The sequence below is a fragment of the Caretta caretta genome, chromosome 13, assembly GCF_965140235.1.
Source record: "Caretta caretta isolate rCarCar2 chromosome 13, rCarCar1.hap1, whole genome shotgun sequence".
NCBI lineage: Eukaryota > Metazoa > Chordata > Testudines > Cheloniidae > Caretta > Caretta caretta.
In genome coordinates this window covers 5,758,938-5,888,821 of record NC_134218.1, presented here as the reverse complement: position 1 = coordinate 5,888,821, position 129,884 = coordinate 5,758,938, and the positions used below count along the sequence as shown (strand labels likewise).

At 44.4% G+C, this 129,884-nt stretch overlaps 1 protein-coding gene across 9 annotated transcripts; it reads right to left on the bottom strand.

The window, feature by feature from the left end:
- Positions 1-15,198: 15,198 nt before the first annotated feature.
- Positions 15,199-128,901, bottom strand: MYT1 (myelin transcription factor 1). 9 transcript variants are annotated; one of them, XM_048820198.2, is made up of 24 exons: positions 128,770-128,901; positions 84,193-84,293; positions 69,878-69,932; positions 68,134-68,164; positions 64,176-64,238; positions 62,644-62,891; positions 60,621-61,493; positions 58,839-58,973; positions 56,997-57,087; positions 53,650-53,763; positions 51,837-52,051; positions 49,020-49,225; positions 47,355-47,624; positions 45,851-46,005; positions 43,979-44,077; positions 41,774-41,836; positions 41,545-41,613; positions 34,653-34,715; positions 34,005-34,088; positions 24,390-24,611; positions 23,682-23,773; positions 20,623-20,726; positions 19,822-19,965; positions 15,199-18,045 (listed from the first exon to the last, which is right to left on the bottom strand). In XM_048820198.2, exons 1-24 carry the CDS (start codon positions 128,792-128,794, stop codon positions 17,905-17,907), a joined length of 3,663 nt encoding a protein of 1,220 aa, XP_048676155.1. In that variant the 5' UTR covers positions 128,795-128,901; the 3' UTR covers positions 15,199-17,904. The 9 variants fall into 9 exon arrangements, with proteins under 9 accessions (XP_048676155.1, XP_048676159.1, XP_048676160.1 ...); XM_048820202.2 differs by lacking the exon at positions 128,770-128,901 and adding an exon at positions 123,693-124,003; XM_048820203.2 differs by lacking the exon at positions 128,770-128,901 and adding an exon at positions 123,181-123,627.
- Positions 128,902-129,884: the final 983 nt, after the last annotated feature.

Below are 129,884 nucleotides of genomic sequence, written 5' to 3'. Positions count from 1 at the left end.
TACAAATAACAGCAAGACCTGGTAGCAATGGGCGACTAACTACCCAGACATCTGTTGGAAAAGTAATATGGCAAAATACAAATTTTCCAGTAAGTTCTTGGAATGTATTGGGGACAACTTTTTGTGCCTGAAATTGGAGTAAGTAACCAGGGTGACAGCCATTTTTGACTTGATTCTGACCAACAGGGAGGAATTGGTAGTAAATCTGAAGGTGGAAGGCAATTTAGGTGAAAGTGATCGTGAATGATAGATTTTATAATTCTAAGAAAAGGAAGGAGTGAGAGCAGCAGACTTAAACAAACCCAGACCTTGACAAACTCAGAGAACTGGTAGGTAAGGTCCCATGGGACAACAATTGAAGGGAAAAAGGAGTCTAGGAGAGCTAGCAGTTTCTCAAGGAGATAATATTAAAGCCACAACTGCAAACTATCCTAACGCGCAGGAAAGATAGGAAGAATAGCAAGAGGCCAATATGGCTCCATCAGGAGCACTCTGATGGCCTGAAGATCAAAAAGGAATCCATTAAGTAGAAACATAGACAAATTGCTAAGGAGGAGTATAAAAGAATAGAACAAGCATGTGGGAACAAAATCAGAAAGACTAAGGCAGGAAAATGAGTTCCACCTGGCAAGGCTATAAGAAGAGTTTCTTTAAATACAATAGAAGCAAGCAAAAGATGAAGGCAAGTATAGGCCCTCTACTTAGATGGGAAGGAGAGCTAATAACTGATGACATCAAGAAAGCTGAGGTGTAATGACTGTTTGCTTCAGTCTTCACTAAAAAGGTTAATGATGACCAGATACACAACATAATTAATATTAACAACAAGGGGGAAGGGATGCAAGCCAAAACAGGGAACGAACAGTTTAAAGAACATTTAGATAAATTAGATGTGTTCAAGTTGTCAGGGTCTGATGAAATTCATCCTATGATACTTAAGAAACTAGCTGAAGCAATCTCAGAACTATTAGCAATTACCTCTGAGAACTCCTGGAGGATGGGTGAGGGCCCAAAAGACTGGAGAAAGGTGAACAGTGTGTCCATCTTTAAAAAGGGAACTAAAGAGGACCTAGGGAATTATATACCAGTCCACCTAATTTCAATACCTGAAAAGATACTGAAACAAATTATTAAGCAATCAGTTTGTAAGCACCTGGAGGATAATTGGGTTATATGGAATAGCCAGCATGGATTTGTCAAGAATAAATTATGCCAAACCAACCTAATTGACAGAGTTACTGGCCTAGTGGATGAGGAAAAGCAGCAGACGTGACCGAGCTTGATTTTAGTAAAGCTTTTGGCACGGTCCAATGTGACATTCTCATAAGCAAACTAGGGAAATGTGGTCCAGATGAAATTCGTTTAAGGTGGGTGTACAAGTGGTTGAAAGACCACATGCGAAGAGAAGTTATCAGTGGTTTGTGGTCAAACTGGGAGGCCATATCTATGGGGTCCTGCAAGGGTCAGTTCTGGTCCCATACTAGTCAATATTTTCATTAATAACTTGGATAATGGAGTGAAGAATATGCTTATAAAATTTGCCAATGACACCAAGATGGAAAGGGTTGCAAGAACTTTATAGGATAAAATTAGAATTCAAAATGATCTAGACTTGAATTGACAAGATAAAAGTCAATAAAGACAAATGCAAAGTACTTCACTTAGGAAAGAAAAATCAAACGTGTAACTACAAAATGGTGGTAGAACTGCTGAAAAGGATCTGGGGGTTTTCGTGGATCACAAATTGAATAAGTCAACAATATGATGCAGTTGGAAAAAGGCTAATATAATTCTGGGGTATATTAAAAGGAGTATCATATGTAAGACACAATTGTCCTGCTCTGCTTGGCACTGGTGAGGCCTCAGCTGGAGTACTGTGTCCAATTCTGGACACCACACTTTAGGAATGAAGTGGACAAATTGGAGAGAATCCAGAGGAGAGCAACTAAAAAGAATAAACGTTTTAGGAAAACCTGACCTGTGAGGAAAGGTTTAAAAACCTGGGCATGTTTAGCCTTGAGAAAAGAAGACTGAGAAGAGACCTGATCACAGTCTTCAGATATATTAAGGGCTGTTATAAAGAGGATGGTGATCAGTTGTTCTCCATGTCCATTGAAGGTAGGACAAGAAGTAATGGTTTAAATTGCAGCAAAGGCGTTATTAGGAAACACTCTCTAACTATAATGGCAAGTAAGTTCTGGAATAGGCTTCTAAGGGAGGTTTTGGAATCCCCGTCATTGGAGGTTTTCCAAAGCAGGTTGGACAAACATCTGTCAGGGAAGGTCTAGGCTTACTTGGTTCTGCCAGCGCAGGGGGTGGACTTGATGACTTCTTGAGGTCCTTCCAGGCCTACATTTCTATGATTCTATAATTCTAGTGCACTGTACTCTCATGATCCTGGGTCAGCATATCAGCCACGAAGGGCTTTTCCCACCGGTGTAACATAAAACAGCCCCAGAGTAAAAGTGGCATTAAGACATCTATTCTTCCAGGTCCAGTGCCAAGCACAGCTTGGCTGGATCCAAGGCTCTCTCCCATAGTAGTTCATTTGCTTGCATCCGTCTCTCACAGTTGTGCAGGAGCACTGTAACCTTGCACCATCCGTTGTGCTATGCCGAAGGACTTGCAGGATGGAGGCTCCACAGAAAAACAGAGCTCTGCTCTGCAGTCTGGGATTTCTTATCATTCCAAATGCCCTTGCTCCTTTCTTTGTGATATGATACTTGCAAATGCTCACTGTGTACAAGCCATAGTGTCATGTTCAGAGGCAGATTTTCAGAGCCATCAGCAGGAAGTGGGTTATTATAAAACATAGGAACAGCCATTAGAGCTTCCTTCTGTTTATGTAATGGTGATATCTCATGCTTAATTTGTAATGAAAGAGGTGCCAGGGCTCAAGTAATTAGGTGCCAGGGCTCCCACAAGTTTTTTACTTTCATAACTGATGCAGCAAGTCTACAAGTGCCGGGCCTATCAACTGCCAAGCTTAGAGGTGCCAGGGCTCACCCCTGGCACAAATTAAGCTCTCATGATTTCATTTTGTTGAACTGTCAGAGATATCTTGGCCTCATTCTCCACTCATTCATACTGGTTTTATACCAGCGTAATTCCACAGGTCTCAGTGGAGTCATTCCTGATGTGCCTGATCCAAAACCCATTAAAGTTCCTGGGAGTGGGGAATCAACCCCCTCCTCCCCCCCTTGTCATTTGCTAGTGGAATCCTCACAGCTAGACATTTAATAAGATGGACAGTCCACAGTGATCACATTTAGCAATTAAATAGCATAAAATCAGTAGCTGGATTAACAAACAGAGTCTAGTTAGCCTGGAAAAGTCTATGGGGTAAAGAGATAAAACTGTTTGTAAAATGTTTATTATTGGCTGGGAATGAAGTCATTCATTTAATAACTACCACTACATGGGGTCTTACAGTTGTTAGCAGTCAGAAGGTTGCAGAAGATTGGGTGGGAAACTTACCGCTTTCCTGCTGGGAAGAGTCTTTCCCAGGAAAGCTGGAGTCCAGCTCCCATCTGTCACCCCATTATCCTCTTCTTTGATACTGAATATATTAACATGTTGTGTATCAAAACAAAACAAAATTTCTGCTGTCCAAACGGTGACATTCTGAGAAATTTAATGAGGGCGCAGTCCTTTGTGTGTAATACCATTTCAAACAGCTGTAGAGATGAATGCAAAACTCTTTGTTACTGCTATCTGAATTCTCTGAACATCCATTCCACAATAAACACAGAACCAGGAGATCAATAGAAGTTCAAGCATCTTTCTCTTTGGGTGGCTGCAGTTCTGCAAAGTTTTGAGATTTGTCAGAATCTCCTTTTCAGTGATTTCTCAGTGGGGTGTAACATTTGCAGAATAGGAGCATGGATATTATTTCAATCCCTGCTGCGATTGGTCATTGGGAAGCTTCCAAGGCCCCAGTCACGACTTAAAACCATGCATCTTCTGGAGGCTGATTATGGAGGGAGTCCTCTGATTAGCATTCCTCCCTGCTGACCACTGCAACTTGCTGCTATGCTACTATGTATGAGACTGTGCACATTTCACATCATGGGGCAACACAAAGGTTTCATCTGATAAAGGTGCAAGCACATGTATGTAATTTAAGCAAAACTCTAGCCTGTCCTGTTAAAAACATGTATATATATATATATATATTGCACACTACCAGCACAAGAATCAAACCTCTGAGGAGGTCCAAAAAAGCATGCGGAATGTTTCCCACATCCAGGAGGCTGTTCCACTGTATCTTCTGCTTCCTCTGGTCATTTGGGAGTTGTTGAGTTATTTGGAACCTTCTGCTATTGATTCTGCTTTGCAGCCTGGACAAACTTCAGGGGCACTTACATGTTTCTCTGTGTCTGAGTGAATGTAGGAGAAACAGCACGAGGAGAGCAGAAAATGGAAAGAGGTTCTCTCTCCTACTTAAAGGCATTGTGCTAAAGGAGACACAGTGAGGGTGGAGGGAAGCAGATAATTTGGCAGCTTGTCTGCAGGGACAGGTTTCAGGGGACTAGCAAGCTTCTTTCTTTAATCCTTCCTCAGAGCGTACCTTGTAGCTCAGAACCTTCAGAGAGCGTGAAATCAGAATGAATCCGGGGACCCTAGTCACACAGCACATGCTGAAGCAAAACAAAAAAGGGAACCCCAAGTGGCTTGTAGTTTTCCAGGAAGCAACAGCGCAGTCAAGATGAGAATGAACACTGGGCCATGCGACCACATCAGCTGGTAGAGTGGCACCACCTGTCTTCTTCCCTAGCTAAGGAGCTGTTGGTTGGAGTCAACCCTAAGGGTTTGCAGATGTGGCTGCAGAAAATGCTGTAATATCCAGCTGTCACTCTCTGTACCTCAAAGTAGCACCCTGGAACCCCAGATTCGCCACTGTCATATGATTATGATCTGTTCTGCACAATGCAGCTCTTGTGAGGTATCATTTTAAAAGTCTCCGTCTTCTGAACGTTGACATCCAGTTGAATTGTGTGTACTCTCACTGTATGGGAAGTTATGAAGTATTGTTAGATGTGTTGCTGAAAGATGCTGTGAGGTTGGGAAACGCCCACAGCTGGCCTTTCAGTAGGGACAGAAGAGCAGCTATCACTGGCCAGACAGGTGTTAACAGCCCAGTGTATTTTTGGTTGAAGTGCTCAGAGAATCTCAGCTCGGATTACGAAGGATGGTGCATGTCCACTTTCCTTTGAAGAAGTAGTGAACTTGCACTGTCAAAGTGAGTCTTGAGCAGTGTAAGATGGTATCTTTCTAGGGGTGCAAGGCTGGGGTGCCTGGCTGATGCCTCTCCCTGATTCGATAGGTGTGGGGCTCCAGATGCGAATGGTTGAGTGATCACAGTGCCTGGAGGGATTTGCTGTTTTTCACTGGCATAGCCTTGTGAGAAACATCAGAGGCTGGAGAGTTAAGGGGGCACAGCAGTCCCACAGTTCCAGACCTCAGTGATCCCATCACACCAACCCCATAGCAGAAGGAAAATTTAAGGTGGGTTTAGTTTTACTGACAATCTGGAGAGCACAATCCCTGTTTCAGTGTTCTCAGGGGGCTTCATATGACTTGCCCCATAGATGGGCCATTCAGGCTCCCCTAAAGAGGAGATGCTGACCAGAATGGGGAGAAGGCATGCTGCTGCTGGACCAAATCTAGGACAAACTGATCTCCCTTCCCTGAGACCTCTGTGAGACTGGGCTCGGCTAGCCCTTTCTTCATCCACGCCCCCCCCCCCCCCCCCACACACACACTTCCTTCACGTGCCTCTTTCTCCGTCTTGAACTGATGGGCTAATTGGCTTGGCAGCTCACCCAGCCTCCTGACCTAAGTAGCTAACTACCTTAATTACCCCATTCAGTTTTCTCTGGAGGTACTAATGGGTGTCAGAGTGATCAGAGTGCAGGTTCTGTTAACTCCCTACTCTCTGTCACAATAAGACACAGGAGAGAAGTGTCCCACTCTACTCAGCACTGGTGAGGCCTCACCAGGAGCAGTGTCCAGTTCTGAGTGCCGCACTTTAGGAAAGATATGGACAAATTGGAAAGAGTCCAGAGGAGAGCAACAAAAATGATAAAAGTTTTGGAAAACCTGATCTATGAGGGAAGGTTAAAAAACCTGGGCATGTTTAGTCTTGAGAAAACAAGACTGGGGGAGAGGGAGCTGATAACAATCTTCTAATAAGTTAAGGGCTATTATAAAGAGGGTGCGGATCTATTGTTCTCTGTGTCCACTGAAAGTAGGACAAGAAGCAATGGGCTTAATCTGCACCAAGGGAGATTTAGGTTAGATGTTAGGAAAATCTTTCTAACTATAAGGGTAGCTAAGCTCTAGAATGGACATCCAAGGGAAGTTGTGGGAGCCCCATTACTGGAGGTTTTTAAAAACAGGTTAGACAAACACCTGTCAGGGAAGGTCTAGGTTTACTTGGTCCTGCCTCAGCACAGGGGCTGGACTATGATGACTTCTCAAAGTCCCTTCTAGCCCTACATTTCTATGAATGTATACATTCTTTTAATTTTTGTGTGTGAGTTTAATGCGGAGGGGCCTAGCCTAGAGAATGAAGTTCTCTTCTTTCACCACAGAACATGGGCAGCGGACGCAAAAACCCCAACACATGCTAGTTAAGTTCCAGGCAGACTGTGGAGAGCTACAAAAGGATCTCACAAAACTAGGTGACTGGGCAACAAAATGGCAGATGAAATTTAATGTTGATAAATGCAAAGTAATGCACATTGGAAAACATAATCCTAACTATGCATATAAAATGATGGGGTCTAAATTAGCTGTTACCCCTCAAGAAAGAGAACTTGGAGTCATTGTGGATAGTTCTCTGAAATCATCCACTCAGTGTGCAGCGGCCCTTAAAAAAGTGTACAGAATGTTGGGAATCTTCAAGAAAGGGATAGATAATAAGACAGAAAATATCATATTGCCTCTCTATAAATGCATGGTATGCCCACATCTTGAATACTGCATGCAGATGTGGTCGCCCCATCTCAAAAAAGATATATTGGGATTGGAAAAGGTTCATAAAAGGGCAACAAAAATGATTAGGGGTATAGAACAGTTTCTGTATGGGGAGAGACTAATAAGACTGGGACTTTTCAGCTTGGAAAAGAGATTACTAAGGGGGGATATGATAGAGGTCTATAAAATCATGAGTGGTATAGAGAAAGTAAATAAGGAAGTGTTATTTACTCCTTCTCAGAATACAAGAACAAGGGGCCACCAAATGAAATTAATAGGTAGCAAGTTTAAAACAAACACAAGAAAGTATTTTTTCACGCAAGGCACTGTCAACCTGTGGAACTCCTTGCCAGAGGGTGTTATGAAGGCCAATACTATAATGGGGTTAAAAAGGGAGCTAGATAGAGTCATGGAAGATAGGTCCATCAATGGCTGTTAGGCAGGATGGGTGTCCCTAGCCTCTGTTTGCCAGAAGCTGGGATTGGGTAGCAGGGCATGGATCACTTGATGATAACCTTCATTCCCTTTGGGACACCTGCCATTCACCACTGTCAGAGGACAGTATACTGGTCTAGATGGACCTTTGGTCTGACCCAGTGTGGTAGTTCTTATGTTCTGATGTTCTAACACATTGCTCCACGGGTTTCTCTTGACCCTGACCTGAGGGGAACCACCTCTAGGAGCTAAAGGGGAGTCCAGTCTCTATGGCTCCTAAGGCTTCCCTATTAAGACTGATGACAAAAGGGCAAAATTGGTGTCAGCTGGGGTGGTGAACTCAGTGAGGAGGAAGCGAGTCTAATGGGAACTGGGCAGAGCACACCTGGGAATGTTATTTAAAGTCTGCAGCATTTGCTGCTGGCAGCTTCCTCCTGGATGTTCTGATACCCTCAGCCAAGAAACCGAAAATCTGAGGCTAAAGAAAACCTTGTTTGATAGTACATGAAAGGCACCATGTAAACCTGTGAAAAATGCTCCTGCTGGGGAGGCTGAGTAAATGTTGACAAGTGGAGCATACCATTTTGGCAGAAGGGTGGAGGGAGTATTTAGCGATCAGCTTTGAACAATTAACTGTCTCCATTTGCCATGCCAACTAATGATGTAGTAGGTTAATGGTTTATTGATGTGTTTAGGAGCACACGTACACTGATAAGCCTCTTTTCCCTCACATCCTTGAAGCAAGAGAGCCACTCATCACTGCCTTTCAGCTTTCAGACCCTGAGCATCTCCTAAGCACACCTATAACCGTACAGTGTGCCATCGCAAACCCATTCAATTCCCTTCCCTGCGATAAAGGAAGCCAGTTCAGAGAAGATAACATCTCACAATGATGGCTCCCAAAGCTGCAATTTAACACAAATCTACCCGTTCTATTATGCAGCACAAGCCAATTTGTTAAGAAAGGACAAGTTAGCATGTCTATCACCATAATCAAATATTGGCACAATAAACTGCTTGGCAATGCAACGTCTGTGTAAAACAAGCCTAAAACAATTATACGCCCTTCAAAAAAAAAAAAAAAAGAGTCAGTTTAGCTGCACCATTACACACCCTTCTTTACAAATGTGCTGCCCCTTTAGTGAAGTGCGTAAGACCCTCTAAGCCCAGTCCTTATATCATCCAAACGTCCCACTGCAGTGCTCCAGAGAGGTCTTCCCTCAGGAGCCACCATCATTCAAGAAGGTGCTTCATAGACACGGGTGGGTTCATCACAGGGATAAGGCCATTTTAAAATCCAAACCACGGAATGGGGCAGTGTTTGTGGAATAGTGATGCATTTGTTTTATGTTGACAGAGAGGTTTCCACACAAAGGATCCCCGACTTTATGGCCTCAGTTTTCAGACGTGCGTGCCTCCCCCCCACCCCACACACAATATGACTGCAGTTGCATTGCAAGGCACAATAACTCTGGGCACAAAGCAGGTGAACAATGGTGCTGGTACAACCCCCGGTCAGCGTAGATACACTTCCCCCTCTGTGCCTGGTCCACAGAAGGGGTGAACATTACAGCATGGGAGCCTGGCTTTTTAGTTGCTGTTATGAGCTCTGGAGGGTCCCAATTCAGTCTCCAGCGTCAGCTAAGGTGGCCAGCATCACACTAGCCCCTGCCCTGAGGAACTTAAATCCTGGGCTCTTAATCCTGCATCCCTCACTCCTGTGCGTAGTTCTGCTGATGTCTAAGGGGCCATGTAACTAAGGGATGCAGGATAGGGCCCTAAATTTGAAAGATCACATAGAGTAATGACGAAGACCCTGGTGGGATGGGCTAAGAAGGGGAGAGTAGCTACAGTGACAACGGGATGAGACTTTACTCTTGGGAGCGTGGCCAGGAGCAGATGGCTCTGGAGCAGCGATCTAGTCAGGGACTGGGCTCTGGAGAAAACCAGATATTAAAACTCAAAACCAAATAGGAATGTTGTTTATTACTTCAAATTTGAAAAAAACCAAACCCCATAATCCTTTGTTGCATGAGTTTTTCACTACAGGAGACATTACCTTGAGAACAGTTTATTTCTCCACTGGGAGGGGTATTGGAGCCCCTAGTCCCCGTCCCGTCCCCATTAAGCAAGGCTGAGTTCAGGATCTTCGGGGGACAGGGAGGCCCTTTCCCCCCTTCTTGCCCCTTCCCACTGAGATCACTATGGTCAGCCAGCAACAGACATTCAGTTTAGGATTGTGGTGCAAACTGGAGGCCCCTCCTAAATCATGGATTTTAGGGATTCCGAAAGCAGGCTCCCAGGTCCCTTTCTGCAGCAAGCTTTCCTGCAGTCTGCTTGCTTTGCATCCTGTCAGCGCACTTCCTGTACAGCATATATGAGGCCTGACAGGGGCTGTGCATCTTGGCTTTGCAGCATACCTATTTCCTGCTGGAACTAGGAACTTGGGATGCAAACTCACATCCCTACTGCACATCCATTAGAGCTTCTAACAAATACCTGAAGAACTGTTTTGCTTCCTGACTGATTGTAAATGATGGGCAAACACTGTGCGGCTGACAAGCAAAGCACAAGACATAACACTGTGCATCCCAGGATGTCTAGCGTGTTAAGGCCTAAATGCTGGTTGAAGCTGAAGGGAAGATTTGTTACCCCGGCACACAAGCATGGGCTCAGCGGGAAGGCTCTGAATCAAACTGTCTCTAGTATCTCTGACAGTTGCTGCTGTATTGTTTAATGGCTCCTAGTAACTCTCCCGATTTCGCTGTCATTCACTGATTGTAGGAGACTGCAGGCCCTGAGTTCAATTGTCCTTATCAGCCCATGCCTTTCACTTTCGAATGCTGCTGACATCTCTGTAACATGTCCACTGAGGGGCAGGGGAGTAGAGAGGAAAGCGAGTCAGTTACACAGCAGACACCTCAGCCTGACAACATACAAATCAGGGACACAAGCCTTTGGGAAGATTATAGTAGCAAAGCAGCCATGCCTGAAAACAAACAAGGGAGGTAACAAGAGCTAAAGGAATAGTTTGATGTGCCTGTGACAGGCCAGCTGACCCTCCCAGGAAGGATCTTCCTGTTCTCAGGTAGGTTCTAAGCCTTTGCCAGATGCAGTTAATCCTGCACCATGAAGATAGTTTAATGTAGCATGCAGCTGATTGAGATATGAGCATCTGATACGGATGCGGCTTTCTTTAATGCCAGCGGGGCCTGGAGAAAAATCCTTGTTGCTGACCTTTTTGCAGAAGTCAGTGATGTTGATTTGGTTATTTTTGCTTCTCTCATCCACACTCATGACTCTCAGATAAAGCTGCACGATCTCTCACACTGGAATGACATGCTTTAGACAATGCAGTAGAAAACCCTGCCTGTGGAACTCATCAAAGTTTCACTATATCTTTTCCCCTCCCTGCTTTGAAAGTTCCCATCATTTTGACCCGCATACGTCCACCTGCGACACTTAATTCTCTATGTCTCAGCCACCATCTAGTCAAGGATGACTGATGTGCTCTTTTAGGGAGCCCAACCACGTCAATTCTTTGTTAGCCACTTCTGGGTGGATGGCTGAGCCAAACTGCCAAGACTTTAAGCTTACTCCCAACGACAGTAAAGTGCAATATGGATCTGCCTTATGGTTCACGACTGCTGTGTTGCATGGAAAATGAAAAATTAGCAACACAACTGGTTCTTTTTTGTCCATCGAATTCAAAGTGCCCTGGAGAAGTGTGAAGTAGGCAGTATTATTTTAGCCATGTCAGCCCCAGAGTATTAGACAGACAGGGTGGTGGAGATAATATATTTTATTAGAACAACTTCTGTTGGTGAGAGAAACAAGCTTTTGAGCGACACAGTAACCTGAAGAAGAGCGCAATGTAGCTCGAAAGCTGGTCTCTCTCACCAACAGAAGTTGGTCCAATGAAAGATATTCCTTCATCCACCTGATCTCTCAGAAGATTGAAGAGACAGATATGTCTAGTGTCATTAGGGTCTATGTGCCTCAGCCAAAGCAACAAAAAAAGCATGCTCTCAGCATACAGTGTTCACTGAACCACCATGGGATGTGTCCGTTGACTTCCTCTTTTAGGGACATGTTTTTAGTAGCAGCCTGTAAAATGGCACCAGCAAGTTTTCTTGCAAAATTTGCAAGCACAAAAGAATGGAGTCCAAGAGTGGGATTTTAAAAAGACTCAGCCCCGGTCTAACTCTCCTCCCTTTGAAGTTAGTGAGAGTGTTTACCGTTGATTTCAATGGATGCAGAGCTAGACCAATGCTGAGCATCTAATTACTTTTCACAGAGAAATACTTTTTTGGGAATCCTGTCCTACTGAAGTCAACGGGAGCTTTTCTATTGATCCTACTGCCATTGAAGTCAAACCTTTTATGTTAATTTTTCTTTGTCTAAAAATATGGGCAGAACAACAGCACCCCCCCCCCCCAAATGTAGAGGCTGATTTGAGGCTCTTTGAAAGTGGTTTTTTTTAAAGTATATGATTTTTTCCTTTCCTTTTTGAAGTGTGACCTGCAGACAGAAAAGAGTGTGTTTGTCCCCGTTTATATTTCATCATGTATAAAGCGGGCCTGAATTTTTTCCTGCTTGTTTCTGCATTAGAAATATTAGGTGTTGTCTATCCTGTTTTGGCTAAAGCACTCTGGTCATCTAGGGATTATGGTAAAAGGCAGAACACTGAGCAGCTGACAGGAAAATACATTATTATTCAAACTGATATCATTTTGGTTTTTGTTTTAGTTAACACCGATTTCATTCAAACTTCTAGCAGACACTCGTGGGAATAATCTTTCTGTTAAAGGTTCGGATAGCCCCATCTCTTCAAATGGGGGATGAGAAGGCTCCCACTCCAGTTCTCTAGTCCTTTTAGGAGTCCTTCAGTAACAGGAGAAGAAAACAATATTCCAAAGGTAAAACCCATATTTTTTTAAAAAAATATAAAAGCATTTTCAATCTTCTTTATAGATTATAAGGATCTAAACCCTCCCAAATGTGCACAAATATATTTTTCCAGTTACTTTTAAAAGAGATATATGTGTAAAATTCTTCTGTGGAAGTCTCTGATACCAAGACTTACAATAGCTTCTCTTTCATTATGGCAATAACCATGTTAAAGTGTTAGATACGTTTTACCAGGGCAAAACTCTGTTATTCCATGAATTTTGTCTAGGACTATGACCGCCAACTAGCTGCAAATAAGGAAGCTTTTAAAAACAAAAATAAACATCTTCCAATGTTTCAAAATGAACCTCAGAAAAGAAACTGCAGACTTCTTGCAAGATTTGTTGAGAAATCCAATGAGACATTTATCTTTGTTCACAGGGACTGTTTTGTTTTATAGATAGTAGCCTTTGGGGCTCATTCTGGATATCCACACAAAAGAAACAGCTTTTGAACTTTGTAGGAACAATTTACCTCTGCCCAGTGTGAGGACACGTCACCTCCCTTAACAATGATCTTCCCAGGCCAGCAGAGTGATTTGGGGTTTAGTCTTCCAGCCAAACCTAACGAAAGTCTTCTCGGAGTCCAAACAAAACTGTCAGCCCTTCTCCAGGCTCAAGCATTGCTGAAGGCTTTCCAGTTCTCCCCAGATGTAGTAGCCTCTTCCTGAGCCCTCCCTCAGTTCAAGCAATAGTAACTTCAAACAAAAGTGATAGTAATAACTGTAGTTTTCCCACCAAAGGTCCATTGCGATCAAGCCCCTGTTGGCACAGGAGTTAAAAGTGGCTTCCTCCCACTCTTTCCAGAACAGCTGTCTTGGCTTGCCTAAGCACGGACCAGTGGTAATTGGGCCTCTACCCCACACAGTTCAGTACTGTACAGTATCCTAGAGTTTCCTTCTCTTCCTTCAACCCTCCTCCAGGGTCCTGGTGTGACCTACCTCTTCGGAGGCCCTTTCGGTGGAGCACCCCACACAAGATCCAGTCTCTCCCGACAGGTTTCCCTAATAAGGAAACACTCTTCCCCCAGATCGCCCTCCATTCAGAAAAGGCTGCCTTTTGTATCTCCCAGCAGGCTTGGCTCTCAGTCGTGTCCTCTTAGGGTAGGTCGACACTTGTGTCAACATACAGAATTCACAGCTAGCACCAGGTATAGACAGTGAGGCACTGCTTAAGCGACTACCGTAGAGCCATGTCAGAGCCCTATATACCCTGCATGGCTCTCTATATGCTCCAGCAATGCCTTCCAGGCATGCACAGCTATGTTTAGCAGTGTAGGGTCCCTGCTGCTGCCCCTCCCGCCAGAGCCTTTCACTGCCATGCGGAGCTGCACGTCACAGCGTAGATGCCACGTGTCTCTCACCACAGTGTGTAGCTACACGCAGCCTACATGGTGCCGCAAGCGTAGACAAGGCCTTATTTTTGTTGCACCATCAGGGGAGATAACAGGTCAGAGTTGGAACCTGTTGGAACAGCTCCCCCTGTGACACACAGGAACATTTATGCAACATTCTGGGATGACTTTTGCCTTAGTAAAACAAGGGTCTGCAGAGTAATTTGTGCATTTTCCTTCTACCTATAAAATTAAAATACAAGTATAGGCTAGGGACAATCGTGCAAACTCCCATGCATATAAGTAACATTACTCATGCGAGTAGCTCATTGACTTCAAAGTTACTCACATGTGTAAACTGACAAAATTTGGCCGAGTGTCAGTTGTTTGCATCCTGCTGAGCTGGACACCTGGAATGCGTTCTCTTGGTGTGAACGTTCTTGAGGACATTATCCAGTGCCCACTGATTCCACTGAGAGGCCATTGACTTTAGTGAACACTGGATCATGCCCTTGTGGGAATGATGATGGCTAGAAACAAGTTGTGATCAAACACTGGAGAATATTTGAGGAAAACGAATTTCAAATGTGCAGCTCCGAATATTCCCGCCAATAGCCTGGATCTAAAGTTACACTCATCCTGGGGAACAGAAACATACCTTATGACCTTCTTGTCCAATCAAAAAACAGCTCAAGTTTGAATGCCAAAGGGTATGTACTCATAATGAACTTCTGGGAAACCAAAAAAAATATGACAAATCTAAAGTCAAAATTGCAGTGCCCTTTCTGTTGTAAAAGGCCTCTGGAACAATGGGAAAAAGAATGCATCTTTGCTTGGGTTGCGCACTTCTGTACTTGAGACTCCTTGAGTGCCCCTCTCTTATGCACACCTGCCTCCTAGTTAACACTGTGCTGAGGCACACAGCTGTGAGGGCTTTATTTCAGCCCACTGCACTGCAGCCATTAACCCTAAACCACAGAGCGGAAGTGTCTCCTTTGCAATGCGCAGAACCTTTAATAACCATTGCACAAAGCAACGATTGATTTCAGTCTGGGCTAGGAGCCTAGGCCCAGATTTTTGAAGGCATTTAGGTGTTGCTGCACACAGCATTGCAATGCCTAACTGATTTAGGAGCCTATGTCTCATTTTCAAAAGGAATGTAGGTAATTAGGAACTTAAAATGAAAACAGGCTCCTAAATAAGTTAGGCATTGCAACATTGAGCCCAACAACGCCTAAATACCTTCAAAAATCGGGCCCTGACCTACTTTGAAAATCCCATAAGGCACCTATCTGCATCTTCAGTTGCCTAACCATCTTTGAAAAACTGGGTCTAATTCCTCTAGCTGGGATCATAACAGACTCCCATCTTTTGCAGATTGTGCTCAAAAAGAAATTCGTAATACCGCTGAACAGTGGGTTACCCATGCATTGGAACAAAGCTCTTAGAAAATACTGGGGACTTTAACAATATCTTCAAGAAAGACCATGGGAACTAAAGTCACAAACAGAACTGGGTTTTTATTATGAAAGAACCCTGAAAATACATAATGAAATGCTGTCTGCAGCATACATTTCCTGAGGAAAGTGGATCACAGTATTCAATTTTCACAGAATAACATGTAGCCTGCTATAACTTTCAATGTGACTCTTTATTATTTAAATATGAACAGTATTCCTTCACATAAACAATTACTCAGTCATCACAGAACCAACACACAAACGTGACAAAATAAATATACAGCAAGAGCACAGTTCATTTTGACTTAAATATTAAATAAATAATAAATACAGAATTTTCATTTACCGTTAATCAGTGCCTGAAACAATATGAATGAAAACAAAATCCCTAAAGGTCTCTCTTCCCCTCCCATTGTCCCCCGCCCCTTCAGAAAAACAAACCAAAAAATTATCAAAATGCCTCAGTTATAAAATATCTTTAAAAAATTCCCATTGTTAAAAGAATAAATAACAAAATATATAAAAAATAACTCGGTTGCATCAAAATTACAAGTAGGAGTTGTAGATACATGGGTTTTTTCCCTTTTCTTTTTCTTCCTTCCTTTCTTTCTTTCTTTCTTTCTTTTTTGGAATTTTTTTTTTTATGGTCAAAAAAAAGTTTTACTTTTTTATTTTTTGCTTTTATTTTCTTTTCCATGGTGTGGTGTCCAGTTTAAAATAAGTATAAAATTAATAAATAAGAAAGGTTAAATAAATAGGAAAAAGTTAACATAAGGTGTTGTGAATATAAATTACATACATCTTGCCAAAATTAAATAATTTACAGGATAATTAAACTAGCTACTTTCCCCCCCTCTCTCTCTCTTCCAGGAAGTGCAATTTCTCTACTTTTAAATACTAACTGAATTGTAGTCACAAGCAAGTTGGACTCTATTTACATGTTAAGAATTGTGTTTTTAACACATCAAATTACATTTTTTTCCGTTTTATTTTTGCACTTGGAATGGGTTCTAAAATAAGTGAATTCATGGGATCCAATCCTGCAAACTCTTAAGTATGTGATTAAATTTATTCACATGAGCTGCCCAATTGACTTCAGTAGGGCTACCTACCTACTCATGTGCTAAGAATCTGATCCAATGTCCACCGGAATCAATGGGAGTCTTTCCATTATCTCCCTTGAGCTTTGCATTATCCCCTAAATATCTGCAGGATTGGGCTCATAATGACACAATATTCTTCATTTTATTATTGGTGAGCAAAATCCTCTCCACCCCTCACCTCACTGGAAATGATATTGAAAGTGGGGGGCTTATGTGATAAGTACTGGGGTGCTAGAGGCTTCTACCTCCTTCTTCTCCAAAGTGTTATCACCAGGCTGATAAAGAATTCTGAATGATAGTTAATGCTTGTGTGAGATTTGTTTATTAAACAAGCTTTCAGGATTTGCAATTTGCTGGGACAGACCGATACTTCTCTCCCTCTCTGCTGACTCCTTTCTTACAGATTGAAAAATACCTTAATCACTGTGCTCTGCAATGCTGGATGGTTAGATGAATGAGGTGCTAGAGATTGGTTTTGAAAAGACATTCACATAGTTGTACTTCTTTTAAGTGCATGGTGGGCTGCATGTACCAAACGGCTTACAAAGATCAATACCCAAATGCTCTTTTTGCGGAATGACGCTTGCTCTGTAACCTTGCACAAAATACAGAAATCAAAACCAGCCAACCAAAGCAAAACAAAAGAAAAACCCATTGCCATAAGTACATCTGTAAGGAATCAGCCACAGTCCATGGTAGATAAGCACTTTGCTGGCCATCAATTAGCATCTTTCATTTTTGTTGATAATCTCTTTAAACATTTCTCTGGCATTGATGTATGATCTCTGCACTGGCCGTACTGCACTGCTGTAATGATGACCATAATATTGAAAAGAACCAGAACAGTCCACCAATAGACTTCCAAAAAATCATATACACTGGACCATGACACATCTGGTATTGGTCTATTCATAATAGCTATTCTCATATTTAAGACAGACAAAGGAATACTGTAGTTGCAAACTCCAAAAGCTTCCCTGAGAACCTTTTTTCCATTGCGCTTTCCACTGGAGATCCAGAACTGCTCTTCAGAAAATAAAAATAAGCTACTTTATAATACTTAAGAGTTCCCACACCCAGTGGATATCTGAATACCTTGGGGGTGGGAGGCCCAGCAGAGGTTCAGATTTACAGGTAGCCTGCAGCTCCAGCTTCTCATTTACAGTAACTTATAACATAATTCATGTGTGAGTAGGTGATCTGGACATATGACCATAGACAACATGAGGGTTTAAGCCAGTCATACTCTGTTCTTAAATCAGACAAAACCCTGTTCTTCTAATGTACTAACCCTTGGATTAATTCTGCTACAATGCCTTCTTTTCTCATCAGTAAAATGTGGCAACTCATGAAGATGCCTTTTCTCTACCAGCAACCAAGCCCTGCAACCTATTGTAGTGTCTCATTGTCCATTCTCTTCTACCACTTGGTATGGGTAGAAAATCCCACTCTTTGCAAGAAGGTCCAAGTTAAGTAAACGACAACATGGAGTTCAGTTCAGTTCTGCTTCTTGTAAATGGCCTCTTGGTTAAATTTTGGTCCTTTTTTCATTCATTAGACAAGTTTTATAACTTGTAAACCTGAATACTCGGAGTGAAGGTTCCATCTTCTTACAGTTTGTTTATTTGTGTTATCCCACAGCACTAGACTTGAATTCCCTTGACAGCCTGTTTAATGCTTTCTAGCAGGTCCCTGTTCTCAGGGTTCTGATAACACTCCTGATTGGTGTACATGTCGGTAAGGGTATTAACATAAGCATCAAAGTTCTGTTCACTGATTGGCTCCTGAATCCAATAAAACAAAACATAAATATAAATGGTTAAAAAGAAGAGGAAGAGGGGGAGGAAGAAAACAGAGCCTAATCATTGTGTTTAATTCTGCTGGGGTGGTGCTGGGATTATCAATATTTGGTATTAATAATTATTTGTATTACAGCAGCAGCTACAGGGTCCCAGACAAGATCAGGGCCCCATTGTGCCAGGCACTGCATATATTGAGAGACACTCCATGCAGAGAAGAGTTTAGAATCTAGGCGTGATCCTGAAAAGACTTAAGCACATGGTTAACTTTATGCACTGCCCGCAATGGGACTAGTAAAAGCATGTACATTTAGGAACATGCATAAATATTTACAGGATTGAGGTCTAAATAGAGAAGGCAGACTAAAAGTGGAGATGTGCCTAAGGGCACACAGCAGAGTCAGGATTAGAACCCAAGTCTCCTGAGTCCTTGTATCATGCTTTATCAACTCGAGCATGTTGCCAGTGCTTAATTTGCACCAGGGCTGAGTCTTGGCACCTCTAGGCTTGGCAGTTCATAGCCCTGGAACCTCTGGGCTTGCCACGTCACTTATTAAAGTAAAAAAAATTGCTTCAGCCCTGGCACCTGATTGCTTGAGCCCCAGCACCTCTTTCATTGCAAATTAAGCACTGCATGTTGCCACACCAGTCCAGATACCACACTGATTGGCTACCACATGAACACCCCAGCTAGACACATCAGATTAATCAACAGAGGGAGAGAGAAAGGGGAGGAGGAGAGAGAGGGAGGAGGAAGAGCAGAAAGATGAAGAAATATTAGTAATATGAGTGTGTACATTTTGTGGACACTATTTGATTTGGAGATGGTTGAACACATTAAAAACATATTTGCTGGCTGGTTTATTTGACCTTCACCTATCAAATAGCCAATTCAATTAATAGTTTTTCGTCAGGTGGAGAGCTGTGTGAATACTGCCCAAAAGTATTTGTAAAGGAAATTCTCTGCTGAAGAAGAGATAGTATCCAACCAGCCCAAAATTAAATCCACACCTTCGTGAAAGGAATACTGAAAAAGGTGATGGGAAAGCTCATTCCATAAATCAAAAGCTCATTTCTATGATCATCTCGCAAGACTCTAGTATCTGCAATCAGATGCCTTCCACCAATCTGCCCCCCAGCTCACATACATACTGCACACGTATTTTAGACAATAATAATTAAATTTCTGAGACTAGAGAGAAGGTAATTAATAGCTCTTTTTGATTTTTCTATTTTAATGTAGTCTTTTCATTTTGCAGTAACATTATGGCAACATGCTGTGTCCTGTTAGACCTTGTTAAATTAAACAAAACACACGCTCTTTAAGGATGCTATTCTTTGGCTGCTAGCTATTCAAAACTGAATTGAAACTACCTGCATTATAATAGGAGCCGTAAGATCTTTCTGACGTTGAAATCAAATCCCTCCTGATCTCTGCTTGTGCTGTCTTAGTCTGAAAGGCGCTATGCACCCTTGATAAAGTTCCTATTTTCTGATTTAGCTACTAGATGGAATGAGACAGAACAATAGATACAAAGGGAGATCAGCAGAAAGTGACAACAAAAGGAAGATAACAATATGTGCTTCAGAGATACAGTGTAGGTACTGATGTTACAAAAGGCAGATGTGTGAATAAAGAGATGACGATCTCTAGATATTTCTCCTAGTCTTTAATTGTATATACACCTTATCATGAAAATGGCTTTAGTGTTGCTCATTTGATCACAGTGATTATGATGAAACATTTTAAAAGTTCCTCACCATATGTGGAAGGCGGATATTGGCAAGACTTTGGATAAGAGCCTGGCTCAGACCTGAGAGCTCCAAGAACAGGGCTTCATTCTGCTCCTCAATGATTTTGTTTTCCTCCTCAATGTTCTTTAGGTTCTTCTCCATGGTTGATATCTGCACAGCAAAGAGTGCAGCAAAGTTATTTGCCCTCGCCCTCTCCTTCAACCTGTCCCTCCATATAATATGCCCTGGGGTTGGTCAAAGATTTTCTGTTGAAACTTTTTTCCGATGGGAAGCTGGGTTTTCAGCGAAATGAATGGTTTCATGAAAGGAGTCTGTGTTCCTGCAGCACGTATGATTTTTCATCGGAAAGCCGAAAACAATTCTGTTTTTTTCAGTTTTTGGCTGATTTTTTTTTTTGATGAAAAATCAAAATTTTTATTTGAACAATTTTTCTCCCATTTTTGCCAGTTTTCCTCTGGGGGAAAAAAGCTACTTCCCAAAGGGCTCTAATATATAGGTACTCTGAATTTTTGAAAGTTGGTATTGTGATTAGAAGAAATTAATCAGGGGTTTGATGTTAATGACACTTCCTTCCCTTCTGTAATTACTTTGCTAAGATAAGTTACGGCAAATCATTTACATACCTAGGAAATCAATGGAAGACAATGAGGCAGGTCCCGCCCTCTGGTGAGGTCACTTTGCATTGCTTTTCAAGTCTGCCCTGGCTGGTCAGCTGAGGAGTCCCCCCTCCACTTTCCATTGACTCCAGTGAATTTTGGCTCAAGCTCTATGATTACAAGAGCTTGGTAAGAGTCCATACTCACATACCTGTGACTGCAGCTTCACCATGGCAGCCTCCATCTCCGAGTTGGACTCATTCAGCTCAGTAATCTCCTTGTTTAACTGCTTAATTTCTTCATCGTTCTCTAGAACTGCAGGTGGGAAAATTGCAGTCAGTCATCTGCTGCTCTGACTCACAGATGAGGAAAAAAGCAACAGGAAGGCAGGGTTTTCTGATGAATGCAAGGCTCGTGCTCTGGGACTTTCTTTCTTTTATATACGCATCAGAGTGCTGGCAATGCTTACATTCTTCCTAACACCACATCTAAAGCGAACTCACATTTCACATGGTTTTATATGTTCCATAGCATCACAGTTAATTATTTCATAGATCAATGGTTCCTAGGCGCTACAGTAATAATAATAATAATAAATAATATAATAATGTGTAAAACCAGAACTAGATAATGGACTCTTCCATCTAGAGCCTCTCCTACTCACAAGCTCTTCAGAACTGATGTGTGTTCTGCTTGGCACGCTGCGAGTTTGAACCGTGTGTAGTCTGAATTTGGGGGGATCTCGTTTCAAGTGATAATGTGGTTTAGTAATAAACTAGGTGGCGTATAAACTAGAGCAATATTTCTAGAACTGTGTAGAATTTCCTTGGATCAGAAAGAAGGAAGTGTTCTAGTATAACAGTAGGGCTTGATCAAATAGTAAACCAACAAACCAACCACAAAAATCCTGATTTGTAAATATTTTTGTGAGTAAAAGCCCTGAGTACGTGAGAGTATTTGAAAGATTAGAAGGAATTCCTGAAAATGTCTGTGAATTCTTGAAAGGTTTATAACTTTTGACACTGGCAATTTTTCATCTGAAAATTCACAATGGCAGCTCATTGTTTATCATACTCCTTTTTTTAACTTTCAGTCATCCAGTCCGGCGGCAGCAACACCACCATGTGTCTTAGACAATCAGTTTCACAACAGGAGTAATGAATTTTCACAGCAAACAGTTTGCTAGCAGTCAGCAGGCTGAAAATTATTTGCTGAAGCTCTGTGCTGTACACGATGACTAACGAATAAACTCTCAGGAATCAGGATGGGTTTGCCTATGATTTGCTAAAAATGGAGCTAAATTCATAACAAATATCAGTCATAGTTAAGGTCCTAGTTGAATTGCGGGATGATTGCGGAGTAGTTGCAACTGAGTTGTGGACAAGACATGGAAAATAGTGGAAAAGTAATAATGGACCTTTACTTATTGGGGTAATTTGGAAAAACCTGAGAAGACCTATTTGTTTAAGAAAAACTTGCTGGAACAATGTAAACACTCGAGTATCATTGTTATGCCTGCTATTTTTTTTTTTGTTTTGATAAAAAGACATTTTGCTGCCACTACATTATGGTCGGCAAAGAGTCCGGTGGCACCTTATAGACTACCAGACGTCTGGGAGCATAAGCTTTTGTGGGTGAATACCCACTTTGTCTGATGCATGTCATTATGTTCATTAGTGTGCAGGGCTGACAGCAGGAGCCCCAGCCAGCCGGGACTTGCAGCCCAAGCCCCTGCTGCTATCAGCTCGGATAAATGGGGTTCTAGGATACTAATGGAGAAAAAAGTGTATGTTGCAAACCTCAGAAGGTAGGCAAAATTGTGGACTGTAAGCTAATTAAAATCAAAATTGCAGCGGAAGCCTAATATTGCAGGAATTACAGTTTCCACAGTACCGCAAATAAAGAAGGACCTTACTCATCGTGAATACTCTGATCAGCTCTATTTAGCATTCAGAAATTTGTACAGCACATTAGACTTGAATATCTATTTTTTAAATAAATATTAAATGAGCAGGGGTGAAAGTGGGCCGATACGGGCCAGTACGGTGTACGGGTAGGAAGCCGGTACCAGCCCGTACGCAGCTCATGTTAAAGCACTGCCCGGCCCCTTCTGCCCATGGCCCTGCCCCTTCTGCCTGTGGCCCCACCCCTTCTCGGGGCAGGAGCCAGCCCCCGTACCAGTAAGAATGTAATATTACTTTCACCCCTGTATATGACAGTGACCGCTGACACTGATCTTTATGACAACATAAAGACAAAAGTGGGGTAATCTCCAGTTTCAACAATATAAGAGCATAGGTGAAGGAAGAAATAGCAGGATAAGGGAAGACAGAGTGACCCTATTCACGGTGGTGAGCACGATCAAGCCCTAAATTAGGTGAGCATGCAAAGAAATGATAGGTTTCAGAATGACAGCCGTGTTAGTCTGTATTTGCAAAAAGAAAAGGAGTACTTGTGGCACCTTAGAGACTAACCAATTTATTTGAGCATAAGCTTTCGTGAGCTACAGCTCACGAAAGCTTATGCTCAAATAAATTGGTTAGAGATTGGTTAGTCTCTAAGGTGCCACAAGTCCTCCTTTTCCTTTTGCAAAGAAATGATGTAACTGATCAATTTGTGGGAGGGAGAAGCTGAGCGAATGGTAGGGCTATCGCTATACTAAGACAACAAGTTCGTATGTTGATGATCAAAGGCTGATAATTATTAGAGATAGTCAAATGTATTCACCAATTTTGCTGTTATTTGTTAAACAAATTGTTCATCAAAAGCCTGACTGTGACACCCTTATTCATGCCGGCAGTTCCACTGAGCAAACCAGGACTAACTGTGTACGTAAGTACTGCTGAAAGTGAGAAAAGGTGGCAGAAGTGACTCCCAAATAATTGTTTTGCATTTCTCTGCTGATCAATGGCTGGTCAAACAAAAACAAATAAACAAACCCTACGAAAACAAGACACGGCCCTGCACGTACTTCTCCCCTCGGGGAGAAGATGACAGAACAAACAAGTGACAACTGTGGAGTCATGTTGCTTAAGCACTTCTGGCAGGTGCTCAGATACTAGACTCATGAGCGCAGTGTGAGACCCTATATAGAATAGAACGGAACCCAGTTATTTCAATACTTAATTGATAACAATGACAGTTGGCAAAATAGCAATTTTTTTGCATGAGTCATCTGATTCTAATAATGATACAGGATGGATACAATACACAAATAATCAGCTTATCAACACATATGCAAGGTAAAGCAACCAAGTGCAATATCCTTACCATCACTGGTCTTGAATTTAGTGTTGAGAATTTCATCCCCTGAGAGTTTTCCTTTCTTTCCAGCAAAAGTAGCTCTTGGACACCCTGATAAACTAAAGGCAAGTAAAAATGGGTTTCATAAACTCTTAGCATCTATGGATGTTTATGTGCCCAACAAGGGTTCCCACCATTTGGCTGAGTTTGTGCCATGAGGCGATTCTTCTAAAACTATCCTACACTAAATGTTAGAGAGGAAATTGCATTATGAAGAATGCCACAATCATCCTCATCTATAAAACAAGAGCGATTTTTGTTGTGCAAAGATTAGGAAATGCAAATCCCCTAAAGGAGTGGACATGACGGATTATGGGACATCTCTGACTAACAATGACATTCAAAAGTGTCAAAAAGATGCCATAACATGCTAATTTAATTCAATTAAATTATCAGTTTTCACAATTTGCCTGACGTCAGATTTCATAATTTTTCACAGCACACTGGCTATTCTTGTTCTGCTGGAGAAAACCCCTTTCAAGTTCATGAAAAACCGGGCAAAAACTAAGACCCAAAGTGTGAACTTTTCCAGCCTATTTTGTGGCTGAAGGTTGAATATTTTTAGCCCACCATCTCCAGAAAGGATGGAAGAAATCAAAAATACCAAGGCAACCTGACATTTACTTCCTTGTTGAGTGTGGTTGTGCACAGGATTGCTGTGGACCCAGTTATCACCTTCTGTGCGTGAGGAAGCTTCCGTTAGCATGACCCGAGCCATCACAGCCAGGGGTCGGACAGGTAGGCCCCTCATTCTTCAGTGACTTCCAGGAAAATGATGAGCCATTGAGTGATCCTTCTTTCTGCCGTCGGGCGGCAAGAGGACACCCTGATGCACTGCGATGAGAGGCATATTTGCCACTGATGTGTCCAAGCCCAACACAGCCAGGAACCGGACACCTAACCACAGGGAATTACAAATAGTTATAAGATGAAAATGGGAACAAACAGGATTTTAAAGGTGCAAACACACTTTAAGATAAAATTAGTGATGCGGAAAGCCAAATAAGGTTCTGAGGTGAGTACTTCAAAGCCAAGATTCTCATCTAAATTGTGGTGTGCCGAGACATTTTCAGGAGGGCATGCAATTCTACACTTGCATGTCTTTAGAGGTCCAAAATGGTGTCCTCCATGCAGTGTGACCTCTCACATAAGGTGCGTGAGAGGTCACGTTGTGCGGAGGATACCATTTTGTTCTTCATTGCACGATCGGGGCCAGGCAAAATCACCTCACGGACTAAAAGCTGGCCCATGTTTTTTGAATTCTGGGGCAAGCAATGCATGTCTTGCATACAGAGATGGCACACCACTGGATCTGAACTTTATCTCAACTGGAGAGGGCAGATCTTCAGCTGCAGTAAACAGTCACATCTCTGTCACCATGTACACCAGTCTAAACACCAAAGGAGGGTGAGGAATTGATTAGGGTGTTCCAAAGGGCGATGTTGCTCCCCACTCCCAATAGCTGTGGGGCTTGGAGTTAACAAGTCCCTGCAATGCATGGGGCAGTTCACACCTCTCAGAGATACTGTTTCAGGCAACAGTTGGCATAGCTAGGAGTAGAAATCTGGTTGGGCCTCAATTTATGGTGGATGGGCTATGCTCACCCAACCCCTTGGGTGTGAGGTGGAGAAGAAGCAGGAGAAACTAAACTGGCTAAAGCAGGTACACACTGCCCCTGGTACACACTGCTATGGCCTCTTGGAGACAAACACAGGGATGAGATGCAGCCTGGGCCCCTAAAGGCCAAGGAGCTGCCCGACACCTGCACAAGGAGAAGAGATGTGTGTGGGGAGGGCTCCGCTTGCTGAGAAGGTAGCTGTTTATTGGGGTGGAGGGAGAGACCGGGCTCCCAGCGCTGTGGGGAAGGTCTCTTTGTGCACAGAAGATGAGCTCCCTGGTATTTGTGTGGGGGATGGGTGGGGGGGTGTCACTGTGCAATTTCCATCCAGGCCTGGAATGGAGGGGAAGCCTGAAGGGTGGGTTGGGAGGTTGGAGACCAAGCCCTCCCCACAACAGCTCCCCAGTCCAGCCTGTGGGCTCTCAAAGGAGCCTGCCACAGCATCAAGTGACCTGCAGGTCCATGTGCAGGTAGGGCCCTCGTGCCGCAGTGCCCCATCCCCTCCCTGGCCCTGATACCGCTAGACATGGGGCTAGGCCTGCCCCGCCGGGCATGAGGGGGGTGTGGTTTAGAAAATGACCAGGCAGAGCTGCCAGAGCGTAGCTTTCTGAAGTGACGGAGCCTCGCTCTGTCCTGGATTTCAGGTGCTGGAGCGATGCTCCCGACCGCTCCGGCAGCACTATGCCCCTGCTCAGATTTGGGTGGGCCTGGGTGGGGCATGGCTCCCCAGCGGCTACGCTCTGCTGTGCAGACACCACTGCCTCGATTACGCTCCTTTCATGCTTCAGACTTTTCTTTGCAACCACGAGGGCTAGAGAGGTATTCTACTGTTTTTAAATGAAAGCTGAGATTCTGTCACGAACACTTGCCTGTAGGAGCTAGGGCCCCCCAGCTATGGGCCTATACGGCCTATACCCTTAATCTCACCCTGATTAAATTCTTTGCTGAGCTGGGGCCTAAATGCTGTGGTCTTGAGGCTTTACAGTCTTCTCACCATGGATTTTGATGTAGCCAAGGGATTTCTTGTGACATGGCCTCCAGCTTTCCTAATGCAGCTCTAGTGCATAACTCAACAGCGCTGTAGAGATTTTGGCATGTGTGGCCCTCTGCATAGCAGCTACTCCACAGGACAGCGGCCAACAATAAGTCATCTCCTTACACTGGCTCCTTTTGTTGCCAAGGGTAAAGAGTAACAGGAGCAGGAGATGGGTCCAGCACAAAGCATAAATAACAGAGAGCTTTGTGAGCAGAGGGAACATATGATAAGAACTACAATGGATAGGCAGGCAAAGAAACAGTAACCTGAGGCAGTGCAATGTGTAGATAAGAGCAGAGCAGCAGCCCCCAGACACCTGTGGGCCCATGGCATCAATTTGTAATGACTGGGTGGCCATAATGCCTCGAGTGTTTGGCTCCCCTGTATATAGCGGGACAGCAATGCGGAGCTCAGAATGAACGTCACATCACGTACTAGTGAGCATTTAACATCAGCCACTGCTTTCAGTGAGGCGTTTGGCACTCACTGAGACATTCACAGGGAAGCTCAGAAATGGGGGACGTGGGGAACAACAGGAGACTGGGACAGAGAGAAAGACTCATCTTTGAAGGTTCTGGCGACTTCTCCTACTCTTGACCCTATCTTATGTTTAAACCAATTTCAGGGTTTACTTTGACCGGCTGTTCTAGTTTGTTTTTTTTTTAAATAAATCAGTGTTTAAATGTAAAGGCATCATAGAAAGGGCCACAATGATGGGGTATCCCCTTAACTACAATGGTCAATGTGTCAGTTTTACAAACACAAAATAGATGTTGAGCAAATTTTTTTGGGCGGGGCGGGGGTGCAACTGTGGAAGCCAGCTGAATTTTGTCCCCACCCCCCTTTTTAAAAAATCTAATACATTGATTGTAGACTTTTGGGAAAATTACAGATTAACCAAGAGCACTTATATTTGCTGTCAGCCTAGAGGTGGAAGTGTGAGGTTATTTGCTGGGTGAGCAAGTTTTTGTTGTTTGGGGAGTTGACCAAAGAGCGGATCACAACTGAGGAGTGGCATGGGAAATTGCAGGGTGGATAGGCTGGAGAGCAGATGGAGAGTACATGGATGGATGATGGAAAGCACATGTCTCAAATTCAGTTCACTCCTTTCCTTCTCCTCTCTGTCTCCCCATAGGTGGGGGAGCAGGAGAAAAAGAGTTACATGTTTCATTCATAATAAGTTGACAGATCAGGCAGACAGAGTTGCAGGGCACAGAATTTGATTAAAGATGCCGAGAGGCTAGTGTTACACGTGGAGGCTCTAGCGTTTGTATGATAGCAGCCTGGCCATGCCTTGCATTCATGACACCAGACTAGCTTCCTCCTGAAATTTGACCCTCTTTCTCCTGTGCCACGCCTCACATTTGGGACAAGCCTGGCCCATCTTGAGGAGTGGAAGGAGTAAGATACATTGGGAGGCAGCACTGGGCTGTGGTCTGGGAAGAGAGTTACCTTGGAGGGTAAGAAAAGGAAGTAAAAAAGATTTGGTTTACATCTGTTAACTGGGTAACCAAAAAATCCCTTCAGTCGAGAACATTAGCATTAATCCTTTTCAACTTCCAACAGAAGAACTAAAACCCAGGTCACAATCCTGTTCTCAAACCACACATCTTGATTACATCAATGACTCCAAAGATTGACACTCAGTCATCAAACTGGACTTTTTTACCCCTAGGTGATGGAATGATTGTATGGACACCACGGTAACACTAAACCAACGGGCACCCATTTTTACATAGCTACAGCAAATCATATCTGACATTCTTGCCAGGAAATCCAGACTTTTAAATCCCTTTTCCCCAAACAAGCACAGTTAAGACAATAATTGCTGACAATTCTGCTAAAGATTAAGGCAAGGGGGTTTGAATGTACTAGCATCATCATAAATTTGTTAAAAGCTACTTTTGTGTTGTGGAAACACAAATATTTCCATGGAATCAGTCACTCATTTAGACCTTCATCACGCAGCCAGACCCATTCAGGTACAAAGAAAAGGAGGACAGACTAACAACGCTGCTACTCTGAAACCTGTCAGGTACAAAGGTGTGACTTTAGGATTGGGGCCTCATTGTTTCATTCTGACACTTAGAATTAAACAGATAAGGAGATACATTAAAAAGATGTATAAAAGTAATAATAGCTATTGTTTCTGGATTGTGACCCTGTGGCAATTCTATAGGCCATGTTTCAGCAAACGTTGAAGGCTGACTATAAAGTTCTGGAGATGGGGATTTATAATGGAAGTGCAGCCACAACTTACAGTAGTAGCCATGTGGGAAAGTGCCCCCCTACAAAGGAATCTCTTACCCATCCCTGCCTCCAAACTCACTTGCTAATGGCATGCTAACTAAATTCAGTCATTCAAGGAAACCTGGTGCATCTGTTAAGGTTTCTGCTGTGGTCTGCATTTGTTTAAAGATGCTAGTCAATTATAAATACAGTTAAAAGTTTATTACTCAAGGGAGAATGCCATATATATAGCTTTATATATATATAAAGTAGGTATGAAATAGCAGAGCTAACCCCCTCATCCTCTTCGGGAAAGTAATTAGGGATTTCAAGAATTCCTATCAAAACATTCACTGAGCTGTTCCTGGAAATCACAACCTACGTTTCACCAATGAAATGATTACCTTTATTATTTTTATATTGTATAAAAAGAAATTGACGGCAGAGGAGGGAGCTATACACCCATTTTTCCAAGATAATTTGAAAAATGCTGATCTCCATTTTAATCATCTGCAAATGCAGCACAATTCACTTATAATATCCCTGCCAGCAGGAGCCTTGCTAAATTCATAACCGCGTTGCTTTTATATGATCACAAGCAAATTACTGAATCCCCAGGAGTAAAAGGGGTGAGGGCGGAGAGAAGAAAGAAAGAACCCCCCCCCCACCATTTAGAATGCAGCCTCTATGGCCAACTGTTACATATTTTACACTGTTAATTTAACTTTCATTACACTTTTATTGTAAAAAATAAACCAGAGCCTTTATTGTGCAAAACAGCTGGCTTGGACTTTATTTTTTTTATTTAACTGAAGTGTTAGTAATGGCTGATCAATTAGAGAGCCAGTCTCTGTTATTTTCTTTTTATGCCAGGGGTAGGCTGAAGGTTGAGGTGATCTGTTCAATCACATCTGTAGTAAATTACTTGAAGGATGAGCAACAAAACAACAGGGACTAAATTACTTTCTCCTCTGTGGCAATGTGCAAAACTCGGATCAGTTCCAAGTGCCTTTTGGTACACAGATGGAGTAATGGAATTACAGTTAAGCCTCTTTAATGCAAACCTGCTGGGACCTTCACCAGAGCGTACCTTGTTAGAGAAGACAAAATGCTAACTTCCCAAGGACTAGGTAACTCAGCAACAAAGGGATCATTTCCTCTTCTTGCTGTTTTGCCCCCAAGTCATCTCCAATGGGCTCCCTCTATTCTGATTGCTATTTCCACTTGTTAATAACTGTGGGACAGACAGATATTGAAGCCCATACAGTGGCATAAGGGGAAATCTCACTTCCCTTTACAGCCCTGCATGGCCTTCCTGGGCCCTGGGTCTGCAAGTCTGATACTCCCCTTGCCAAGTAGGGGAGGGGCATGGAGTGAGTGGTGCTTAGATTTGTCCTCCAACAGCATGCTGCTAGCAGAGGAAGCTTGGTGCAGTGATCTGAGCTATTCTCCTCCTGGAGCAGTGGGGGAGGAGGAAGAAGTCCTGGGGTGCTCATGGGGCAGTGCACAAATGTGCTACCCTACACAGGAGGGCATATTTGCAAATGCAGATGAGACGCTCAGATTGTGGGCTGAAGGGTTATGCCAGTCTGGGGAGGAGGGTCCTGAGTCTTCCCTCATGATCTCATTTGGGTGCAATGTTTTATCCAGCCCATATGGCTGGGAGTCAGAAAATCCAGGCTCTTTCAGTTAAGTCCCTTAACTCCCGCGCCTCAGTTTCTTTATCTGTAAAAGTGGGGTAATATTCTTACTCTCCTACACCATGGGGCTTTTGGGAGGGTCATTAGAAAAACTTTGTAAAGCACTTTGAATATAAAGGGCCAGATTCTTGGCCAGGTGGGGGCTATTTTGTGCTGTTTCCAGCACGGCAATGCACCTTAAAACAGGCAGATCTGGCTCCCTGTGGCTCCCCCTACATGGGGGGCGGGGGAATATGCAGGTAGCATAGGGCCAGCATAACAACTCCTATGCCACACCCTCTACTGGGAACTGGTGCAAAGCAGGGAGTGTGACCATGGTGCCCTTTTGCTTCACTGAGCTGCTGAAATGGCCCCTGGGGGCTACTGAAAGCTGGAATAAATTTGGCTGCTGGCCCCATGATTTTGGATAACACAAAACCCCTTTTTTCCCCATGGCTGCACTGAGCATCTCTCACTTACAGCTGAGGATCTAACCTGTAAATTGCTAGATGACAGACCTGGTCGAACAATGTTTATGGAAGAGCTTTCCATCAAAAAGCGCAGCTTTGTCAAAACTGAAACGTTTCTATTTCAACAAAACTTGTGAAGGAGAAAAGCCAAACTGAATCATTTCAACCTGCTCGAGTTGTTAACATCAAAATAGTTCCTCTTGGGAGTGGCACAACATTTTGTTTCAACTTTATCGTTTTGATTTGTTTAGCCTTTTATAGTATATTAAAATATTCATTTTAATATTGTATGTAGTATGTTTTATAAAGAGACAGAACATATTATATTTAATATTTTCTTATAAAATAAAAGTCTAAGCAAAATGAACCAACATGATAAAATCTTCACAAAAAGTTTCCACATTATTGAAATGACCTGTTTTTAACTTATGAAAAGTTTTGACTTTATCTAAACAGAATTATTCAAACATATCAAATCAAAATGCTTCAATGGTTCTGAACAGAATTTTGGGGGAATTTTCATTTTGTGGGAAAGATTAAAATTTCAGCTTTTTGTTCAGATTTGGAACCATTTTTTCCCCAAAATGTCAAAATTCTGGTTTCCAAGCAGCTCTACTATATGTTATTTCAGCTGACCTCATAAAGTGTGTATGTATTTGTTTGTGCGTGCGAGTGTGTGTGCACACATGCACAGCAACTGCCAAATGATGCAATGGTCCAACCAAGGACCTCTTTCTCCTTTTTACTGATGTGTGATCTATTCTGTATATATATTTGTGCGTGTATGTAAGTTTCATATGTATAGACTGGAGCTTCCCATGGATCCTTTATACTGTGCTTCCTTTGCATACTTTGCCCACAATTCTGCCTTCATTTGAATTTCCTGTGTCTTCACTCATGCAGCATCAGCCCAATTTTAGATCTCATGGGACTAACTCAGAGAAGTAAACATTTAAACAAAATGGCACACACGGCGTAGCTGATTGCCTGTTGTACTTACAGGGCCAAAATTGAGACAGTCAGCACTTTGCCAGCGCTGTCTTTCGATTTCACTCCCCTCTCTGTGCCATTGGTTAATGGAATCAGATTATGGATTTTTTTCCCCTTAGCAATTTGGAACATTTACGTCAAAAAGGATTTTTCTGAAGATTGTAGAATAGGTTGCTTAATTTTTAATAAACTCCTGCTAATTATCACACAGCTCATTTAACCAAATACTTCTCTTCCTGTGGATTGAAGACTAAAAGCAGAGCAGATGGCTCAAATATCATCTAGTTTTTAAACATCTTTTCTATCAGTTATTGCATTTCTATTTACCGTGGACACCCATTGGTGAGTAGCAATATGCCATTTTCCCTGCTCATGACAGAAAGTTGCACAGCACTTTAGGTGCATTACACAGCCACATTTTTGCACTTGCAGCTGAAAAGGGAGCACAAATCGCTAATGTATCAACCTGCTGGAGGGCAGAAATTGGAAATATAGAAGCACAAAAACTCAGATTTACTCACCTGCAATACATGTTGCAAGGACAAACTTTACACCCACAAAAACACAAGCCAAAACTCAGGCCAAGACAAAATATGCCCATTTTGGGTGCTTCCATTTAGAGTTGAGCAAATTATTTTGGCTAAAATACAGTATTACCAACCCCATATAGTCAAAAATCATGAGTCAGGCCCCTCCAAACCATTAGATTTGCTTCAAAATCATGAGATTTTTTAAAAAATAATTTAAAAATGGGGTGCTTTTAATTTGCCTTCCAGTGTTTGAGACTTTAGGGTACGCTTGGATTATGTTTTCTAACTTTTCCTCAGCCACGATGGCTAGAAACTTACTTCGAAAAACCTGAAACCTGAGACTGCCTCACAATCAAATAAATCCAGGATTCGAGTTGTAAGAAAACACCCTCCCAAAGTCAGGAGCACAGTGTTAAAATCAAGAGAGTTGGCAACACAGACTTTTCCAAACACGTGTTTGGAGGTTTGAAACGTTTTTGATCATTATTATTCTCACATGCCTCTGCACTTCCTGGTTCCCACAAAAGGGTTGTGGGATTCTGAAACAACTGATTTTTGTGGTCATTTTGGTACAAAGCTGTAAGATTTGTCTCTTAAGGTATCGGACTCTTGTCATGTGACAGAGGCCTAACCTTCTGTAACCCATATTAGGTGACTGAGGCTAGAAATACATTTCAGTTACTTACCACTGCTCCTGTGTGTCACACATTTATTACAAACTAGTACAAGGTACTTCACAGTCGATGAGATTTTCCAAAGTGGCCTAAGGGATTTAGAATCTCCATTCCTCAATCCCCTACATGCTTTGAAAATCTCAGCCGGAGACTCTAGGGCAGTGGTTCTCAATTCGCAGTCTGCAGGCCACTTGCGGCCCAATCAGCACACAGCTGTGGCCCATGTGACATCCTCAGGGCCATACAGGTAGTATATATATTGTGTGGATGCAGCCCACATAACACAGAGAGCTGCATATGAGGCCCACAATGGTAAATAGGTTGAGAACCACTGCTCTAGGGCCTATTGTAAGTGCAGGGGCCATTGAGGGGAGGAGCAGGGAGCTTCTTTGAGCGTACATTAACAGCATGAAATAGCCAAACTAATAAAGTCTTGTTCAGTGTTGTCATGGGCCCGATCCTGTGAGGTGCTGCATGCCCTCAATTCCCACAGTTGTTAATGGGAGTTGAAGGAACTCAGCAGCACCCGTGGACTGCTCTTTGCCAAGACGGAAGCCTAGAACACTTGGACAGAAACTCTGTCTGGTCAGTTATAAGAACAGCAATTTCTTCACGAAGTATTAAGAGAAAAGGTGTCAGGAAATTAATAAATTGAGCTGGTGAAAAATGTTCTACATTTCAAATTTGGAAAATAAGTGGGAAATATTGACCACATTTTCCCCCCGTCCCTCATTTTTATTTTTATTTTTTGCCAGCTCTAGGACTAGTCAAAATTCTTCAAATTTCAAGAGTATTTTGGATTGTGGGGAAGAATAAACGGGAAAAAATGGAAAATATTTTATAATTTCTACCTCCCTCCCCAATCACCTCTTCAAATTAAGGTCCTGAGCCTGCAAAGACGTACGCATATGCTTAACATTAGGCACAGCGAGTATTCACATTGACATCAATGGATGGTGTAAAGTTACACATGTGTGTAAATCGGTGTAATGCTGCATGAGTTATTGAAATTGATCAGTTTCCAATTCTGAAAGGATCTACTCAGGAACTTCCTCTGGACTTACTTCATCAGCTCCGGGTCTTCTTTGTCATCTTTCGTGGGGGTTATCTTGATGCCACTTTTCTTGGCACGGGGGCAGCCTGACAGACTATGTTTAAAAAGAGAAGAAAGGCCCGTCTCATTGGCAGAATTACCGCTTCTAATATTCCCCTGCCTCACTCATCTTTCCCTTGAATTTACTGTAGTGTTTTGATCTCGCTCATTTTGGAGCCTCACATCACGAGGAGAAGTGAGGAAGGAGAAAAAGAGCACATTTTGAGGGAGATGGATAGTAATTAATGGTGTCTAGATAAAAAGATATCTGCTAACAGACTGCAATGTTTAAAGGAATTGTTGAAACAGAAGGCTTAGATCGCTTCTATTAATGTTCTAAAGTCATAACAGAAGTCATAAATAGGCAGCATTATTAATAGGAACATTGCATCAGCTAAAATCTGACCCTTTGTCTTTTATTCTGCTGAAGAGAGCTTCTAATCAAATGCTGGAAACATCCAAAAAAAAAAAAAAAGAGAGAGTCAGATTAAAGAGACGAAAATAGGCTTCAGTTGTCAGTAACATTCATGTTTTATTCAGAACTTTCCAACTCTGCCCACTGCAGAGGAAAAAAATAAAAAGAGGCCATAGAACAAAATAATGTTAGTGAAGACCTTACCTCCTATGTGATGCATAATTTCCTGTTATGTGACCAGAACCATCACATCCAGGAGTTGGGCACCTGAGGAAGAATGGGAAACAATGATTAGCAAGGGCTTGAATGAAACAGTAGGATAGCTCACTTTAAAGGAAGAGCTGGAGAGCATCAAACTGGATGCATCTCTCTTTTAACCTTCCCTCCCGCCCCCCACCCCCCACAAATAGTTCGTAATAATACACAACCCATACTGTTCACACCACAAATCCAAATGGAAACCATTTGAAAACTGGTAGATAGCGCGGTACAATTTAAACAAAAATGAAGTGAAAAGTTCAGGCCTATTTGATGATTGGGATTGGTGGGTGGAGCCCAAAACAACAGAAGGCCTGTCTCTTTAGGTGTGGGAACAGAATCCAGGTATCAGCTGAGTGAGGGGCAGGCAGACACACACACAAAAATGAACAGGGCTGTGGATGCAGATCATAGGGTGAAAATAAGGGAATCAGAAGGTGAGCAGAGAACCTTTGACAATGCCTACTGCTCCAAGAAAGAACCTGAAGAGTCAGGGGATACCACCCAGAGTAACTCTACCCAGGACTGTGCATGTACAAGGGACTAGAAAAAAGTCTCATAGCCACACAGAATCTCCCCATCAAGCTTCCCGCCTCCTGGATTGATGGGTGGCAAGGCTGATGAGAAGGTCTCGGATCAGGCCTATATGAATTTATGGAGGGTGACCTTAAATACACCAGGAGAAAAGGCCCGCTCCTTCAGCCCAGAAAATAACTGATTCCAATGGACAACAAATGATACAAGGTTCAAAACGAGGGTATTGGATGGGGACTCTAAGCAGAGAACCCCAAACAGTCCCCACTGCTCGGTGAAGGGGTCCAAGGAGCCAGTGGATGCCACCCAGAGGACACAAAAAGATGAGGGAATGGAAGAAGGCCCCATAGTCACAGAAAACCTCCCTGCCAAGTTCCCTTCTCGTGGGTTGGTAGATGATCATCTTGGCCAGTGCCAGGAAGAGGTTGATGAATAGGTCTCAGCTCAGGATTGACAACTCTGGAGACTGAAGTTTACACCCAGAACAGGTAAAGTGAGGGCTGCAAGAGTGCAAGTTCCCACTATGGTAATCTAATTGTCATTTTTATTTATGTATTATCATTTGTATGCACTCATCACCATAGTAACCGAGCACTTCACAAATGCCAGTGAATTTAGCTTCACAGTGCCACCATGAAGCAGGGAAATATTATTATCCCCATTCTACAAATGGGGAACCGAGACACAGAGAAGTCAAGCGATTTGCTCATGGTTACTCTGTGGAAGAGCCAGGAACCCAGATCTCCTAAATCCCAGGCCCGTAAATTAACCACAAGACCATCTGATTGTGACTGTGCCTTACCGCTAGTCCGACGGTACCTTCTCTAGCGGTGAAAGGCTAGTTCAGTCTCCATGCTCATTCAGTCCTTTTCCTTTCTGGTAATACAACCAATCAGGGTCCTGGTTGCTTTTGTCTGTGGAACCGTTCTCACCACGAGCTGGCACCAAGACCACCGAGGCTATGGCTACACTGGAGAGCTTACAGCATCACCGTTGTAGCGCTGCTGGATTAATTAAGTCTCTAGTCAACTTAATTAATCCAGCTACCACTGCTCGTTGTGGGAATGCTGGTGGAACACAGTGCTGTCCACGCTGGTGCTTAGATCGGTGTAACTTACGTTGCTCGGGGGGGGTGGCTTATTCACACCCCTGAGCGACATTAATTATATTGACCAAAGCTGTGGCCCAAGTCACTTCACATGGGGCATCATGAGTTTTTTATACTTTTTTTTAACATTGCAATACTGCAAATCCTTCCTATACCAGCTATAAAGAAATGATTGGCTGTACATTTATGCTCAGCTTTTGCCAGCTATGCCTCATCTGAAGGTACAGCATCCAACAGTCAAAAATATAAATGAAATTAAAGCATGAAAGGAAAAAAATAAGAGCACGTCAATGCAGCTCATTTCCCAACCTTTCTATGATCACTTAAAATGGCATGAAAGCTGGCTTTGGCTTAAACTGTTACCAAGCAAGAGATAATTGAGCAAGTCAAACAGTGAGTAATTAGGGCCATGGAAGCAGTGAAAAAAGTGTTGGAATATGAACTGTGATGAGCAGAACGCTTGGCTGCGGATGTTGTAGGCAATGCGGCAGAAATAAAAGTTGTCATGGGGACACACAAAAGATGTGAGTAGCTCTAGCAAAGGAAATAATTTACCTGCAAATTAGCTAACAAAAGTTTTGAGTCAAGTTTCAGTATCTGAATGAGAACTCACTGGGGATATGTGAAATGAATTGGAGGTTTGCCATTCATTTCAATGGGAGTTTGAATACCAGAGAAAGAGAGAACTCCTTTCTGAAGATCGAGTCTCCTACACTTAGGCTTGTCTACACTAGAGAACACAGTCATTGGGGGCTAATTACAGGTGTAGACCCTACTCCTAGTATAGACAGGCAGAGAGCTATAAGCCACAATTTACACTAATGCAGCTCTCCCTGGCTAGCAGCCAGGGTAGGTTGTGCCACTAAAAACTACACTTATAGTGGCTTTTCCTGTCTACACTAAGGATGCACCAGCTCAGGTTATCCAGGTGGCTGTGGCTGGGTCACATCCCCAGGGTAGACAAACCCTTAAACTGTGAACCCTTCATCTAACCATTTACTCATGTTGAGTGAACCTTGCTACACTGATTGGACATTTTCTTAGTCCCTTCTTTTTAAGGTATAAGGGCCTGATCCTGTGTGACTGAACCCCATGGGAGTTTTGCCACTCGCTTTACCGGGAGTAGAATTCATCCCTAAATGCCCAGCTATTTAAATATCTCCAAAATGTACCAATAAAATAATGCTCAAACTTTTCATGTGAATGTGGCCCCTGAGCCCAATCTATTGTGAACACAGCTACATAGTCGCATCCCACACAGTCAACAATTTAGTTTTTGCCTACTACTGTCATGTACATCTCTGTCTTATTGGCAATACATTTGGATGGCAGCATGGAATCTACCATGATTAAAGCTGCATGATCCTAAGATAAATACTGGGAATGCCTTTTTTTCCTACCTTTTCTATAGGTGTTCAGACCAACTAAAGCTGAGATTTTGAAAGCTGCCTCAGCATTTGGACTAGAGCTGGTTGGAAAATAGAAAAATTTTGTGTGAAAATTGTATCCCTGTTTTGTCAGAAAAATTCAAAATTTCACCTTATCCAACCAGCTGTGATTTGGGATCGGAATGTCCAAATCCTTTGGACAACTTTCAAACTACAGGCCTGGGAGACGACAGGGCACCAGGATCTTAAGCATTTTAAAATCTGAAAGTAGAGCTATTTCTTTGTAGTTCTAGGATTGTTTTAGATACGTATCACTGACATCTAATTCCTTCTTGCCTCTCAGTGCCTTTTAAGAGGTGAAGAGAATTATCTGGTTTTTATTTTTAATTATCTTCAAAGAAATCATCCCTGACAGATACCTTGTACTGGATGTTTTGGCCTGCAGCTAATTTTTTATATCTGAGAGATTAACCCCTGAAATAGAATTTATAATGCTGCTGACATAGCCTTATCTAGAACTGTGGAAAAAGTGACACTATAATGTGAGTAATACCTGTGGAATCTATTTTCCCCTTTTATAAATGTGCTAAACCAGCATCAAAGCACAGACAAATAATAATACTGTAGTATAAGGTTTGGAGATTTAGTGCTAGCCAGGATTCCTCTGGTTTGTATCACAGGTTGGTGTTAGCACCAGACCATTAATGTGTTCAGGTGAAAAATGTCAATTCGGGGTGTCCACTGACCAACAAATTTTCTGAATAAATTACAGTTTCAGATACACCTGCAACCAATACCTTTTTGCTGGTCCACAGCGAATATGGTCAATGTTCCTAATAAAATTTAATGTTTCTTAGCAGTGGTGAAATAATCCAGTGGTCATTCTTTGGGCTACTATACAAAGCATGGAGGAATATTGATTAAATAAAGATATCTTAAAGTGTTCTTTGAAAAATATTATCTGTATTGTACTTAGCACTGACCATATAGATACTGTGCTTTCCACCTCCATAACAGGGTATTAACATTAACTAATTGAACCTCCCAATAGTTCTGTGAGGTAGATAGTCATTTCCCCCTCCATTTTATATGGGTATTTCCATTTCCAGAACTACCCAAAACTAAAGGGAAATGTCAGAGGCAAATGTCAAGACACAAAAACACATGTAAACAAAACAAAATGAAAAAACACCACAAATACCACCTTTCCAAATCTCAGAAAAGATTTTAATTTGATTTAGTTCGATGTTTCAGCTCAGTTCTTATTTTATCCAAACTACTTTTACCCGTCCCTACCTTGTGATGGAAAAAAACCAATTCCATGAGGAAACACATTTCGGATTCAGGATTCCAAGGCGGTATTGCTATAAAGGGTAGTATTAGGATATGGCAGGGGGGTTTTGTTGTTGTTGTTAAGGGGGTGGAATAGGCTTTAATACCATGGTAGTAAAGCAACTACAGCTGTGCATACCTAACATCCCTAATTAGGTAGGACAGTCTCTAGGTTTTTGAATAAAATATTTACCATTTTCCCCTCCTGTCCCTCCATTAAGCATTCCTGGCCCAAAGTATTTCAGTGCAGTTAAAAGCCATGTCCCTATTTTTAACTTGGCACTTCTGGAAGAGGCCCCAAAAGCTGTACAGACATGAGGAAAAATGCAAAGAGAAAGGAATTACACCAGTCTGACTATGGAAGAATCCCCCGTGTTGTAATAACTTTTATTTTTAACCTGACACAGGGCCACATTTTTAACACACCTATAAAACTGTATTTGCAAGTGCAAGTGGTTATAGTATTTGTGGATACAATGGCTGCCTATAGGCAATTGACCAATTTACATTTGCTCATCTGGCTCATTTGTTGCACATGCTCACATAAACTCAGTTTTGTTGTTGTTGTTTGTGCAGCCACATGTTGGGCAGCCATGTTTTGGAAATTCGGTACGGTAGGATCAGAAGTGAGGGAAAAAGTGATTGTGAAGAGCCTGATAATTCTGAGTCAATAATACATTCACCCAAAGACACACCTGAGTATCGGTTAAGCCGCTCAATATTTCTTAACTAGCACACTGAGAGGTATTTAAACAGGTAAGCGTGACTGCATAGCTGACCAGATGTTAAAGAAGGCACAACATGCATTAGGATGGGGAGGGAGAGAAGTAGGTTATGCCTCAGCAGGAGTAAGGAGCTTTCCAGGAATTATATAAATTAGGCTTCAGTCTCATCCAAGCGAGGCTCACAACTTAGACATGTCCTAGGATAAGGCTGAATTGCAGATTTGGTTGGAAAATAGTTTTTTTTCTAAAATTTCAGTGAGTTGAAAACCCAATTTTCCATAGAAAAATAGTTTAAATGCAAAAATTTCAATCAGCCCTACTGAATTATCTATTGGGAGGTAGTGTATAGATAGGAGATCTGGGTTTGATTCTCTGCTCTGCTGCTCACCGTCTACGGGACCTTTGAAAATTTAAGTAAATTGCCCATTCTTCTGTTTCCCCTCCTACCCTCTCTGTCTTGCCTATTTAGATGGCAAGCTCTGCTGGGCAGAGACAGCCTTTTGCTATGTGCCTGTGTAAAGCCTACCACCACGAGACCCCACTCTCAGCCGAGACACCTGCCTGCCGCTGTACTACAAATTCAATTAATAATAATCCTTGTAATATCCACACAAAGCTTTGCTGAATCCGAAGTGAAAATCAGCTAACAAGAAAACAAACGGCACAAACTGGCTCCATCTAATATATCTAGAATAATGATTCACAACACTTTATTTTCCATATTTTTTGGAGGGATATTAAGTACCCTGCCACACCTTTGAAAAAAAAAATCTAGAGGTTTGGCCTGAATTTTCCTTAGGGGAGGGAAGTTAAGACAAAACCTGACAAACTCTCCTGTAAGCCTTAGGACTCTTATTAAAGATTCTGAGCCAGAACCTCAGCTTGTGTAACTCAGTGTAGCTCCATCAAGGTTAATAAGGATTTGGGAGGGGTGAAGCCATTGGTAGAGTAGAGTTGCATGCAGATTTCAAAGATGGATTCCTTGATTCAGGATCATATACGAAAACAGAGCAAATCTTAACTCCAATGTAATGCTTTGGGCCAGTTAATTGACCTTGTTGGAATTGTACCTGTTTGCAGCAGTTGAGAATCTGGCCCTATGAATAATGGTGCTTCTGCTCCCTCTCTCTCTCAAATCAAATTCCCATTGAAAGTATGGAAATATCTCCCTTTTGGTAATGAACATCCCCCAAATTTTCGCATGTAATTAGATTGTCAGGTTGCTTGCAAAGAGCTAGCTTCTTTCTGATACTGATGGGTAATAAGTATTTTACCAACAGCAATTCTGTATAGGACATCTATGGCACTATATAAAGTGTTTTTGGACAAAGATATTAGTGTTGCATAGGCTACAGGAACTCAGAAGGAGACACCAAGTGAAAAGAAAACAGCACATTTCCACTGCAGCCAACAAAAATCTGCCCGGGGTTAAAATCATACATCTGACCATCTTCATGGAACTTCATCTTTCACAATGAGACTTTCTGAGCATTGATGCTCTTGTCTTATTACTAATATTATTATAATTTATTATTTGTATTACCACAGTGCCTAGGAGCCCAAGTCATGGACCAAGATCCCATCTTAACCTTTCTCCCTCCTCCCCAAGCCCAGGGAGGATGTTTGGCTCACACACTGGAGATCCATTCAGGCAGATTTTGATTGCTTTTTCTAAAGATGAGGGGTATGGGGAAAGCAAGAGCATAGCACAGGGGGAAAAAAAAGGAGATTTGAGTTTAGAGCAAACATACTTGAGGTCAGCAGAGTGGGCAGCCATGAGGTTTCTGAGGCTCTTGTCAGCAAGAGGACAACCAGAAAGGCTGAAAGAGAAGAGATGGAATATCTGGATAAGCCCAAAAAAATTAAGAAAAAGAGGGGAAGGGAGAAGGAAGGGGAGAAGGAAACAGAACAAAACCATCCACACGATTAAAAAAATATGTAGTCTAAAGAGTCAGAACCTGAAATGGTAGGTCAACAAACCTGCGGTGAGAGGCATAGTTTCCCGTGATGTGTCCACTGCCATCACAGCCTGGGGTAGGGCAACTGAACAAACATAATAAAAAGTGTAAGTGCCAAAAAGAAATAAACTCATTGAAAGATTCATGCATGGGTAAAAACAGGGAAGAAACCTTTCTTGGGTGAAAAATAAAATAAATTTGGTTGGTGTGTGGGCCAGGGCTCTTTGGGTAGGTGAAATACCGGGGTGTGTTCTGGATTTTGTTAGCATAACTTAGCCTTGGCCTTGATATTTACTTATTAGTGTTAGCAGCCGGTAGAAATCTGTACAAATAAACCAACTGCTTCCTTTTCGGCCTGCTCTCTTTCCCTTTGTTCCCAAAAGGCCACGGCGACCTTTCCTTCTTTGAAGGAATTTGTGGCAAAATATGAAGAATGAGTAAAAAGATTGTTTGCTTGGGGTATTTTGTTTTTGTCTGTGTTTTTAAAAGGAAGAACTAAACCAGCCTTAATGGCATTGTAAATGGAAAACCAGCTTTACAGACTCAGTATTGCCAGTTCTCGTGGTTTTTATCAGTCTTGTGACATTTTATTAGAACCCCCAGCTGCTGGAATCAGGTGATTATCTGTGAATCTCAGCTTTCATAGAATGATAAAAGTGTAGGACTGGAAGGGACCTCAATAGGTCATCTAGTCCAGTCTCCTGCACTCAAGGCAGGACTAAAGAAAATAACTAGACCATTCCTGACAGGTGAAGGTCTAGTTATTACAGCTTACTTTCTTTCAGTTTCTAGCACTTAAGGCTGCAGAGAAAAGCCTGAATCCTAAATGTTCCATCACCTGAAGGCAAATGAAAAGACCTCAATTTAAAAAATAAATCTCATGATATCTGGGGTTTCACTCATAATTCTTTAACAGCTGGAGCTGGGCATGCTGCAGAGAGATGGTTTATCTTGGCTTTGTTTTATATCTCTCTACCTCCCCACCGTTTCCCAGTGAATCTTATAGGCAATGGGACAGGTGTGGCGGGTTTGTGATATTCAGGAAATAAAATCCATAATGCTGTACGTGATTGCACAGCTACAATTGCATACGGTGGGGCTTATGATACAGTGTAGCCAAACACAGTCTTCAAATATGGATTTTTGGGTTCAGGACCATATCTGGGAATTAGTGCTAATGAAATACTTTGGGATGAATTCTGGCTCCCCCTGCATGGGTTTGCAAGGTATGGTGGGGGTTCTAGGGAGCCATCTTCCTCCATCCCTTGTGCTCCATAAGGACCAACGCTGGGAGAGCCAGAGTGCCACCAGCAGTGGTCGATATGCCAAATGGGTCGGGACATGGCCATGACTCCATCTCCATTTTGCGGTGGCTAGTGGAATGAGGCCATGTGACCAAGTAAAAGCAGCAACTTGGAAAGGATTAAGTGATCCCTACCTGTCACAGGTTTGGATGGAGCATATAAGGAAGAAGAAGCTGGGTCCAGGGATATCACAGGGGAAGATCGTGACCTCTTGAGGCCTTTGGGTATTATGGTCAGTGATTTCAGCAGCTGTTTTATTCTGTTGTCTGACTATCGTGGTAAACAATAAAAAGCACCCCGCGGAAAGGGCCTTCTGAAGGACTTGGGCTTGGAGTTTGCTTCCCTTCCCTGGATGCTGGAAAAGCCCACCAGGCCAGTGCTGGGGGAGCACAAGCTACACCTCCAAAGACAGGTGCAAGATCTGCTTCTCAGTGAATTCCCACAGCAGGCCACAGGCATTGTGTCAGCCTCGGCATGTCTGCAATATGGCATCCCTCCTTGCCTTTCCATAGCACAGCTTGCCCAGCCATGGTACAGCTCTCTGCATAGAAACAAGCCCAGTGACTTAATGGCAGTGTTAGATACTATTATTCATGGTTCCGAATTTGGGGCCTGGTCCTGTCCCTAACTGCCCAAGCTGAAGGGATTGAGGGAGTCCTGCAAAGACAATGTCCTCAACCCTTATGGGGAGGGAGTGTCTTGCATCAGCTTGGAGCAACCATGGTAGATGCACAAAGCAATAATGACAGGATCTGGTCAGAGGGTTGCATGGCACCTTTGAGGGTGGTGGAAAGTAGAAATACCAAGAATGGGTTGGGGCGGGGAGGAGATGGCTGTACTCTGAACACAGAAAGAAGCAACCCACATCAATACACAGTGCAGAGGAACTGGATAGAATCTTGGTACTAGGGCAGGACAACTACCTCATAGTTTGTCCATGATGATGGTCCTGGGACTCCCGTTTCTGATGCCCCACAAAACAACTTGTTTTATACCCTCTGCTGTTGCTGCCTCCACTCCCTCTGCATTATGGGACAAGGGGCACATGCAAAGGTTACTCACACCAAGACACAGAAAGGAAAATCAACCTCAAGTCCCTCTCACAGGAACAAAAAATATATATATAATCACTGGAACTAGGATTAACTTGCAGATGTTCAACCAACAATATACATTGCTGTGTGGCACTAGTGACTTGTAGGGTAGGGTGGCCATAAATGAGGGTGGCCATAAACGAGACAGAAATGGGCAACACTTTCCCAGACACTTGCCACCAGCATCTTGAGATGATGCAGGGACCATATGGACATAAAAACTCAAATCTACATGACAAATGAGTTTGTTCATGGATGGCCTGCATGCAGTGCACCGTAGTTCAAGATGATGGCAGAAGGATCAAAGAGGACTTGTGTCCCTGGTATGGAAAGGAAGCTCGGAGCTGCCTAGAACGCCAGGAAGATTCCTTTCCAGAGCTGTTCATTGTCATGAAACAGTCTCCCTTTGAATACTGCCAGGGATCAGGGAGAACTTGGCTTACCCACCCCAGAAATTGATGCTCACGCCATTTCTGAAAAAAAAAAAACCTTTACAATTTTGCTTATGGGGATTGTTTGAAGTGTCTTGCTCATGGAGGGAGGATTCATTCCCCTCTTCCTCTGCTCACCTGGGACTTCCACATATTCCCCGTTTCCTTCCAGCATCACATACTCCCCTTCAAAACTCCCACTTGCATTGCCAAATAATGAACTAGACTGAAAGAGGTCAGCGAAATGAAGGCTTGTTGGGCCCTTCCTACCTTATATTTTTTTAAAAGGTCAGACTTACTCTGGAAATAAGCCTAGGAATAATAGCTCCATTGACAAGTTTACTTCAGGGATCAGCCTGCCACACCTTGCATCTGACAGTTTATTCCAGCATTCCTTTAGATTAGAGCTGGGTCCAAGCGGCAAAGTTTGGATCAGAATCTGAATTCTCCCCTTTTGTTCACATGAGCAATACGGATCCAGGATTCTTCATCGTCTCCTAAGGAGAGGGATCCAGCTGAAAAGTTCTGGATCCAAACTTTCCAAGTTTCTACAGCATTTAGGTCTGGAGTTTGGTTCAGGGCCCTCTCAAATGTAGCACACAGTGCAATAATATACACTTGTGTTGTTTCAATTGTATACATTGCAGAGTCTTTATAGCTTTCTTCATGGGGACTGTACTCACTGCTCTGTGTTACCAGAAAACACTGTGCCACAAGCTGAGATGGCTCCTAGACTGCCTACTTACCTGCCTTTTCAACTCTGGGCATGATGGCACTGGGTTCTGAGCACCAGCTGGGAGGTACCGAGATCCCTTGGCCACATGGACGTTAAAGAATAGTTTAGCATCTCGTACCTGAGGAGGCAGGGGACTGGGCAAACTCTTTCCCTTGATCACTGCACAAGTATTAATTTTAAGGGGAACTATATTGGGAAAATGATCTCGGAAATTACGCGTTCACAGCCATTTTCATGAATCCTGGGACTGAAGAGCTTTCAACTAGGTTCTTTTAATCATTACACAGGTCCAGGAAGACCGTCTGGGATAACCCTTCATCTTGATAATCAGAAGTAGTCAGAGGCTGAAATTTCTCTTGAAGCTTCTGGTTTGAAGTGTTTGGATTAAATAAGACCATCACAGTATGAAACAATGCTGAACATTTTAGTTGTGGTTTTTTTTTTTAACTGATTCCCACCTCCCCATCCTTCCTGGCTGTCCTGCGCATTTTATACATTTCACTTGGGCTCTGCCGTCAAAGAGGCAGGACTTACGTGAGTAGCTCCTTCTTGATGTCCTTGGGAAGGAATTTAAGTTTGAAGTTGGTTAAGGTAACTTCCCCGGGGTATTTCCGTTCTTCAAAGTTCTCCTCTGATACTTCCTGCTCATCTGCTTCAGAGGAGGCAAAAGAATGGGCTGCAGGCTCTGACTGTAAGAAACCAGCGGGAATAACATCTTTACTGATCCACATGCTGTGAACATGGCAGTGCTGAGGGATCAAAAGAGTCCATCTATCCATCGTAGCCTTTCTATAGCTCCCATCATCTGAGCTCCTTGCAATCTTTAGTATTTTTATCCTTCCAACAACCCTGGGAGGCAGGGCAGTGCTATTATTCCCTTTTAAATGGGAAACGGAAGCACAGAGAGGTTAAGCAGCTAACCTAAGTTCGCACAGGAAGTCTGTGGTAGAGCAGGGAATTGACCCTAGGTGTCCTAAGTTGCAGGCTAGCACCCTACTCACTGGATCATCCTTCCTGTCAGGAATTCTAAACGTCCAGTGTCTGGTTCTGGTCTTGCTCCCACTAGATGTTCACCAGTGTAATTTCACTGGAGTCGCTGCTGATTTACCCTGATGTCGCTGAGATCAGAATGAGGCCACTGGGTTTATAGTTATTGATTATTTCTCCCCTCCACTTGGCTCATTAATTCACGCTGCAATCCTCTCAGTCATGAGTGGGGAAACTAATTTTGCCTGACCTTGCAGCTGCTTGCACGTTTTGGGTCAGATCCCGGTCCCCAGCTCCAGCCTCTCTGCCCCACTCCAGCGACACAAAGGAGAAGGAGAACTGCCCTAACATGATGTTAAGGAGTTCCTAGGTGATGCAAAGCATAGCCAGCTTTATGCCATCTACTGCAAAGGGGCATTCCTGAGTAGGCTGGGGTAGGAGGGAGCATGGTCTGAGCATGCTGTACTGTGGTGATCTCTGGCTGGGGGAGCAGTCCCTAAGGGATCACTCCAATCTGCATAACTTAGAGCAGCTGTTAGGTTGCTCTAAATTATGCTGAGTGGCTGATTCAGCCCCAGGACGAGGGTGGCAGAAAGGCGGCTTAGAGCTGTGTCCTGTGCTGGGTGCAGCAATCTGGGCCAGAGGGTTTTAAATTTGCATTCAACTTCAACCTTATCACATCTGATTTCTACTCAGGGGAGATGGTGAGAAAAGGAGAAAGAAAGAGGAAGAAAACAACTGACAAAAACAGAATGAGAACTGGAGAACGGAGTGGGCAGAGTGAAAAGTGAACACAGAGAGGCTGAAAAGGGATCAGAGAAGTGGGGAGAGAGAAAGAGAGAGAGAGAGAGAAAAAACCCTAAACACAGTATGGGTGGGATTTTCCAAAGTACTCAGCACTGGCCTAACTCTGACCCCATTGAAGTCAATGGGAATAAAGTGCCCAAGGAAGCCAAGAGTCACTGGTCTCTAGAGTGAAAACATATTACTGTAGATCACTCTGCATCTCAGTGGAAAAGGGACCTAGTTACAAGGTCTCATCACCGCTCACCTCTTCTGGCTCCTCTTCCCGCTGACGATTTGGTTTGGTGTAGTCAATGGGGCCATCCCATTCATCCTGACGGGAGGTCTGGCTGGACTGGGGTGAGGTCATGGTGCTGCTAGTGGCACTTGTGCTATTTTGGCGTTGGGACACATCTGGGGACTTCACACTGGGGCTGCTGCTGCAGCTGCTGCTGCTGGGGAAGGTGCTCTCCCGTTTGCGATGCTTGTTCATGCTTAAGTCCAGCGTCCCGTTTTCATCCACCTCAATGTCCATAGACTGAAAGATGGGGGACAACATTCTAAATGAGCCCCTGCCATCAGTTTTCGGAGTGTATCTCTTGCTTTACAGGGCAGTCAGGGGCCTAAAGCAATATGGAGTAGTGGGTACTAGCATGCAACACCCTTTCCTCAAGCTCTGACAGGCAATGGGATGGAATGGAGCAGAATGGGATTTCCTCTCAGAAATGTCCCATGTGAATATGTCCCAGCAGCGAATGCAACCTCTGTTTGGAAGGGATGCTTGTCTTGGACAGCTACTTTGTATAGTCCCATGCCTCCATACCATGTTCTACAGACACCGTTGTGGATACTGACCTATTTTCCAAATGAACAATCAAGCACTCTTTCTTCAAAACAGGACATGCTGACTATGCAAAAGATGTACAGTGGGACCCGAGCCAGCACAGACACTTCTTATTTTAGCATGTCAAGAGTCTTACTCCCAATTTTTCAGTTTAGGCCTCATCCTGCCTGGGGCTGAGTGCCTTTTGATGGTGCCAAGTGCCTTCTGTTGCACTACTACGGAAGTGCTCAGCTCCCCACAGGACCTGGTGCTTGTGAAGTCAAGCTCCAATAGCACCAGTCCCATCTAGGCTTCAAGTAGAGCGGGTCAGGAATTTTAGCTCTAAATGTTTTTTCCACAGAAAAGACATTTTCCTTTTTGCAAAAAAACCCCACTGATTTTCCATTAGGAAAAATCTAAATGAAACATTTAATTGAGGGTCAGTTTGACAATAACCTGCATTCACTTGAAGGCCGAGACCATAACAGGGTTCAAAAAAGAACTAGATAAGTTCCTGGAGGATAGGTCCATCAATGGCTATTAGCCCGGATGGGCAGGAATGGTGTCCCTAGCCTCTGTTTGTCAGAAGCTGGAAATGGGTGACAGGGGATGGATCACTTGATGATGACCTGTTCTGTTCTTTCCCTCTGGGGCACCTGGCACGGCCGCTGTCGGAAGATACTGGGCAGACGGACCTTTGGTCTGACCCAGTAGGGCCATTCTTATGTTCTTATGATGTGGTGCCTAATGGGAGCTGTAGTTAAGATGCCTCCTGTCCCTGTTCTCCCCCACTGGCTAGCCTTCCTGACTAGAACTACATCTCCCATCGTGCATCAGGGTCTCCCCTCTGCCATTTCGGAAGTCAAAACTTTTGAGAGCCTTTTATTCTGTGTAAAGTTTTGGCATTTTGTCCTGATTCAGGATGAAAACTGATGTCAAAATATCAACATTTCCCTCAGGCCAGAAATTCTGATTTTCAGCCCGCTCTGGTTTTAAGTACATTGAAGTTAATTACCTGAAGATCTTTTTTGAACAGTGTCCCGTTTGCATTGTCTTTGCTGTTGTGGATTTTACCCTCAGCCCCCTGCATTTCCTTGCAGTCAAGCTCACCTTGCTGGGAAGATCCTGCTGCTTGGTACTGAGATTTTCTGGCATTTCCCAGCAGCGGGTGGAGAGATTTAAAATGGCGGTGGCAGCCATATGTGCGGCCTCGGCATCGTGAGAATAGTCGAAGCCTGTAGAGGAAGATGAAGTGCTCTTCACATAACTGCTGGAAGGGCTGTGGCTGGGGGAAGAGGCCTTTGGAAAAGGTTTAGCTGCAAAAAGGGAACAATACAGGGCTGATATATTAACTTGCACATGAACATTATAGGCAAATCAATCCCATGCCACTGATTTCAGTGTATATGCATACTGCAATGGCAGCCCTTTACTTATTATAAACCTGTCAGCAAATATACTGCTCCTGGAACTGAAGGTGCTAATAGCTGGGAACTCATGCTCAGGTGTGCTAAGGTGAAAGGTTCCTGCATTAGCTGACTGCACCATCAAATTCCCAGAATACTGTAGCCCTCTTCATTAAAACCATGCCCCTGCACTATCCTGAGGGCTTCAAAGGGGAAACAATAGTGAGTCTTCACCTGTTTTTTAACTTTGCCTTCTCAAAACTCATATAATAATACAAACATATGTAATTTTTTAAAAATCACATTTTAACAGCAAAACCACACCAATGACAGCTATAAAATGTGACTTTCTGATGGTGACACCAGTGAAATAGGGCTCTTCTGATAGCTGATCTAGCTGTATTAAATCTCATACAATATAGTTATACTGTCTAGAACTACATTGCCCTGTACATTATTATACACTGTGCCGGACCTGGGTCTGACCTTGCCAGATGCTGAGCACCCTCGACTCCCATTGAAACACTAGTGGGATGTGAGGAGACTCGCTATCTCTCAGGATTAAGTCAATATAAATCATGGCCCCAATCTTGCAAACCAATCCATTTGTAAGGACTCTGACAACCATATAGACTCCCTTGGAAATCAGTGTCTCCGTGTAGGCGGAGGGGTCTTCTCACACAGAACCAGCTGCAGGATGGGCTCTGTCTTTCCAAATTTACATGCCAGATCCTGAAGTTCTTGGTCAATTTTTCCTTTGCCCTTATCCAACCAAAATTCCCATTAACTTCAGTGGGAGTTTTGCCTGCGAAACTCCTGTAAGATTTGGCCTATGTTTGCAAAGCAGCTTGACAAGCTCAGATGAAGGTGCCATAGCAAAGCAAAATGATTTTATTATTCCCATTATGAACTCTAAAAATAAGACAGTATAAACTGCTAATCTTTTCGAGGACTGCTTCCCCCCTCATTGTGTGCGTGCATAATGCCTATTGACATTAATAGGAGTTATGTGCACACATCCCTCTGGATGAAGAGCTCTTTAAAGTAAGTCCTTAATGAAAGGAACAGATTTGCCTGCTATGATTGGCAATCATATTAATCTTGTTGCTCTGATTAACCCATGGGAGTCTGGCCCAAATGGTTATTCTTGCGCATTACTTTTTTTTTTTTTTTTTTTTTTAAATTTTGGTCCAGTTTAATCCATGTCTTTTGGTGGGGTCGGGGTATTTGCAAGCACGACCTGACAATATCCAGAATGGTGAGATGCCAATTTCAATTTCACACTGTACACTCAGCGATGCGTTTCCATTTCATAAGTATTGCCAGCACTAATGGACTTGCAATCAGCAAATTAGTAAAAATGAGTGACGAGAAAAAATAAAAAGGATTATCCTAGTGGGGCTGCTGGAATTATTTTTGTCAGTACAATTACCCTGAAAATTCTTTGCGAATATTGCAAATAACACAATCTATTCAGCAGCAGAATCACTTGTGCTGGGAAACAAATTACTTTTCCATCAGCCCTAACCCAGGATGACAGTGGCAGTTGTGCTCTCTGGCCTCCATCCAATTTCATTGTCTGATCCTTTACAGATTTAGTACTGTAATAAAAGGGAGCTTCCATTGTAGTGCAACAACCGGGATGCTTTCAAGCATGAGCACTTTTTAGAGAGCAGCTGCGTCAGGATTAAACAGGACTCTGAAAGTGGGATTAGCTACAAAGAGAAAGCCCTCTTGAGGCTGCTGACTTCTGCAAACTGGTTTCCTAAATCTTTTTTTTTTTATGCTTTAAAAGATGGATTCAGCATGCATGTGTGGAGACTAATGGGGTAGGAACATTAAACAGTGAAACTGCATGAGTCTGCGCTGGCCATCCACTACAGAGGTGTAGCATACAATTCTAATTTTAGCCCACCATGTCCATCTCAATTCCTGCACCTAAAGGTCCATCCTCAGGGGGGTTGTTTAATCATTTCATTTTACACATGCATCTATTTGGAGGCTTCCTTTGGTCAATGGCTCTGCCAAGTCATGCAGAATCCTTGGTAGATAAGAGTGGTAGGTAGATAAGATAGATAAGATGTCAGACAACTGATGGCTAGAAGGTGTGTGGTTAATACAATATAATATGTGAAACAAACAGGTAGAATATCTTAGATAGATATCAGATAGAGAAGAGAGAAAATATAAGCCAACTAGCTAGAATAGAAACAGATGGATGAATGGAGGAATATACATGAGCTGTAAGATACTGGGGACAAACTGGAGGCTACTGTGTAATTTATCCCACCTAGAGATATTGTTCAGATGAACGTACCCAAGACTGGATGCAATTCTCCCCAAAGCTGAAGCCAAAGAAATTGTCCTTTGGGCTAAGCACTCCATAGACAACTGTTCTTACTTGTCCCAGCCCTTTCACTCAAACACACCCTCCCAAGAGCCACAGTATTCTCTGGCAAGTGATATTTGATGATAAAGCACAGAGCACTCAGCACCAAACCCCTCACTTGTCCCAACTTACATTTAAAGGCTTTCGGTGAGGTTTCGCTAGTCTGAATCTTTGGGGCAAGCATGCGTTTGCCAAAAACCTGAGCATCAAAACTTGCATAATCGAAGGTGACCTTGGAGTACTTCTCCAGCTCCTTGGCCAGGTTGGCCCTAGGGGTTGCTGGAACCATGTTGGGCCTGTAGCTCCCATACTGAGGAATCTCCAGCTGCTTCACAAAGCACATAGGCCTGCAGATAAAAAAAGAACCAAAACCCAACAATCAACAATACTTCTCTTTCCTTTCCCCGCTTTGTAAGTGATTCACAGTGAAAGTGCCAAGCCATTTCTTTTCTCCAGAGGATGGTTGACAAATATTATACCCAAAACAAAGCAGGATCATTTCTTCATAACTCCGTTCATGGGTTTATCAGGTTTTCCTTACAAAATACTATGTGGGCCACATTCTGATTTCATTTCCTCCAGACCTACACCAGAGTGACAGAGATCAGAATCTGACCCTGAGCTTCTAAAGAGTAGGGCTGGAAATTTCACGTTCCTAATTCTTGCACGGGATCCAGTGATGTTCACTGCATAGATCACAGTGCAACCTTTTATTGTGGGACACTGTGTCTATGTTTGCTCTTTGCCAACAGAAATAAAATCTTGGGGTAGTGCTTTCCTTTGGGAGAGCTGAAAAGAAATGGCATTAAATATTATCAAGAGAGCAGAGTTAAGCTCAAGTCACCACTGTAGGTTCGACTCCACAGTGAATGTGAACACACAATAAGGAAAGGCCGCTACCCTATCTGCAGAGTCCCTTTTAATGACCCACTTCTGCTGTGCAGCCCATAGTGAATCAATTTGACTTGCATATACATTGTATATAAAATGCCTATTGTTATTCCCTTCCTCCTAACCTCTTTCCACTGGTTTTTCCTTAGACTGTGAGCATCTTGACCTTAGCACATGGGGGGGTGGGGAGGGGGGAAGAACTACCACAAATAAATCAATAAATAATGCTAATGGTCTTCCCCCCCCACCCAAAAAAAAGATGCTGAAGCACTCAAAACTCCAGCTGACCTAGGTTTTCAGCTGTTCTGAAAAAAAAACAAAAACCCATCAGAGCTTGATGCTTCGCTGGGCTGTAGCACATCAACATTTAGAAGGGTTTGCGCAGCAGTCTTGCCTTAGTGCTCTCATTGTAAACTAACTAACCATATTACACTCCATGTGTAGCATCGTGAATCACAAAACTGTGCAGGCAAGGGATCATCAGGGACATTCTTAGTACTGGCCAGTCCTCATCCCCGGCAGATCAGATAAAACCAGAACAAATAAATCAAATCATTCAAAAATGACGATACTCCCGTCGAACCAACAGGGTCCCACTCCTGCAAGCCATGTCGTCAAAGGAAGACAAATGTTGGGGTTTATTTAAAAAAAGCTGGGACTGAATAATTTGTATGTGGTCTTAAAAAAACCCGCTACTTATAATGCTAATATAATAGCCATAATTCTCAGGCAGTTTGCATTGTAGTGTAATCAGCACAAGTGCCTTCTGCTGTACTGTTAAAACCCTTTGGCCTGTAGCCTCAGCATTAATTGATGCTACAGAAGCAATTCATTGTCCTGGATGCCCTCCATGGGATCATCAATTAAATATCCCCGCACCTTGGAGAGACCTATGATCACAGTAACAGGCATCGGTAGTACCAAGATGCAGCAGTACATGAATGGATTGTGACGGGGTTCTTTTTGCAACAGATTTGATTTGATTTGATTTTGGGTGGGAGCTGGGGTTGGAAGAAATGTTGTTACAAATTTCCTTGTTATAAATCTAACATACCTGAGTATCCGGTCAGAATTGGAGCTACTCTTAGAGGGGTCACCGGCCTGCGGTTGTTGCTTTTCATGAGATTTGGCTAATTTTTCAGCAGCGGCTATGGGGCACCCAGATAAACTGTATGGAATTAAAAGAGAAAGAAAGGAAAGCTAAGCATGAGGAACTGGGATGAAGATCTCCATATGCTTTACAGACCAGGATCTGCACTGAGCCCATGAGAAAAATCTTTTTATTATTATTATTGTTATTATTTTGGCAAGCTGTAAAGCATTCAGGCATCCACTGTGATATTGCTCAGAAACAAAAGTTCAGAAGCATTCAAAGAACCAGGATATAGATAATGTAATAATAATATCAATAAACTGGGTTGAGTTCCTCAAAGAGAGAATGAGGGAGGTATGGTTCATTTGGAGAAATTTTAATGAATAAATGGAATTTCTTCTCCTTACTTGTTCTGGTTCCTTGCTTAAGCAAACGTTTCCAGGGGTGATTTAAGCGGAAAATGTGCTTTGTAGATGTGCAGTTGTGTCAACATCTACTTGTACCGGGGGGCTTGAGTGTGACTTTTACACACATTTGCCACGACCTCCATGGATGGGGCCTGAGTGTGGCTTTTAAGCCACAGCTGTTCATAGGCCATGGTGTGGTGCTGCCCTGCCCCAAAGGAGTCCCAAAAAGAGTCTGCCTTGAGAGAGGCACAGTCCCCCTCAGCACAGCTCCTTGGACACGGGACAGATTGCACCCCGGGGTGCATGAGCTCCGATCCATGGGCCGTTGCTAAAAGGGTGGGTGATGGAGCCAGGGCGGCCTTTGTGGAGTCCTGTTCTCTGCAGGGGAACAGAACACGCCCACCCTGTGCTTTCTGCCGTGCAGAGAGTGAAGGGGCTGCTGTTTTGGGCAGCCATGAAAGGGATTGGGAGGAGAAGCTACTTTAGGGCGACCAAATGTCCCGATTTTATAGGGACAGTCCCGATTTTTGGGTCTTTTTCTTATATAGGCTCCTATTACCCCCCACCCCCAATCCTGATTTTTCACATTTGCTGTCTTGGCCACCCTAAGCTACCTACTCCCCACTCTGCCCTAGCAAGGCAGAAGAGGGGCCACTCACAGCCTAGGCCATGCAGATCCTGAAATACTTGCTATGATTGGCCGTAACTCAGAATTATAGTAGCGGCTCCCATTTTAACAGAGCTGGATCCTCCAGACCTTGACCGCCCCCTCTTCAGATGTTTGCAGTGGGGATCCTGCCCCTTCCTATCCTAGTTGGGGTGGGGGAGGTCCTGGGAAGGTTTGGGTCACCTCTGTGTCAAGCACCCCTCTTCTGTCCCCCCCGTGGAAGCTCCTCTGTCAGAGCTCTGCAGGGTTCAGTCTCCACACACATGGAGATGGTGGGGCAAGGACAGGTGAGGGGTAGGGCCTTGGGTAGGCAGCCCGCAGGCTGACACTGGGTTCTCCCCTTCACATCCACAGAGAAAGCTGGTGGAATTTCCTGTGGAAAGAGCCTGCAGCAACTTAGATGGCTTCCCTTCTCAGTGGCTTGGAAAACATCCCCCTCAAGCCCCAAGAATGGCTCTGAAGTAGCTGATGCCAAGGCAGCCACTAGAAACCTGGCCCCTGTAGAAGCGATTCTCTCCAGGGGTGAGCAGGAGCCAACGGGCCCTGACACTAATGCAGTGGCAAAGGGCTTCTGTACAGAAGCTCTTTGTCATGGTCTCAGGAGATTCATGGCTTTGAGGGGCATGGAACCTCAGTTTATCGAAGGAAGTACTCCTGCTCCCCTCCTTGTGCAAGGATCTGACTGGAATTATGGGTGGAGTGGCTTTGTTGCCCTGGAGACAGGCTCCAGGCCCTCCATGTTTACTCAGTCCTGAGTCAGGCAAAACTCCTATTGACTTCTGTGAATTCAGTGTTCCTTTAGGAGAGATGCTGCTAGGGCTGGCTTGAACAAGCAGAGTACAGGAGGCGCTCCATGATCTTCCCCTACAGAGCTCTGCATCTGAACCTCAATCCTGGCTGGGGTCATCCCTGCTATTCCAGTCACAGACACCTTTTGAGCAGAGCTTAAATGGCAGTTTTGGGATGTTGACTAAGGCCCTCGCACTTATTATCACCAGCGACCCAAGCCAGGATTTGAATTCGGGACACTTGACTCGAATCTGGCTCATGAACCCAACTCTCAACCACTGCCCCCCCCCCCCTTGCGTTGAACATCGATTATCAGACTGAAAACAGTTGACAGTTTCTTGTATTATCGCTGGGCTGACCTGCAGGTGAACTGAAAATGAACTTTTCTCCCAACTCTTGCTGCTCTTTTCTGGGCCAACTGCTACCCACGCGCATCAGTCAGTAACTGTGGATGCTTCCACTTGTGTTGCAGATGCTCACTGCTACCTACTAGTTAGTGTGCAAGACAAATGGGTCTTATCAAGTGAGTGAGAACATTTCACTCATTTTCCCCTGGCCTCTCAGGCTGTGAGGAGGCATTCATCACATCAATTTATTTCATGATTTCCCCACAATGTATGAATAAATAATTAAGCAAACTCACCTAGTGCCTGCAAATGAATTTAACATTTATGATTCTGTCAGTCAATCTGTATGTCCATTAAAGTCAAATGATTTGACCAAGACAGTCCTAAGCCTGAGCTAGATAACCCCAGCATTCTGTTATACAGCCTATATTGTCCAAGGCAACACCATTGGCATTTCTTTGCATGATAAGCTTCATAGAAGCCCTCCTGACTAGCGAAACATTTTCTGAGGACCACCGCAGAATTGTCAGCCACCAATAACCTTCTTTACACTAGAGCAAGGGCAAAACCAGAACTTGAGGTACAATTTCGGATCTCCAGATCTGAACTAATCTCTACTGATTAGGTTCCGTCTGAGATACAAAACTAGAAGGGGGCTATTTTTCACTTCTGGTTGGAGCTACAGATGAAATTCATGCTGAGATGGCAGAAATTCAGGTGAAAATAGCTGATTGCATGACATTTTTACCAACCAAGAAACCTCACAAGTGTTCTGTGCCATCAAACACTAACCATCATTTGGACTAGAACCTCATCTTAAACTTCCTCTAGAGCGGAATACCATCTCCTTGACTCCATTCTAACTAAATACCTGCACCCAAACCAAGAAACTCTGCTCTGCCTTATTGCCCATTTCCATTTGATACCTGATATTCTGTCTGATTTCCAGTTATTTTTAATAGCCATCTATAATTAATCTGTTTTAGTTACACCATATCTCAGTGTGAAGTTCATTATGCAGGGATAAAACCAATGTAATTTTTGCTGTTTGCCTTGATGATGTTTCAGCCCCTGCAGATTAGAACTTGAAGTAAGTACCTTCTGTGTGTGTTGCGATTGCTGTTCACATGACCCTGTCCTGTGCAGCCTGGTGTTGGGCATTTCAACACATTCTCGTGCATAGCCAAGACTTTGTAGCGAGGAGAGGAAGGGAAGAGGGGAGGGAAGTAAAAACAACTTTATAAAAACAGAGCAAAAAAGACAAATAGTCAAGTTTTCATGCTGGCTTCCTAGAAATCAGCAAATATGAAACTGCAATTAAAAGTTGTCTGCGTACAGAAAAGAGTTACAAGCCAACTCTGCTCAGGTCAGCACTAGATTAGCATTTCTGCACAGGCCAGCTTGGTCTTTTTTCCTGGTTAGCTGATTGCAATCCATTTTTCCTCCTCCCCCTTCGTTCCGGAGCCATGCCTGCCCATTTCAGGTGGATTTAAGTGATTGGAGTTGAATCTATGCTTTTATCCTTAGGACTAGTCTTTGTTTGATTTTTAAAAATTTTAATCTTCAGGATTATTGCTCCCTGCAGCGCTGACCTTAAAAGTAAAGAAAATAATTTGCTTTGCAAGCCTTTGGAAAGCACACAGATTGCTTTTTAATTTTTTTTGTATGCACACTTGTATGAAGATAACTGTTACTTTCGCCTTGTCTCCTGCAGTTCTGTGTTTATGGCAGGTCTGCAACCTCTGAAATTACAGATAAGGCAGCAGTTGTGGGGGTTTTTTTGGCCATTATTCCATTATCATGAGCACACAATACTGAACTTTATTTACATGTACAGAGAATTCTATTTAGGAGGTTGGTACAAATAGAAATAAAATCTATATTTGAAAAAAAAAAAGCCAGTGGCATAGTGATAAACATTTCCTGCAGAATATATGAATCTTTATGTGCTATGTTGTAACTGTCAAGGTGATGAGTGAATAAAAAGAGATTTGACTCTAGTGTACATATCAAATGGTTACTTTTTTTGCTATACAATAAAACATAATTAAATTCTGCTGTCGAGATTTCCTTTTTTTACCCTTCTTCCCTCTTCCCGACAAGCTACTCCATAGGGGGAAAAGAATCTGTGGGATTCAATATAGGGACCAAGCCGACATGGTTCAACAGAAGCTCAGTAGGGTTCCACAGAAATTACTGACAACATCTAGAGAAGTTAACAGAGAATGAAATCCTTTCTAAAAGTTGCATTTTTTTAAACCACCCTATAGAATTCTATAGCAAGGAGAGCTGTATGAGATGGATCTAAAAACCTATATAAAGATTATTATTTTCTATTAAATTCTCCAGAACTTTCCTGTAAGGGTAGCTATAACTTTTGTCATCATAAGGGTAAGACACTGTAACTGCATCACACAACATGAGAAATTAAACAACGCTCTTAAGGCAAAAATTACCCCTGGGCAGAAGGCCAGCACATGAACTATGCACCACTAAAGTTGAATTTGGAGGGCTAAAGTGCGACTTCAGTGGCGTACTGACCTTGTGATGGGGCTCTTCCGCGCAGGGGTGAATTTCACTCTAAGGGTGCTTCTACATTGCCGCTGGGGGCGTAAATGGCAACCTGTGTCGACGGACCCGCATTAGCTGTATTCTAGAGAGCTCACTAAAAACAGACATGAGGATGCGGCAGGGTGAACTGCACAAATTTGCCTGACCGTCGCCACGGGTTCATACTTGTGCAACCGGCATTGAAGCCCTTGCCACTGTGTCCTCACTTCTTCTAGAGTTCAGGCAGTGTGGATACATCTGGACAAGTTACCATTCACACTTAAGACAGCAATGCAGATGTGCTTTGAGGCACAAGTCAGCTAAGTGCCTCAGCTCCCCAGGTTAGGCAGCCCTTTTTCTGCGGTGTGGAAATCCCTACAGTATACTCACTCTCTGGAGGGATCCTGTCTTTGTGTGGGCAACCGGACAGACTGCGATGGTGAGGGTAGAGTCCTGTGACGTGACCGGTGCCATCACAACCTGGAGTAGGACATTTGATCTCTCGCTTCTCAGGTCTTGAGGGATCTAGGAAATATGGGGAGGGGGATGTGGGAAAAAATATTACCCCAGGCAAGGGCAGCAACTGGATACAAATCATGAGTGACTGAATACAAGAAAAGGAGCTTTTGTACAGCACTGCTGCAAAAGAGTTTATTGCCAAGATTTCGGAGTACGTTTGCACGTGTAGTTCAAGTGAGACTCCAAGGTTGAATATTCACACCACTAGCTGCCTGATTGTTGGTGCAAATCAGGTAGTTACTGGTGCAAAGACTCTGATTTGCACACACAATTACATTTTTGTAGGTGTAAAAATACAGGTGCAAGTTTTGCATGTGGATACGAAAGGGAGGCCATGCTCAGTGTGGCTGAAAATGTATCCTGTAATGTGCTATATAAGGTCAGTGAGGCCATCTAAGAATTATGACAGGATAATCCCACTGGCTCATATTCAATCATGGACCGAGCCAAGCCAAAAGAAGTTACTGATCTTAGGCCAGGCTTCAGTTTCTATAGGCCTGCCCACTTACGGTCTAGTACTTCCTGCAGAATTCAGAAAGGCTTAGCAGGTGATACCCTGCTTCAAAAATATGTGAACTGCATTAGTTTTCAGGTTGATATTTTCATATGAGTCCCATGCAGAAGCAGTTGAAATGTTTCACATTTTAATCGTTTTGAAATTTGAAAATGAATTCATTCATTCATTCATAAATTAGGAACATTTTACATGAAATTCTTCATGACAGTTTCCAGTCAATTTTCAAACGGAAATTGATAGAGCTGGTTGATTTTGTTTGTGTTTCAATTTCAAAAATTGTTAAAATTTTTAATTTCAAAAATGAAAAGGGGGAACCATTGGCAAATATTCCCCCCCCACACACACTTTTTTTTTTTTTAAAAAAAAACCTGCCTTGTGCTAGGAAAGAGGACAACAAACTCTCAGTAGGAGAGGTGTGCATGGAATCAGGTGGTTCCTGTCTCCTGCTTTTCTTTATAGTTTTAGTTCAAAAATCTATTTAAAAGTAAACTGGTGCTGATTAAAGATTCTGATGAAACTGATGGATTGAGGATATTGGTGGAACTTTCTCCACCTGTCTATTCAATATGTACATCATGGCCCCCATGGAGAAGGCTTCTACTTATCTATTGCTCAAGTAAATTATGGCACCAAAGTCCAAATGACCTTAAAATCAGGCCACAAGGTCCATAGTATCTGGTCTCATGGGCTTTTTCTGGAATGGGAAAAATGAGCAGAAGGGTGGCACTGGTGGGAGAGTTTTTGTTCTGAGTTTATTTTGGAGGGTCCTCTCGTTTGGATTTTGGTTTTAATTGACACTGGGAAGACTTCATAGCCAGAAGACTGGGTGGGAACATTTTAATAAATGGAAAGAAATAAAATGAATATAAATAGTCTCCCAGATTATCCACTCTGCATCGCTTTTGCCATTTCTGTCTTAGAGGTACAGGTTGAGATTTTCAAAGCCAACTAGGGGACTTGCCACGCAATTCCCACTGAGAGTAACAGGAACTATGTGGCTCAATCACCAAACCGAGCTTGAAAATCCACAACCAGGTAGTTTTCATGGGACACTTAGCAGTGAAGCTCAGATTCTTTCACAGTCCAAGGCTGCTGGGGAGAAAGATGGTGCATGGAAGGTTGTTCAGATACTCCACCTTTGCTGTAGTAGTTTTTTCTGATAGTGTCCAAAGGTTTGTTTTGTTTTTCGTCCACCTGGAAATGCTTTACATGCTCCCCTGGCAGGCGGCTGGGCTCCCTCATGATCTTAACCTGCTCGGCTTTGAGTGCAATGGCCTGCTCCAGCAGCCCCAGGTTCCCTCTGGTCATCATGTCGTACATTTCAGACTCATCGGTCACGGCAGATTTCTGGGACCGAGCATCGTCATCTTTGTCGTCATCTGATCTGACCTCCACGATGACCGAGTACTCAGGTTTTGGGCTGAACCGCCCTTCACAGTGGGTTTTCTGGGAGTCCCGAGATGTCTGAGGAGTTTCTTCACAGATCACTTCAGGTGCCATCTCCTCCTCTTCTTCCTCTTCCTCCTCCTCCTCTTCTTCCTCCTCCTCCTCTTCTTCTTCTTCTTCCTCCTCCTCCTCTTCTTCCTCCTCCTCCTCTTCTTCCTCTTCTGCTTCTGCTTGCATGGTCTTTTGCAACTTGCAGGACTCCTCACAGTTCATGTCGTCCCGATGCTCTGGACACAATTCACTGCTACGTTCGCTAGTGACCTCAATAACTTCCTCTGCATCCTCAGTTTGGATGATAATTTCCTTGTCACATTCCTCCTCGACCACCTCTTCTTCTGCCCCTTCATGAACCAGGTGCACAACATTAACAGGAGGCTTGGAGACCTGCAGTTCATTTTCAGGCAGCTGCCCCTCTATTGCAAGGGTTTCTTCTGCTATTTGGCCTAGATTTAGGAGAGAGTTGGCAATGATTTCTTGATAGCTGCTGTAATTGGCCTTGCTAGGGCCGGGTGTACTGGTAGCTGCATTTTGTCCATAGCGTGATGATTTTGCTGGGCTTCTTACTGCAAAAAGGAAGAAGAAAAAACGTTATAAGCTCATAAAGAACTTTTTGTCTCCTTTCAGCTTAATTGAACCCCAAGTCTTGCTGTTATGCCCTGGGTGAACCTGATTTAATGCATTTAGTAATGGCAGGTAAAAAAAGGGATTTCCATTTTAAAATGATTCCCACTGATAAGATGAGCAACACCTTCAGATATCTATTTTCTCCACTGAGCCATCAGAAACCATCAGCTACACATTTTTGCATGTTGCCTGCACTAGCCCAAGGTGATGTTTTCATGCTAAAGAGCACCCCATTGGAGGCTGATGCAAATTGCCTTAATAAACAGGGGTCCATGATGCACGAATACATTTACAAGGAAAGAGATATGGGAGAAGGCTAAGATCCGAGGGCCAAAACTCTTCCCTGGTTACGCACATACACCTCCTCCCAAAGCCCATGAAAGTGGCATGAATTTGGACCTAGGAGCCTTACTCTGTGACCACTGAGCATAAGAACAGTCATCCTGGGTCAGACAAATGGTCCATCTAGCCCAATATCCTTTCTTCCAACAGTGGCCAATGTCAGGTGCCCCAGAGGGAATGAACAGAACAGGTAATCACCAAGTGATCCATCCCCTGTCGTCCATACCCAGCTTCTGGCAGAGAATGGTGTTGCATCCCTGCCCATCCTGGCTAATAGCCATTGATGGACCTATCCTCCATGAACTTATCTAGTTCTTTTTTGAACCCTGTTATAGTTTTGGTCTTCACAACATCCTCCGGCAATGAGTTCCACAGGCTGAAGACAATAGAGAAGCTCATAACCTGTCTCTGGATCAGGATCCAAGACTCCAAGTTGCCTTTCCCATTGCTTTACCTATTGAGCCACACAGAGAAATGCTTTTATATTCTACATAGTTCCTTCCCCAGGAATCGTCACTGATGGAAAAACTCTTATTTTTAAGATGTTGGAGACAGTCTGTGACCAGCATAGCCAGGAACATCCCTTCTCAGATTAAACAGGTCTTTTCTGTTGTTCTTCCACTAAATATAATAATGGAAGAACCCATCCTATACATAATTCAGAGGTGCTATAACTCTTCACTATTAACACTCACTTCCCTTTTTCCATCTGTAAAATAAGCTCTGCAATCAATAATGATAAAGCACCTTCCGCTGGCTCAGGGCTGGGGGTCTCCTCCTGTTCTATCGTCTCTGCCTCTTCCTCCTCCAAAGTCCCCTCTGATTCGTCAGTGACAGACTCCTCCTTCACCTCTGTCTCCTCGCTCCCATCGCTGTCCACGTTGTAGCCTTCATCAAGGGCCAGCTTCAGGGGATGGGATTTTCTCTTTGACACCAGGTGCTCGGCCTCAGCATCCTGAAGTTTCCTCTTCTTTGCTAGAGGGCAGCTTTGTAAACTAGAGGGAAAGAGGACTCATTGCATGAGGGAGGCATGTCTGAGCAAGACCTCAGAAATGGAGGCTTTATCAATGAAGCAAGGGGTAAAAAAGTCCTTTAAGGACTAAAGAGAAATGGGCAATGCATAGGGAGGGCCAGGTCTTCAGCTGGTTTATATGTCCTAGCTCTGTTGACCAAGCTGCAGATCTGGCCTTCATTCTTTTTCACTCTTCTCTAAAGAAACTCACCTATGAATGGGCCAGCTCCTGATGCCTTTACTCAGTTTTCGCTCAGAGATCACTGGGAATTCGTATAACCCAGTAAAAACATTTAGTCCTATGGCATCTTATCAGGGGTGGCCAACCTGGGGCTCCGGAGCCACATGCGGCTCTTCAGAAGTTAACCTGCGGCTCCTTGTATAGGCACCGACTCCTGGGCTGGCGCCAACTTTCCAATGTGCCAGGGGTTGCTCACTGCTCAACCTCTGGCTCTGCCACAGGCCTTCCTCCTCTCCACCCCTTCCCGTCCCCTCCCCTGATCCTGCCATGCCCTCGCTTCCTTCCCCCTCCCCTCCCCCAAGCCTCCTGCACGCCACAAAACAGCGGATCGGGAGGTGCAGGGAAGGAGGGAGAGGGAGGCGCTGACTGGCGGGGCTGCCGGTGGGTGGGAGGTGCTGGGAGCAGGGTGGGGGAGCTGCTGGGGGGCTGCTGACGTATTACTGTGGCTCTTTGGCAATGTACATTGGTAAATTCTGTCTCCTTCTCAGGCTCAGGTTGGACACCCCTGCATCTTATATCTGCCATCACAATTTACGCTAGGCCCAGTTGTTTCTACCTTGGACACTGTTGGATACTAAAGGCTGTTGGTTGCTTCTAGCTATAAAACTAGAACTGGTATTCAGATCCAGCCATAGTGGCATATTTAACTCATGGGCACCAGGAGTCCAGATGTGCACAGTATAATGCACTGATGAAAAATCTGTTAGCAGAAGAATGGACTCCAAGGCAGCCAAAAAAACTATTATTTCCCACCCCATTCCCCTCTACCATGCATGCAAGTAGCAAGCAGACCAAGTCCTCAGCCTGAAGACATCTCAGCAGAATTAATAAACCCATTGTATAGCAACACAATCTATTCCTTTCCACATCAGCTGTGAGTTTGGTAAAGCTCATTTAGGACCCTGATTCAACTCCCATTGTAGTCAATGGAGCTGGATCAGGGTCAGTCTGTCTTGATTCTTACATCTCTCTCTACCACTGGCATTGAGGTTCCTTAGACTGGAAATCCTCCAGACCAAATCTTACCTTCTGTGTCTTGCATACTTTCCACGGATGTGTCCTGAGCCATTACATCCTGGGGTAGGGCAGCTTGAGAGGGAAACAATCAAGCAACAAGAACGGCGATGACTTGGAGAATGCGTTTTAATTAAAATATATAAACTATGGAGAGTTAAAAAGAATCTGTGCAGAAGGAACAAAAACTGCAAACGGGAAGATAATTTCCTTTAAATAGTTCATTTCATCCCTTTGAATTCCAAGCAAGGAGGGCAGGATGGCGGCTTTGCAGTTTGCTAAAAATTAATGAAATGAGTCACCCCATTTAATTAAATGAACGGTTCATTATAGTTTTATGAGTATGTTTAATTAAAGATTTGCATGTGTAAAAGCAAGCCTTTAAACACAAGACAACTACCGTACCCTGCCTCCCACGGTCACTGTTTAGTTTTGTTGTTGTTTTATTTTTTTTTCACTAGTGCATAAAATAAATCATTTTTTAAAATTTCGTTTTATGGCTTGTCAGACAAGCATTGTTTGAGGATGCTAGGAATGGGGGACCTATTGAGGAGGCCAGGTTGAGGAATGGACATGGGAAGCCAGGCCTTTGGTGATAGGAGTCAGAGCATGTTGGACAAAATTCACAAGCTCCCCTGCCCTGGCTTCTGCTCAGCTGAAGCAGCAATCTCAGTGCAGAGGGCTCCAGAAACCTTAGGCACTACTCAGCCCTTAACACGGACTGAAGTGGAAGATGCTGCTTTGCATAGTTCCTCTGCACTGGTAAATGTCACCCCTACAGATAGCCCAGTCTTCAGGAATTATAGGGGCTCCAAAGGCTGAAAAGCAGCTTCAGCCAGTTTCCCTGGCGGATGTACATTAGGCTTTGGCTACTGCCAGAGGCTGCAAAGCAAGGGGGACCACCTGGGACACGGCTTGACCACTTTTTGACTGGCCTGGCTGGTTTCTCAACTCTCTTGCCAGTTGCTGGTCACGAGATGCAACTTGCCAGGGGGGTTTGCTGAGCGCATATGCCGCCGCACGCATAGTGATCTCGTAACTAGCGTCCGTGCACGATGTGGCGGGGAGTGGTGCTGCGGCCGGCACCCAGGTCCTGCGCTGCATGTGCAGTGTGCCCTGTGCCAGGCCCTTGCCACCTGCTGTCTGCTGAAATGGCAGCAGCTCTTCAGGATCTTCCCTCCCCTCCTCCCCCCACGGGTGTCCCTATGAACTAGCCCAGCTGAGCCAGGCAGTTCTGAGGGTTAACTCCTGGCCAAGGTCCAGATGGAAGCTGACGCAGTGCCGCGCTTTGCTGACCAGAATTCAGGGCAGGGAGCCCTAGGAGAACAGAAGCACTGCCCTGTTCATTTTGTGTTTGGGAGCTTGCTGACTGGCAGGAAAGCTGAAGCCAGAGACTCAAAAATCTGAACTCCCAGCAAGGTCTTAGACCTATCTTGTCTCAAAACCCTCCTGGTCCTGCTACATGTCCTTGTAACATTGAAACCCCAGGGCTGCCTTTTGCAATAAACTGACTTGTGACCTGCTTTATATCTGAGGTGATGATCCTCCTTTAACTCACGCGATCAACTGGGAGGATGCACAGTGTTCTCTTTGGCCTCCTAGCCTTTGTCCGGTGCATATGCTCAAACCAAACTGCACCTTTCACGGGGTTCCTCGTATGAGTGGAAGTGGCAGCTCAGAGGATTCTTCCAAGTGACATGCTAGAGATCATACATAAGAAGATCTCTCCAGGCTAATGTGCATAATTGGAAGAAGGTCCCCCTCCCCTTTACTGATGATCTTAAAGTCTAATTTGAATTGCCTTCAGTCATGACTGAGATTGCTCTGTTCTGAACAGCCCCAGACACACTCTAAGTGACTGCACGCAGCGCAGTGGTTAAGCTAGCAATGACTTGCCTGAAAAAATAAAAAGGCTTATTTAGTGTGGAACAAGAACAGCTCTGATGAAGATGTTATGAGCATTTCTAAACTTCGCTGAATCAGTTAAGGCTGATTCCCCTTTTTAAGGCAGTAAATTACAGCCTGTGGTTAAAAAAAAAAAAGATAATAGCCCAGAGGATCTGAGCCAAATGTATCTAAAGTGACTCGTGATTTTAGATGGCTCAATATTTGGTGCCTACCCTTAGACAACTTCAAAGCTGTCCAATATTCAGAGGGTGGGCGCTCAGTGCTTTCTGGAATGCCAGGTCATTCAATCTTGGCCTAGGACTTTGATTTGTGAAATCCTTAGAGATGGAAATTTCTTACATCTTGGCAGGGGTCATGAGTGGCAAAGGGCTCCATGGTTTGTTAATGGTTCTCCCTTCTTTACAACATTCACCAATTTCTCTCTCTCTCAAGAGCTTTAATACTTTTACAAAAGCCTTCTTATTGTCATGCAGACGATGCCTAGCTTCCAATTAGTCGATTAATCGTCCAGTTAATCAGGCAATTAGGTGACAGCTGCAGAGATGGCTGTGTGGAGCACTCTGTGCTGCCCCTGAAATATGTCACCTGCTTCAATTACCACCTCCACTCGAGTATTCAGCAATAAAAGTTAGGGAAGTGTAATGCCCAGCATCCCCCATGCTAGTCTCTTAGGAGTCATAGCAGAGCGTAGGAGCAGAAACTCGAAGAAATTAGGACAGTTAAGCTCCAATTACTCTTTGACATGGAAAGCTTTCTAATAGAGGCCACTAGAAAATGCAGCCCCTGCCATTAGCACATGCCCAGGTTAGTGAATCCTCCTGTTGCATAAGCACTTATGTCTGTTTTACAGAGATCTGAGAGATCCAGAAGCCAGTGATTTATAATAAAAAGCTTCGTAAGACTGCAACGGTTTGCTCCAGTTTTTTCTCTTGCTGTTGCTAGCATGCAAGCTACATCAAATGAACAACAGGACCTCCTGAACATCTCAGTCATCGGGCTAGGGGATGACCAGGCTGACGTGGGGAGTGGGCATCAGATCTTTACCGATGGAAAATCTTATCCTGTACCTGTGGGGCTAAATAATTTTAAAATCCATCCTGTAAGGCAGGGGAGGGGATGGAAGGAGAGACAGAGACCAGGAACATGGATAGGGGAGGAGGACAGAAGTGACAAGAGGGGAAGGGAACCAGAGAATGATCCAGGAATGGGAGCAGGGGGAGGACACAAGAGACGGAAGGGGAGGTTTGCTTTTAACCATTGTACATATCAATACTTTTCCAAGTGCCATTATTTAAGGATGCAATTCCCTCTGGGGGCTGGATCCTTGGCTGAGTTAGCCCTTGGTGCATCATTTCACCTCCTTTGCTCCTGGGACTGGTTATGGGCTGGAGTGGGGCCTAGCAATAGGGCAGTCACAGGGCTGCTCTAATTAACACCAGCTGGAACAGTCCCCCTGGGGCTTCCCTGCCAGCCAAAGATTGCTCCTTCTCATCCTTATCCGGCCGCCTCCTGCCCTCAGCCCACCACAGAATGCACCTTGCATGGAGGGGGTAGTGGATGGTAAAAGCCAGATTCCCCGCCATTAAAGTAAGTGGGAATGGGGAAGTGCAGAGGGCAGCTCCCTCTCTTCTGCCTGGCGTGCGTAAGCAGTGTTCCCTTACAGCTTTCCCCTACACTGGTTCAATGAGAGCTCTCCCCTCCTGTTTCAATCTGCTATAACTCCGGGGATTCCCTTACCCTCCTGGGGTCCCTTTTCACTCTGGGCTGGTGCAAAGGGGACTTACCTAGGGCCAAGCCCTGAGTGTCTGGCTACATGATGTACAGGAAACTGTAACACAGCTAAAATCCTGTTCATTTTTCTTCCCCTTCCCTATAGCCATAGAATGGGACTCGCCAAGTGGGAGGGGCAGAAGAAGGGGCTGCGGGAGGAGTTAGGGTTGGGCCTGGGCTTGGTAATAGATTTGCCCCGTCTAATGCTTTCCACAGCTTTTATTTCCTTAAGGAATGGGCCAGAATCCCTCTCCCTCCCCAAGCTATGAGGCTGAGAAGAAAATTTTCTTACCTCACCTCCTGTCCTATGAGTTCCGTGGGCACTGAGCAGAGGGACAGGAAACAAGAGTGGAAAGAAACAAGGCCGTGAGTAAAAACACAGATTCCTCTGCCACCGCTGAGCTAAGTCATGCTCCATCGTAAACTATGCAAGGCTACATAGTAAATAGAAAAGCATAAACTGTCTGCAGCCCTCAACCTGCTAACACTTACACACATGCTTAACTTTAAGCGTGTTACAATTAAGCATGTAGTGTTTTCAGGGAAAGGGCCTACATCTCTATGTAGACACAAACACACATGCACACTGAGCCAGATTCTTAGCTGGTGTAAACTAGCATGGCAATATTGAAATCAATTGAGCTACCTTGATTTAAACCAGCTCAGGATCTGGACCTCTACTGGTAAAGGAACTGACTGAGTTCTCTCATGTCTCTTCAGTTTTTTGGCAGTTCATATGCATTTGAAATAGTTTTCTACATTTGCATTTTTCTAGTTTCTCATTTTAATCCCTTTTGTAACGATAGCCCAGGTTCTAGATTTTTAGGGATGACTCTTCATTTCTGAGTAATACAGATGACATTACTGGATCTTTACTGAAAACCTGATGTCCAGCCAGGAATCCAAACAGCCAGGAAAAAGAAAAAGAAAAAAGAAAAAAAAAGGAAACATGCCATGTGGCACAGGCTAAAAGGCATAACACAGCTGCTCAGTTTGTTTGAGCTAATTGGGTTTCTGGGGGATCCAAATCTCAATGGAGTGACTCACAAACTTCAACAAACTGGAGGCAACAGTAAGTAGCATGGTCTATCCAAGAAATTACCTTTTCACATCAGGAGACCTGGGTTTAAATGAGTTTAAGGCAGGTTTAAGGTGGGAAAATAAACAGAATCAGGCTGGTCTCATTATAATCCCTAATGAGCATTATATATATTACAAAAACTACCACATAATGTGGCACGATTCAGCACAATTGGCTGTATCTGATTTCTGAGGGAAGCAAATGCCTAGAAGGAGAATGATGTAGGTCAGCATGGAGTGAGGCGCAATGGCCCAGCTGTGTGGATGAAGTTGCATAATTCCTTCACGCATCACCCTCTATTTTCACCAGTGCTATTAGTTCCTCACTTTCAATGACCTTTGAAATGCATCAGATCCATACACACAGAAAAGAGACAAAATAAATTCCGAGGTTGATCTGTAATCATTACACAGGGTACCAATGATCTGGATATGACTTTACACACTGCAGAATAGATTACAGCATCTTCCCCTTCTTTGTAGGGAAAAGGCATCTAGAGGATGAAATATACATTATTATTTTTTGTAAAGCTGGAAAATAAATAGCAATCAAGCTTTGAATTAACGAGTCATTTGTCCTCCAGTCCCCGCCATGAGACGGCCTGTTTGCTTCTGCAGCATGTACAACCTCTGCCAGGCACTCTCAGATGTTCAACTTCAAAGCCTCTAGCGGAGCATGCATGATGAAAGCCTCTGGAACTGATCTGAAGCTATCACGATTCCTATAGAACTAAGCATGGAAGGGATTTTTTTTTTTTCAGGGTGGAGGAGGGAAGGTTAAATACTATGTGGGGTGTAAGTGTTTATTGCTCGAGCTGTTTTTGTGAACAGATCTCCTGGGTTTGGGGGAGGCGGGGAAGCAGTGTTTCTGGGTCTGAAAGGAGAGCCTGCTTGGAAAAAATGGAGCACATTAACCTCAGATGTAATTCCACACAGGAGGAGAATAAATGGCTCACCTCTGATAGACTTTGATCGTGTGCGTGCTCTCTTATCATCAGTTTCTAAACTCATCTGGAATCAAACAGCGACAAAATTAGCATTTAAAAAAAAAGTCTCAGTCACATAGAATGTATTGGAAACCGTTCCCCAATATAAGTGCTTGGAGCTGGGGAGGCTGGATTGTCTTTTTTGAGAAAGATACTGATTGTATTACCTTTTAAATTAAGGCCAGACTAACTTTGCTGGGTTGACTCTAAGGAGAGGAGCCCTGATTTGTCTTTTCCCTATAATATGAAGACTTCACCCAATAGGAACGTAGCGTTTCTCTTGCTCTATGGACCAAATGGCTGAAAACATGGCCTTATTGAAGTCAGTGAGAATTTTGCCATTGATTTTGATGGGTCCAGAATTTCACCCAAAGTATTTCTGCATGCTCAGCTTGTGACACTATTTGATGATAATCAGGGTATTTTAAACCACTAGTGATCCCACTGAAGTCAATAGGACTTCTGAGATAGGTGCTACGCAGTGGGAGAATGGACATGCTATTCTGGCCCACCAAGTAAATAGCTGGCTTTGTTTTGCAGACATTGCTTTTTAGGGGCTGAGCACCCACTGTTGCAAAATGGCATTGTTCCACTGACTTCCTTGAACCAGTTGAGGGTTTGTCCCTTCAAGTATAAAAAAACTTGCATGTTTTCATCCCAGGGAGAGGTGGGGGAAAGGACACAATTTTGGAGCCAGACCCTGCAAAGGCAGACCCTGCTGAAGGCAGCGAGAGTAGAGGGTGACACCATATCATTGGATGAGGCCCTAAATCTGTATCCAAAAACTTATCAACTTCTTTTCCCAGCTGTATGCATGAAGGAAAATAGCTACAGCCTTGAGGGACCAGATGAACTTCAGCATGACCAGATGAACTTTAGAACGGAATAAAATCATAGTGGGTGAAATTCTCCCCTCTGCACACGGGAAATGTTATCCAGAGGTCTTCAAAACCCCACCTAGTGCTGTAATAGCTGGACTAAGGTACAAAGACATTTTCCCCACACAAACAACAATCATGCTTTATTAACAGACATGGTAACTAGGGGATACCAGAACTAGCCCACACCTTTCCCCCAAACTCAAATCAACCCTTTTATGAATGACAAGAAATTCAGTTAACTTTAGAAAAATGTAATATGTTCTAAGGTCAGAAGGGACTAGGGCAACCATCTTTTCTGACCTCCTGGATACCTTGGGTTGGAAGGGTTGGATTTTTATTGGTAAATGTTGATTTCATCGTACACACACAAACCAATGACAAAATATTTCCTATTGATGATCATTGAAATTCACTGATAGGCAAGGTAAGAAAAATGCTGCTTGAGAACCTGGAGTTTGTTTCAAGATATTTACTTTGTATATTTTCACACGTGACGTTGACAACTCATGTTTTAATAGTTATAAAGCTTTAACTTTTGGAATCTCACTGTCTACTGTCATGGAATAATTAGGGTCTGACCCCCCCCCCAATGTCTGACCTCCCATAACTTCCCACGACAGTGAAAATTTAAATCAATAAAAATAGAAGAAGAAAAAAATCCTGACGCCCCATAATTTTGCCCAACTCTGAAAATTTAAATGTATAAACATTAAAAAGAGCCTTAAAAGTAAACAAACATCGATATTATCCATCAAAATGATAAAAATATAAAAATCAAATTCTACCAAGCCTATGTATCCTGCAGGCCATAGGACTTCCCTGAATTAATTCCTCTCTGTACTAGAGCAGACCTTTTGGAAAAATATTTACACACACATGCACCTTTGTGCTTCCTGCTTTCATATCCACCAGAATTGTTGGCACACCTGCAAAGAGGGCTATACTGCACTACCCCAAGCCCAACTTGAACCAGACTCTACTGGGAATATTGCAACCCATTCCGGTGAGATTTACAGACTAGGGTCTCAATCCTGCAAGCATACATGCTTACCTTTACCCACATGGAGCAGTCCCATTGACTTCAGTAGGCCCAGGTTTGCAGACAAGGCTATGCCTTGGCTGAAAAAGGTGTGCTTTTCCATAGAGACAGCTAAGTCGGTGTGAAACCCTAGTGGAGACAAGGCACTGTAGTTTTTACCTGTATGTAGGCAGCTGCGGTAAATCCCGAGTTGGGTAGGGTGTAGATAGGGTGACCAGATAGCAAGTGTGAAAAATTGGGACACTATTTTTTGTGGGGAGGGCAAAGGGATAGTTGCCTATAGAAGACAAAGCCCCTAATATTAGGATGGTCCTGATAATATCGGGATATCTGGTCACCCTAGGTGTAGGGTTGATCTCACCTAACTGCATTGATGTAATAACTATTTGTGCCTTGTTTCCACAAGGATTTTACATGGAATTATCTGGCTTGATGCAAAGCAGTACCCATTGTTTGGCGGTGAAGACTGAGCCTCAGCAAGGTTTGGATGAGGTTCTGATTAGCATCTAAACTTTTAGAACTTTATCTGAATGCAACCTCCACATTTCTGGCATTTCACTCCATTTCTGAGTCATGGGGCCATTCCAGCACTGTATCAGGCATAGCTGAAAAAAAAAATTCAGCAAGGTGCCGTGCAACTCTTTCCATGTGCTTTTTATGAGTGTTATTTAACATATATGTGTCAAAATTGTAATAGGTCACTGGGATCTGCACAGCCATTTATTATTATTATCAAACATTTATATTGGTGTAGCTCCGAGAAGCCTCTACCAGGTCAGTGCCCTATTGTGTTAGGTGCTGTACAAACATACAGTAAAATGACAGTCTGTACCACTAATAGCTTACATGCTACAAGATGAGACATACCAGGTGGATAAGACTAAAAAGTATAGAGGAAGACAGGTAACAAATACAATGGGATGTTTTAGCCCAGCCCAGCTGGGGGTGCAGTTCTCAGACAATCAGTAGTGGTTATAATAATAACTCCTATCTCTTATAATACTTTCCATCAGTAGATCTCAAAGGAGGTAAGCCATTATCCCATTACCCCCAATGGGGAAACTGAGGCACTGAGGGGTGAAGTGACTTGCCTCAGGTCATCCACCAGGCCAACGGCAGAGCCAGAAATAAAACTTAGGTCTTCCGATGCCCAATCCAGTTCACCGTCCACTAGGCTACACTGTCTCGCCCATAATAGCAACTTGCCATCTGCCCGGCTTCCAGCAGATGGCAGCTTTCTGTGTGCATTGCAACAGAAATGAGTTTTGAAGGCAGATAAGACAGTGGCTGTATTTGGACTAGGAGCTTTTTCTCACCCACAAGGGTCCTTGTGGGAGACAGCACAGAGATGCTTGGGGGAGACGCAGATGATCAAGGCTGGTATTGTTGGCAGGCGGCAAGCAGGGGCTCGAGTGAGCAATAAGATATAGGACGGATAGTTTATTTGTCTCAAACCACAAGCTCTGGAGATCGCTCTGTGCAGCCTTGAATGAATTCCCTCTATTATGAAATTTCTAGGCAATAAAAGTGGCATCTGCACTTTTGTAGAGCATTAGTAGATAAAAATTGCCATCTATTGGCATGTGAGTATAGGGCATGTTGTATTGTTCATGTGTCTTTATGTTCAATAAAGTTGTTGTCGTGCACTATGAATAGCATCTTCTGTGTAGCTTTTCCCTTGGCACGCTTGACAGCACCCCTCTACCCTCACTCAGAGAAATTTTACACAGATGGAAGGAGGCATCCAGACGACCTCTAGATTGTGGACATCAAACATTATGCTCTGTAGGGAATGACAACATGAATAAATAATACTTGGGACTTCAAAGTGCTCGACATTAATTAATTAAGCATCACAACACACCGTGAAGTAGTGAAAGCTGCCATGCAGCTACCTCTGGGGTGCAACAGGGCATCTGTTGAACAGTCAGCACCACACAACAGCTTAGGCAGGAGGAGGAGAAATAATTATTTATATTACAGCAGCACCTGCAGTTCCCCAATAAAAACCAGCGCCCCCTCACAAGCTATCTCAATAGGCAGAGTATAACAGGAGTTAGAAGCTAGAAGAACAATAGGAATAGGCTCTTATGAAACACACCAATGGATCTTTAAAAACTTTCAAAAGCAGGCAGGGCATCAGTTTTACTTCTCAGCCTAAAGATGGTCAAAGAGATGAATGAAGTTAGCAACTTCTTTATATCGGCAGGATTGTGCCCGGCTCTAATCCAGATATATAAAGGAGCAAGATCCCTCCCCCCCACACACACACATCAGTTTGGATCCTGATCTCCTATTAACTCCATGTAGAGGCAGAGGTCTGTTCTCATGGAATCAAGCAGAGCAGGAACCCAGTAATTTTTTTCTGCTGAGCTGTCAGTCTGTCTCCTGCCAAAAGCATTAGTGTGGAATTACTCTGCTTCTCTTGCAATGCCTTGACTCTTGATTACCTGAACTCCTGCCTAGCCAAATGTATTTAGCGTTATCAAAGTGGTGCAGAGAATTGGGATTCTAGTGTCCATTTAAAACGGTTGCATGGGGGAGGAGGGAGAAGATAATTCATTTTCTTGGGGGTATTTCATCCCCATGATTATCATACATGTCTGGTTTGGAGACAGCACAAGAAAATTCAATGCTGATTTGTCCTAATAAGGGTGAATTGCCTTCTGCCCAGAATGTCCCTGACTAAGTGTTCTCATCTTAACAAAGTCCTGCTGGCCATCATGTGATGAGGTTCTGCAATGTAACAAAATGAAGTGGCTCTAAGACCTAAAACCACTGTTTAAAGAGCGGGTGTGTGGAATCCTAGCACTGGTTAAATAAATTCAAAAGGAGAAGGGAGGGAACAGAACTGGAAAGTGCAGCTGGAGCATGCACTGTAATGAGCAGTATGGTGCTGCTTCCCTTTTCTGTTGCTCTGCTGGCATTGTGTATAATGAAAACAAAGCATGCTGGCTCCTCATTGGAATAAAGCCCAGCACAAGAGCCAGCGATTGGCCACGTGATCTGTTCTTCAATGAGGAGCAGGAGAGGCTCTATTTAAATGTGTGACTCAAAATGCCTACTCTAATTCCGCTTAAGCTCTTGAATGTTCTCTTTCAAAACATGTGTGTGTGTGTGTGGTTCTTTACGGTAAGAACTGAACGGGCAGAAAGTGCGATTTGCACCTGTATTTTTTCATACGAAGGTGTTTATTTTAGTTTCTAAAAGCCAGGAGATAACAAAGCCCCCTGAGGTGCCACTGCTGAAGAAAATGCCTCAAATGAGCAAGATGAAATTTCCCCATGTAGCCCTCCCTTCCACCCCCTGGTAATGCACCAGTAGCAGCCAGTGATTTATGTCATTTGTTAGGGGGGCTGGAAAAAATCAAAAACTGGAGTAATTTATGCATCCTGTCAGCTATAGTCTTGTGGTGCCGGAGCGTTATTCTCTACGTTTATTACAACCTTCCCAATAACCCAGAAGACAATTACTATAATTTCTATTTTTAAAGCCCTGGCTCCCCATGGACCAATGGCTCACATTTAAAGTGTGGAGAGGAGCAGGTGTCAACGGGACTTCATTACATTTATGAGCCTTTCAAATGTGCCATGCTCTGAGCTAGCTCGCTAATGCCTTCCGATGCATGCTGTACAATAGAACTAATATGTTTGATTGCTAGGTGGCTATGTTCAGCTGAAATAAAATCTAGAGCTTTCTTTCTTTTTCTTTTTTTTTTTTTTGTCAGTTTTCCCAGAGAAATTGGCAAGCATTCTGCTGGGGCCTTGGCAATTTGGATTTCCAGCAGATAAATTATTCAAAAAGCAGAGAATAGAGAGGGCTGCAGAGAGCGTAATGGGCGCTGCTTGCAAACTGCTAACTCCTACTGATGGAACTAACAGCTGTGGTATTCCTTTTTCCAGAGCATCTTGCCATTTGCAATGTATTGACTTTTTTTTTTTTTAGAGGACAACAGGAAGCACTTCTTCGCTTTGGTGTGAAGAGCTTCAATTTAAAGGGAATAAAATACAGAGGGGCAAAAAATTCAGGTCTTAATCCTGCCCTTTTGGGGAAGGTAGACTGGAAAGCGAGCCTGGAGCCTAGCTAGCTTGTTCATAACTGTGCCAGTTAAGTACTGCCAATGCCCAGAAATTGGTACCCTCATACACAGTATACGCAACGTATTTATGCTCCTAATCACTCAGAAAGCCAGTCACCAATTAACCCATTCTTGTTAGCAAACTCAGAAGACAGGCCGTGGATTAAGTCACCATGGAGACTGAACTACCAACCCTCTCTTTGAAACGGAAGGAGTATGCACTGAGGCTCATAGTTTCAAACAACCTTTTGCATAAAGTGCAGGAGGGACTTCTGAGTCTTTGCTCTTTTGCAGACACACAGTGGCGTCGATCCTCAAGGAAGAACGCATACATCGCTTACACAGGATGAAAAGTAGGCCGGAACTCTGAATGGCCAGGGCTGGAGCATGCACAAAGTGTCTGGGTGCAAACACTTCCCACTGGGACTTGGAAGAGAGGTTTGGCAAGCCACCCAGCTTTCCTGCCCACATACAGGTAAGCATCATTGGCACCACATCACTGCTTTTTGCAGCCACTACAAGAAACAACTGTACAGAGCTTGGACAGACCATCACATGACCCCAAGTGGAAAAGGCAGAGGGATATTGACAGTTTGACTTGCTGGTGTTGCAAATACTGGAATGTGGAAGTGTTAAATGGACTGGCTGGATCAGCTGGCTTTGCAGTGTATCCTTTTCACATTTTCCCATGGATAAGACCCTCTATTTCTTGATATGAGCTTCACATGGCTACAGCACTGGGGAACTCATCAAAATGGAATCAACAGATGTTTTGAGTTCTTTAATAAGATTTGCTGTGGGCTTTGGGGGCGGCAATGAGTTAGGGCGTGGCTTGCATTAACAATCCCATCTTTCCACTACCTACCTATTTAACATGTTTTGTCAAGCAGAGTTAAAACTTTCTAAATTCTGTATATTCTAGCCTAATATGTTACAGTAGACACATACTATTGTGGAGTAAGATGGTTTCAAATCCTAGGGGAGCACTGGAATTGTGCAAGTAACAGATTTTTCGGTGCAGTAGCTGCACCACAAATAACCGAACAAAACGTAACTGTGGGTCAACTCCTCCAGAAAGGAATGCTTTACATTTTTGTACTGTGCTGAAAATTCTTTTCCGCAGGGCTTATAAAACATTAATTTATATATTTTTTAAAATCAATAGGTAAATCTAGGACCAGCATTAGTTTTGCTAGCCCTATTTTATTTTATTTTATTTGCAAAACTACAATCAAAAAGTCCAACCAAACAGTCCATTCAAAATGAAACGTTCAGTTTGAGGGGTTTTACTTTCAAATGATGCAAAATTCAAAACGAAAAGGGCATTTGGAATTGAAATAGCAAAACATTTCATTTAGAAACGGTCAAAATGAAACATTTCAATTCTTTTTTGAAATTTTTAATTCCCCCCCCCGGCACCCTTTTCTCCCCCAAAACAATTTGGCAACTTGGTGAAATGTTTTGGTCAATCTGAATTTGCATTTTTTGGTGAAAAAAAAAGATGTCTTACAAATTTCACTCAGCTCTCGTCAGTATTTTCATATCATTGGTTTCTCCCTGCTCGAGTCAGATAAAAACATCACTGTCTGTCTTCCGATTCTGGCTTACAAGCATGAGCTTGATGTATTCCTCTGCTTTACACTGGGGATGCAACACACGTGAGATTTAATGTATGTGGGGGGGAAGGAGATATAGCCGCATGGCATGTGTCTTTCCCCTGAGCCCACGAAAGCCCCTTTAAATGGTTACTGAATTAGCCGGGGGCCTTTTGGTGGAGTGCTGAAAGGAGAGGGCCTCTATATGGCACACTGCCCTCCTAATTTGATGGATTTCCAATAGCACGCTCAGATGGAGGCTAATAGTTCTGGAAGACATGTACACACAGGCACGCACTTTTGAAACTGTGGGCCTATCTGAAATAAAGTTCTTCCCATACCCAGAGTCCATAAAGCAGCATGGAATGAGAGTCATGCAAACACAAACAGCTGTCAGGTTTTTAAAGATCATTAGAATAGAAAATAAACCTTTTTTTCTTGGGTGACATTTCCCAGCAAGGTGCAAAAATACAAGGAAGTGTTCTCCTCTGAGCCCCATTATACCTTTCTCTGGTGGCTTAAGCTGACAGTGCCAACAGTGAACATCCTGAGATCTCAGTGTTGTCAGGCTCACATGTATGAGGCTTATTTATACGAAACCACTGTCCTTTAGTTTTTGCCTCATCAATGAGAAGTCTTCTCGACAGATCATTTTAACATGAAATTTCAGGTCACATAGAGCATGTTGGCAGTCTTGGAGACTGACAGGGTATTTCCATTTGGTTTCTCACTAGTGTTCATAATAACCCGGTTGGAAAGCTACCCAGATTTGTATCATTATTATTTTAACTTAGATTGAAAAAAACAGAACCTTGCCCCTCTATGAAAACCTCTGGGCATTTCCCTGCACTGCAACAATCTTTTATCCTGGATCTCTGTAACGATGTAACACTGCTCTGATGATCTGAATACCGCACTAAACTAAAGAACTACAGAATGCTAACCCTATAGTACATTAGCTCAATAGCGTATTAATAATACTACAAGGACACTATAGAACAAGCTACCTACCTTAGAATTTTATAGGGCCACCTATTACCATAATATACCAGCAACTTCCATGTAAAATCAACACTAATAGCAAAGGCCCTAGTGGATTTACTATCCCAATTTTATGTGACAATACAGCCTTGTGGATAGCGTACTGGGACTGGATGTCAAAGAAAGCTGGGCTCCCTCCCAAACTCTGCTACTGAATGACTGACTGGCTGGGTAACCTTGACTAAGTCACTTCACCTCTGTTTCCCCTTCCATCCTGTGTCTATTTAGTCTGCAAACTTTTAGGGACAGGAACTGTCCCTTACTGTGTGTTTATACAGAGCCTAGCACAATGAACCCCTGATGTGGGTTGGGGCCCCTTGGCACTTCCCTCATCTGGATAATGTGAACAACATCTTAATACTATAGGGCCAAATCACAAGGCCCTTACTCAGATAAACTTCTGTGGCAGTTTTGCTTGAGTAAGGTACAAATCAAAACTGATAGTAAACAAACACACACATTAGTACTATATAAGTATAATAATTAAAACACTACTCTAGTGCTATAATAATAATGATACAATATAGATCTGAAACTTAATTTGAAGAAATATTTATGGGTGTTTTTTTTTCTAAAAAAAACCCCACATTTCTCTTCCAATGAAACAGCCACCAAACGTTTGTTGGTGCTAACGGAAGTATTAAACATGGTTTGAACTTGTTTAAGCTCATGCTCTATCTCTTGTTCTTTAAGACACCCACGTGTCACTGCCTTTGTACACCTCTCAACCGCTCATGGGGTGGAGCCCAAGTTGTCGTTTTGACAGCTCTATGCAAATATATCATTAAGGGCCATGCTGAAATTCCCCAAGGTCAGAGTTAATACTTTATGTATATTCAAGAGCACTGCAGAGCTCGGAAGAAATAGACCTACTTACAAAGCATTCGTTTTGACAAAGAGGGGTGGGGATTCTGAATGGAATATTGATTTTAAATGGAAAGAAAAAGCAAAAAAACAAAACAAAGTTTCCAGGACTGTTCATTTGTAGGTAGATACAAATTCCATTGACAAGAACCTAGGTCTCATCTACAGCCAGAAAAGGAAGTTTTCACTTTAGTTTTTTAAAAAATAACTGAAACCAGCCTAGCAAAAGCTGATAAGGAAAATGATACAAGAAACATCATGTTTCTCTAGCAAAAGGGACTGAATAATAATTCTTGGTCCGATGTTTTCCATTCTTCCCCCATCCCTACTCCAAAAGGCCTGTTCCCTCAAAGAAGAGGCAGTAATAATTACACCCAACTTTAACCCAGCCATGGAAGGGAGCAAGGGGGAGTAAGTTGCCCCACCCAATCGGGTGTTACATATCTCAGGTCTTCAGTGCAGCGAACCCCTGTGGAGCTGCTGTTCCCCACTGTGCCTCCCTAAGCGTGTGGGTGGGGTGGGCAAGTCCCGTCACTCCCACAGGCTGAGCAATGGAACAGCCTGGAGCTGAGAGAGCTGCATCTCCGCAGTAAGCAATACGGTATTCCCCACGTTTCCACCTGGACAGGGTGCTCTGTGTCCCAGGTGCAACGCCTGCCAGGGTGATGCAGCTTGCCTGCCACTCCATCCCCAGGCCACAATACAGCCCTTGTTAAGCGAGCACAGATCCTATTGAGGAAGGAGAGAGCCAGGCTGCTTTCCCACATAAGTGCCATATCTTCCAGGAGAGCCCTTAGAAGATTAAAGCACTGATCGACAAGTGATGAATAGTTTGACACTTTTAAATGACGTATGTCATTACAATTGGGCTAAGATAATTTATTAGTTGCAAAACATTGCTAGACCGGGGAGTGGTTTAACTGGCAGCTTCATTAGGCTTTATTCACGTATCGCCTGCTCCTTCAAAAGCAGCCGGCGCTATCGTGTGCACGTGTCCACCCTCCCCGCCCCCAAGAGGTGGCGCTATCATGGGGCCCCAGGCTAGCACACACCCCCTCCAAGAGCAGGCACATGCTCATTTGAAGGTCTGCGCCTGTCCCCAGAAGTAGGTTGAATGGAGGAGAGCGAGCTTGGTCGTGCAAGTAACTTACACCCGCAGCACCTGGCAGGAAGAGCTCTCGGGGCAGCTCAGCACCAGGCACCATCAAGCCCTTAGTTTCCTCCTCCTGTCGTTATCAGTGTGAGTCAACTAGAAGAGGCAAATGCTAGAATTTCAGTTATCTGCCCTATGGCTTTCTGACTGCTGGGGAATTAGCTTTCCATCCGGAAATCAACAATGTACCTTGGAACAACCACCACCTCCTCTCATCAGGGATCATCACTCCTTTCAATTCAGTGCAGTTACACCTGGTCCGCGTGAGATCAGAACGTGGCCCAATGGCGTTACATCAACCAAAAGTTTAAAGATCAGACTCTAAGAACATCCCTTCCCACTCCCCCAAAAGTATTTTTCCAGCAAACATTCCATGAAATGATAATGACTTTGGCACCATGGGCCCGCTGTAGCTGTTAATTAAAAGAAAAAAAAGGGGGGGGGAATTAGCTTAAAGCCCCCTCTACTTTTAAAAAGCAGAATGTATCCTGAAGCCTGCATATCAGCCCTGTAGCTCCCAGCTGTTATTTTGTTACCACACTCAGAGGTTGGTTTTCTCCCTCCCTCTTCTTCCCCTTTAGGGTTCTCCCTGCTGCTTGATTTAAATCCTCCTGACATTCCACCCATTGTGAGTCCCCTTCGCAGCTGAATAAACTAGCGGTTGCTTTTTGCTCCCTCGCTGCTTTAGAGAAAGGACACCCCGCATGGTTTTCTCTGGCTTCAAGTCTTGGGAGGATTTCTCCTTGACATCTTTATATGTAAGATTGCAGCTCATACCAGCCCCCAAATTAAAAATTACAGCTGGATAATAAACATCCTAATGAAGCTGTACTGTCAGTTTTCATTTGCTAAAACTTACAGCACAAATGAAACATTTACCAAGTGCTAATGCTTTGTAGCAAGTGCAGAGCATGGGGGAAACAGACCAGAAAAGCTGCTACACAGCATCACATCTGACATAGCCAGAGCTGTATCATCTGTATTCACAGAGCTGACATTTAGGCACTAGGCCAAGGTAATTTCTTATGCGGTAGCTTAGGTTTACATATAGTTTCCTACTGAAAGTGCGACAACATGCAATCCAAACACTTCATCCTCAGAGGGCTCTGAGTGGTTTAGGATGTACAAACAATTCTCTCATCCTTAAAACTGCAGTTCCTCAACACCATTGTTTTCAAGCTCTGTAATAAGCCGGCATTTTCATGAGGTTTTTTTTCTCCCTAGGTAGTACAATCTCAGGAAATTGTCACAGTGCTGCTGCATGTCCCTCCCCTAAATTGCCACCAGGTTTAGTGCCAGGAGGTTATGCCAAAGCATGGGATCCGATGGGCCAATTCATGTAATCCCTACCAGCGTTCATCAACACAAACTTCCTGCTATTCAATAGTCCGTTCACCTGGCATTCAAGAGTGTAAAAGAAGTAAGGGGTGGGGGGGAGGAGGGGGGAGAGATTCTTTTCCCCATGCAGTGTCAGGGCCCAGGACAATTATGAATAGAGGTTTCCAGACTGATGGGCTCAGCTGGATCTGTTTAAAGAGTGACCCTACCCATCACGCTTCTGATATCTCATTTCAAACCTGTAAAGAGAAATTTCACCCTGAGTCTTTATTTCTTTGTATGCACAAAAACCCACCACACAACACATTGTCCTTCTCCGCTGCACCATTCTACGGACTATAAATCACAACCGGACCTCATAAAAAGGAGATGTTTATATTTTATATATATGCATAAACACATACATGAAATCCAACACTTTATCCGTGTCCGAACTATGATCTCCTGCTGGGCTTCCATAAAGTTTACGTAGCAGTGTAACAGTATGTGAATACTTCATTGCATTGATGTGCATAGGTAAATCTTTAAAAGTGTTCCTAACCTGACTTCAGATGTGTGATACATAGGGAAAGCTGTTTGAAAAGCTGGCAATCCTTTAAGTAAAGGTTATCTTAGATTTAATAATATAAGACCAGAACCTGCAAACTGTTACTTAGGGGAGAAGTCCTTACCAATGCAAGGATTGGTCCAATGAGTAGGGGCTTGCAGGATCAGGTCCAAATTTGCACAAGCGTGTGCATATGTGTGTCCAGGCCCAACCTCTGCACACGCACAATGTGACTGTTCATGGGCATGGGCAGGTGAGCACATGCAGTCCTTAGAGGGACTGCTCTGTGCAATAAAAAATAAGTCCACTCTCAGGATTGCAGGCTGCAGACTTGCTGCTTTACTTTACTGCATCACAGTAAGGGTGGGGAAAGAGGGGTGCTCAACCCCCCCACTGACTAAGCAGGAAGTAAGCTAGGAGTGGAAAATGACTCCATTCCATAATACTCTGGGTAAACCCATTAACCCTATCATGACCACTTCCGGACTTGCATGTGAACTTTTGAAGTTGTAGGGTTGTATTTTTAGATATCTACCAGTTGTCAGCCATCAGTCAAATTCCTGAGTCCTAATCCCAGTTCTAAGATTTATCCTGCAGCCATGAGCAAATCCCTTCACCTTTCTGCCTCACTTTCCCCATTGGCAAAATGGGGATAAACAACACACCCCAACTGGGGCGTTGTGACAGTCAATGACTATTTGCTTTGCAAATGCTGAATGATAAGTATTATTAGGAATCATTTTTTTTCAATCCTTCTTTTAGTCCCACACAACAGTCTTATTAAATCCAAAGAAAGTGCTTATCTGGCTCAGGGCATGAGCATTCCGGACAGCACTTGCCATTAGCTCACAATTTGCCAAGCAGAGAAGGTGTTTCTGCAGATAGGTTTAATTTTCAATTTGGGAGAAGTAAATTAACATCAGCTACAGGGTGATTTCTCGGCTATTTGAATGGACTGATAGTCCATCACATGATGACATTTTGTTATCAAGACAATTCTTGATAGGGCCAAAGAGAAAGCAGGAAGTGTCACTTGTATAGCGAGCAGCCTAGGTTTACGTTTAATTAAAGCTTCCGAATCGGCCATGAGTTTTGACAGTGTTGGCTTTACCCCTTTCACAGGGTCACAGCTGCAACACTTTTCCCTAAAAGAACTGCTGTGTTGAGAACATCAGAGTTGCTTTTCTCTCCCTCAGATGTCTAATAGGCCGGGTTCATGAATGAATGACCCATTTATCTCCTTCTAAAGCTTTGAGGTTTCACCTGGTGTGCAAGGGGCTTCTTCCAATGAGCCTGTGTCTTAGAGAAAGAGCCTTTTTAATCAGAGATGGGCCTTACCCAGCTCTCCAGACCCAAGCATACCCGATGACGGGTTGTGGGGAAGGAAAGGATTGAAAAAAAAAATCCAGACATGGATCTGGATCCAAATTGTACAGCTGGAGGCCCTTTCTCCTTTTATACCTGGTGGTGTCTAGGATTCATGACAGGTAGACACTTCTGCTAATTCCTGCTTTGGAGACAATTCACTTTGGGTTTTGTCTGCATCAGTAGAACCCACAGCCTCCGTACAGGCTAAAAGAGTGCATGGGCCTTTGTGCAGGGTGTGTGTATTTCAGCTTTTTATGCTGCAGGAAAGTTCAGGTCATACGATTCTTTAATGGTGCAGTCTACAGTCCTACAAAGCAGGGGGAATAGGACTTCTGGGCTGCTTTACTGCTAGGCTCTGGCAAGGTTGCCCTGCCTGCTCACCTTGATGTGTCTGCTGTGTAGGCTTTTTGCTGTCTCACAACTGCTGAGCTTTTCTCCACGTGTCCACCTTTGATTCAGCAGCTCGCCCCGGAACTCATTTTCTGAAGGGTTAAGAGAAATACAGTGTCAGGAAACAAAACCAGTCCTGTGGCCACTGGCCACACCACTTCAGCAGAGCCATCAGGACTGAGAAAGAGGAACCCTAGTTATTATTTGTACGGTGGTAGCACCTAGGAGCCCAGTCACTGGACTGGGACCCTCATTGTGCTAGGTGCTGTACATACACAGAACATAAAGATGGCTCCTCCCCCTAAGGGCTTACATGCTACTGGCTTCTAGCACCAAGACACTATGTGCATCCTTTTGGCACTCAACAGTGGGAACGACATCACAGAACTGGCAAAGCTGGATTTCCTTCACTGTGACTACAACTTGACACATGGTAGAGGGAGATAACCAACAAATAGCTAGAGAACTATAAACGAGCCTACCAAAATTGCCTCAGCATTTTGCTGCCCAAGCACAAAGACAGGATGATCACTGGAAAAAACTGAATTGTGCAAAGAGGATGTTGGAAATGGTGTTTTACATACTGGTGACACGTTTCATTATACACATCAGGCCCACCTCTTAATAACCTGAAGGTTTCTTGTCGCGTTTGTTGCTGTCAATAGTCCAGCGTTCATAAAAAGTTTGGATCGAGCATTTAACCATAATGCTTTGGAGGAGGAGAATTGCTAAGAATCAGCCCCTGAGCGCTCCTCTCAAGGCGAGATCAGTCCAGTCATGGAGGGGCCCCAGTACACAGGGATCCTCACCAACCTGCATGGAGGGAGGGGAGTGGCCCAACATGGCTCAGTCCATCCACCCTCTGAATCCAAGAGGCCTCGGTGGGCCTGGTGTCTGTGCCGGGGGAGAGGGCGGAGATCGGGTGGATACATATGGCCCTGTGGAGCTTGTTCAGAAGAGATAATACCGCCTGGGAATGTCTGATCCTTGCCATCGAGCCCATCACAACTGGGAGCCAGCACCAGGAGGCGGTCACCGGCAGTGCTGGAGCAGCAGCCTTGATGTATGCCAGGGCTAGTATGGAGGCACAGAGCCTCCAGGCAGACGGCCTGGGTTTCTAAGGAAACAGGAAGATCTGTTGGGTTTGTCGGTAGGCCCTGGGGCCTTCTTTTACAGCATGGGGCAACCCCTCCCCCAGTGGGGCAGTGGAGGGGGATGTTCTGCAAGGGAGTCCTCATGGAGATTTGATGGCGCAGAGTCCACCATCGCTTTCCAGAGTGAAACCCATGGGAGATCAACCCTAACTTCTTAATTCAGTAAAATGCTCATTGGAGTCAAAGGGAGTTTGTCATGAATGAAGACTGAGTAAGGACATCAAGATGTGGTTCTAAGGATGGTCCATCAGGTCCAGAAATATAAGAACTCCCAGCCCTGAGCCTGGAGCCAAACTTGGACTGAACTTTGACTACTCTGAAATTCAGCCCTTATGTTTCTAGGATGGGGGGGGATTTTTGGTACCGTTCTGCTGTAGCTTCCAAGCTGGGACCAATCCACACAATTCCAGGGGAATAGTCTCACGGCATTTCAAGTGATCAAAAGCAGGGCAGGTCTGAAAATAAGCATATTTTTCGCCAAAGGTTTTGCAAAAAAAAAAAAAAAAAAGACCCTGATTTGCATGTGTGTGTGTGTGTGTCGGGGGGGGGGAGCAAGGGGGGGATTCAAATTCAGAAGTTTTCAACCAACTCCGCTAGAAAGCATAGGAGATAAACCTGTCTAATGAGAGGTCAGCCCCGTCTCGCAGGCCAGAGATGAACAGTCTCCTGAGGGAAAATTTGGCTTATTTAAACTCAAATGCAAAACCGAGCATTTGAGGTTCACCCATAGTACCAATCAGAGGAGACGAGCTGTGGAATTATATATACTGTTATTTCTATTGCAGTCACACCTGGAGACCCCAGTCAGGGACAGGAGCCCATTGTGACGGGTGCTGTACAAACACAGAACAAAAAGATGGTCCCTGCCTCAAAGAGTTTATAGCCTAGGTAAATTAGGTAAAGAGCACTCTGCTCCTACTCATCTCTTCCGTGGTGACTTCCACTTGGGCAGACCAGCCTTAAGGATGGGGAGATGGTACTTCCCACATCAGCCTGGGAAACGTAATGGGTGGGGTGGCTGACAACACACACCAAAGGGTCTGTGGTATGGATGAACCTCTGAATTCTTCTCTATGGTCTTTGAGCTCCTTCTGCCAATCCCTTTCCCCACTGACACAGATCCTGTTGAATTTTAATCCTTCACAAACATTCACACATCTGAGCAGAGGACGCGCTCATCCGCTGGACACTGCGAAGAGCCATGTGGCGTCCCTATTCTCACCCCAGGTTTCCATGACAACTGTATTTTACAAGACTAGCACTTCAGGAGCAGGTCATTAAACCAACCCACAAATAATACAAAACCAGGGCTTTCAAAGGGAAGGCTCCTGCCGACACAGCCACTTTGGAGCGAGGGAGGACCGAGCCCACCGTCTGATGGGAGGATGGCGGGCAGCCTCCTGCTTGAATAGGGGAGGACCAGGCTCACTACTGACTCTTGCATCGCCTTTGGAAGAAAGATATCTTCACACACCCACCTAGCATCAGCCTCCTGGGGGAACCCATGGCCCAGCCCCTGCAGACATACCCCCTCACCCTGGAGCACCACACTCCCTAGAATTGAGGGGGCCACCTGCACCTGAACCATGGTCCTGCCCCCTGCTCCACCACTTCCCCAGAGGGCCCACTGGCCCCACCCAAGCTGGTGTTCTTCCCTGCCCGCCCCGGTTTTACTCAGGCTGGCGCATTGACATCCCCTGCATGTTAGCACTCGAGACCCAGTCCAGTCTGTGCTGGAGCACGGCCACCATTCAGCCCACCATTTTCATTTAGCTTAGTCCCTTCGCTTTCTCCTTGTTTCACCCCCATTTTAGAGTGCATTTGGTTCTTATGGGGGGCTCACAAAGTTGGCTAGAGACGGGGTTCAGCACAGCTCCATGTACACCTTCCCCACACATGGCTGTGCCATGGCAACATCTCCTGGTTCGGGCCTGCAGTGCCCATAATATTCCATTCTTGGCTCAGGCCCACTTCACAACCCTGCCACTAAACCTCAGTCTGGACCTGCTATTGCTTTGCTAGTCCAATCCTGGAACAGCCATTACCAGTTCTTCTCCGTCCTGAGCAGCAAGAACTGCTACAATTGGAGTCATAACCTGCCCTTGTAATGCCATCCAGAGTGATCTCATAGCCACGATGGGATGGGGCAGGACAGCAGTGATGGAAACGTGTTATTAGAAGCATCACGTCCATTGGGAAAAGGGCGTAGGTAATTATTCCACAACACCCAGTATCAAAGATCCTGATATAAGCAAAGATCAAATGCACAAAGGGCACTATACCACAAACTGCAGGATTCAACTGCCTTTTCCATAGGTTGACAGCAGCAACGGGTTTTGTCATGTTGTTATACACCCAGTGAAGCAATCCTTCGTCTGCTCTTTCTCAATACAAAGAAAAAATAAAAGGCATTTTACCATGTTCCATTACATTTGGGCTTTGCACACCCATGGGTTTCTGAACTTGAAGGTCTGTGAACTTTCTAAAGAAAAGCAGGTAGCCCCGTGGATGGGACTGGGCTGCACTTGATCTCAGTTCTATGCCTGGCTCTGCTATATGACTGTGGCACCTCCCTTCCCTTATCTGTTAAATGGGGATCATTACTTCTTTTCCTTTAAGATCTGTGGATGAAAAGTGCTATGTAAGAACTCATTATTACTATTGTATGCATTTTAACTTGGAAAAATACCAGGGGGTACCTGCAACCTGAGTAAGAGGGGCAATTTCTTGGAGGTTTTTCCTTCATCTATTCTAACTCTGAATATAGAGTATGTCTACATGTTGAGCTGGAAATTTACATCTCCTGGAGACATACCTGCGCTAGCTCCAATCATGCTAGAGCGCTAAAACCAGAGCGTAGCTGCAGCAGGATGAGTGGTGGGAGGGGCTAATTGTCCGCAGTATGTACCACCCGAGACACTAGGTATGTATGCAGGGCAGCTAGCCCCTCCACCACTCTGTTTTTAGCACATTAACCCGATCACAGTCCATTCACACCAACTGAGAATCTGCTCCTATAAGTGAGCTGCAGCATCAGTATATTAGGCTGCCTTCCTTTCCCTGTATTAAGTTATACCTTGTCACAGTCAAATCAGAAGGGATGCCCCCAGATTTTGGCCTCAGGGCCCTGAATGTCACAGCTCACCTTGGCAAACTGTGGTTGCTTTGGGCGATTCTGCTACGATCCTTCCCCTTGAATCTTTAATTGTGGTTCCCTATGGTATTTCATGCTGAATAATTTACTGCCCGTTCTCCAAGCCTTGCTCCATTTATCTACCACCAACGTAAGAAAAATTACAAAAGGAGAAACCTGCAGAATAAAAGGAGGAAATGTGCCATGCGGGGAAGCCCTCCACTCCATTGAGTTCAATCGTCTCTAGGTGTTTACGGCCTGGGGAAGAGCTAATGGGATATGTCACATTTGCTATTGCCACAGTGTGTTTCCACGTTCTTTAGGCTTGGTCATTTCTATTATTGGAGGAGAGTTTAAGTGACACTAGGGGCAGTTGGTGCCAATAACCTCTACTGAAAGTTAATGGGAGTTTGTCATCTAATTCCCATTTGTGTCTCTGAAAGTCACCCTGATTATTATAGTAGCCCCTTGAAGTCCCAACTGAGATTGGGCCGCATTGTGCCAGGTGCTGCACATACACAAGGTAAAATTTACTCCCTGCTGGAAGAGCTTATAGTCTGGATAGACAAAACAAAAAAGCATGAGAGAAAAAGGATCATGCTCCCTATTTTACACACAGGGGAATTAAGGCACAGAGAGATTAAACTGTTTGCCCAAAGTCACACAGGATTTTGTAGCAGAGTAGGATTTGAAACCAGAGCTTTCGAGTCTCAGTTTGGTCCCTTAGCCATTGCGAGATGAAAGGTAGACCAGTGGTTTGGGCACTAGGTAGGGACTCCAGAATCCTGTGTTCAGTTCTCTGCTCTTCCACAGGCTTCCTGTATGACCTTGAGCAAGTCACTTAGCCTCTCTGAGCCTTAGTTCCCCACCTGTGCAATGGGGATAACAGCACTGCCCTGCCTCCCAGGGGTGTTGTGACATTGAGGGTTGTGAGGTGCTCAGATACTATGGTAACAGGGACTAAGATGAGTAATCATAAGGCCAGCTTTCCTCTGTTTGTCCTAAATATGACTTTTGTTAGGTCATCTGATTAGATTATTTTTCTGGCTTTGCATCAATGACTCCCCAGAAATCCCCAAGTTAGAGATTTCATTCCAAAATTTGGATTTAGAAGATTAGGAAGCGATGAGAGAAGCTGCTTTGTTTCAATTAGAACCCCTCAGAATAGCATGGGGGTCAAAAGTTAAACAGGAGTTATTAAGACCACAGTCTGTTTTGCAGAAACCATGAAAATCAACCATGATCAAAAGAGCTAGAGACATAAAGGGTAATAAGAAAACATTCTACAAATACATTAGAAGCAAGAGGAAGATCAAGGACAAGATAGGCCCGTTACTCAATGAGGCGGGGAAAAATAACAACAGAAAATGTGGAAATGGCAGAGGTGCTTAATGACTTTGCTCTGGTTTTCACCAAGAAGGTTGGTGGTAATTGGACATCTAACATAGTGAATACCAGTGAAAATGAGGTAGGATCAGAAGAGGCTAAAATAGGGAAAGAACAAGTTAAAAATTACTTAGACTAATTAGATGTCTTCAAGTCACCAGAGCATGATGAAATGCATCCTAGAATACTCAAGGAGCTGACTGAGGAGATATCTGAGCCATTAGCGATTATCTTTGAAAAGTCATGGAAGACGAGAGAGATTCCAGAAGACTAGAAAAGGGCAAATATAGTGCCAATCTATAAAAAGGGAAATAAGGACAACCAGGGGAATTACAGACCATTCAGCTTAACTTCTGTACCCGGAAAGATAATGGAGCAAATAATTAAGCAATCCATTTGCAAACATCTAGACGATAATAAGGTGATAAGTGACAGTCAGCATGGATTTATCAAAAACAAATCATATCAAACCAACCTGATAGCTTTCTTTGACAGGGTAACAAGCTTTGTGGATCAGGGGGAAGCCGCAGACATGGTATATCTTGACTTTAGTAAAGCTTTGATACTGTCTCACATGACCTCATAAATAAACTAGGGAAATGCAACCTAGATGGAGCTACTAGAGGGTGGGTGCAAAACTGGTTGGAAAACCATTCCCAGAGAGCAGTTATCAGTGATTCACAGGCACGCTGGAAGGGCATAATGAGTGGGGTCCCGCAGGGATTGGTTCTGGGTCTGGTTCTGGTCAATATCTTCATCAATGATTTAGATAATGGCATACAGAGTAAACTTTTAAAATTTGCGGATGATACCAAGCTGGGAGGAGTTGCAAGTGCTTTGGAGGATTGGATTAAAATTCAAAATGGTCTGAAGTAAATAGGATGAAATTCAATCAGGAAAAATGCAAAGTACTCCACTTAGGAAGGAACAATCAGTAGTACACATACAAAATGGGAAATGGCTGCCTAGGAAGGAGCACTGTGGAACGGGATCTGGGGGTCATAGTGGACTAAAAGCTAAATATGAGTCAACAGTATAACACTGTTCCAATAAAAGCAAACATCATTCTGGGATGTATTAGCAGGAATGTTGTAAGCAAGACACAAGACGTAATTCTTCTGCTCTACTCCACGCTGATTAGGCCTCAACTGGAGCATTGTGTCCAGTTCTGGGTGCCACATTTCAGGAAGGATATGGACAAATTGGAGAGAGTTCAGAGAAGAGTGACAAAAATGATTAAAGGTCTAGAAAACATGATCTATGAGGGAAAATTGAGAAAATTGGGTTTGTTTAGTTTGGAAAAGAGAAGACTGAGGGGGGACATGAGAACCTTTTTCAAGTACATAAAAGGTTGTTACAAGGAGAGGGGAGAAAAATTGTTCTTCTTAACCTCTGAGGATAGGACAAGAAGCAATGGGCTTAAATTGCAGCAAGGGTGGTTTAGTTTGGATATTAGGAAAAACTTCCTAACTGTCAGGGTGGTTAAGCACTGGAATAAATTGCTTAGGGAGGCTTTAGAATCTCCATCATTGGAAATTTTTAAGAGTAGGTTGGACAAACACCTGTCAGGGATGGTCTAGATAATACTTAGTCCTGCCATGAGTGCAGGGGACTGGACGAGATGACCTCTCGAGGTCCCTTCCAGTCCTATGATTCTATGAAAAGAGGAACAGAGAAAGAGAGATGGCACAAGCAGGGAGAAAATGGAGCAGAAATTGGAAAAGACAGTGGGACAGTGGAGGGAGAGGGATGGATATATAAAAACAAAGGCAAAAGTTAAATGAAAACTCAGTGCAGGTCATACGCCATGTACAGGGCACCCAAATGTCCCAGCCTATCTCAAAGGAGCTGTGTGTCCTTCTCCACCTGATACAGATTTCCCTTTAAACCACAAATACATGTTTTAAACTAACAATCACTCTTGGGGAAAATGGGCATACATTACAGAAAAAAGGTTCATGAACTCAAGATGTCTTTTCAACCCCTGTTCGTGGTTTGAGGGGTTTGCAAAAGCCTCAGACTTTATGAGAGTCAGACACCCTTAAGGAGGAAAAAGCATAGTTCCCACCCCCCATCGGGCCTGCTTTGTTCATGTGTGTCCAAGTTGTAGGGTAGGATCGACACAGCTGTCACCCTAGGCAACTGCCTGGGTAAATCTGACCACTTGATGTCACAATTCCCCATCCGTTGGCCAGTTACTGATGCTTACAGGTGACCCTATCCCCACCTCCTTATACTCTTGGTCATGCCATGTGATCGAGCCATAGCAGGGAAGAGAACAGGCAATGTGTGTTAGGAAAACACAGACACCCTGACAGCCAGAAAGGTTTTGTCGGAGAGCGGCTTGTCACAATGAGCTCACCACACTCCAGCCCTTGTCTCCCCGTCCTGAATTTAGTTAGCTGGGATAACCTTGTTAACACAGGTTTCAGAGTAACAGCCGTGTTAGTCTGTATTCGCAAAAAGAAAAGGAGTACTTGTGGCACCTTAGAGACTAACCAATTTATTTGAGCATGAGCTTTCGTGAGCTACAGCTCACTTCATCGGATGCATACCGTGGAAACTGCAGCAGACTTTATATACACACAGAGAATATGAAACAATACCTCCTCCCACCCCACTGTCCTGCTGGTAATAGCTTATCTAAAGTGATCACTTTAAGCTATTACCAGCAGGACAGTGGGGTGGGAGGAGGTATTGTTTCATATTCTCTGTGTATATATAAAGTCTGCTGCAGTTTCCACGGTATGCATCCGATGAAGTGAGCTGTAGCTCACGAAAGCTCATGCTCAAATAAATTGGTTAGTCTCTAAGGTGCCACAAGTACTCCTTTTCTTCTTGTTAACACATTAATTGTATTTCCTGTATCCCTACTGCTGACATATATACTCCCCAGAAGGCAACAGCTTGCACCCTCCCTCACCCCCAAACCCTGGTTTCAGCAGAATCGCAGCTCACGTGGCTACAGTTGCAAGGTGTGGAAGGAGGTTCCTCCTACCCTAGCAAATTTCCCTGACCACCCCAGAGGAGAGGACTCTGGAGGACTGTGAGCTCCAGAGACTGTCTGACAGACTAGTGTGGGTTGGAATCAGATTCAATGTCTGTGCCTTGTGACCTTTCTCCCACTTTGCAGCAGCTCTGAACTCTATCAAGTTGCTTTTGAATCAGATGGAATCCACCTTATTTTTTAAAAAACCCAGCATCATTCCATCATGGTCCAACCCACAGCTGTGACCCTACTTGGAGTGTTGTGCAAGCATAGCCAAGGGCAGAATTTGGCCTACAGTATTTTGAACCATGGCATAGAAATGTTTTGGGGTTTTTTTTGTTAAATAAAATACAGAATAAGTTTCACCCAGGAATTCATCAGTTAATCCAATTCCCTGAGATGTCCCCAAAAGTTAAACAGTAAAACTTCCCCTCTAAAAGATACAAGAAGATATTTTATTTCATTCAGTATTTTAGAAAATAAAATAGAATAAGCAAATAGTCTAGGCTGCAATGAACCAAGCTTGCTGAAAAGCTGTGCAGAGAACTCCATGCAACCCTGCACTGAGTTTCTAGTTTCAAATGGACGAAGGCAGGGTTGATTTTTATAGTACACGTCTCCCTGGGGAGACAGGAAGTGCTGAGCTGAAGAAGTTAATTGCCAAGTGGCATAGAGATTCTGTGCTGTACAGAATTGCCCACTGAGGAATGATCTGACACATTACCCAAATCATTTAAGAACTGATCTGGAGAGGTGCTGAGCTCACACAATTCCAAATGAAATCAGTGGCTCTTGTGGGTGCTCAGCATCACTGCCAGATCGGGGATGGGGGAACTACATAATATCCAGATTCTTACCTGCAACTCATAGAACTATTTTCCCCATCCCTACTTTGTGCCCCCTTAGATCATCTATTGTGTAGGATGGGGTTCTCCTTGTGTTTCCTTATGAGCAGTATGCATCCCCACAATCTGTGTTTTCCTCCCAGCATGGGCTCATTTTCAAACCCTGGATCTTGGCACCTCCAAAAGACTTTGAAGGAGTTCAGATCTTGACCCCAACTTCAGAGCTTGGGCTCCTCTCTAGTGTACAAAAATACGTACCCTGTGATCACACAAAATACTGCATTGTGCCAAAAAACCACTTCTGTATTGCTATGGCATCATGGCTCCACTTTTCCTCCCAATCTCTCTAGCTTTTCTAATCTCTGTCTGGATCTACATAAGCCCCGAAGCCTTGCAGCGGAAACAAGTGGAGAGAACAAATGAGACAGCAAGGATTTGTAGCTCCCTAATTTATGGCACATAGTCAGCTCAGTTTTGAGCAGTACAACACGCTTGCGATGGAAACCAAATTAAATAAACTTTGCCTGGTTTGGGGCATTCTTAGAGAGTCAAAACTGGTCCCAGATTCATGGAAACAGCTGGGAACCTTTGGAAGGAATCTGGGTAGATATATGGGATCTTGGCCAAACCCTGCAAAATTCGGGTGCCCAGTTGGAAACCAGCTGCATCTCGGTAGGTTCATCAGCCTGTTCTAGCACGTCATTAACATGGAGAAGATATAGGTATTGGCAATGCATTCCTCTCTCTCTATGCCCCACCCATCAATGGTATATCAGAATGTACTACCAAAGGCAGTATACAACTTGCTGCAGGGCTCCACTCAGGTTTTCAGAAGCAGAGGTGCTGTGATGTGTTTCACAGAATCATAGAATATCAGGATTGGAAGGGACCTCAGGAGGTCATCTAGTCCAACCCCCTGCTCAAAGCAGGACCAATCCCCAACTAAATCATACCAGCCAGGGCTTTGTCAAGCCTGACCTTATAAACTTCGAAGGAAGGAGATTCCACCACTTCCCTAGGTAACACATTCCAGTGTTTCACCACCCTCCTAGTGAAAAAGTTTTCCTAATATCCAACGTAAATCTCCCCCACTGCAACTTGAGACCATTATTCCTTGTTCTGTCATCTGCTACCACTGAGAACAGTCTAGAGCCATCCTCTTTGGAACCCCCTTTCAGGTAGTTGAAAGCAGCTATCAAATCCCCCCTCATTCTTCTCTTCCGCAGACTAAACAATCCCAGCTCCCTCAGCCTCTCCTCATAAGTTATGTGTTCCAGTCCCCTAATCATTTTTGTTGCCCTCTGAAAAAACGTTTTCCAGTTTTTCCACATCCTTCTTGTAGTGTGGGGCCCAAAACTGGACACAGTACTCCAGATGAGGCCTCACCAATGTCGAATAGAGGGGAACGATCACGTCCCTCGATCTGCTAGCAATGCCCCTACTTATACAGCCCAATATCCCATTAGCTTTCTTGGCAAGAAGGGCACACTGTTGACTCATATCCAGCTTCTCGTCCACTGTCACCCCTTGGTCCTTTTCTGCAGAACTGCTGCCTAGCCATTCGGTCCCTAGTCTGTAGCGGTGCATGGGATTCTTCCGTCCTAAGTGCAGGACTCTGCACTTGTCCTTGTTGAACCTCATCAGATTTCTTTTGGCCCAATCCTCTAATTTGTCTAGGTCCCTCTGTATCCTATCCCTACCCTCCAGTGTATCTACCTCTTCTCCCAGTTTAGTGTCATCTGCAAACTTGCTGAGGGTGCAATCCACACCATCCTCCAGATCATTTATGAAGATATTGAACAAAGTGTTTGTGCGTTGCAGAGCTATATATAGTGTGGCAATCGGAAAATGCCTCTCTGGTCACTAGGTGAAGCGTCCTCCCTTTCACCTTCTCTTTGGAGATGTAGGATGCCTTCCCTCAGCTCCCCTCAAGGGCTGCCAACCAGTGCAGAGAGGGATGAGGTGGCTCTGGACTCCATCCAGACAGCTACACGACACCCCCAGTCCAGTGTGGAGTGCACCTGGGTGAACTATTCATCCCTTGCATTACAAAGACCTGTTGCTCTGCTCACCAATACTCAGTGTAGCCCTAAGCATTCACAAAATGATAGTCAGATACCCCCCCCAGACTCATAAGATTGGGATTTTTAAGCCAAAGAATAAAATGTGAGCTGCTTCTAATTCGTCTTCTGGTTTTTGAAGCTTTGCAACAGACTCAGGTTACATTTTCAACCTTTTCTCTACAACCACAAGGTCGAGAAATTTATTATTTTTTAAATGAAAGTCAAGATTCTCTTTGTTCACATGACTCCAGGAGCTGAAGCTTTGAGAAAAGCCAATATGAGTCCCCGATAAAAGTCACAAGCGTTGGCAAGACTGCACACTGGTTCTACGCCAGTCTAACTCCACCAGCTTCAACGGAATTGCTCCGCATTTACAGTATAAATGTAAAATCTGCCACTGTAAAATCGGGTGAAAGCTCCCGAATCCCCTCTGCTCCTTGCCTGGAAGCATATGGCAAAGTCCTAGTCCCATTTGCCCCGTCTGTACATATCTGCACCAGGGAAACTGCCATAGATACAGCAAGCATTAAAAAGTTTTCATGTTTAAAAATGAAAAAGGTTTGATTATTCCACAACAATATTTTAAGCTTGTTAGACTAACCAAGCAGGATGGGATCTCATGTGCGATCCCTCGCAGGACATCAACTTTCCATGTTGCCTGGGTCACAAATTATATCACACTTTTTGGAGTGGGGGTGGGTTTGCTTTGTTTTTAAAAACAAGGTGGCCACCACATACAGGCTTGGAAATACCAATCACAATGAAAGGCTTTACTTCCAAATATGTGTAGCAGCCCCTCTGGAAATGGAGCTTCCTTTTAAGGATGTTATAAAAGGCATTAGTAATACATTAAGGGGAAAATGTTTTAAGGCACCGTTATAAAGCAAATTACATTATAGCCCTTCTTCAAGGCATGATTTTAAGTCACTGTATCCATGGGCTAAATATGTCTGGTGGTTTAATACATGACGGAGTGTTTAAGACAACTCCTTTAAGGCAAAGGGTTACTGCTACTTCTACAGAACATTTTATGTCAAGTGCAATGTCCTGTGAGGTCGGTAAGTATCATTCATCTATCCTCGGATTTTATACTGCCCCCCATCACCATAGCATTTGACAATTCTCTGCTCCATCTCATTATTTACAGTTGTGGAAAGGGTGGCAGGAAGTTTAAGTGACTTGACCAAGACCATAGAGAAAGAGTCACCGGTTTAGCAATTTCCTGACTCCCTGTTACCATGTCTTTCCTTGCTGATATATTGTCATTCGTACCATACAAACCCTCAACGATCATCCAGAAAAGAAACAGTAGTGGAAGGAAAACATTTTCAAAATGAGAGCTCTTCCTCATTTCCTGAATCCAGGGGTAAGATCAGCAAGCCTGCAATTCCATGTGCAACGGATGACACCCAGCCCAACTCCATTCAGCACAGGGACAACCAGCACTTCATAGCACCGCAGCTTTGGCACCAGGTTACCTTTTTAGTTTTAAGTATGCATCAAGCGTCTTTTATTCCCACAGACACAAGAAAAAAAAATAAAATGAAGGAAGAGGATGAGATTTTTCCACATTGCTACTCAAGGATGTTGTTGTGGCAAAGGGAAGCCCTATGGTTGCATGACTTGGAATGTGCTGAGGGGGTATTTAATGCTTCAGCCAAGCCAGTCACACCTCAGCCTGGAAAAAAATCAGGCTGTATTCTTATACTACACACATCAGGGCATGGCCAAGGATGGGAAGCTGGAGTGAGGTGAATTAAGGCCTCCTTCCCAAAGCTGACCTAGAAGCACTATGAAGGCTATGTTGGGGAACTCATAAAATGGGGGTGGGCTAGGTCTCAAGAGAAATTGAACCTCATTTTGTGTGTAAAAAACTCTCTAAGCAGCATATTACTTGTGTTTGCTGCACTTGGAGCCTGATCCAGAGTCCACTGAACTCAACAATAGCCTTCCCTTTCCTGTCAATGGGCTCTGGAGTAGGCCCTTTGTACTTGCAGCCTGAGCGCCCTTTATGGAAAGGAAGCGTGCATAAAGGTTCCCAGAGTCTACCATAGATGTGCTCTGGACACCGTTCTTTGGTAATGGGCACAAAGGAGAGGGAGTCATTTTGCATTTAATGACAACTCAAATGCCGCCAGCAATGTCATGCAGACATGGTTGCTGTACACTGTTAAAAAAAAAAAAAAAAAAAAACTATCAAAAACCACCACCCGCTATTGTACTTCACACTAGAGGCAGCTGCATTACAGTGGTGGGTGATTCCTTTATTTGTGTAATAAACTGCATACACACACTGCACGAATTTAAGGGATTACTAAGAGCAGTTCTGGTTGTTTTCTTTGCAATTAACCAATGCAAATTTCTTCTGAAAACACTCAAGTTACTAATTCACCTTCCTAATATTTTATAGAGACGTGTTAAATGTTGTGAAAAAGGTTGCCACAAAGGAAAGCAACAGGGCTTCTCCTCACTGCCCTTTACACCCAGAGGGAGGCTGGTTCTCAGCAGCGTAAGATCCAGCTACCTGGAGAACATTATTAACCAGAATTTGTTTTCCTGTGTGGTCAAAGCCATGGCGGAGAGAGGGCTTTTGTTCCTGCAGGCATCACTAATGATCCTTTCATCACCGATTTAAGGCTGCTGTCTTTTGGATCCTAACTGAACCCCTCTTATACAGTAGACAGGACATAGCACAATGAAACCCAGCCTGAAACGGGACTAAATTTCTCCAGGCTCCTCCTCTATCCCCACACGCAGGAAACACAGATGTGCTTGAAGTGATACATTGTGAGTGCATGTATCCGTTTAGCCTTCAAGAATATGGCAGCATACAAGCTCTGCATCTGGGTGCTTTTTCAAGGGAGCTGAATTAAAACCTCTGTTGGTATCAAAGTAAACAGCGATGGCTGTTCCAGGTTAGCCATTCTTCCCATTCATGGCTCAGCGAATGGAAGTTTAACCCCGTTTCAAGGGTCCACAATGTTTCCCATCCAATGTGACGATCATCCTGCGTACTGCAGAAGAGCAGTGCCCAGTGCTTGGAATTTCGCTTCCCAAACATGCATTTAATTTAAGATTTTATACAGGATGCTAACTATATATTGCATGGTTAATGACCAATCATTAAAACACTAATTGAAGTTAAACAGCCATGTAATAGATACAGATCTCTTACTTTATCAGTAAATATGATTTAAGAAATAGATTAGAGTGAGATGTATAGATGGAAGTGCTAGTGGGTCTAGATTTCTGGTGATTTTTCCATGTGTTCATCATCTTTGACATGTCTGGAGAGGAGCCTAGTGAATGGTTTAAGAAAAGCTGAGTCTTGGTAGCTCTTTGTACACTCCAAGGCCAAGAAAAGCCCGAAGGAGCCAACAGTCTAAATAGACAAGACAGAAAATGGGGGGGAGAAAGGAAGGGATTATCATCCCATTTTACAGATTGGCAGAATGAGGCACAGAGAGGTTAAGTGATTTGCCTAAGATCACACAAAGAGTCTGTAGTAGAGCTGGGCAATGGACCCAGATCAGAGCCTTAACTGTGAGACAATCCTTCAGCACTTTGTGTGAGTGAGGTACTGCCCCTTTCTCCAAACTAAACTGAACCAACATCTCCAAATCCAGAGATGGGGGGAAAAGGTTGGATTAATTCAGGTCCTTATGTTTGGAGACCCATGAGGCCACGGATGAGCATTTGGCTACCCAGTGGCCAGGTGGGGACAAATCAGAAAAAGTTTTAGTTCTAAAAGCTCACACTATATAAATGCAAGCCCCAGTTTGGGCCTGCACTCCTCCCCTCCCAGGCAGTTCCCCACTCTCCCAGAATATAGGTTCCCGGCCCATGCTGGTGTTTGTATTGTGGAGCACCATGTGTGTAAAACTCAGACGTTTCGGGTTTGTTGGGGCTCACCTGTGCTTCCGGGAATGCCCTCGCACTGTGGCTCTCCAGTAGACATTACCAGTGGAGAGCCATATGTATGGGCACTTCCCCACGATGCACAGCCGACATTTAGATTCAAGCTCATCTCTTTTGCATACAATATTTGTGCCCCATCCCAAAGGCTTTTATTTTTTACTTTTTACCAGTAAATCTCATTGAAAGCAATAAGGTAAATGATTTTCACGTTGACAAGAAATACAGACACCGCTTACGAGAAACGCAGTTCAGAGGCCACGGGACAAACTCGCCCCCAACTTCTACACCAAAGCACCTCCATCCTGGGCACTGATTCTCCCATGGCTCGGTCAGGGTACATTATACCTGATCTGACACATCTTGCCACCATAGTCCTGGGCCCTTATGCAGCCTGCCAATGCATCTGAGCACTATCCTTACACTCCCTACTACTTCACACCCAGCATCTCCTATGCCCTTGGTGAATTATGCAAAACTGTGCCATAGTCAAATGCCCATTAAGGACCAAGGTGAGACAAACAAAATCATTTCACTCCTGGCGTTAAGTTTGGAGGGTGTTCCTCCAAAGGTGAAATAGTGTTATGTTAACCCACCACCTAACCCCACGCTCAGACTTTCCCGGGGATTCAAAGCTGGTGAAAGCTGTGAATATTTTCCTTTCTTCTTCCCCATGGGAAAGAAAAGTTTGCAATTTCAGTAGGGTCAGATCTTTATACTATCTCTGCATTGAACGTACGCTCCCAGCGTAGCTTGCATTGCTAACAGCTAAGCAATCAGATCAGCAGAAGTATGGCTCAGAGGTGTTTACTGCTGACAGCTGGGTATAATCTGGTTCAGCTCTGCAGGCACCAGGGTGAGAGGATAGAGAGAGGAACACTAGGGCTTCTAGCTGGCCGTGTCAAGGGAAAGAGACGAGTTTGTTGCTACCAGGATGCAGCTGTTCCGTTAGCACCAGAAGCATCACCCTGCCGTCCTCCATTCAGTTACTCTGACAGCTCATGAATGCGTAGCCATCACCTTAAATTCAACATAGCCTAAACCAACTTCTAATTCTCCCGCCCCCAAGTCCTGCCCTAATCACGGTGAACCACACTGTCATCCCCCCGTCACTCGGGCCCGTACCTGGGCACCATCTTCTACTCAGCCCTCTCTCAGATCCTGATTTCTAGGCTGAGTCTTTCTGTATGACATCCCTAAGACACAGCCTTTCCGAGCCATCCACACAGACTCATCTCACTGACCGCCCCATCCTTCTCTTCGGCCTTGACAAATGCCATCTCTCTCCACTGGTATCCATTCAGAAGGCGGCTGCAAAGATTGTTTACCTAGCTCATCACTTTGACCACATCACCCCTTTCTTTGCATCCCTCCCTGGGTTCCCCCTTCTCTATCACATCAAACATAAGCTACTTGTCTTCTTTCAAAGCCCTTCATGGCCTATCGTCACTCTACTTATCTCTCATTCACTTCTGAGATGTTAACTCCTGCCTCTGATCAGACAATGGGAATATGCCTTCACAGCCCACTGGTTAAATTTTCAAACAACATCTTTGTATATTCTCCTGTTCTGCTCCTGACACTTAGGAGGAGCTCCCCATAAACATCCCAATGCTACATCATTGTCCTCCTTCAGATCCTCCTTTGCCATGATGCATGGATGCCGGAATGGTGCGGGGGGGAGAAGAGGGCCAAAGTGGATGGGACTGGCCTGTCCACTTTTCACCATAGGCCCAGCCCCCTGCCCCTCCTCTTCCCCCTCAAGGTCCCACGTCCCAGCCATGCCAGAAGCTGGAGCCCGGCCCAGGTAACAGCGGCCCAGGGAGCCAGGGGAACCATGGACCCTCCACCTGCCCGAGGGGGAGGGGCCCAAGAGCAGCCCCTGGCCCATGACTCTGCCCCCCTGGGTCTCCTGCTCAGGGCAGATGGAGGGTCTGCGGCTCCCCATAGCTGCCTGGGCATCTCTTACCATGGCCTGGCAGCAGCTCTTCGGCCCCCGAGGCCCAAAGCCAGACTGGAAACTGAAGCTGGGTCACAGTAAAAGCCACATTGGCTGCTATGGGTAGCCGCAGACCCTCCTGCGCTGCTCGGTGGGTCTGGGGGCAGAGACACAAGCCAGGGGCTGCTCTTGGGCCCCCCTACCCTGGGCAACTGGAGGGGACTGTGCTCCCCAGCCTGGCTGTGGCTTCCAGCTTGGCTGGGGAGCAGGGCCCCCATGTTCACCCCCACTTTTAGGAAAAATCCATTGCCTCTACCATGATGCCTACAAAAAAATTGACAGCGAATAGGCCATGGGTGTGCTAAGGTCACTGCCTGTAATGCTAACCAATATTGTCTCATTTTGTCCTTGTACTCTTCTTGGCTGTCTGTATAGATCTATTATATCTTGTCTTACACTTTAAGTGTAAACTTTTGGGGGCAGGGGCCATTTTTTTGTCCTGTGTTTACACAGCCCCTAGCAGAATGGAGTCCTAAGTGCTCCCACAATATAAAAACAAGAAATAAGGCTAAAGACCCCGCTCCTTAACAAGGATATTTAGGGTCCAGTGTTCTTGAACCGTTAAATAGACAATGCCTTTTTCTGAGTGTGAGAGAAATACATTAAAGAAGGCTATATAAGGTTCAAAAGTAACATCTTTCTCCTTCCACTTCCTGATGTTCATGTCACTCACACATTCTTCAAGGGGGGGAACAAATGTTTCATGCACATGGCAGCAGTTCTGTTTATGTGTCATTCTCTAAAATATGTTGATTAAAAAAAAACAAAACCAGAGACCATTTTGCCCAGTGAATAGAATTATGGTATTTCAGCGTTTTTTCCCCTGCTCCTGGTTCTGTGGTTCTCAAACTGTGACGCTGCTCTTCTGCCTTCTGAGAAGGGGGGCAGAAAGCCAAAGAACAGGAAAATATAAGTTACAGAAGTTTCAGGTGGGGGGGCTCAGGAAAAGCAAATCTACTATTCTACAGTGGATGCTACTGTGCTTGGCTAAGTTAGCTTCCAAACCTGCAAACAGTTAAACTCATGCTTAATTTTACTCAGGAGAGTAGCCACATCGAACGCTATAGGGTAAGAGTTATGAACATACTAAAGTGCTTGCTGAATTGGGGACTTAAAGTCAAAATCTAACGCAACCCGAGAGATAAATTAACTGGTATGATTTCTCCACTAGCACCTCCATTTAAACATGTTTATAAGCAAATGTGGCCCAGATACCATTGCTGGTGCCTAGGAGAGGACTGCCAAAATGAAGACTACAAAGAAGGAATATTAAACCTACCAGTTAACTTTTCCCCACATCCCTAGAGAACTTCTTTATGTTCTTTGGGACAACAAGAGATCAACAATAGTGACAGTTGGTTTTAACCTTTGACTGCTTTCTAGGTAAGGACTAGTCCTGCTGCCTAGTCTCTACCTCGTGCATCAGTCTAGTAACCTGGGAGCAACAAAAAGCTGCTTAGATCGCCCATCTGTTTCTTTTGACCACAAACGCGGGAACCTTCTATAAGCACATTAATAATTACCAGCTGAACAGATCTGAGCATGAACAAAATTTAAACTACTGGCTTATCATTTTCAGACAATTACTCGCAGCATACCTTCTACTGCCAGGGACAGGAAAACCATAACAGTCCCTACTTGTAACCTGCTTTGTCCTCCAAATGCCCTTTTGCATGTGTGGTTCCTCTTGGTGTCTGACTGGGCATTTGTACATTGCCTGTGTATGCATGATGTGTTACACGCTTGTTTGCACATGAGTGTGTTTGGGAAGGGAGTAAGGGGATGTTGCTTCTTTCTTCTTGCACATTTACCTCATTATTTTGTTCTAATTTGGCTTTCCTGGTAACTTTTCTATTCAATAAAAGCCAAATACAATCCCTGTCCCTGAATCTCCCAAACAGCGGCTCACTGCTGAGAAAATAATACAGCTGTAACTTCCAGCCTCATACACTTTCTTTTCCATTTATATGCAAATACTGACCTTTCACCCAAGCTGTCTCAAAGACGTATTTCCTTAAAAATGCAAATAGCATGTTGCAGACAGTTACTCTGGCTGAGTCTCTCTTATATTATTATTATTTCTTTTAACCTGACCAGCAGAGTAAAAAACAACTGCTAAACGGCACCACCATAATAATTACTTTTCATACCAAATCAAAAGCCTCTGTGGAGCCAGTATGTCGACACAGCAGGAGAATTCCCTGCCAATAGATTTTAAGGGACAATTCAGGAAGACCAGCAAGTCTTGTACTCCTGGGGATGTGGCCAGCACCAGGGGATTGTGCTTCTTGAAGGAAGTAGCCAATGGCTCAGTGAAAAGCATCAGATAGTTCCTCTGTTATATAAGACATATCATGTGTGAGTTTGACATACACCTGACAATACAGAAAGTATAATAGTAACACCTAGCTCTTACACAGAATTTTCATCAGTAGATCTCAAAGTGCTTTGCATTGTTCATTATCTCTTTTAGAGATGAGAAACTGAGGCACAGCAAGGGGAAGTGGCTTGACTGTGGTCACCCAGCAGGCCAGTAGCAGAGGCGGGAATAGAAGCCAGGTCGCCCAAGTTCCAGTCCAGTGCTCCGTCTTCTATATAGGCTTTTGCGCTTCAGCAGTGTATTTAAAATAAGTGATGTGTTTATGCACCTCTGTTTCAGCACATATCTAGAGTCCAGTCCAACCGGATGACTTTGCATGACTGAGTTCAAGGATGCACAGACTGAATAGGAAAAGCTTGCACGCGGATGGAAAATGCGTGTGGGAAATGTGCAAGACAGGCAACTGCCTACAGCTGCCAATTTGCATGCATAAGATACATGGTTTGCAAGGGTACGAGCTTATTCTTTCGGGATGTGGTCCACGCTGTTTCAACAAAATGCTGTTTATATCATGCGTTTTATGGCAGCGAATATCTGGCCAGGGCTATTGGGATAGATGATCCTCTCTTTCTTGAATGGAGAGTTGCTCTGGCTTCCTGCTGATCTGTGGCATGGGAGCTGCCCTCCGTCACACAGCTGCAGGACTCTCGGGGCCCTCCTGACTCCTGTGGAATTTCTGCTTGGAGACATGCGTCACACAGCACAGAGACAGGGGCCACCATGAGAAGGATTACTGGAGCTGACCCCACAGGTGCGGGCATCATATGAAGGGGTGATTCACACCTTAGCTGGGGAATCAGAAGGTGTGGAAAGACACCTCCATATGTCTGCTGTGTGTCTACAGCCCCAAGCATAATGAGGTCCTGGTCCGTGACTAGGACTCTGAGGTGCTGTGGTAATACAAACAACAAATAATAATGTGTGTGAGGGGGCGGAGAGGAGAGGAACCATGAAGAAAGAAGCTTGTGAGATGGACTAACACCCGGGGTGGAGAGGTTGGGACTGGAGGACAGAGGATAGATCCCTGGATACTTGCTCTGTTCTGTTCATTGCCTTTGAAGCTTTTGGCACTAGCCACGGTGGGAGACTGATACTGGGAGAGACGGACCTTTGGTCTGACCCAATGGGGCCGTTCTTATGTTCTTAAATAAGCGGGCAAGAGGGCAAAAAAAATTGAGGAGGGACAGAAGGGAAAGAAAAACAAAAGAAGCACAGGATGAAAAGAGATGGGAGCTGGACAGATTACATCCTAATCGAATAGAGCCAAGCAGAGAGGATGCTGCTTCCATTTTGGCGAAGTCAGGAAATGTGGCATTAATAGAGGGAGGCAGAGTCACGGGAGCCAAAGTCAGAAAACTGGGGTTGAGGAGGAATGAAAATAGAAAGGAGATGACAGTTGTATTGTTTTGGGCATTAAAACACTTCCAGAGGGGGTCTTTTTTTCAAAAGATTTTTCATAGGAAGGATCCACCTCACCCCTGCCTCCCCTCCCCACCAAAAAACCTCAGGCATATTTCAGATTCAAAACCTCCAGCGAATTCAGCTCTTTCCCTTCCCTTGGAAGAATGGGCTAAGTTGAGAGGGAGGGAGCTTATGCCTTCTTCCAGCCTGTCAGAGACACCACTTTAGATCCAGCTAGGGTCTCTCCAGTTGTGTTAGATTCTTTCCACTCACACACGTATAAATTACATTCCTTCCACACCACCTGTAAGTTTAGCCCACTCAGCCTCAGGGAGTCTCTAAACTGGTGCAACTAATCTGCCAAGGAGAAGGTGTAAGTTACACCAGCTTTGAGCGAAGCCTGATTCTTCTCTCTAATGCTGGTTTTACATGGGTGGAGCTCCATTGGTTTGACTGGAGTTGCTCCCCATTTAGGCTGCTGTCCGATAGTTCAGAATGAGGCCCATTGACTCGGCTGAGAATCTGGCACAGCGTATCTGAGCTGTCAATATAAGAGCCAAAGGAAAAGGAAGAGAGCTGCAGCAGTGGTTGTAAGTGAGTGTGGGTCTGTGTGGAGGGAGAGGCTGCACCTAAGGAGTTTAGCGTAATCAATGAAATCCCTAACACACTCGTGAGTGTGAAGAAAGTCGATGGCTTGTAAGCAAAACTACTGCATGTTGCATTGGGGTCTTCAAAACCTTAAATAGGTCCGGATGCTCTTTAGCCAAACCTTTCAAATTTCAGTCCTGTCTAGTGTGTTGCTCAGGTCTCCTTCTGCTTGAAAGGCCTTTGACAGGCAAAAAGGGCATTGCCAACCACACAGAGCAAAACCTCGAACTTCAAGGGTGAGATTCTCTAAGTGGCCCAGCACAGAACTCCCAGCATCGTGGACTGGGAGGTTAAGGTGACTTTAAGCCACCCTTCCACTTTCTTGATTCTGTGGCCCATGGCAGTTTTGGTGCCTGTCTCAGTTATGACAGCCTAACCTTAGATCTTTATGGGCTCCATCCAGTACTGTCCACTATCTCTGCCGCATGGTGTGCTATATTTGCATGCCCCACACACCCCTATCCCAGCCCCTCCAGCCCCATGTCTGGCACATCCCCTATGCCAAGGCTTGCAAGGGGGTCCTCAGAAGGCCAACTTACGGCTGAGCTCTGCAACGCCTGAATGGGGAAGTCCTCCCCAGCTGGACCAAGGCTTCTGTACGCCATTCTGGACCTTCTACCCTATGAACAGGAGCTGCAGTAGGGGATGAAAATCTCACCCCATGTCACTGCTGACTGTAGCAAGACTGTGCAAACGTCCCCAGCAACCCATGGTTTACTAGCAAAGACAGACCTAGACAAACTATAGGGAACTGGAGAACATTCTTACGGACAGCCAAAAAAAAATCCAGTTTTACAAACACAGATAAAACACTTTACGTTGTTTTAGTTTAGTTTTTAAAAAAACAGGGTGATTGATTTAAAAATATACATCACAGGTCAGATCTTCAGCTCATGTAAATCAGTGTGACTTCACCAAAGTCAGTGGGCCTGAACTGATTATACCAACAGAGACGTTGACCCATCATGCAAACATATAGTAACTTCAGAGGGACACTTCATTGCTTCTTAAATCAGATCCATTCCTCATTAGCCAAAAATCAAGATTTCAGACAGATTTCTGCATTTTTGCTCCACCAAATACCCATGCCCAAGAAACTGGGGAAAATTTCACAATGAGTCAAGTTGGCAAGGTTCCATAAATAAAATCTGCAGCCAATAGATTTTGTGTTGTGTGTGTATATGTTGGATGCCACATCAGTTGTTGGAAGGATAAAGGAGCAGAGAGGCTGTCTTTAAGGCAGGCTGCTAAGCAGCCAGTGAACAGACTGGCTGTTCGTGTCACTGACATAGAGTTAGATGACTAAGTGGGCTCCTTCCAGAATGCCAGCTTGTCGTTGTGATATTAAGCCTTTTCTCTCTCCTGTCACATAAGAAGTGAAAATTTGACACATCAGTGTGTGTCGTAGAGTCAAACAGACAGAAGCAATAAGGCATAATAGGAGGTGAGATCATCATGAAATAATCACTCTCTTGGGGTAACTTAGCATTACTCAGCACCCTACGACTCTCAGCCTTCGAGAGGGTCAATCATCTCTCGACAGTGCCCCCCGTTTCCACACTTGGTACGGCCGCTGACGTGTGTTTCAGTTCTATTCACGCGCAGTCAATCAATGACCCCATTAGACATTAAAAAGGTAGCCTCAAACAAAAGTACCAGTTTGCCACTATCATCACACACTGAGCAGGGGTTCTGCTGTGCCCAGTTTATTTAAAAGCAAGAAGACTCGTCAACTATGTTAACTTCATCATCTCTCACAAATCTTGGGAGACAGGCCAGTCCTTGCCTACAGACAGCCCCCCCAACCTGAAGCAAATACTCACCAGCAACCACACACCACACAACAGAACCACTAACCCAGGAACCTATCCTTGCAACAAAGCCCGTTGCCAACTGTGCCCACATATCTATTCAGGGGACACCATCACAGGGCCTAATGACATCAGCCACACTATCAGAGGCTCGTTCACCTGCACATCTACCAATGTGATATATGCCATCATGTGCCAGCAATGCCCCTCTGCCATGTACATTGGTCAAACTGGACAGTCTCTACATAAAAGAATAAATGGACACAAATCAGATGTCAAGAATTATAACATTCATAAACCAGTCGGAGAACACTTCAATCTCTCTGGTCACGCGATTACAGATATGAAAGTTGCGATATTACAACAGAAAGACTTCAAAACCAGACTCCAGCGAGAGACTGCTGAATTAGAATTCATTTGCAAATTGGATACAATTAATTTAGGCTTGAATAGCGACTGGGAGTGGCTAAGTCATTATGCAAGGTAACCTATTTCCCCTTGTTTTTTCCTACCTACACACCACCCCCACCCCACCCCACCACCCCATTCCTCAGACGTTCTTGTTAAACCCTGGATTTGTGCTGGAAATGGCCCACCTTGATTATCATACATATTGTAAGGAGAGTGATCACTTTAGATAAGCTATTACCAACAGGAGAGTGGGTTTGTGTGTGTGGGAAAAAAGGGGGGGAGAAAACCTGGATTTGTGCTGGAAATGGCCGACCTTGATTATCATACCCATTGTAAGGAGAGTGATCACTTTACATAAGCTATTACCAGCAGGAGAGTGGGGTGGGGGGAGAGAAAACCTTTTGTAGTGGTAAACACCCATTTTTTCATGGTTTGTATGTATAAGAACATCTTCTGTATTTTCCACAGTATGCATCTGATGAAGTGAGCTGTAGCTCATGAAAGCTTATGCTCAAATAAATTGGTTAGTCTCTAAGGTGCCACAAGTACTCCTTTTCTTTCATCATCCTTGTGGTGCCATTTTCAGTGCTCCTGGAGACCCCCTTAATTGAAATGAAATAGGAAAGTGTGATACCTTTATATCTATCGTGTTAGGCTATATGGAGACTCTGCGATCGCTCTTTAAGTGTGAAGTAGAGTTAATAGGCTAACGATTAAGCATTCACAGCCGGGAAGAGGGAACATGTACGGCATTAGGAGCAGTAGCCAGAAGCCTTCTCTCTGCAGAGCGCCAAAGCAGACAGAATGCCTCCAGGGTGCTGTGGGGAACATGCTTAGAAGTGGCTTTTATACCTTCTTTCGGGGGCTGCATGGAAGTCAATGACAGCTCTGCTGAGAGCAATGAGAGTTCTGGTTCTGAGGGGTTGCAGAACTGAACCCTTTTAAAGGTGCAGCATGAACTTTCTCTAGTACTGGCCCCCACCCCAGCTTCTGTGCTGTATGGGAAAAGTCCCCATCCTGCCTAACTAGGCTCCTTTTGGGATGTGCAGGACCTCCAGCCAGGCCAGTCCATCCCCAGTTGCCTTGGCCTCACAAAACCCAACATTCTACCTGTCTGATCAAGTAGCCATTGACTGAAGAGTTGATCACTGGGCAAGAATCAGAGGCCAGATCATGCCCAGGTTGGCATGGGTATGTAAGTTGCCTGTGAGGAGCTGAGGCAGATGAAAAAAGGGCACAAGGACATTTCCTTCACCCCTGAAATGGCTCAGGTATAATAAGGTATAATCCTAGCCCTTGTGCTTCCCTGAGTGCACCAGGCCAGAAGCCACGACATTAGCCTTCTTAAAGGGTCAAAGAAAGCAGGGCCATTGTGTCCCTTGAGCGGTCCCATCCTGGTCCCTGGGGAGAGCATACAGCATTCTTCAAGATGGTACATTGGCTCCTAGAGCCATTTTCCTTCCTGAGGTAGGAAGCCTCTCATAGCTCCTCCCAGAGCCGTACAGTGCTGCACCTCTCCCTGTATGGGGTTCTGAAGTCTGGCCACAATCAAGCCTATGTTGTTCATCACTCTGCAATTGTTACATTCCCAGCGAATGCTGAAAGGGCTACATTGCTACATAGGGCTTACTGTACAGGATCAGACCAGGGTCCATCTAATTCACTGTCCTCTGAGAGTGGCCAGTGCTAGCTGCTAGAGAAGAAGGTGCACGAAACCCTGCAGGAGGCAGTAATGTGATATCCTGGCCCTAGTTAAAGTTTCCTCCTGACCTTTGCTAATTAAAAGTTGTCTCTTGCCCTGGAGCATAAAAGTTTATATTTCTTCCAACCCCCCCCCAAAAAAACTAACAACACCTTTACTATCACTGGATATGCTTGTTATCCTTCAAAACAAACAAACAAACAAACAAAAACCAGCCACCCAGTCCTGTTTAGAATCCTGCAAAGTAAGTGATGGATGGAGTGAACATGCCAAGGGTCCTCTGCCACTCCAGCAGCAATCTGTTTTTCTGCCAGTCAGAAAGCTCCATTCTCAACACCGTGTAGCTGAAAGTTTCTAAGGGAAGTGCAAGAGGAGATGACAACTCATTGTGGGCTCCTTTGAGACCCCTGGGGCAAAGTTAACTGCTCAGGCTGTCATTTTTTCTTTAAAGCAACTATACAACTTCCAGCCACTTTTTAAACAAAGCAGCTCTCTCTATAGGGCGACTAATCCTTGCCTGTCACTGATGTTATTGGAGAAAGCATTTCTCTGAGCAGAGCAGCTAGTTGCTCACTGACTAATTAAATCAAAACGTTGGGACCACAAACAAACTTTAACTCCACTTGCCAGAAGCTAGTGAGACACAAAGCTTCAAAATTATGGAAAATAGATGTTGTATTAACTGTAGAAATTAAGGCTGTAGAATTGCTACTATCCAGCAGACAATATAACTACAGCATCTCTCTCTCTAGACATCAGCATGAGCTTTCATTCCATCCAGGTTTTATATTAACACCTTAGGAGACCCTAACATCTGAAAAACACACACACACACACCCTAAGACACTCCACTCTCACCAAAACAGTCATACTTATGTCTTTGCCAGGTAGATGATCTTCTCTCACTCCTGTACTTGTGTTTTTTTCCACTGTGACTAGAACAGGGGCTGGACCTGAGTTACCACTGGGTGACTCCAGTTTTATGCTAGTGCTATTCTCCTGTAATCAGCCAATGTAATACCAGGGTAAATTGGACCCACTGAAACCAGTTGGGAGTTTTGCTGATAGCTAGCAAAGTAGAGGTAAACCAATGCTGCCTGCCTTTCAGTACCGCACCCAAAATGTGCACCACACCTCAGAGGCATTATTCATTGCACTGGGAGGGATATGTTCTACTTTGATGCATAAGCATTCATGCATAATGGTGATTAAACAGATACTGGAGAGTGGAAAGCAAGGATGGAGTTGGAGAGTTACTTCACACATAAATAAAGGCAGACAGGAGATTGAGGACGGTGGTAACCATGGTAAACCAAAGTGGAGTAGTGTGAAATGTCACTCTACACCCCTGAGGGGTTAGCATAGCCTTTTGCAGAGTTGTCCTCCATTGTGTTTCCTATATTTGGAGAAGACCACAAGAGATCCTCATTTGTTACAGTCATAATCAAAATGTTCTTCCCTTGGGAGGCTAGTTCACATTCTAGACCATTTCCCTGTCAAGAAAGGCTAATATTTCAGCCTACATTGTTCCTTAATTTCATCCCATTACTCCCAGTTACACTACTTGTGTACCCTAGATAATTCCACTCCCTCCATGGTGTTTACACCACTTATGGACCGTTCTCACACCCGTCTGAGGCCATGTCTACACCAGGAGTGCTTTGTTGGTATAATGTACAGTGTTCCTACACCCGGAAAGCAATACAGTTTATACCAGAAGAGCTCACGCGCTGTTACCAATGTTGCCCGAATCACACACACACCCTGAGCGAGGCGAGCTATTCCGGTAAAAGCACGGTTGACATTAGGAGCTTCAGAGGGCATGGCTATGTCTGTCACAAATCACACCTCTTCACAACCTTGACCAATATAAGTGTGCCCCACCGGTCTGTAGTTTAGATTGCTTGGCCAACTGACACACACATTTTCCTTTGGACTTGCCTCGTAAATTAATCCCTCCCGTCCCCCGGTCATTTTCCTTGCTCTTTTCTGGGCTCCAATCAACGAGTCAATAGGTTTCCTGTAATATGGAGAATGCAGATTGATAATAGCAACATCATCAGAATTCTTAATTGAGCGCATGGCCAGGGCTTAGTAGACTTGCGTTTCTAGTGTTTGGGCCAGTTCCTACCGGAGTCAATCAGAGAGATACCAGCACCACAGTGTTACAGAGATAGGTCAGAACCAAGACACCCAATCAGCACAGGCACAAATTAGGAAATGCTCGGATTTAGTTCCAGGTGCAGAGGGAGATTTTTTTTTTCTCTCAATCATCTCCCTTTGCATCATTAAGGCAGAGCAAAGGTGAGCTGAAAGCTCCCATAGCGCCCTTTCTGGGAAAACCCTCAGCCTAGGGGAGTCTCCAGTAAGTGCAGAGCTGACAAAACAAGTTCCTATGCCTTCCTCCACGTAGCCTGACAGTCCCCCATCCCAACTGTGCTTCGTCAAGCAGCAGAACCTGTGCAAAGCAGAGACTCTGCCCCACCAATTTAGACTCAGACATTGAGGCTAGAAGGGACCATCGTGATAATCTAGTCTGACCTCCTGCACACCGCAGGCCACAGAACCTCATCCACCCACTCCTGCAATGGGCCCCTAATCTCTGGCTGAGTTACTGAAGCCCTTAAATCTTGATTTAAAGACGTCAAGTTCCAGAGAGAAAAGGAGTACTTGTGGCACCTTAGAGACTAACCAATTTATTTGAGCATAAGCTTTCGTGAGCTACAACTCACTTCATCAGATGCATACTGTGGAAACTGCAGAAGACATTATATACACAGAGACCATGAAACAATACCTCCTCCCACCCCACTCTCCTGCTGGTAATAGCTTATCTAAAGTGATCACTCTCCTTACAATGTGTATGATAATCAAGTTGGGCCATTTCCAGCACAAATCCAGGTTTTCTCAGAGTTCCAGAGAAGCCACCATTTACTCTAGTTCAAACCAGCGAGTGACCCAGGCCCCTGGCTGCAGAGGAAGGTGAAAAGCCCCCAGGGACTCCGCCAATCTGACCTGGGAGAAAATTCCTTCCTGACCCCAAATATGGCAGTCCTGTTACACTCTGAGCATGTGAGCAAGACCCACCAGCCAGACACCTGGGAAAGAATTATCTGCAGTAATCAGAACCCTCCCCTTTAGTGTCTTATCTCTCTCTGTTAGAGATATTTGCTAATAGGAGTCATGGATGGGCCATATGTCATTATAGGCAACTTCACAGCTGGTGCCTATATGTCAAATAGGTTGAACCAAAACCTGTGTTCTAAACACCCCTGAGCATGGAGAAATTTTGGATCAGGATCCACATCTTTGTGGCAGTAGTCCATCTTGAGTGTTTGGTTACCACGAGTCTGCAAGTCCTTGGGGCGGCCTCTCTTTAGGTTACACGGGGAAGCCCAAATTTGAAATGCGAGTGCCTAAATGGGAGGGCAAAATTCTGCATTTAGATGCTCCAGTTGATACTTAGAGTTCTTCCAAGGGATGCTGGGTGCCCAAATGCTGATCTGAGTGCTCACATGCAAGATCTGGATTTCTGAAATTGGGTCCCAAATGCCTTCCTGCTAGATAAACCATTCCTTTTCTCCTAGCAGAACTTCCCCTCTTCAGGCTCAAGAAAAATGAAGAGTCACAGGTGCTGGAAAGACAGCACATTCAGATTCTAGGACATTTAAGGCCACTCAAACCATCCAAAGCAGTTGGTGAAATTCTATTTAATTATCTTATGTGCAACATACAGGCATTTATACATAAGTATTTTGGCTACAGTATATCTATTCAATGTCAAATGGTTGCTTTTGAGAGATTAAAAAAAATAAAATAAAATCAAGCACACAGTAAGGATCACCTGCAGATTAAGCCAGAGATGCCTTGGGTTTTAAGTAGTGTATATATGAAACCTCCCCCAGAGACATCTCATGTACCTTATAACAACACTCGCTATGGGGAATCCATAATGTGGGTTTTGAATTCATTTCTGCTGAATACACTTGACTCCTAAGCTGGCAGAGAGCACTTGAGTAAACAAGTCTGAGGTGCCGTTGCAAGAGACAATTTTATTTCTAATTTTTTGCACTCAAACGGGCTCTGATCTCAAACCCACTGGAGTAGCCCGCCCTCAGTTGAAAAGGCTGGGGGTGGGGCAGGAAGCTTGCCCTAGACGCATCTATTCCAGTTCCAAACGGTTTCAAGCTGGTAGGTTTCTTCTTTTGCCTAAGTCCCCCTGCAGTTATATTTAATTGGACCAAAGGCAGCTTGTGCAGCCGTTCTGGAAAAATATTGTCTTACAGCATATTGGATAAATGTATCTTAGCAGCTCAAGATTGATTTCTTTTCTACAGAGGAAGAAGGGAAAATAGCATGCCCTAAGTTGTGTCTGTTCCAAGGAGTTGCCTGTACCATTTGTACTCCTAAACATTAGTCATCAAAGGCGTGAACTCATATATTATGTATGGGAAGTAGAGTTTTCAGTCTTCTGCAAAAAGGAATTTCCAACGTTTGGTATTTTGTGAGCACGCTGGCACCATATGGCTCTCCCCTGCTGATACCCTTTCACACCAGAATTTTATGTTCAGACGCTTTCGTTAATATTTTACCCAGCAAGCATAAACAGGATGCAGAGATTGCCGTCGCCAGCAACCTCCTTTTCAAATGAGGTACCTGTGTTAACACTGAAAGATTCTTTCAGCAAGTGGTTTACTGAGCGCACATGGTTTTTCCTCGGGGGTCTGAACTGAGTTGTTTACTTCATCTGTGTTATCAGACAAAACACAGGGAGCAAACCCCAAAAGAACTTTCTTTTTTATTGCGACCAAGAGCAACATCGGATACATTCAAATGTGCTGTCTATGTGTCTAAGGATGCCTCCCGCTTTGGTTTTTATTTTGATAGGACTTAGCGCTGCAAGATACCGTGAGCCACTATCCACTACTGAAACCAATGTCAGTTGAGAACGCTAAGCACCTCCCAGCTTCAGTCTGCTCCGCTGACAGCTCCTTAGGGCCCTGCTTTCTGCTGCCTGCTACTCGCTGTATGGTGTTAGGCATTTATCCACTTGAAAAGGCTTTTAGTGGAGTTGTAAACTGCTGCTTTCAAACAGAAGAAATAGATGTCTTACAAACTTTCCATTTGGGGACAGAGGTAAATATTCCCCTCCAGCAAGGCAAATTCAAGGGCAAAAACATGCATTCTTGACTTAGGTAAAACTCTCATTGACTCTGGGGGATGTTTATCCTAAGTAAGGACTGAAGGCCTAAATTGTCAAAAAGTAATGAATGATTTTAGGTGCTCATCTTTAAACACCTTAAAGAGGCCCAATTTTCACAGAGTAGGCATATCCTACCATATTCACAGGACGTGGAATCCTTTTAAAACATCTTCATTTGGCTATTCAAAAAAAAAATCACTATTTTGAAACTGACTAAAAGATTGTGGCCCTAACTGCTACGTTTAGATTTCTTTTTTTTAATTCTGTAATATTCATAAAACAACCAGGGCTTAACAGATGTCTTTCAGCCTACACTCTTATTAATGAGAATATTGTCAGAGTGGAAACCAGGTCACAAATGTTTAATACTTTGTTTAAAAAGTCTTCAGCTTCTTTAAAGAGTTCCACTAATCCCAAACATGACAGATGTACAAGGCAGTTTTGCTTGGAGCAGATTAAAATTCTCCTTTTTGCTCTTTCATTCAGTCTGATTCAAATAACATTGCAATTTCTTTTAAATGTGCTGACTTCAAAATTTTAAAAAAGGAAAGAATAAAAGATGCCCAGGAAAGGCCAGTGTGATCACAGTAAAAGCAAACTTATTTCTGTGAACATAAAAGGGGAAAGGGGAAAAAAAAAAAGGTGGGGCCCATATACAGGTCAGCACTAAAGCTTTCTGTTAAAGATAAAAAGGGGACCTTTTCAAACTATACTTTTCCATTTGAAAGTGTTTATTAATCTATTCTCTCTGAAGCAAAAAGTTCAATGAAAGACAAAGATCAAAGGCATTTTAATTCAGGTGAAAATTATTATATTTTCCATTTTCGTTTTGTTTTTAAAAAAGATAAAGGGCAGTATTAAAGCAATGTGTCACTTCTTTTATTTTAAAGACCCGACAATTGCTTGAAATCGTCTAACCACGGAGACACTGATCTCATTCTCTTCCAACTTGCCATTTATCAATAAAAAGAGAGTTCACAGAACCCCAGTTTGCCTTTCTGCCCTCCTTTCCATACTACACTGGACCTTTGCCAGGACCTTCACTGTAGAGGCTTTCAAAGTCACAATTTCCCCTTGCTTCAGTTTTTCCTCCAAAGTTTACCACCACACACAGGCAATGCACAGGGGCAACTCTGAGCCAGGCGGTACAGGGGGTATCAGAAATCAGTATTCCGGGGGTGACCTACTGGGATGAGCACAGGATTAGGAACCAAACGTGAAACCCTGGACCTGTCTTCTTCTGGACAGGCACTAGTTTGTTGTAAACTGGGTCCATGTGCGTCTAACTCCCCTGGTCTGAGTAGTGACTGGTTCCTAACTCTGGGTCTCTCAGGCATGCTCCCAAGTGCAGGCCCCCATGCCGAACACTCTAAGGCAGTGGGACCTTGCTGTCCAGCTGCCTTAGGCCCCAGAACCTGTACCTCATCCCTTCCAAGCCACCAGTCGGTTAGATGCATTCTCCCAGAGTCCATCCGGCGGTGGGAGCTCTGGTTTCTTGTTAAGCCCATCAGGGACAATGGGGCAGGTAAGCAAGAAACATAGGCTTAGTAGAGCAATTAAACCATTGATACTTTGCTCTTATCAAGCCGCACGAGAGAGTTAGAGATTTTGAAGGAATCTGAATGCAACCCTCGGGTCCCCAGGATAAAATCCTTGCCTCACTGAAGTCAGTGGCAAAACTGGAAAGTTTGGACAATACCATGAGTGTCACCCTGTGTGGAGTTTCCATGGACTCATCCAGCCAATGTGATGTGCACACAAGTGTGAAGGAAATGCCAACCTGTCAGTGTAGGCAAGGGCCACAAACCTCATAACCCATGCATATCCTACCAATCTCTGACTATTCACAGAGGGCTGATACCTGGGGGCAGAACCCTATTTCTCCCACAATATTCCCTAGAGGGCATCTCTCTTCCCACCCTAATAATAGCCCCTGGTGCAGCCTCCTGGTTCTGTCTGGGCTTGCCAGAAGCCCTCCACTCCCCTCAAGCCTACAGCTGGTTTGAGAAGCAAGTAGCATCAGAAGATAAGGCTGAAAATATCTTATGCAGGGAATTGGAAATCCCAGTGAGTTTGGGGAGAGGCTGATGCTGTGGAGACCAGTTTCATGCCTCACCTCCCAGCCCCAAAGGCAGAGTGACAAATGTGCAGATATCCATGTAAGCAGCTTCAGAAGCAGAGGAAGGGTAGATAATACCATCCCATAGAAAAGACCATAGGACGTCTGGGGACTATATAATGAGTTGCAACTAGTCTTCATGGAATCACCCCATCAAGATGATACATTTGCATCCTCCTCACTCTGTCACACACGCACACCTGCCTGCCTCTCTTCCTCACCCCCAGCAAAAGTAATGACAAATGAGTGGGTTTTCTTTTTGCCATTGGAAAAAAATTTGGTCCTTATCCTTTAGTTACATTTTTGGTAGGTGGCAAGAGTCCTTGGGAAAGGGTGATGTACCAATGCATGCATTATTACTCTAGCAGTAGTTCTTTACAAGTGAATTAGTCTGCATATACAGCCTGGCTTCTTTATTCATAGCATGATATCTCCACTCCCCACCCTTCCAAGCTAATAAAACTCCTTGAAAGATCAAGTCCCCATGTGGAGTCAAATAACGTTCAATTTGATACAATGTTCTTTATAAACTGATATTTAGTGGTGCCTTGCTTCAAAAGCTGCCCCAATCCATCCCAGAAGTGGCTGCCTCTCAGTGGTGGGTGAAGTGATGTATAGTACTTCGGTCCTGTTAACCTTCCTGTGCTTCGATTACCCTAGCTGCAGATCAGGGGCATAAATATCACTTTATTGGCCTTTGAAATCCTTGGACAAGAACAACATATTATTCAGTTGTATTATTATCCTTCATAAAGTTTACAATGGTTTCACGATCCTACGTATAGAAACGTCCAATGAGAAGGAGCTAGTTACCACTAACGGATCTAAGTGGCGTCTGTCTGTCTAGGTTAATACACGGAGCTCATCACCAGGAGAAGGCCAATTTCCTCCCTCTTATCCCTGTCCATCTGTCCTTGAAACACTCATTAACTTATGCGCTATCCCAGAGCCAGACCGAGACAGCCACGGGCTGCTTTCATCGAAAAATTCCCGACTTTCGGGAGTTAGTTCGTGCTCTTTGGAGCAGCACTGACCGTCTCCAGGGCGGGTCTGCCTCTCGCCTCCTTGGAGAGGGACGGGGCAGGCCCATTCCCATCCCTTTGGCAATTCCACGCAAACATCTGACTTCACAGCAGCCTGGACAGCGCTGCTCCTTTGCGCCGGCTGCCTTGATGCTTTCTGGGAAATGCAGTGGGTCTGTCGGGATGAGTTCACCCGAGCTGAGGCCACTTCTGGCATTTCCTGGAAGCTCGCATTGCAAAGCCAGACCCCCTCCCCCGCCACGTTAGTCCTCTGCCTTAGAGGCCGAATCTCCCCGTTTGGGGAGGTAGATCGGTCCCCCTTTGCAGGGAGCAGAGCGCAGCACCGGCTGACACGTGCAGGGAGCAGAACCGATCAAGCCAGGTGGTCTTCCCGACTCCGGATCACAACCTATTGTTCATACGGTGGGATTGGGGAGGGGGTGGAGAAAACTGCTTCCCCCCAGGTGAAGCAAAAGCTTTGAAAATGTTTCCCCCGCCCCCCAGTGCAAATGCAAGGGAACAGAACGGGCAAAGGCGCACACACCGGGCTCGGGAGGTCAGAGGACTGGGCTCGGGAGATCAGAGGGTTAAAGTGTTTTCAAAATGTCTGAGTAAAATGGCAGCTGGTCTGACGCGCTGCACACGCAGCTCAGCCCGGCTGGGGATCATATGACTTCCAGTAATAATTCAAAAGCTTTCTCCGGCTTCTTCCGGCAAGTCTGTGTGATCTGGTTACAATGATGTTAACCAGCAGTCCTGGCCAGGCAGCCTCTCCGCGCTTTAAGGCTGCAATCAGCAATAAATAAATAACTCAAACAAAAAACAAAACGTAACAGGGCTGAAGGGGTTTTTGTTTTATTTTTTTTGGCAATTGAGCCAAGACAGCGTCAAAACTGGCATTCCCCCAGCTAGGGAGCAATGCAACGCCCGCCCCCCTCCCCCGACCGGGGAATCATAGCTCCAGTCGGGCACACTGGCGAGGTAGGTAGCGGTGTAACTTGACGTCTTCCATGCACATGGAAGGGAGCTTCCGAACAGTGCAGCGCGATCCCACTGCCAAATGCCAACACATTAAGGGGGCGGGGGAGGTTAAAAGTACATGGGCCGGGTTCTGTTCCCACTTTCAGATCAGGAGTAACTCCAACGTCAGGGGAGGAAGAGCAAGCCCAGCGTCTAGAGCTGTAAGAGCCAAGCTCGATGCCTGCGTTAGTGTCCCAATTACGCACAGGAGCTGCTCTCCCGGCGACTGGACTCAGCCACCTGTTATTAGAGGCTCCCCTCTCCTCCAGAAAACTGCGGCAGACGCTTCGCCAGCCAGCCCCACCGGCCTGAGGCTGGAGCTGCGAGCACTGGGATTTTTGCTTTGGCTGCTATTCCCCTTCCGAGTCAGCCTGACACTGTCCACTCACAAGCTTTCCCCTATGTCCCTCCTGACCCTTCCCTCCCTGACCTGCAGTTCACTGCTTTGATTAAGCCCCAACGAGAGAGCAGCTCTACCCAGCTGGTTTAGTTGCAAGGATAATTACTGTCGTCAGCTCCCCGGTTTGAAATCACCTGGTCCTGCTGTGCCCCCCCCCCCCATTCCCCAAGCCTCGTGGGATGAGCCGCACGAAATCCGCATTTGGCCAGCGCCAAGAACGCAACCAACCCCCAGCGCAGCATCAAACAACCCAGGAAGGCAGAAGAGCGCACACAGGCAAACAGGTACCCAGAGGCCAGCCCGACACACCGCCTCGGGACTGACGGCCTGTCATTCAAGCCACCCACTGCAGAGCCCCCGAGAGTCCAACTGGGAGCTGGAGTTTATTAGTGTCACGCATTTTAGGTCTCTACCCGCCCCCCCCCCCACACACACACTTCGGGTGTATACACCTAACGCCTGTACAGATAGTCGCAGACACTGGAGTAAAGGGGTGGGGGAGATGCGTAGGGTGGCAGGAGGCTGTAATGTTGGCTTAAGAGATAAAGGTAGAAGATATTTCTCAGGAATGAGAGCAAGGCATTATTGTGCGAGGCTCAGAAATTCCCACCACCCTGTATTTTTTTAAAAGGGATTTTATAAAGGGGAGAGTGCGGGTGGGAGAAAGTTGCGGGGGGGGGAGGGTCGTTTGAGGTCACTGTCTTATTGAATTGGGGACCTTGTTGTCAAAAGGTGAAATTCACCCCTGTTTAGAGAAGCAGCAGGACTTTAGTGATGCATTTGGGCCTCTGCACCGGGTAAGTCTCACACACACACCCCGGGGAACAGGACGTACTGGCCCGCAGCCACGGGCAGCAGGGGTCCCGTGGGGAAGTGAAGCAGGGGAGCGAGACCGGACTGGCCCCGCTGGCAGGAGCCCACGTGCGAGCTGTGGCGAGGCTGCATTTCTGATGCCTGCACCCAGTGCCTCAGCCCAGCTCCCCCCAGGACTGTCGTGCAGTTAAAAGGTTAGCGAAGAGCCGTGAAGGGCGATCAGCTGATGCCTTCCACGAGATCGCCTCCTCTGACAACAAACCTGGCTGCAACGGGCTAGGCAACGCGGATCGGTTTTACGCGTGCGCCTCTAGAAACATCCCATTCTCAGAGATTTAAAAACAACCACCACCCACAAACCAATGGAGACTTCAATTATGCAGGGCAGACGTTTGGGAGGGCCAGAAGGGTGGGTGTCTGCGGAGCTACTCTGATAAACACCCGTGTTGTCTTCCCACATTTATCCCCAGTGTGACTAATATTTATTAATAACCCTCCTTCAAAGGAATCCCATCAAATACCCCTGGGAGACTCTAGGAGGCAGGGATGACAGGGACACGGAGGAGATTGTGCTGTTTTCACCCTCTTGGTTGTTAGAACATCCCTGCATGTCCTCACTATAAACTGGAAAGAGTTGAGCGTGCATCTCCATGTTCCTTCTAACAGCGCATTCCCCCATGGCTGACCCTCCCAAAGCTAATTCGGCAAGTGCAGTAGCTGTTACTTGTGGAGTAGGATGCCTGGCCCCCAATAAAAATACCCCGCTGGGGTCTAGTTGTACCTTTCGCTACAAAGACACTCCGCTCCGTAGCCAGTTGGCAATTCTGTCCGAATGTGCAGCTAATCACAAAACAAACTTTCCTGAGTTCTCCTAAGGGTGCAACAGCTCATCCCAGCGCCCCTCTCACCACTGGGTTTCCTTCAGATCACAATTCACTCCCTTCCCCCCCCGGCCAGCGAAAGTGATCTCGGCCTCCACAAGGCACAGGCAAACGGGGCGTGTGTGTGTCAGTCACAGCTCCAGAAACAACAAACCAACAACTTGGTTGGGCGAATGAATCCTAGAGCTAAGAAGGACCGCCGCCGTCAGATGGGTTTGTGCTTCCTTCCCCTGCAGCAGAGACCCGGCTACGGCGTGTGCGGCCGCTGGAACAATAAACAGCATCATACAAAGAAGGGCACAGGCGGCATCTTTGCTTCGGGTTCCTATGACAGCCTCAGCCACGAACCCGCTATAAACTCTAATTCCTGGATTCCTCTCTTCCTCCCCCTCCCCCTTTTGTCTGCCATTAATTAAAGTGACCATATGGAAAAAGCTGATAATAACAGCAGAAGAGCCAACTGGGAGGGGGGAGGGGGGGATAAAAGAACCGGCAGAGAGATGGGGAGGACTTTGCCTGAAACTGCCTTTCCTGGGAAAAGGGTTAGAATACAAGCAGAGGGGCCCACAATAGATGGAGGATAAACACAGCGATGGGGGCTGTTTGTGGCTGCACATTGGCACGGTTAGATTGCACTCCTGCCCCCCCCCCCCGCCCTTGATGATTTGGAAATGGCTGTCCTGCAAAACTACACAGTCGTGCTTAGTAAGTCAAAGACAAAAGTAGGGGAGAGCCCCCCCAGACAACCAGGTCCTGGATCCAAGCCAAGCTGTAAGCGAACGATTCACTTCAGAATAGGGGGAAAGGGAGGATTTCAAGGCAAACATCCTGATGACTCATAACACAAAGGCCTCCTGCCACTAGGTATCTGTTTTGTTCAGTGGTTTATGTTCATCTTACTGTGACTTGCTCTTTTGTTTGCACAGGTCACTCGCACGAAAGAACCTTGAACGTGTCTGGGTTTTTGCTTTCCAGGTGCTACAAGAGATGGTTTCCGTAGTGTCCTCCCTAATACAGAACAACCTCTGCCATCCAGCAAACTGGTCCTTTCACTCCAACCCCCAGGACTAAGGAACTGTTTTCACTTGCTGTGCGAACGTTTTGCGGGATTTTTAACTTTTCCTCTTCGGCGAAATTGTTAAAGGGATCATTCAAGTAAAACCTCTGATCAAAGCTAACTACAAACAAGGCTTCAGATGTCTTTTTGTCACGGTAAACAGAGAGCACGGAAACAAATATCGCATATTTTCCTCCTTTCTCCTTACTATAACTAGAGAAGTGGAAAGTAGTCAGAAAAAAAGTCTACTAGCTGAAACAGCCAACACATGGTCTTTTAACACCTCACATCAACTTGCTTTTAAAGGCATGCCATTTTTAGAGGCTCTGCCCTGTTTTGTTTAAACTAATTATCTTCACTTAGTTGAAGGAAAATGCAAAGCTCATCAATGATTTAAGAGTAAGAAACAGCAGACCGAAGACACTGGCCTGCATCTTTTGTACAAGGCAAACAAGAACAAAATATGTAAAGGTCCCCCCCCCCCTTTCCCCTTCAGTAGTTTGAAAAGAAAAAGAAAGAAAGAAAGAAAGAAAGAAAGAAAGAAAGAAAGAAAGAAAGAAAGACAACAACCAGAGAGATCACAGCCTCAGACAGAGTCAGTCACAGCATCGGCTCCTGTTCCAGTACCTTGGACTGGAAGTTACCACGCAAGATATCCCAGTGAAATAAACTACGAAGCTTGCCTTTTCTTCCTCTCCCTTTACGAAGCTTCTTCTGTTAAAACCACAGTGATTTATCCTGATAAACGTCCACAGATCTCTATGTCCACAAACATATCTGCTCTTCTTCTTCCAGAAATATTCAGAAAGTTTCCCAGCTGAATCCGATGCTGTGTCCCCTCCCCCGCCCCCGCTAAAGCTCTCTTCTTCAGTCAGAAGCATAACATGTCCACTGGAGTCTCAGAGAAAGAGAGAGAGAAAGATGGACCTAGGAATAATCATTATCTTAATAAAACCGCCTCGGTTCTCCAATGCAATTTTAAAACAACAAACCCTGCCTCCAAGAGCCAAGCCTGTATCTGTTTACATTAATTGGGTTCTCCGAGACCCCCTTCCTCTGCTCTGTACCAATCCAAGGTGAACCCCCCTCCCCCCAGCATTATCTGCCTTTGTCAGCGAAAGAACATAATATTGACTTACCTTTTCCCCACAGCTATTGTCTGCCCCTTTTCAAAATGACATCACGGAAAGCAATCATGAAATTTACATGGGGAGGGGGGAGAGGTTGGAGGTGGGGTGGGGGGGGGAAGAGTTGTTGGAGGCTTGCCCACTTCCCTACACCAGTAACATGCGTGTAAGATGGTTTGTTGGTTTCAATTCAATAGCTGATGCGCCTTAGTGTGTGAACTCTTAAGCCTGCTACAGGCAATGTCTCATTTACTTAATGACCGCTCTCATTAATGGAAATGGCACAGAGGGGGCTTGATGCGCCTTCCCTTTGTAAATACACTACCCATGAACCCTTGGGGTTGCAATATATCTGTTTACTCTCCGAGGTGAAATACATTTACAGTGTAGCATCAAAAAGATGGGACTGCTGACTTTTTGGAGTGGAGAGAGAGCTGGGGCGCTGCTCGACCCGCCGCCCCCCCCTCCTGCTCCCACCTCCCCACTTCCGCCGCCAGAGCCAACCGAAAGGGCCCGATTTTGCCCAAGATGATTCATAATTAATATGCAGAAGAGTTGGGGCTTCTTTGAAGCCCAGCACACAGAAGGGCTGCGAATGTTACGACTGCCATCCTGATTCCCCCCCCCGTGCATTCCCTTCGTATGGTACAGTCCAATAATTTCTAATAGCAACAACCAGGGAATGACAGATGCCCTAGGTTAGCATAGCTACAGCGAAAGTACTTTACAATATTTATTGGTGGTTAGGAAGATGACCTATCATCATAAAGAAGAGACCGGGAAATTTATCGCCTATATGAAACAGGAAGTATGGCATATTAGCCCATGTACATATTCAAGGACCAGTTGTTACAATGTATCTATAGTTCTTTTAAAAAAACACCACACACAACAGTCCCAGAAAACATCCCCCCCCCTTCAAAAAACAGGAAGGAGGGGGGTGACGGATAAAGTTTCAGATAGTTCCATTTGTTTGTTTCCACTGAAAGCAGAAGAACGATCCTTCTAAAAACAGCCCCACAATCTCTACTTAAGTGTGTGTGTGTGTGTGTGAGAGAGAGAGAGAGAATCGGTTCTTCCTGGAAGCCTGTTTCCCCCCGGAAAGAGCCTCCCCCCCACCCCGGAGCTATCATCTGACCACTCTCTCTCTCTCTCTCTCTCTCTCTCACACACACACACACACACCCCTCCCCGCAGGCCCCATCATCACCCATGAGGTGTGCCACGAAGCCGACACGTGCTATGTGTATCCCGGCTCTTGTCAGAGACCCCCACTCCCCACATGGGCAAGCAAGGACAAAAGTTATCACCCTTCCCCTGTGTTGGACTGGGGCGTTAGCACTTTTAATCGGTGCTGATTGTAACTTTGGAAAATCGTGGCGGACATATGATCCGACTGAACCAAGCTCTTCGCACTGGGGAGGGATATTCTGCACTTCCCAGCCTCTGCTCTTCCCCTCACTGAGAAGGTGACTCGACTGTCCTCTTAATGGAGGTTTGAGAGGAACAGGCTGCAGCTCACAAATGGACTAAAAAACCCAAAGAGCCTTCAGAGATGCTAGAGCCAGAGAGCGGTTGCAGAGCTAAGCAACCCAAGTTGAGGTCTGGGCCTGTGGTCCCCCATGGCTGGTCTGGAGGAGACCCTGCCGAGCCAAACTGATGACCGTCTCTCTGCTGGAGCTCGCCCAGGCCCGCAGGGACAGAAAAGCCAAGAGAAGGCAAAAGTTGCAACCTCAGCATTTCAAACACTCCACTCAAGTCATTTATTCTTCCTCCCAGAGCACGCTGAGGAGCGGAACATCTCGCCCGTGTACATCTTTACGGCGCAGTTGTGTGTGTACGAGAGAGAGAAAAGAAGTAAATGACAATTATTCTGAGATCGATTCCTGCCCTGATATTTCACGGTCATAGAAAGAAAGAAAGAAAGAAAGAAAGAAAGAAAGAAAGAAAGAAAGAAAGAAAGAAAGAAAGAAAGAAAGAAAGATTGGTCGTGTCACCGTGGGCCCTGATCCTATTCTCATCCAAGCCAATGGCATTGAGCGTCCTGGGTACCACCACAAAGGGCCCCAAGGAATAATCTTTAGATAAAATCCCATTTTGCCAACCAGCTCCTCACCCACCACCCTACTATTGGGCCAAAGCCCATGTCCTTTAGTTAGTTATTTTGGACTATTTTATTCTGAATGCATTGTTTTAAGATTTAGGGGGAGGGGCTGTAACAGCATTGTAATCCCAGAACATTCAGCGTGTCTTGGAAAGAAACATCTTACAATGCCCATTTCCATGACTGCAGGCCCAGCTACTGGCTCTTGCCTGAGCTGCTAAGCCATTAACATAAAAGGAGGAATTCAACTGAGAGTACTCCTGAAAAGCCATTTTCTATCTCCTTTGGACATGCTGCGAGGACAGGGATATTTTACATCCTAAACCTTTGGCATTCAGAAATTCTATTAAACTCTTATCTCCCGGCAGCAGGCCCGGTGCTACACCGCATCTTCATTGTTCTGCATTCCAGATAGAATCAAAAGGGAGGAATCAGGCGCCATCAGCTCCATTCTGTTAACAATACTGGATGGTACTCCTGAATGCTATTGAATTCGGCCACGTAACACTAAAACTTGGGAAACAAAAGCAAAAGAGATAGCATGGAAAACAAGAGGAAAAGGTGTTTGTGTGTATGCATGCGTATGTGGGTTTACACACACACAGTCTCTCTCTCTCTCACACACACCCCTTCTACACTTATTTACCCTGGAACTCCAAAGTCTGTACAATTGACTGCCGATAGCATTCCGTTGTTTATGCAAAACCTCAACAGAAAAATAAAAGTTAGTTTGCAAACGGGTATATCCAAATACACCAACCTAGATTTAGACGCAAAATGGGACAGTGTAAGGCTAGAGTTTATCGTTATCACTAGGATGTTGCTGAAGAGAAACAAAATATTAAGGGTTTTATTATTTTGTCTTTTAAACCTAACCTGTTTGTTTTGCTAAACGAAGATAAATGGCTTACATGGCAAACACATTGAGAAAATTGGAGGGGCGATTTAAGACATTAGCATACAGAGGTTTCAACTTTTAAAAGCCTCCAGAAAGCTGAGAAAATTAAAGAGAAACCAGGCAAACACAGGGCAATCAGCACTGGTGAAGTGGACAGCTCCTGCCATAGCTTGTAGCAGCCACTGTTCAGAAACGATTTAGGAATACCCGCCCCTGAGCTTGCTGCTAAAGTTAAGATCACAGCTGAGCAAAACCTTCAAACAACTGGCTACAGTTTTCGGCTGTCTTTTAAGTGATACATGTGTCAGACCAAGAAATTACTTGAAGCACAGAATGTTAATAGTTACAATTTGTGTTTTAAAATTATATTATTTCTGATTTCTAAGTAGCCACTTTTTAATACGCTGACTCTTTCTCTGTGTTCCACATTTTACACATGGCTTTTTCCCCTTTGAGGTACAAAATTACTCGCAAACATTGGAAAATCTTAGCGGCTGCAAATTGAAACTGACACGTTTACCAGTCATTGATAACAAGAACAGGAGGACTTGTGGCACCTTCGAGACTAACCAATTTATTTGAGCAGAAGCTTTCGTGAGCTACAGCTCACTTCATCCGTACCCTACAAAATGAATATGGAAAGATTTTTTTTTAAAAAACCACAAAAATGGATTATATTCATCCTCTGGTTTAAAAAAACCCTGGATGAGTCCATTTAAAAAACTCGAATTAAAGGTCTATGTTTGAAGGTTGTTTAAAATACAAGTGCAGTTACTTTGTGTATATCCAGACATAATGCTAAGCTGCAGTCTACTTGCTTCCTAGAGACTCTTTGCAAGTACTTTAGGTCTCAAACTTTATACATTTGCAATTGGCACCAATTTCTACGGTACCAGCTGGGGGGTGAAAGATTTTTCTTGTTTCTTTCTGAAAGCTTCGATGCAGATGGGCTGGCTGCCTTAATGCCTCAGACTACAATTAGTGCTGTTGTATGCCGAATAGAAATGGCCAGCATTAATATTGTATATGGAACAGCTGAAGGGTTGGGAAAGAAAGACCTGCCCACTACAGGCCCCTGGCAGATGGGACACCACCGCACACGCACAAAAACTCTTCAATATCCCTCCGTTTCTCTCTCTTGATTTACACAGTTTCCCCCAGGAGAAAACTTCTTTGTCTAAAAGGAATTTACAGTTGGAAGCTTATTTTTTAAACTACTATTAATTTCTTTAAAGGCGTCCGCCTCCTTATCAGTCCCATGCAAATCTTTGCAATCTCAACCCTGCATTTTCTACATGGCATTTAAAAACAAAACCAAAACTTGTCAGCATTGTGTCCCGGCAGTGAAGTGCAATCTTTAGGACACTCCATCAACGGCTTAACAGGCTTTAGGCAGCTTTATATTTGAGCTACCCCCTATTTATCCACGAATATGCAAAAGCGGAGAACTCTGGACAAAGCTTTGATGAGAAACAAACAGAGAAAAAGATCTCTTACCTGCATCATTTCCCCCCCCCAAAAAAAAACCCCCCGAATGATTAACAACAACAAAGCATTATTTGGAGTCTAATTTCAGCACGAGCAGGTGAGAGTCACACACACACACACACTTTCGCCTACGTTTGTAAGAGTGTTTAGATCTACAAACTTTTGCATCTGAAATTGAGCTTAGTCAATGTCAATCATTTTGAAAACGAGATATTTAAAAAAGAATAAATCAGAATCTCACTTGCTAAGTGCACACACTAGAGGTGAAGCTTGGCTTTTAAGCCTGTGAAATGTGTTGAATGTATTGAAAGGTATTGCTGCCATGCACTCAACAGAGGAGAATACAGATACATGGTTTTTTGTGTGTGTTTGTTTGTTTGTTCCTAGCCTCCCTGACACATTTCCTTTTCTGAGCCACATACACAAAGCGATTAACATCGAGGCACGCCTGGAAGTTAGTCACTTTCGCCACCGCTGCTTGGTGCATTGAAAAATGACATGTAACAGACGCGGAAGAGACCGGCTAAGAAGCTGCAAGGAAGGAAAACAAAACCCAAAGACACAGAAGTCAAGAAAAGTTTAGAGAGGCTTTTACGAACCAAGGAAAGTTCCACACAGCTTCATCCTTGCTAGCGATTTAGCCACCGCCTCCCCTCAAAAAAAACCAACAAAAACAAAAAAACAAACCAAAACACAACAGCTCAAGTCAGAAGTTACTTCATCCCTGCAAAAAGTTACACTCCAGAGCAAAAACTTATGTGCTCGAGAGGCCCATAGAGCGAGGCCGCCCGGCCAATGGGAGCTCGCCGAGCTGCTCATTACAAATCAATGCGGCCAATCGCAGGTCTGCAGATCTGGAGCCGCGGCTCAATTGTTCCCCGGGCTGCAGACAATGGGAAGCTGCCGCCTCAGACTGAGCATGCGCCCCGGGAGCCCAGCCTGGGGCCGCTACTGGGGTGCAAACTCCCCTCCGTCCGACCGAGTATTTCGGCTGGAGCGTGCCGGGCATAACCGGGGCCATCAGCAGGGAGGGACACCCGCGGCTGCTAAATGTAAGCTGCGGGGCTCTGTAGATTAAAAAAGCCACCCAGCTGCAGTGAGGCGGTGCAATTTCAGTGCTTCTGCCGAAATGTTTCCCATGCACACGGGGAAAGTCTCCACCCGCCTCTGCTTTGCCACTGGAAGCAGGAAAAAGGGTTCCCCCCCCCCTCCTCCCAAAGGGACACCAATGTGAGGACATGGAGGTGGGTGCTGGAGATGTGTTGGCCCCCTGCTCTGATGCTGCCAGCGTCCCATGGTTGAAACAGAATCATCCGGCTGCCTGGAGTCTTTGTCACAGAAATGTGGTCTCCGAATGGAAGTGGTGGGGTGTTGAATCCTTTCTCCTTGCTGGCCCAAATGAGTCAGGCCTGGCCTCTCTGCAACTGGGTAGCTCAGGTTATGCTTTGTTAAAGTGCAGAGTATGTGGGTGGGTGGATGAGGAGGGGGAACTGCCTCCTGGCTGCATCCAAACTGTAATGGGCAGCCCTGCATCTGAAGGGACATATGGCAACATGGTACTGAACTGATTCCCAGCTGGGGAAAACTGGCTAAAGGCCAGGGAGGAGTGCTTTCACAGGCCTCCCAGATGGAAGTGGAGGGAACCGAGTTACCACTGAATCCTAAAGATAAACCAGGCGTGCGTTTAGTACGTTTGGCAGCGGTGAACTTTTAT

What these genes read in the sequence shown, in the direction of transcription:
- MYT1 (XM_048820198.2), bottom strand. Translation starts at nt 128,794, where the DNA reads ATGAAGCTGTGTGGAACTTTCCTTG. An exon ending in GCTGTGTGGAACTTTCCTTG is followed by an intron (nt 84,294 to 128,769) that starts GTTCGTAAAAGC and finishes TTAACCCTTCAG; the next exon opens with AAAATGAGTTCCGGGGCGAG. An exon ending in TACACAGCAGACACATCAAG is followed by an intron (nt 69,933 to 84,192) that starts GTGAGCAGGCAG and finishes GTTTGATTCCAG; the next exon opens with ATGAGTTTAGAAACTGATGA.